The following is a 121,896-nucleotide window of genomic DNA, read 5'->3' on the forward strand; positions in this document are numbered from 1 at the left end:
ACTGCAGACTCTAAAGGCCCTAGCTGGCCTGAACCTGCCGCTTCTCCAAGCCTTCATTTCTCTTCAGGCTCTTCCTCAATTGTCCTCTCCAGTCACACTGGCCTTTCTTTTCTCCACCTCACCAGGCTCATTCTCCCCTCAGGGTCTTTGTACTTTCTGTTGCCTCTGCTGAGAATGTCTGCCACCCACTCTTCACATGGCCGTCCCCTTTGAATCTTTTAGGTCCATCCCACATGTCATGAATTCAGGCCTTTCCCCACCAGCTATTTTACTCCTTATTCATCACTCTATTCTATTGACTTCACACAGACATCTAAAATTATCTCATTAATTAATGTTAATCTACATAAGACTGGATTGCCTGTATTTGTTACACCCAGCTCAGTTCCTGACACTTGGACAGCACTTAACTAGTAGTGGTTGAGTGAATAAAGGAAAGAATAAATGAATTGTATTCCCCTGACTGACTTCTCAACTCCAATGGCAGGACACAGACTCCTTTGGGCTCAATGTGAGATTCTGCACAAATGGATCAGAGCCCTCCACCTCCAAAATCACTTGTAGGGAATAGGTCAGCCCATCTCACCCTTCCTGCGATGCCTGGACTCAGATATCCAAGCAATTTGGTAATGCCTTTCGGTGGTCCCACAGGAACAAGATGCAAATGCAGTCCCAGGAAAAGTCTGGGCATCCAATAGCACTCCAAGGTGAATATGCACCGTAATCTAATAGTGAATCTGGCCTTTGCTGAGAATCTGTGCACCAAATTGGTCAACGGGTCCCTATCACCAAGAGGGCTGGTTAAACTGCTCAATGGTAACAAGAGGCAGTAGAGCAGAGCTGGCTTCTGTTCACACATGCTCCTCACACTTACTTCAACTAGGAAAGTCATTTAACGTCCCTGTTTTTCAGTTTTCTCAGCTATACATTGGTATTGACAATAACAATAATAATAATAGGAGAATTAAAACACATGTAAAAGTCTTAGAACATTTTGTGGCACCTGGGATGTGATCAATAAGTATCAATTGATTATTAACCTGATTTTCAAAGCCTTTCACAACCAAGCCCCCATCCTACACTGATAAAAATCTTCTCTCCTTAGCTCAGTTTAGCTGACCCTCTGCCCAAGCTAGACTGGTCTTCTCACTGCCTGAGAAGGCCCCATGTGGGTCCCAACATCTATGCTTTTGCCCCTGCTGGGAATATGCCTCCTGCATACCTAGGGCTGACTCCTCTGGCCATTCCACATTTCCAAATCCCACCTTCGTTTTCTCCCTGAACTAGCTCAAACTCCAACCCCTCAGGACGGGAAAGGGTTCTGTCCTTCCTGCAAAGCATGATATGTACAAGTCATTGTTTGATTAATCATGTGGCACCCGTTGGTTTCAAATTATTTAAATCTTTTATTGTCATTCAGGTTTTTATATGTTGAGGTCCTACCTCCTTGGCTAGACTAAGTCTGCTTGAGAACATTGCTACTGGACCTGCTACAGGGTGGGCACTTAGACCATCATCCTGGAATTGCCATGATTGCTACCTGGGATTAGTCCAGTAGGTTTTAGGCACAACTGGACAAATAGCCTTAGTAAAAGTTAAGGTCCATTAAAAATTTCAAGTCCAATCAGAAGAGATTGTCTTTAAATAACAGGTTCATGTTGACAGCTCCAAAGACCCCAAAATCTATCTTTAAATAGCCAGCCTCCCAGAATTCATCCTCAGAGTGGGGAAAATATATTATATTTACTGTCAATTTCTTGACTCGAGGATTTCCACTTATCTGATTTTAAAAATTAAAGCTAAAGGGGTTCATATGATTTGGTGAAGCAAAGAGTTCGGACCGCCCAACAGTATGAGCTTATAAAAAGAAATACTTATAATCCCCAAGTGAAGATTCAACAGCTGGACAGCCAGCTGCCAACTCAAGAAAGAAGTGCTAACTTGGGGAATGACTGGGAGACCACAGCCATGCAGAGACTTCTCTGTTGAGGGAGTATCCTCTGTGTCTTGAGGACACAGAGGCTTAATAGGTAACAGGAGTGTGGTTGGAATATTCTGAGGCAAAACGCGGTTGGTGGAATTGGGCAACTGCCTTAGCATATAACTTGTGGTGTTTTTTGTTTTTTGATTTTCATAAATATTTTTAAAATTTTAGAACTGCTGCTAAACTCAGTGCCCTCTTCCTCTGAGCATCACTTGCCCAGCAGCACAACTTACTCTAAGGCATCCCTGGAAGGTCCCTAGAAGTTTCCTTTTACAGTCTTGCTCCTCTCAAAATTAATCTATGGTCAGAATCCTACTGCCATGATCGCAAGCTGGGAGCCCTGTTGTGTAGATACCCTGCACATCAAATTCATCAAAACTTTCTGAATACCCATGGATAATTAGGACAGTCTTCTGTTCTTATACTTAAGTATCTTTCGGGGCCTCTAATATACTTCTTTTTCAATACCTTTAGGTAAGGATTAAAACTATTTTGAAAATGTCAGTGTCTGAGCCTCTGCCTCCATCATCAGCAAGTTTTTAATTCTGTAGTGGATATCTGCATTTTTTTTCCAATCCAAAAATGCTAATAGGCACAGACAAAAACAATCTGCAAGTCTTCTGTCTTTAGTCAAAGGACCAGAAAAGGGGCAGCCCACAAAGACAGAACTTTTAGATAACAGTGGCTCTCCTCCAGCCAACACCACAGAAAAAACTGAGACTCCCTAACACCTCTGCCAGCAAAGGCTGAATAGCCTAGACTTCCATCCCCACCAAACTGTTAACAAGGTGCCCAACCTTGTCACCAGGGAAGTGTCAGAGAAGGCCAAGAGGGGAGCCCAGACTTTCAACCTACTGGGCTGTAACAAGCCCCTCTCCTACACCCCCATACCATCTACCCTGTCAGTGGAAACCATGTGGGGAGCCTGGACTTCAGCCCCCACCGGCAGTAACCCTCCTCACTGGGGTAGTATCTGGAGGCCCAATGGAGAGTCAGGGTTTTCACCACTGCTCAGCAGTAACAAGGTCATGGCCCCAACGGTCAGTGGAGGCTATGTGGGGAGCAGTAACAAGGCAACACTCCCCAGCTAGGGTGGTATCAGTGGAAGCCTACTGGGGAGCCTACATTTTGAAATTTAAATATAGTTTATCCTGCCAAAGACTCCGTGGCCTCTGCTGGTGAGCACATAGGCCTGATGATGGGAGAGGGTAGGTGATATCCTTACTACTAGGCCATAGGACTATTTTCTCAGTGTGAGCCTGTCCCATTGTCTTACAAGACCTCATTCATGTGGCTGGAACAGCCCTAAACTATAGCCACAACTTCAAAAACAACTCCAATTGTAACCTGGATTTTAGGACCTATCCATTCTGGGGAGGTGATTATCAGGGTCTCAGCCTCCTACTTCTCCTGCTGAGTCATCTACTTACCAAATCCAAAACCAATGCCTAGTCATGCCCATGGAGTTGGGATTTTATTTTGTGTGATGGAAACCACTGGAGGGTTTTAAGTGGAGGCTGTTAAATATGATTTATGGTTTTTAAATTTCTCCCTTTTAAGAGCACTGTGGAAAATGGATTTGGGAGAAGGAGGAGAGATAAGCAAGAACAGTAATCAGGTGATAGACGAGGGAGGCTTGAACAAGGGTGACAGAAACAGTGGGGAGGGATCAGATGTGAGGCATGTTTGTATGGTAGAGCCAGAAGGACTTGCTGTTGGACTGAATAAGGGGTATGAGTGAGAGTGAGGAAACAAGTGTTTCTAGTCAAAGCAGCTGGATGGATGGATGGTGGTACCATTAACTAAGCTGAGAAAGGCTGAGGTAGGAGAGGGACTGGAGGTGAGGAAGGAATTGTGTTTTAAACATATTAGGGCTGAAATTTCTATTAAACATGGACCCTTTCACAGAAATTAAACAATGAGTTGGGAGCGCTCTCACCTTCCCACCATCTAGTCTAGAATCTAGAAGCATCTGTACACACCTCCCTGTCACTTCCCATGGCCATGGAGGAAGCTCCAGATGTCAAAGACCAATCCCTCCATTTCCATTCTTTCCCTTATCTCTTTTCACCTACTCGGGACTTGCCTTGTGAAAAAGTTCTCGTCTCTCCATCTTTAGAACACTACCCTCTCTTAGTTTTACTCTAACCCCCATGGTCATCTTTCCCAGTCCATTTTGTTGACCTCCACTACTGGATCTCTAAATGTTGGAGAGCTGGACTCCCTTCTCTAACCCATCCACACCCTCATCTGGTGTTATCATCCAGTTTTGTAATTTCAAATGTCACTTATACCCTGATGACTCTCAAATTTTTATCTCTATCCCCAACTCTTCCCCTAAACTCCAGACTCATATATCCAGCTGCCTCTTTGACATCTCTCCTCTGATGATTTGGGGAAGAAGAAGGAAGTGGAAGAGATTTGAAGCAAGAGGGAATGTATGAAACTGATGACTCTGGGAGAGACAAGCTCACTAGAGCTTGGGAGCATGGTGAAACATGGTGTCCATTCGATGTTTAAAGTGAAGCCAATCATCCCTACTTTGTAACTTTCTCCAGTGGCTCAGGTATAGGAACACAGGAGGCATATGATTGGGTTCAACCAAGCTTGCGGTTTTCAAGCTTGTTATGATTACTGCCTGAAAAATCTTGCAAAGCCTAGTGGCTTAAAAGGACAATGATTTTTTTGTGTTTCACAGTCAGGAATTCAAGCAGGGCTCAGATGGATGATTCTTCTGCTCCTCAGGGCATGACAGAGGTCACTCGGTGGTACTCAGCTGGCAAATAGGCTGGTCTGGAGCATCCATGACCACTTCACTCACATGTCTGACACCTTGGTGGGGGTATCTGGAAGGCTGGGTCTACAGGGGCTGCTGATTCAAGAGCCATAGATGGTCTTTCCAGCATGGAAGTTTTAGGGTAATTGGACTCCTTATTTGGTTGGCTGGCTTCCTCAGAGTAAGGATCCCAAAAGAACCATGGGGCAGCTGCATGGCCATTTCTAAGCTACTTTTGGAATTTACTCAGTATTTCTACTGCATCCTTTTAGTTACAATCAAGTCATGAGCCAGTCTAGATTCAAGGGCAAGGAATTAGATTCCAGCTCTCAATTGGCAATGACAAGGTCACATTACAGGAGAGCATGTGGAAGGGCTATATGGATTGAAAAATACAATCTGCCTCTCAGAGCATTCCAAAGGGATGCTCTCACAGAGCAAGGGAATGACTACACATATAACCATGAAATCTAAGTGGGTAGTGAGTTAAGTAAAGCCTGTGAGCAGACTTTAGGTAGAAAGTATATGGTGTGATGGATTAGAAGTCTTGTGAGAAGGAGGTATTTTAGCAGCAAGAAGACTAGAACAATAGGGAATGCTCGTCAGAGAATGGGATGTTTGAAAATGAGATTTGGATAAAACAGCTTCTGCAAAGGACAAGATCCAGGGTGTGACCTTGGGAGTGGATGGTTAAAGTGGAGGTAAAGAAAGGCTCATTAGCAGTGAAGTGTCAAGGACAAATAGCCAAGGGGTCAGATGAGTCATCTATGTGGATATTGAAGTCCCTGAGAAAGAGCACGTGCTGAGGTGAAAGAGAAGATTACGGGCCCCCATCTGTACGCAGGAGGAACCAGAAGGCCAGTACCAGGAATCCCAACATCACTGTAAGGAGGAGCCAGAGGAGACATAACTGCAAGGCTTGATCTTCAAAGCAGCAGGGATTTTGGCAGGAAGAGGGACAGAGACATCCGAGAGGCAGAAACAGGGAATAAGGAGGCCACAAGCTCCACCTCTTGCCCTGAGGGCCCAGAATATAGGAGAAAAGCTGCCCCAGCACAGCAAGTGTGACACCCAGCACTCTGTGGCAAGCTGGCACCCCCAAAGGCCAGACGCCAGGACAGCATTCGGAGGGGACTGGGGATGTGGGGGGATCAGATCATCCCAGACCAAGAGCCCCCCAGAGTGTGGGGGAGAGAAGGCTTGGAGCCTTGGAGGTTGAGCATGACTGAGGAGGCTGAGGTGCCCGAGGTAAACAGAATATGAGGCCTGTCGTGGGTCTGGGAGGAAGATGAGAAAATCAAACTTGTGACCCAGAATGCTTTCCTCTGAGGAAGTCTGCTCTCGAGAAGGCTTTTGCCCAAGGCCACACAGGAGAGGTGAGTACAGTGGGTGTGATCAGGTGGGGGTCGCCCCCTTAGGCTTCACTCCTGGGAGGAAGGCAGAACTTCTGAGCTGTCCCCCACTCCCTGCCCCATTCTCTCTTCTTCCGTGAGAAGAGTCATCCCTCCCTTATGGTGAGGAAGTCCCAGGCCTTGAGGCACCTCGGATACAGCTCTGGGTAGGGGAGCAAGCCCAGGGGAACAGCCAGCAGCTTCCATTCAGTTTCAGCTGGTTTGCTCTCAAAACATCCAAAAGCAAACATGTCACGCTTCAGAGAGGATTGATTTCATTCTTAAGATGCTCCTTTCTAATCTGTACTAGAGATTCATGCTCCTTCATTAATGTGATGTTGGCCATATTTCTTATGTAATAATAAGCCTGGCATAATTTTGCTAGGGGAATATGCCATCCCTGCCCTGGTTATATCACAAGGTGTCCTCATATTAACTGCCTGTTCATTCATTCAACAAATGCTTAATGAGTACCTGCTACGTGCGGGCCATGTCCTGAGCACTAGGGGTGCTGCAGTGAACAAAATGGGAATTAAAAAAAAAAAGACTAAAACAGACTAAAAGCTTTGCCCTGGTGGAGTTTATATTCTAATGGGGGAAGATGAAAAGTTCTACAAAATAAAATAAAATAGCAAGGAAAATAGCATGTTAGCAGGTAACAAGTGCTAAGGAGAAAAACAATGCTGAGTGGGTGACTGGGTCAGGAATATTGGTGTGGGGAGCAGGGTGATTAGGGGAGGCCTTAGTGAGGAGGAGACCTTCGAGCAAAGCCTGAAGGATGTGCCCAAACCACTTCTGTGGAACCCCTTGGTTTCTCTCCTGGCTACGCCCAAGGGGAGAAGAAGTATCCACATCCACCCAGCACATCTTGCCTTCTGGAAGATCCTGAGTAGAGCAGCAAGTACAGTGCCCTGCCTTCTATATTATGGAACCACCCCCTCCGACCTTCCTCCTGCCCCAGGGTCCTGCTTCTCCCACTTGCGCCACTTTCCACCAGCCAGCCTCCTCCACTTGTCCACATCATTCTCCACCCCTGGGCCCATGACGCAGCACTTATAACTGATGTCTGAATGCAGGGTCTATGCAAGGACAGAGAGGGGAAATCCTTCCTCCTCAAGACCTAAACGTGGAGTATGCTGAGTCATCTCCATTTGCAGCGACCTCCTCCTGCCTGCTGGACCTTCCTGCAGAAGCTTCCTTCTATTACTAACATCCATTTACTCATGTTTTTTCAGTGTCTCTCATCTTCCCTGCTTTTTCCTCCTCTATTTGCTTTTCCCTTCTCTCTGTCTCTCTGTCTCTCACAGACAATTGCTTGTTGTTGGCATAAGGGGGACAGGATGGTGACAAATACTGATCTCACTTAATCGCTAACTCCCTTTCTGACGTGCTGGATAAGTCATTTCAACCTCCTTCCGCTCCACACAGCTGGAAAGCTGCAAGGATGAGCAACCCTTCGCTACACACCAGAAATAACATCAGTTCCAAGCAGAACCCTCTTGGATTAATATATTTTACCAAAAGGAAAGACCTTCAGTTGCCAAAAAGAGCATCTTGTGTCAATCACTGACATGAAGGGGCTGCCTCATGCAAAGCTGGACTAAATCTTTAGGGAGAAGGAAGATCACCAGAAAGAAATGAGAACATGTCAGAGGGAGCAAGAACAGCTTTTAGGGGGCCGAGCTGAAATAAAGATAGAGTGTATGCAAGAGAGAAAGAGGGAGAAGCAAAATAGCCATGGGAGCAAAAAGAAGGAAAGATGAGAGACATTGAAAAACACAAGAAAATGGAAGGTAATAACAGACAGAAGCTGAAGAAAAAAGCTAAAAGAAAGTTGGGAAATATGCACATAACAGTTCTTTGCCTTCAGCAACTGAAATATGTAACATGCAGAGCAAACCACACCCTTACTAGCTGCTACCAGTAACGTAGTTCACAGAAGAGAGTTTCCTAGTTGGGCTCATTTATTTAATAGTTCAATTTCAATCCCAAAGAAATATGTTTAGGTAAACAATGAAAGGTGCAGAACAGTGGCTATAGCATGCTACCAGCTACATTCTTTAGCACATATATAGACACGTATTCACACACACGCACATATGTCTGTGTGGGGGTCATCTCTTGGAGGAGATTAAAGCAACTGATAGCAGAGGTTGGTTAGGGGACAGGGTTAGGAGAGCTCTTCATTGTATACCCTTTTAAACAGTGCATTTTTTATATTATAGTATTACCTATTAAATCAATTATACTTCAATTAAAAAAATAGAGATAGAGGAAAAATATAGATAAAATATTTTAAGCCCTTGAAAAAACTCATGAATATTTTCTGAGCTTCATACAAAGATTAAAATGTGTGTGTGTGTGTGTTGGGGGGGTGGAATCTACAAAGTAAATCTCATTCAAAACCCTACATCCCCCACGTTATCTCCAAATCTCAACAGAATGAGCCACAAGATGAGAGAGTGTGATACCACAAATGGATCAGCCCCAGCCTCCTTCCTTTGATCTTCTTGGGGGCAAATCTTGGCTTGCATTATATAAAATAAAATGATCTGCTCAAATGTGAATTTACTCAGGGTTTGGGCATGTCCTTTGGACTAATAAGTCATTCACTGTCTACAAAGAGTTATCTGTTGAAAGTACCACCGTGCCTAGTTTTTTCAAAGTATCTAATTGTGGTTTCTTTTCATGTCTAAGCATCATAAGATTTAAAATGCCCTAAACTCTGCATTTCTATAACCATTTAAGCGGATTATGATCCAGACAGCGGCCAGGGACTCCTTGTCCATCCCTATATCTCTATTTCTTGCTAGAGGCCTCAGGTCTATTCCTCAAAACTAGCATTTCCTTTTCATTCCCCACTAAACATGGCTTTGCATGTTCAAGAGTGAATGAAGAATTATAAAGTAGTGAAAATCTCTCCTTAGTAGATTGATTCAAGCTAAGGGAGAAAATAAGTAAGACTTTTGCCTCTGCACTAACCTGGAGTAGCTTGTTACTCAACCAGACGGTGGACAAACCACGGACACAAAGGGCAGGCGATGCACTGAGTTGAGACAAGCCTTTACAATGAGGAAAATCACTAAATGCAAAATTCAGTGTCAATCAACAACATGGAAACAGACTTTAAATACATGGTGTGCAAAAGCACATGAAGGAGGGCTAGTCCTTGCTTTAGGTTTTCTTCCCACCATTACTATTTTTGGTAAGCAATGATTCACACGATTTCTGGAAGGTTTTTACTTGGCTGCAGTGTCAGACAGATGGTCCCAGGATGTTTCACCAAGGGTGCCCCTGGGAACACAGGCTCCCTGAATTGTCCAGTGGGTGTCCCAAACAATATTCATGGGAATCTTGTAGCCCTTCCTTGGAGGGACTTGGCCGCTTTCCACCCTTGAAGATTCCTTTTCTTCAAGCACATGTGCAAGACACCAGAGTTGCTTAACCTAAGCAATGGTAATTTACCCCAAATCCCAGGCAAGGTAGGCTGTGCAGCCAACAAGAACCATAGATGCAAAATGATCCCTTAGAATCATATAAATGGGAAATTCCAGCCACCCCACGGCCCACAGGGTGAGTGTTCAGTGAGGGATTCAGAAAAGAAAACCAATTAGTACAAGAGTTTCCCTTTACCTCAGACACAGGTTCTCAGATAATTTTGTGTCAGCAATCACAGATGGACCAATACCCACCACCTACCCACTATTAGTCCCCTGTTACTCTGCTGAAGTTAGGCCACCTCCCCAGTCAGGCTCTTTTTAAACTCTCACCTGAATTACTGCATCACCATTCAAACTGGTCCACTGGCCTGGACTGTGTCTGCAATCTAACATGCCCTGCTAATACTTAATAGGGCCACTTTAGCCAGGCCACCCCCAGTATGCAGCCTTTCTATAAATCCTTGCCTGGCACTTAGCCTCCAATCACCCTTTGCAGAGTCATCTCCACATCTCCCTCAAGCTACAAACTTTTTTTTTTTGAAATGACCTCTCTCCTCTTTGACCCCTGACCATTTATTGTATGTGCCATTTATCTGGTAAATAATCCAATATTACCTTGTGCCAGCTTTTATATTTTTTATTAGCCATTTTTTAAATTGAAGTATAGTTAATTTACAATGTTGGGTTGGTTTTAAGTGTTCAACAAAGTGATTCATTTATACATATATAAGTATCTATTCTTTTTCAGATTATTTTCCATTATAGATTATTACAAGATATCAAATATAGTTCCCTGTGCTATACAATATAGGTCCTTGTTGGTTATCTATTTCATATATAGTAGTGTGTATATGTTAATCCCAAATTCCTAATTTATCTCCCTCCCCACCACTATCCCCTTTGGTAACCATAAGTTTGTTTTCTATGTCTGTGAGTCTATTTCTGTTTTGTAAATAAGTTCAATTGTTTCATTTTATTTAGATTCCACATATAAGTGATATCATATGGTATTTGTTTTTGTCTGACTTCACTTAGTATGATATTCTCTAGGTCCATCCATGTTGCTACAAATGGCAATATTTCATTCTTTTTATGGCTGACTAATATTCCATTATAGATATATATACCACATATTTATCTTTTCATCTGTTGATGGACATTTAGGTTGCTTCCATGTCTTGGCTATTATAAATTGTGCTGCTCTGAACATAGGGGTGCGTGTATCTTTTCAAATTAGAGTTTTCTCCAGATATATGCCCCCAGGAGTTGGATTACAGGATCATATGGTAACTCTATTTTTAGCTTTTTAAGAAAACCCCATACTGTTCTCCATAGTGGTTGCACCAATTTACATTCCCACCAACAGTGTAGGAGGGTTCCCTTTTCTCCACACCCTCTCCAGCATTTATTATTTGTAGACATTTTATTGATGGCCATTCTGACTGGTGTGAGGTGATACCTCATTGTAGTTTTGGTTTGCATTTCTCTAGTAATTAACAATATTGATCATCTTTCCATAAGCCTGTTGGCAATCTGTATGTCTTCTTTGGAGAAATATCTATTTAGGTCTTCTGCCCATTTTCTGATTAGGTTGTTTGTTTTTTTGATATTAAGCTGTATGAGCTGTTTGTATATTTTGGAAATTAATCTCTTGTTTGTAGCATCATTTGCAAATGTTTTCTCCCAGCCCATAGATTATCTTTTTGTTTTGTGTATGGTTTCCTTTGCAGTGCAAAAGCTTTTAAGTTTAATTAGGTCCCATTTCTTTATTTTTATTTCTATTACTCTAGGAGACAGATCCAAAAAGTATTTCTGCAATTTATGTCAAAAAGTGTACTGCCTATGTTTTCCTCTAGGAGTTTTACAGTATCTGGTCTTACACTAAGGTCTTTAATCCATTTTGAGTTTATTTTTGTATATGCTGTTAGAGAAATTCTAATTTTATTCTTTTACATGTAGCTATTCAGTTTTCCCAGCACCACTTATTGAAGAAACTGTCTTTTTTCCATTGTATATTCTTGCCTCCTTTGTCATAGATTAATTGACTGTAAGTGCATGAGTTTACTTCTGGGCTTTCTATCTTGTTCCATTGATCTACATGTCTGTTTTTGTGCCAGTGCCATACTGTTTTGATTATTGTAGTTTTGTAGTAAAGTCTGAAGTCAGGGAGAATGATTCCTCCGGCTCTGTTCCTCTTTCTCAAGGTTGTCTTGGCGACTTGGAGTCTTTTGTATTTCCATACAAATTTTAAGATGTTTTATTCTAGTTCTGTGAAAAATGCCATTTGATAGGGATTGCATTGAATCTGTAGATTGTCTTGCATAATGTGGTCATTTTAACAATATTGATTCTTCCAGTCCAAGAACACATATATCTTTCCATCTGTTTGTGTCATCTTCAATTTCTTTCATCAGTGTTATAGTTTTCAGAGTACAGGTCTTTTGCCTCCTTAGGTAGGTTTATTCCTAGGTATTTTGTTCTTTTTGATGCGATGGTAAATGAGATTGTTTCCTTAATTTCTCTTTCAGATATTTTGTTGTTAGTGTACAGAAATACAACAAATTTCTGTATATTAATTTTGTATCCAGCAACTTTACTGAATTCATTGATGAGATCTAATAGTTTTCTGGTAATGTCTTTAGGATTTTCTGTATATAGAATCATGTCATCTGCAAATAGTGACAGTTTTACTTCTTCTTTTCCAATTTGGATTCCTTTTATTTCTTTTTCTTCTCTGATTCCTGTGACTAGGATTTCCAAAACTATGTTGAATAAAAGTGGTGAGAGTGGGCATCCTTGTCTTATTCCTGATCTTAGAGGAAATGCCTTCAGCTTTTCACCATTGAGTGTTATGTTAGCTGTGGGTTTGTCATATATGGCCTTTATTATGTTCAGGTATGTTCTCTCTATGTCCACTTTCTGAAGAGTTTTTATCATAAATGGATGTTGAACTTTATCAAAAGCTTTTTCTGCATCTATTGAGATGATCATATGGTTTTTATTCTTCAATTTGTTAATGCAGTGTATCACATTGATTGATTCGCAGATATTTTTGTGACACCTTTGACTGGTTTTGGTATCAGGGTGATGGTGGCCTCATAGAATGAGTTTCTCTGCAATTTTTTGGAATAGTTTCAGAAAGATAGGTATTAACTCTTCTCTAAATGTTTGGTAGAATTCACCTGTGAAGCCATCTGGTCCTGGACTTTTGTTTGTTGGGTGTTCTAAAATTACTGATTCAATTTCAGTACTGGTAATTCATCTGTTTACATTTTCTATTTCTTCCTGGTTCAGTCTTGGGAGATTGTACCTTTCTAAGAATTTGTCCATTTCTTCTAGGTTGTCCATTTTATTGGCGTGTAGTTGATCATAGTAGCCTCTTATGATCCTTTTTATTTCTGTGGTGTCAGTTGTAACTTCTCCTGTTTCATTTCAAAGTTTATTGATTTGGGACCTCTCTCTTTTTTCTTGATGAGTCTGGCTAAAGGTTTATCAATTTTGTTTATCTTTTCAAAGAACCAGCTTTTTAGTTTCATTGATCTTTTCTATTTTTTTTTTCATTTCTATTTCATTTATTTCTGCTCTGATCTTTATGATTTCTTTCCTTCTACTAACTTTGGGTTTTGTTAGATCTTCTTTCTCTAGTTGCTTTAGGTGTAAGGTAGGGTTGTTTATTTGAGATTTTTCTTGTTTCCTGAAGTAAGCTTGTATCGCTATAAACTTCCCTCTTAGAACTGCTTTCGCTGCATCCCATAAGTTTTGGATCATCATGTTTTCATTTGTCTCTAGGTATTTTTTGATTTTCTCTTTGATTTCTTCAGTGATCCATTGGTTGTTTAGTAGAATATTGTTTAACCTCCACATGTTTGTGGATTTTCAGTTTTTTCCTTGTAATTGATTTCTAGTTTCATAGCATTGAGGTCAGTAAAGATGCTTCATATGATTTCAGTTTTCTTAAATTTACCAAGGCTTGCTTTGTGGCCCAGCATGTGATCTATCCTGGAGAATGTTCCATGTGCACTTGACAAGAATGTGTATTCTGCTGCTTTTGGATGGAATGCTCTATAAATATCAATTAAGTCCATCTGGTCTAATGTGTCATTTAAGGCCTGTATTTCCTTATTGATTTTCTGTCTGGATGACCTGCCCATTAATGTAAGTGGGGTGTTAAAGTCCCCCACTATTATTGTGTTACTGTCCATTTCTCCTTTTAAGTCTGTTAATATTTGCCTTGTATATTGAGTTGCTCCTATGTTGGGCACATACACATTTACAATTTTATATTGTCTTCTTGGATTGATCTTTTGATCATTATGTAGTATCCTTCTTTGTCTCCTGTAACAGTCTTTATTTTAAAGTCTATTTTATCTGATATGAGTATTGCTACTCCAGCTTTCTTTTTTTTTATATATTTTTTTTATAAGCAGATATTCATTTTAAATTATTATTTATTTATTTATTTATTTATTTTTGGCTGTGTTGGGTCTTAGTTTCTGTGCGAGGGCTTTCTCCAGTTGCGGCAAGCGGGGGCCACTCTTCATCGCGGTGCGTGGGCCTCTCACTATTGTGGCCTCTCTTGTTGTGGAACACAGACTCCAGACGTGCAGGCTCAGTAGTTGTGGCTCATGGGCCTAGTTGCTCTGCAGCATGTGGGATCCTCCCAGACCAGGGCTCAAACCCGTGTCCCCTGCATCGGCAGGCAGATTCTCAACCACTGCACCACCAGGGAAGCCCACTCCAGCTTTCTTTTGATTTCCATTTGTGTGGAATAACTTTTTCCATCCCCTCACTTTCAGTCTGTTTGTATCTCTAGATCTGAAGTGAGTCTCTTGTAGGCAGCATACATACAGGTCTTATTTTTGTATCCATTCAGCCAGTCTATGTCTTTTGGTTGGAGCATTTATTCTATTTACGTTTAAGGTAATTATTGATATGTATTGCCATTTTATTAATTGTCTTACATTTTTCTTGTAGGTCTTTTTCCACTCTTTCTTCTTTTATTCTCTTCCCTTGTGATTTGATGACTATCTTTAGTGTTATGTTTGGATTCCTTTTTATTTTTCGTGTGTATATCTATCACAGATTTTTGGTTTGCAGTTACCATGAGGTTTTTGTATAGCAGTCCCTCTCTCTCTTTCACTCTCTCTCTCTCGCTCACTCTCTCTCTCTCTCTCTATATATATATATATTATATATACGCTTGTTTTAAGTTGCTAATCTCTTAATTTCAAATGCATTTTAGATATCCTGCATTTGTACTCTCCTCACCTCATGACTACTGTTTTTCATATCATATTTTACATCTAAATGTTTTGTGTATCTGTTAACTGCTTATTGTGGATACAAATTATTTTACTACTTTTGTCTTTTAGTCTCCCTACTAGCTTAGTGTGTGGATGATTTCCTACCTTTATTGTATGTTTGCCTTTACCAGTGAGCTTTTTCATTTTGTAATTTTCTTGTTTCTAGTTGTGGCCTTTTCTTTTCCACCTATAGAAGTTCTTTTAGCATTTGTTGTAAAGCTGGTTTGGAGGTGCTGAATTCTTTTAGCTTTTTTTTTTTTTTTTTGCTTGTCTGTAAAGCTTTTGATTTCTCCATCAAATCTGAACAAGAGCCTCACTGGGTAGAGTATTCTTGGTTACAGGTTTTTCTCTTTCTGTCAAAGCAGGCGTGAGTGTTTGTGCATAGCATCCACAAAGGCTCCCACATGTTCTGGGTCCCTGTCAGGGTAAAGTCCATGGCCCAGGTTGGCAATGTAGCACTATGGCCCAAAGGCATTCAGCATCTGCTGCACCAACCGCCCAATCTCCTCCTCACTTTAAATATATCTTGCCACTCCCTTCTGGCCTGCAGATTTTCTGCTAAAAAAATCATGTGATAGTCATTTGGGAGTTCCCTTATATGTTAATTTTTGCTTTTCCCTTGTTGATTTAATATTCTCTGTTTATCTTTAATTCTCTTTTTTATCTTTAATTTTTGTCATTTTGATTGCAGTGTGTCTCAGTGTGTTCCCCTTTGGGTTAACCTTGTATGGGACTCTCTGCACTTCCTGGACTTGGGTGACTGTTTCCTTTCCCAGGTTAGGGAACTTTTCAGCTATTATCTCCTCAAATATTTTCTCAGGCCCTTTCTCTCTCTCTTCTCCTGCTGGGACCCCTACAATGTGAATATTAGTGTGCTCAATGTTGTCCCAGAGGTCTCTTAAACTGTCCTCATTTCTTCTCATTCTTTTTTCTTTTTTCTGTTTGGCAACAGTGATTTCCACTACTCTGTCTTCCAGCTCACTGATTCATTCTTCTGCCTCATTTAGTCTATTATTGATTCCTTGTAGTGTATTTTTCATTTCAGTTGTTGTATTCTTCAACTCTGTTTGATTGTTCTTTATATTTGCTAATTCATTGTTAAAAACTTCTAATTTCTCCCTCTGTGCATTCATTCTCCTCCCAAATTCTTTGATCATCTTTATGATCATTACTCTGAACTCTTTCTCAGGTAGATTGCCTATCTCCACATCACTTAGTTCTTCTTCTAGGGTTTTATCTTGTTCCTTCATCTGAAACATATTCCTCTGTTACCTCATCTTGTCTAAATTGTTATTTGTATTTTTACATATCAGGTAGGTTAGTTACATTTCTCAACCTTGGAGGATTGGCCTTCTGTAGGAGATGTCCTATGTGTCCCAGCAGTGCACTCCCCTCTCATCACCCAAGAGCCAGGGGCCACCTGATCCCAGGGTAGTGTCTGGCCTGCCTTTGTGGACTCAGTCTCCAGACTGTGGGACTGTAGTTTTCTTGCTTCTGGTGTCTGCCACCTGGTGGGTGAGACTGGTCTAGAGGCTTTTGCAGGCATCCTGGCAGGAGGAGCCAGTGCCTGCCCCCTGGTGGGTGGATCTGTGTCTTGGCCTTCTGATGGGCAAGGCCGTGTCTAGGGGCATGTCTAGAGGTGGCTGTGGGCTCAGGAAATCTTTAGGCAGCCTGTCTGCTGATGGGTAGTGCTGTGTCCCTGCCCAATTTGTTGTTTGGCATCCCAGTACTGGAGCCTACAGGTCTTGGTGTCAAGATGTCAGCCTCCAGGAGAGCTCACACAGATGAATGCTCCCTGATATATAAGTCATCAGTGTCTATGTCCCCAGGGTGAGCCAGAGCCACTCCCCACTTCCCCAGGAAACACTCCTAGACCAGTAGCTATGTCTGTCCCAAGCTCCTATCAAACTACTGCTTTTTGTCCTTGGTCCTGGTGCATGTGAGATTTTGTATACAGCCTTTAAGAGTGGAGTGTCTATTTTCCCCAGTCCTGTGGAGCTCCTGCAATCAATTCCACTGGCCCTCAAAGCCAAATGCTCTGGGGTCTCCTCTTCCTGGTGCTGTACTCCCAGGCTGGGGGGCCTGACGTGGGTCTCAGAACTCTCACTCCTTTGGGAGAAACTCTGTAATATATTTATTCCCCAGTTTGTGGGTCACGCACTTGGGGGAGTATGGGATTTCATTATATCATGAGTCCACCCCTCCTATCAGTCTTGTTGTGGTTCCTTCTTCATGTCTTTAGTTGTAGAAGATCTTTTCTGGTAGGTTTCAGTCTTTTTAACGATGGTTGTTCTGCAGATTGTTGTGAGTTTGGTGTGCTCTTGAGAAGAGGTGAGCTTAGGGTCCTTCTACTCTGTCGTCTTGGCTGCCTCTCCCAAGCTACAAACTTTTGAGCTAAGACCTAAATGACCAAACAGATTTGATCATGTGGAGAGCTAGCAAGAGCATTCCAGGCACAAGAGAAAGTGTGTGCAAAATCCCTGGGGCTAGACAGAGTTTGGGCAAGAGCAACAAACTGCAAGAAGCCAGTATTGTTGGAAAGTTATATAAAAAAAGGGGGGGTGCAGCAGCTCAACATGGGGTGGAGATGAGAGCCAAGGACCAGGTCGTGCATGCCACAGAGAAGGGTTGCCTCTTCAGTCATTCTAAGGGCTCCTAGACCAATGCTGAAATGGCCTAGTTCATGTTGGAAGATCCCAATGGCTACTGCATGGAAAATAGACCTGGACAGGTTGGGGATGGGACAAGAGCAGAAGTGAGGGCTATTGTAATGGTCTGAGGTGAAGGGATGGAGGCTCACATGACTGGCAACCATGAAGGTGAAGAGAAGTGAACAGACTCAAGACATATCTTGGAGGAAGATTGGAAAGCATTCACTGGTGGAACAGATGTGTGAAGGGTAAGGTAGGTTGAAGAGAGAGCAGGAGGAAACCAAGACTGACTCTCAGGTTTCAGCCTTGAGCAGAGGAAGAAGGTGGCAAGCTTTACCGAGATCATGAAAACTGGTGGAGAATCGAGTTTCGAGATAAAAATGATGACTTTTGTTTTCAATATGGGAAGTTTGAGATGCTCATGAGACATCCAGATGGAGACATCCTGAAGGCAGTTAGCCATGCAAGAGTGGAGCTGGAGTCTGTGGAAACGTCTGACCTGGAGATAGTTACCTGGAAGTTGCTAGTGCGGATGATCCTTCTGGCCATGGGAATAAGTGGGAACAGCTTGGGGACTCAGATGCTAGGACCTTATCCAGATGCCCTGCCCACAGCTGAGCTTGCTGCTCTACTGCCCTACTGAACAGGCTCACAGAAATCCCCCTCTCTCTTACCCAATCATTGAGAAATTTTACAAGCTGTCTTTTCCAACATGCTCGAAGCTTCTTAAAAGGATGTGAAAAAAGATTGATTTTGAAATGCAAAGTACAAGAAAAGCCTAGTGATAATGGGAAGGGTCTGATCTTACAAACCCAAAATGGTTCCCAGTTGCTGGCATGATTTCCAGGCCCTTCTGCCCACACAGGAGCTGTTACAGTGGCCAATCAGCAGAGAACCAGCCGATCTGGCCAGAGGAAAATCTGATTATCTATCTAACAGTATCCGAGAGCAGCACCCAAACTTCCTACCCTTCCTCCAAAAAACCTCTCCACCCTCCTGCCCCAACCCCCAGCCCTCAGAAGAGACTCTGCATTACAATCGTGAGCTAGCTAGAAAGAGGCTTTGGCTGAAAGGATGTGCTGAAAGCCAGCAGAGAGAGATTGATGTGGGGAGCTGGGCTGCTCGAGGCATGTGTTCCCCATCTGTCAGGCAGAGGGAACCCTGCCAGCCCTACATGGTAATTCAGTATTAAAAGAATATTCTTGAGTTTGACAGACACCCTGGGCAGCCTCGGCCAAGACGGTTGTGCTCTGGGGTCCAGATGGGATGGAGGGGCCCTGCTCTCCTGAGGGAGATGCCTCCAGAGGGCTGGGCCACCCAGGGTATGCAGGCAGGCTCTCCAGGGCCAGGAGGAGAGTGTGGCTTGGCCCAGGCTGAGCAGGCCTAGGCCTGAGCTGGGACTTTTATGAGTGGCTCAGCTTCAACGACAATGGTGGAACTGAAAGAAAGTGTTCTTCACACATTACCCCTGCTCCAAATGATCCTTCAGGGAACAGTAATGTCAGGCTTGCAGGGTGCCTCCTGCAATGGAATAATCAACTTTAGGCTTTTCCTGAAAATGTGTATACCTAGATACACAGTAATTTCAGGCCTCAGATCAAGAATGGATAGAAAGCCCCTTTTCAGTACCAGTACCTGCTGGCTCCATGGAGTATTCTGGTTTCCCCCTACAGTGACCCTCCTCCAGGAAGAGTTAGGTACTCCCTTCCCATAGAATGCAGGAATGGCCAAGTGACCCGCTTTGGTCAATGAAATGCAGGCAGAAATGAAATGTGCTGGCTCCAGGCAGAAGCATTCTAAGCCATATGTGGTTGATTGTATCTCTTCTCCTTCTGCCACACTGGCAAGTTCCCGACAGAGATGATCCTTAAGCCTGAATCCCAGAGTGCAGCTAACATGGAGCCGAGTAGCAGCCAACCCATAATAATGCTATGATGTGGGTTTTTTAAACCACTGAGAGTTGGGGTCTGTTTGTACAGCAAAACCTAGTGTATCCTGACTGATACACTCTCCAGCCCACACCACCACCATGCCCTTCACACACCTGTGAGGTATCAGAAGTTTCAATTGGCAGTAGGAAAAATTCCTTTGCAGCAACAAAATTTAGAGGGAAAACTGGAGGAGGAGATTTAATTAAAGCCAATTGCACATTAGGTTTTCACAACTTAGAAGAGCACCAGGCCTGGAACCACAAGAAGGTTGCTTAAGAAGCATTGTGTTTGTAACAGAAATAAATAAAAGTTGTAGAACCAGACAAAAAAGTCTCAAATCTCCCCACAAATGATATCGTGGTGTAAGGGTATGAGACGGCAATTTAGGGCAAGGAGAGGGGGTTGGACAAAATGTACTAGTGGGTTATTTAAGCATCTCTCTGCCTTACACACCTGCGGGCTTTTTTTTTTTTGTCATCTGGCTATATCTCCAAAACTTTCATCTTGGTGTGTGATCTAATCTTTCTGGCAATGGATTGGTAAAAATCAAACTTTAACAGTACTGCCTATTTTGGTTAATGAAGAAAAAAGAATTCTGCTCCTCTGAATCAGTTCCAAGCTTATCGGCGTGTCTTTCTGGTGTGAGGATTACCTGCATACCCAGAGCCCTGGCTGAGAACATAGAGACTTGCCTGCAGCCAGGATGCTTCCCATTTGGTTACCAGGACATTTCCAGTTTGGCTGCTAAAAAGCCAAACATCTTTCTCATGAGCTGTTCCTTTGAGATGCCCGAGTTGGCTCTCAGAACTGAACTTCACATTTTCCGTTGTGTTGCCAGTTACCAAAAGAGTGGGCTCACCCCCATCTAAAAGAGGCTCTGAAAAACCTGCATCTGATTTAGTGTTCAGCTAACAACTGTGCACTTCTCGCAGGTGAAAGTCACATGAATTGGGGGCACTCATGCTGTTTACACAAACACATATGGTTACGTGTGTCAAATGGCAACACTCCCTCTGCCACAAGGACAGGGTTCTTACAATGTGTTTCAGATGCCAGCCTGGGGTACCTAGGATGTCTCCACTCCCAATGACAGCATTCTGTGGCAGAGGCAAGGATGGCCCATATAAGTGGCAAGTGGCTCTGGAGTAGGGAAATGTTTGCCTTGCCACAAAACTATCATCTGGCAGCACAATCTTTTTTTTCTTTCTTGTTTTTTTCTTTTTTTTCTCTTTTTCCTTTCCTCCCCTCCCAGTATCGGCATCTGAGGCCATCATGTGCCCTCCCGCTCCCATCCTCACCCCAGACACAACCCCACACCCCCTCCTGCCTCCTCAACTTGGAACTGCTCCCGTGGTCTTGTTATTTTGCCCATGAATAAGCCTCAATTTTATAGCAGAAAAAAAAAATGTACTGATATCAAAATCTAATGCTGTCTTTGAAATGAGTTAATAAGTATATAAAAAGGAGTATATTGTAAAGAAAAAGTGTGCACTATCACCACACTCTGAAACACCTTGGACTGAAGCACAAATAAATGAAGGGAAAGAGAAAGCAGGAACTTCTGAAATACTCAGGGCAAGTACCAGAACAGGTGCAGACAGGTTTTAAAAAGTCAAAGCCTCCCACAAGGCTTGTTGTATTGCTGTATCCCACATTAAGATGCCACAGCTGGGGCCTCCTTTGTAGATTTTACTGAAAGGGGTCTCAGGCCTTAATTCTTCCCTCTGCACCCTTGGTAGTGAAAGCAGTGAGGTTTTGTGAGTTTAAAGCAGGAGTCATCATTTCTACCCCTCCCTCAGGGTCCCCACTCTCCCTCAGGGCCCTCAGTTGCTTTGCTGAGGGACAGAACCACGAGTGGGGGCCAGCAGGAGGCACCCCTATGATGGGACCTGGTTTGGGGAATCACTTGGATTAGGTACAACCTGTAGTTTGTGTCTTGAGGCAACACTAGGGAAATCTTTTCTTAAATGGTCTATACCTGCAAGTCTGACATTTTATCATGGGGAAGGGTCATTCCTTTGAGGCTTCTGCTTTTATTATGCTCTTATCCCCCTCACTAGGAAAACTTGTAATAAGTCAAAGGTCAAATCAAAGACACCCCTCCACCTCCACCCCAAGACACAGCCTACAGGCAGCAGTTGAGTCCAATGGTTAGGGTAGAAGATTCTAGAAGCAGAAGGCCTAGCTGTGTGACCTCGGGCAAGTTACTTAATTTTCCTTCTCTTTTAACCAAAATGAGCACAGAAAAACCAACTTCTTGAGCTTAGAATGACAGAAAAACAACACAAGGTATGTCACATGCTCATCAGCAGTGCCTGGCCCCTAGAGAGGGTTGGGTGAGCTCTGAGCTCCTTTTATCCTTAAATGTGAAGGCTTTTATGAGAGGATGTAACTGAGCCAGGGAAAAGAGCTTTCACACTTCCCTCTCCTGTGGCTGGTGTGGTCAGATGGGGCTAGGTAAATCAGCAGCCAGGAAGAGTTCTCGCCCTCAGAGGGCCTCATATATTATCTCTATCCCTGGAGTTAGAGGAAATTATGCAATAAAACGTAGAGTGAGTGTTTTCTCATTCACTGAGCTGGGTGCCTAGTCTAGAGCAGCACCATCTGGTACAACTCACCACAGTGATGGAAACCTGCACTGTCCAACAGGCCAGCCATTAGCCACACAGGGCCATTGAGCACTCGAAATGTTGCCAGTGTGACAGAGGAACAGAAATCCTAATTTCATTTCATTTCAATGAATTTTAATTTACTTAGCCTTGGTGGTTAACAGTAACCATATTGGACAGTGCAGCTCTAGAGATCCATCCATAAATTCTGATAAAATGTCTTTTTATTTTTTATTTCTTCTTTTTCAGGTTCCATCTTTGTCTTCTTCATTTTTTTAACACCATTGATGAATCCTCCTAAGTTTCTTATATTTTATCTTCTTTTTTTCCACCTCTGTTTTTTTGTTCTTCCTTTTGGGACATTTATTTTCTAGTTTAACTTTTCTATTAATATTTTTGCTTTTTTGGTTAAGTTTCAGAAGTTCTTCTTATTGTCTGGTTTTTGTATTGTTTCTTTTAAAAAGAGTCCTTTACTTGGTTTATGACACATTGTATTATTTTTTCTTAGGATTTTTGGGGGTTTTTTTTCTTAAGTTTTCTTGTGTTCTGTGCATTTTCTCTCTTTCCTCTAGGTTCCTTGATTCTGCCTCTGTTATGTCAGCGATATCTCTTAAATGTCTGATGATCCAGAGCTATTTGATTATATTTAAAACTTAGGTGTTAAAGTCTGACTGAAAGCTTTTTGTGAGGCCAGAGCATCTCAACTGGTGGAGCTCCCTTTGGGTCATCAGGTGACAAGTCCACGTTTTTGATGGCAATCCTTCATGTCAGTATTGGGAGCTCTTTTGTCTGAGGCCATTTGGTTTCCTAAGAGAAGGCTCCTTTAGTCTCTTGCCTGTGATTGGCCAGAGCCAGTGGTGTGTGTCTGTTTTCTCATGTTCTGAGAACAAAGAAGGTTAAGAAATCTGGAGCTCCCACCTCTCCATATGACGACTTTCACCATATCCTCCCATTTTCAACCAACATCTGCCCCTTCCTCTCTTGTCTGCTGTGCCTGGTGTCTTCTCCCCCAGAGATGATGTGACTCAATGTCTCTACAAATAAGCCTTCATAGTTGCTGGGTGTATGCGCAACTTCATCCAGACCTCTATCAACCCTTAGCTTTTGGCGTCTCACCTTCCACAGTTCCTGATGCCTTTGAGACCTGACAGGTTCTGGGTGACAAGTAAGCTCTCTTCTCACCTGTCTCCCCTCTGCTGACACTTAGAATGGATATTTTCGGTCCTGCTCTGTCTGTTACTACTTCTCTAGCAGGTCTCTGTCTTTCAAAGATTTCCCCAAATCTCTCTTCTCCTCTTATGTTGGCCCTTGTAGGTTGTACCTTTGTATTTCCTTTTTTGTCACCTTGGTGAGTTTTTTGGAGGGATAGGAGATAAACACATATGGTCAAATTCACCATGTCTAATAAGACACCTTTGTTTTTAAAATCAAATTCAAGTTCTCTACACAGCTTTTATCCATCGACTGGCCCCACTTATATACCCACTCTTGTTTCCCACTATCTATTCATACAGACTTTTAACTCTAAGCAAATGCCACACCCATTCCCAACTTCATTCTTTTGGTCACATTGCTTTCTTCACTTGGTATCACTTCCATATTTATTGAATTATTTTGACCTCAAATATCACTGTCCTCATGAAGTATTCAGTGACTGGTTCAGCTCATAATAACATCTGTTCTCAAATTCTTCTAACATCTATGTCTTGTACCATATATTCTAACCCTATTTATTTCTTTATTTAGGCAGTCATTCTTTAACTTGTTTCTAAAAGTTTTTTAGGTGGTTTATTAGGGGAAATAAAATATAATTAACCATTATAATACAACTAATATTATAACTAACACACATTACAAGAGTATAGGAAAGAAAAGAGAAAAGCCAGAGTAGAGATGTAAAGTGGAACCAATATAAGAGCGCATACTATCATGTATTGAGTCCTACATTCTTGATGGGTGGACCTTAAAACTGGCTTGAGTTTTCTAGTAGTCAATACAAACAGGGAAACTAGTTCACTTATTCAAATATGAGCACCCACCATGACAGAATCTACCTTGAGAAAGTTAAATTATCAGCCTCTGCCCACTGTCAGGAGAATAATGACTGCTCATGAATTGAGTTTTCATGGATACCCCATGTAATGAACAGCATCCTCAACTACACCAACTCAGAAGAATCAAAGATGGACTCCGTGAGACTACAGTGAAAGGGTCATTAAGCTTTCATGGCTAACATGGCAGAAGAAAACTATCACATTCTTTCATCAAAGAATATTTGATATTCTTGTTAGAAATGACACTGGACCACCGGGCTAACCCAGGATAGCATGTTCACTGGCACACCAGCAGTCTCTCTTGGGCGGTACTTAAAACTTGAGTTACAGGCCTGGGTGATCACTTGTCACATAAATCCCTGGTTTCCTCTGAATTTCAGTTTCCTTGCTTGTAAAATGGAGATACAGGTCCCTGCCCATCACTCAGGACTAATATGAGAATCGACTGAGTTAAAATCCAATACTATTAAAATTTTAAAATATTAAACAAATGCAATGTATTATTATCTTCTTATTGTCTATGAGTTTTCCTGAAGTCTAATGATCATTGTGAGAAGCTGTACTGTCAAACCTCACATGGTTTGAAGATGTTGTACCCATGACACACTAGCCTTATAACACACTGGGCTGACCTGTGTCCTGACATATAAAACAATCTCCCACTCAGCTCTGACTGCCCTGAAGCAATAACAGAGAACCTAACACAGAAGATGCTTGGTACAGGCAGAAATACAGTCAGTCAAAATGGCAACAACATAGGGCGGAGAGCATCAGAGTCCTTCCACATACTCTATCTCATTATACCTACAACAACCCAGAGAGGTGTGTGTTATTCCTCTCAATTTACAGAAAAGCTAAGTGAATCTTTCAAAATTCACTCAGTAATTAGTAGGGCACTTCTGAGTCCTAAATTTTGTTCATCATCTACCAAAGACTAAAGAATTTGTCTAACCAGGGACTATGGTGAGAAATCAAATGGACAGGGAAATTCTGAGTCTTCCGTTATCTGTAACAGACACACTCATGCACACACACAAACACACAAAACATAAAGGACCCATCATCACCCAATGGCTCCAGGAATAATTGTGACAGGCACAAAACAGTAATAATAAAATGAAATCCTCCTTTCTGGGGATGAGCTGAGCAAGTTCTTTAAATTTGGTTTAAAGTAAGGTTGAGGGAAAGATGCTTTACAGAATCTTTGTTTAAAACCTTGGAGTATAAATTCCTTTGTTTAGAGTCTGTCTCATGCCCCAGGAAAACAATATTGTCTTTCTTGAGCTTTGTATAAAATCCCTAGAGTGGAAGCCCTTTGGGTCTCAAACAAGTGACTTACAACATCTCAGGGTTGAGGATGGAGGGAAAAGAAAGCCGTTTCCCACAACTACCAGGCCCAACACATTGGTTGCCCCAAACTACTGAGCACTTACGAATCGCTCAGCTCATGGGTCACCGTGAAAGGCATCAAGATGTGGAAGGTAGAAGGCGAAATCCATTTGGGGCAGCATAATTTTGCTTCATATCCACTGCCCACACTACTGATAGAGTGCAAGACCCAGGGGTAAAAGGTGAACAGCATGAAGGTCTCAAGGTGGAGTTGCTAAGACTTCTGGTACTATGGCTGGCTAGTATTTAAACCACCCCCCCCACACACAGACACCCTGAAAACATCCCAAAATGCTGATGACTGTTTTACCTTTTAAAAGCATCAAAGAATTGATCATTATCAGGCCAAATCTAAATGAAACCAGAAACCCAAGAGAGAGCTGTGATTTGAAGCTCTTGGCTTTGGGGGCATTTGCTGAACCTGGCACATTTGAGCTCCAATTTTTACAGCCCCAGGAAGCACTGGGGAAGAAGATGACACCTAGGAACCACCCAAGGTGGGAAGTCTAGTATAAAAGTGTGACCCATGAGGCTGCCCCATTCCTTTCCCAGGGAACATCAAAGAAAAGTTCCCTCTGTGCTGAGCAGAGCAGGGGGAGGGAGAACCATCATGGAGAAGTTGTACCAATAAGCCTGCCCTCAGCAGTGTTTGCAGCCAAACATGCAAAACGTCAAGCTGTGAATTTAGTTAAAAGTGCTCCAGGGACTTCCCTGGTGGCGCAGTGGTTAAGAATCCGCCTGCCAATACATGGGACACGGGTTCGAGCCCTGGTCCGGGAAGATCCCACATGCTGTGGAGCAACTAAGCCCGTGCGCCACAACTACTGAGCCTGTGCTCTAGAGCCTGCGAGCCACAACTACTGAAGCCCACGTGCCTAGAGCCCATGCTCCACAACAAGAGAAGCCACCGCAGAGAGAAGTCTGGGCACCGCAACAAAGAGTAGCCCCTGCTCGCTGCAGCTAGAGAAAGCCCGCACACAAAGACCCAACACTGCCAAAAATTAATTAATTAATTAATTATTTTTTAAAAAGTGCTCCAGATGGACAGTGGCCTCAGATGGCAGAGAAAAGTACAGATGGTCTCTGAAGAAACTCCCTCATTCCAAGCCTCAAAGAATTCCCACAGATACCTTTCTAAGGGCAAAAAGTAACACAGTAAAAAATAACCAAGCACACCAGGACAAAGGCATCATGAGTGAGAGGCAGCAGAAACAAAGTCAAAGTTCCAGCCTTTCGTTTAGAGCCTACAAGGTCTATTACAGAAGAGCCACATGGACCACATCCAACCACACCAAGACCTGAGAACATCTGAGCCAAAAAAAGAACAGAGCATTAGAACAGGGAATTGTCCCCAACACACAGATTCACACTGGTCGACTGGTAGCTTGATTCCCTGAAATTTAAAATTGCTGGAAAATTAAAGATGTGCTTTGGGAGGTTCTTCTGTCCCTTTCTTTGTTCCCCTGCTGTTTTCACTCCCACCTAAATCATGAGAGACGCTGCCACATTCCTTATATTTCCAACAGCCAGCATCCTCTGCTGCTCCGTGAATGATCGACCCACCTCCTTTCTTTAAGTAACCTGCCAGAGCCTGCTCTTAGTGCCCCAAGACCTGGAAGGCTCCCCTCATTCATGACACCCTCAAAATTAATCTGGCCAAAACTCATTCCATGGAAACTAATGAGTTTTCTGCTAATCTGACCAGCTTGGCTAATGGTGATCAAAAACCATCTTATCTACCCCAAGATACTGACACTCTGTTCTGAATAACCATTTTCTCTTCGTGAGGTCTGGTTCATAGTCCCTCTATTTTCTTGACCCCAACAATTTTCACCAGCACTCAAGTCAACCACCCATGGCACCACTACCCCTCAACCTCTCAGAAACAAGCAGGGCTCCCTGGTATCTTCCAGCCGTCCCTTTGCAGCTCAGGGCCCTTCTACCTCCCCACTGCTGAAGCGACTGTGTACTCCATACCCTGCCCCTTCACCTCTCTTTAGCTGATTTCTCTACCCAGCCTGAGCTCCTGGCCCATCACTGTAACACTGCCCCCCACTGGGGGAAACTGTGCTAGGTTTGCTAACCTCTCAGCGGAGACCTGAATGCAAAAATCTAAGGCAGGAGGACTCCAGGCAGAACAGTAAGCAGGTACAAAGGCCCTGAGGTAGGGATAAGCTTAGGAGGTCCAAGAAACATAAAGGAGGCCAGTGCCCTGGATGGGGGTGAATGCGGGAGGTGTGGCAGGAGAACAAGATGCAATATTAAATAGATGTATACATGTGAAAACACAGCTTGGGGATTGGCACTAGCATATGTTCAGTAAACTTGTATTTCCTTTCCTTCTCTGTACAATGGTATCCAAACACTCCCAAGTTTCTTGCATTGAAAGTACAGTCAAATGTGGCAGATCATACAGGGACAAAAGACTAGGACAAAGCCTTGGACTTCACCCTGATCCCGTGGAAAGCTGGCAGAGGGTTTCAAGCAAGGAAATAGCTAGTCTGAACCATATTCTTAAAAAAATCATTTTGGGGGAATTCCCTGGTGGTACAGTGGTTAGGATTATGGCCTTTCACTGCCAGGGGCCTGTGTTTTTCTTGTTTGTTTGTTTTTTTATGTTTATTTTTTATTTCTTTTTTTTTTCTTATTAGTCATCCATTTTACACATATTAGTGTATACATGTCAATCCCAATCGCCCAATTCATCACACCACCACCACCACCACCCCCCACTTTCCCCCCTTGGTGTCCATACGTTTTTTCTCTACTTCCATGTCTCAATTTCTGCTCTGCAAACCGGTTCATCTGTACCATTTTCTAGGTTCCACATATATGCGTTAATATACGATATTTGTTTTTCTCTTTCTGACTTACTTCACTCTGTATGACAGTCTCTAGATGCATCCATGTCTCTACAAATGACCCAAGTTCATTCCTTTTTATGGCTGAGTAATATTCCATTGTATATATGTACCACATCTTCTTTATCCATTCGTCTGTTGATGGGCATTTAGGTTGCTTCCATGACCTGGCTATTGTAAATTGTGCTGCAATGAATATTGGGATGCATGTGTCTTTTTGAATTATGCTTTTCTCTGGGTATATGTCCAGTAGTGGGATTGCTGGGTCATATGGTAAGGGCCTGTGTTTGATCCCTGGCTGGGGAACTAAGATCCCGCAAGCTGTGCGGCACAGCCAAAAAAACAAACAAACAAACAAAAACATTATTTTGGCTACTGTGTGGAGAATGATCCATGGGAATGAGGCTCATTAAGAGATTACTACAGGGACAGAGCCTTAGGCTAGGATAGTGGCCCTCATAGCAGTTGAACTAGAGAGAAATGAGTGGACAAGGATATACTTTGGACATAGAGCTCACTGGACTTGCTGATAAACAATATACATCTCACTGCCCCAGCCACATCCCTAGGGTCTCTGGTTTCCCACTGCCAGTATTTGCAACTCTGGCCCGAGTCCTTTCCCCCAGAACCTCAGAAGTCACCCTGCCATGTGCCTACAGCAGGCAGGAAGGCCTGGGGAATTAATACAACCCTGCCACCTCCACTAATGATCCTAAGTTAGTTACTCTTAACATTTGACATGTCAGTCCCCTGGCTCCCTTGCGCCCTGGGTTGGCTAATTCTGAAATGTGAGTGTCCAAATTTCCCCATGGGACTGTGCTCCAACCTTCCACTGTGCTTAGTGCTCACTTGCTGTTGGCCATCTTCCCCTGGACACAAGGCCAACTCCAAGCCCTCTATAGTCCTCAAGTGATGAGGGCCCAGGTTGCCTGAGTAGCTGCCTTCATTCTCCACCTGGAGGGATGCCCCAGTTCTGGAGGAACAAAAAAGCTTCACCTACTTAAAACATCTCCTCCTCCCAGTGCCAGACCTAAAACTTCAATAGAATCGCACCTCTGTTTCAGGTAGTCTCCAAATGCCCACAGAGGAGTGGGACCAGGGTGCCAGGCCAGGGCACATGAGCTCATCAGCCACAGGAATCCACCACTTCTGGCTGGATTAGAGGATTGGCAGCAGAAACACCAGTGAAAGCAAGAAGAGTAAACACTCAACATGAAAATAGTGGTGATCTCTGGGTGGGGGCCTGTGAGGGATTTTTTCCCCCCTTCTCCTTTTCAAATTATCTAAAATGTACAATGTATATGAAGAACAGGATATCCCTAAGATACTTATTAATCATGAAGGGCAGACACCACTTAATCAAGTGATAAAGTAACTGCTCTAGTAATGGCACAAACAGACCTTATCTGCCTCCTGATGGGATGCCCTGGGTAGAGTCCTGTGGGATCCCACCCCATCTAATCATGAAAGGATGTCAAGCAGCCCAAATTCATGGACTTCCTACAAAATAACTGGGCTGTATTCTTCAAAAATGTCTAGGTCATAAAAGATAAAGCCAGATTGAAGACCTATTCCAGATTAGAGGAAACTAGAGACCTAACAGCTAACCTAAGGTGTGATCCAGAAAAGGACATCAGTGGGGCAATGGGGGAAATATGAATAAGGTCTGTAGATGAAATAATAGTACTGTATCAATGTTAACTTCTCGATTTGATCTTTAGATTGGTCATAATTTTAGGTAAGACAGACTGAAGCATTGAGAGGTAAAGGGACATCATGTCTGCAACTCACTCTCAAGTGCTATTATTAAGGGGGTCTGGGTGAAGGGAACACATTGTGTAATTTTTCCATTTTTTTATAAGCCCAAACTTATTTCAAAATAGTAAGTTAAAAAATAAAATGTGCATTAACTTTAAAAAAAATTTTAAAGAACTTTTCAGAAAGAAAATGTGTCGATATTCATAGCCTGTGCTATGAACCCATGGGATAGATTTTTGCTGTCAGTAAAGTTCCCAACAGCTGGGGAAGAACAAGGAACAAAAGCCCCACCCTGCTCTCCCGAGCTGTCAGAGTGCCAGACACACACAAAGCTGGCTCTGAGGGGCTTTACTGAGAGATAAGTGCTGATAAGGCCTGCAGGTCATCTTCATCAGCCGCCGGCCGCCCAGCTAGCTGAGAGGAGGCCAGCTCTTCCAGAGCTCTGTCCGACATAAGCCAGAGCAGAGCAAGTTTCTTTCAAGTCAAAAGCTGCAGCTGGTGCTCCCCCTGGGTATGAGCAGCCCCTCAGCGGGGTGCCCGCCAGAGTGGGGGCACTGCTGGTGCCCCTTCCCAGAGAGGCCAGGAGGTCACAGCCAAAGTCTCCTTCTGATTTACAGGGATGGCATTCTGTTTGGATCTGTTCAGGAAACTGAACAAAATCCCCACATCACTTTTAGTAAAAAGATAAGCTACAAAAACTAACCAGTGGCCTAAACCTGCATCTCTCTCATCAAGTCCAGTGCAGAGTGGACCTGGGAGAACGTTTCCTTTGCCAGCCTTTGGGCAATGCCCACCAGGCCTGGGTGGATGCTGCAGCCTGCTCAGTGGCCACTGACCTCTGATGCTGCTTGTTATAGAACAGAGGACTGATTGCCTGGGGACCAAATTCTCCATATCAACCACGAATGGTTTTCCAGACCAGGCTGACTACATTGTAGTTGTCCCAGGGAAGTGTTATATTGAAACACTGTCAAGTCTGTGCCTGGTCCCCCTTTAAGCAGAGGCTGGAGCTTGGCATCTAGGTGGGACCCTGGACAGACAGACCCCAGCTGGATCAGTAAGAGCAAACAGAAGCCGTGATCACAACAGACACAAGATGCTGCTCTCCCCCGTTTTAATTGGGGGCCCTCATTATGCAGCCCAGAGGTTTTTTGTTTTGTTTTGTTTTTATCTTCTGGAAGATGTACCAATGAATCAAACCCATTCCAATACCTTGCAATCATCCTGAGAAAGAATTGAATGAACGCTGAGGCTGAAGAAGTCTCTATTGCCAGTGAGCCGCCTCTGAGAGGCAGCCGCTGGGGCGCTAGCATGGAGACACAGTGCCCTCGTGCGGTGGCTCTGGGCACGACCCTCGGGGCCAGCATGCCCACCGTGGCCTCTCACTCACTGCCTCAGCCTCATAAAGGTATGGAAGTTAAACTGTAACCATAGCTTGCTTATATCACAACTAAGATTGGTGTATGGGCAACTGGTCAACCTGGAGCTGGGAAGAACATTCCAAATGGGGATTTAAAGCCATAGGCTTAAGGTCTGGCTCTAGAACTCTGGGCAAGGTGCTGGAATTCTCTGTTCTCTGAAAAGGGAGGAAAATAATTTAAAGCTGTGTTGTTTGCATCACAGTGTTGTTGTAAAGATTACATAAGGTAATGTGTCTGGTATCGGCTTTACCACTCCACACACACAGCAAGATAGTAACTGTCCAGTTTCAAAGGGATTTTCAACAAAACACTTCTCCAGCTCCAGGTCTCAGGCTCACCAGGAATCTTTTGGCTGTAAGGAACAGAGGTCTCTCCACTCACCTCCATGAGGCTCCAGGACAGGGTGGAGTTTTGTGCTGTAGCACTGCAGTGGGTGCTGGTGAAATCCAAGGACAGACCCGGCCCTTCAACTGCAGTGGAGGCCTAGCCTCTGTTGAGTGTCCACTTCGCTGGGGCCTGTACCACATCATGGCCTCTGCCAAGTGGCCCTCCTCCACCTGACTCACTGCTTTGTTGTGCTCCTGGCTTCTGGCTTATAGAAGCTGTGTCTCAGCTCAAAGTATCCTATCCCGTTCACATTCACACGTAACAAAACACTGCCACTATCCTCAGCCTCTCCGTGTCCAATCCCCACGTTCCAAAAGAGAAATATATTTAGCCCCTCTCATCTTTTAGAGCCAGGCCACTGGCCTCACTGACCAGCCTACAGATGGACCACATCTAGGACCAGAGAAATAGTGTGACCTTGCATAAAATATGCTTGTGCCTTTCTGCAGGACCATGAGCCAAACAGTGGGGTGTTTGGCTCAAGACTCAGGTAGAAGGTGCGGAGGGTGAAGGCCTCACCCTTTTCTTGGATGTTAACATTGTAAGCTTTTTACTTTGATTTTCATTGAGTTCCAGGAGCTACGAAGGCACCCTGAGAGCAAAGCTTCATGACTGTGAAAGATGGGGCTCCGCTGCACCTCACGAAAGTTCTTTGAGCCTCGGAGAGACAGACACCTTCCCGGGAACAGAAGGTGCGGTGGGCAGCGGGGAAGCTTTGATAGCGGGGAGCGGGGCGGGCCTGCCTTCCGGCGCCCCTTAGCGGAGCAGCGCCTCGGAGAGCTCAGCCAGGTGCGTTCTCAACCCCGCCAGGGAGGTGAGAGGACAGACCGAGCTTCTCAGGCCCCTAGAACCAGACCTGAACCCTCGGCCCCTTGCAGTTTGCATGTATTCACCGCGGAGAAAAGATTCCGATTCATCAAGAACTTTTTCTAAATCCCATTCTTTCCATATCGTTTCTGCTCACACACACACATAAAGAAAATCAGCAAGCTCTTCTGTGCCCAAACAGTGGCTGGCCTTTACTTCCAACTAGATGTGAAAGAAGCACCTGGAGCAGAGGCCGGTGAGGCCACGACTGAGAGTAGGGACCCCTTACACGCTGTACCCTGGGCGCCTCACTTGCCCCACTCTAGCCCCAGTCCTGCTTCTCAACCCCCTTGACTAGCAGAAATCTCCAGGGGACTTTCACAGCACCGGGCCCTCTTCTCTGCGGTGCTTGTCATAGCTGTAATTCTACCTTAGTTTCTGTAGTGATTTGGTTGTCTGTCTCCCCTATTGGACCATCAGCTCCAGGACAACTTACACTGGATCTCCAGTGCCTTGCTTACTGCCAGATATATACTAGACACAATAAATACTTGTTGATTGAATGAAAAAAAGAAAAGAAAAACTCAGCAAGATGACAAAGCCTCCGGAGTAAGGTCAGAGTCACGACACTGCGACTCCCAGGAGGGCAGACCCCCTTCGATGACTTTAATGGCCCCCAAACGAATGTTACCCAAAATGTCCTTGCCAAGAGAGAAAGAGCAGGCAGTTTCCTCAGATATATTCCTCCACCCAGCACATGTTTATGGAGCACATGCTGTGGGAACACAAAGTCTTGTGTATATAAAAAAGTTGAGTGGACTCAGTTTCTGCTCTTGAGGGGGAAAAAGCCAAGTGTATAAATGTCTAGAGTAGAAAAGAGGAAAGAGATGGCATTTGTTGGCTGCCTGTGATGAACCAGGTACTGGAGGCTTCACCTGGCTGCATTATTTCACAACAATCCAACTGCCACATCCTCTTATCTTCATTTTGCAGATAACTGAGTATGAGAAATTAAATACTATTTAAAATTCACACGTACCTACCTCTAAACCTTATATTTTTGTGTGTGGCATCATATGGAAGAGGTGTCAAGTGATAAGAAGGTTCTGAGTGAGAAGAGAGATAGAATTTGAGATAGGCTTTGATGTTAGGATTTCTACTGGCATAGATGTTAGGGATGTCCGAGGAGAAAACAGCAGGGTCTTAGAGTAGCTTACAGCTCATGTGTAATGTGATGTTTCATCATGTCTCAGCCTGAGACAGTTCACTCTATGTCCAAACCCTCCCCGCCTCCTCCCAGCTGATGGGGTCCCTAGAATCATTGCTTGGATCTGTAGTGGCCGAAGAACGGTCTCAGGTTGTAGAGGGCCTGCTGCTTCACAATTGCTGGGGGAAGAAGGGGTTAGTAAAAAACTCAGATCCTGCAAGAATGTGAGGCGGCTGGGCTTTCACACATTGATGGTGGGACTATAAAATGGTGTAGCCACTTTGGAAAACAGTTTGGCAGTTTCTTAAAAAATTAAACATATACCTAACATATGATCCAGCCCCTCTGCTCCTAGGCTACCCAAGCCTACCCAAAAGAAATGAAAATATGTGTCCATACAGAGACTTGAACATAAATGGTCATAACACCTACATTTGTAATAGCCCCGAACTGGAAACAACCCAAATGCCCATCAACAGGTGAATGAATAAATAAAATGTTGTACAATCAATCCCTGGAATACTACTCAGCAGCAAAAACGAATGATCTATACACATAGCAACGTGGATGAATTTCAAAATAGTTGAGTGGAAGAAGCCAGACCCAAAAAGAATATATACTGTATGATTCCATCTATATAAATTTCTAGGAAATGCAAATTGATCTATAGTGACAAGGCAGATCAATGGTTTCCTGGGGTTGGATGGGGCAGGAGGGATGGATTACAAAGGGCACAAGGAAGTTTGAGGGGCCTAGTTTGTTAGAGCGGCCATAACAAAATACCACAGACTGGGTGGCCTAAAACAACAGTTTAACAGGTGGCAATCAATACTGTGGTGGTTGCAGTTGATTGTGGTGACAGTTTCAAATTACACACTTTTAATATGAACAAGTTTATTGTACGTCAATTTTAACTCAATAAAGCTATTTAAAGAACAGCAACAAACGTCATATCCCTGGATTCTACCCCTTAGAAACAGGCTAATTCGGGTAGTCAGGAGTAGAGCCTGCAAATCTCACTTTTCCAACTTGTCCTAATGACTCTAGTGCAGAGTCAGGTTTGGAAACAAATGATTTAGGTGGACCAAAGAGGACAGGGCAGATCCCAATGGTGACACCCAGCACCGTCATCCAAACCCAGGAATTCTCAGAAATGTTTGGGGACAATCAACAGTCACATTCCCTGACAAGCAACACCAAACAGGGAAAGAGTAGAAGGCAGTTTGTGAAAGTGAGCCTTTCAAAAACGCCATCTCTCCACATCCTGAACCACCCCAGGGACACACAATCTAAGTATAATGGTGCATCCAGTACCTCTCTCTTAAATGGAAATTCTCAGCCACAAAGTCCTTTCTCCTCTTTAGGAATCAACTCATGCCTTGGCCACTGATTGACACTCCTACCGATACTCACTGCACAGTGGTTCATGACCATAAGTCATCTGGGAAATAAAACATCCTTCCCCAGCTAGTTCATGTTGGGACCCTGCCCATATTATCTCTTAGTCTTGTTGAACATGCACCCATTGGCCAGCAGGGCAGGTAACGACTAGATCTCTACAGATCCTTCTCAGCTATAGTAAACTTCCCAGCATGCACATGTGATCCTACTGGGGCTGTTCAGTAAAGCACCTTCATATTCAAGACCATGCTGTAATAGTTCCGGTCTCGGTTCTAACACTTAGGGTAGAATGTTGGCCGTCTGCTTAACTTCTGTTGCTTCAGTTTTCTTATCTATAAATTTAATATGAGACCTTTTGGGCTGGCTGCCCTAAAGTGCTGATGCTATTAGTGTGGCAGCTCCCTCTCCCTCAGCTACTCCTCCTACCTTCATAATATTGACATCTTCTATTGACATTTCTTGATATGCATCAGCGGTTTTGCTTCATTACTGTGGGAGTAGGCAGAAGTTTAGGTTCAGGTCGTGCAAATCTGGCCCATTTCAGACACTACCAACCTGTCAAGCACTAGAGTTAGAATAAATTCCACACACCCTATACTATGGGCTAAGGAACAAGCTTTACTGGGTGTCTTAGTCTTCTCAGCTGCCATAACAAAATACCACCTACTGAGCAACTAAACAACAGAAATTTATTTCTCATAGTTCTGGAAGCTAGAAGTCCAAGATCAAAGAGTTAGCAGGTTTGTTTTCTACCGAGGCCTCTCTCCTTGGCTTGAAGATGGCCACCTTCTCCCTGTGTCCTCACATGGTCATTCCCTCTTTGTGAGTACCCCTGGGGTCTCTGTGTGTCCAAATTTCCTCTTCCTATAAGGACAGCGGACAGACTGGATTAAGACCCATCATAATGACCTCATTTTAATTTAATCACCTCTGTAAAGATTTTATCTCTAGTCACATTCTGAGTTCCTAGGGATTAAGACTTCCACATATGAAATGTGGAAGACACAACTGAGCCCATACTGCTAGGGAAACTCAATAGGAAAGAGCAACATTGTTCCCATGAGGTGAGTTCCAGGGCCATGCTCTCTGCTGGAGACGTGGTGTGGGTTTGCATTCCAGGGGAAGGTCTCCCACCTCGTTGCCCTCTGTTATAGGGAAAGCACAAGAGGAACCAGCTCAACGAAGGGATGTGCAAACCACTTGGGCACCAGTATGGATTTGGGTGCCAGAGTTATATGGGAAAGCCAACTGCCCAACACCTAGGGACCTTGGGAATTTGTAGCCATTCCAACAAGTAGAGGGGAAGAGGCTAAGGATCCTGTGGGAGACTGAGTTTGATGCAGCACCTCCTGCCAGGAGAGGAGAGATCCCAGAGAGCTCATTGTCCAGGCAAAGCAGAGCAGAGTCTTAGGGTCACTTTGAACAATTCTGCAACTTGTGCCAGGTGGAAGAGGAGAGAAGAAGACCACGGAGATGCTTCAACTGTCTTATTTCCCTTAATTCTACAGTCTGTGTGGGGCAAATTCATGGCTTAACCTTGCAAATGTCCTCATTCTCCTTATAGAACAACATCCTCTAGACCTATCTGAAATAAAATAAATTAGAATTAAAAGAATAGGGCCTATTAAATGTAAAAAAAATAAATAAAATCTTCTAATCTAGTAGTCCACGCTTTAAGTCACTATCGAACAAGCAGGGAACAATCGGGCAAAAGAAAAAGAGGAAAATGTTGATGAGTCAATAGCTATAGAACAAGCTGAGTGTTATTAGCTAAGAATCATCTCCAAAAAAAATATGCTGGCCCAGACAGTTTCAGAGGCAAGTTCTTTCAAACCTTCAAGGAATTGAAAATGCCTTTGGTTTTTAAACTGTTCTGTAGGATAAAAACAAATGAAAACTTTCCAAGTTCATTTTACTAAATTAACACAATCCTGATGCCATGGCTGGTGGGAGGATTAATTAGCAGACATGTGCTGGAGCAACAAGTGAGGTAAAAGAAAAGTAGGGTGTCGTGTCATGAAGTCACATAAAGAAAGTGTTCCGAGAAGAGTATATGGGTGATGATCACAATAAGAACCAGAAACTGAACACTGGATTAGCAACATAAGGGTCGATACTGTCCTTGACAAACATAGTCTCATTGAAGAAGTGAGAACAAAGGCTGATTGGAATGGGTTGAAGGGAAAATGTGAGGTGAGGAAGTGGAGACAGTGACAAAGGAAAACTCTTTTGAGAAGCTCTGTGAAAGGGGACAGAGAGAGGAGGCAGCAGCCAAAGGATGACATAGAGACAAGGAAGAAATATTTTTTAATGGCACATGCTAGAGCTTGTTTGTATACTGATGAGAGTGATCCAGGAGTGGGAGATTAACTGATGGTAAAGAAAGGAGTGGAGATAATTATAGGAAAGGTGGGATGGAAACCAGTGGACCAGTGGTCTTGGATAAGAGCAGGGACCTTTCATCCATAGTAAAAGGAGGAAAACAGAGAGTGTGGACATTTAGGGGTGTGCAACTATGAAATGCATAAAGCTTTTGCAGTAAGAATATTTATTGAAATATTGTTTATAATAGCAAAAAATAAGAAACAAGCTAAATGCCAAAAGAAGCATTGGCTAAACGTACCAGAATATTATGCAGACATTAGAAGAGATGTTATATACCCACAGCTAACATTTTACTTAATGATAAAGACTGAATGTTTCCACCTAAGATCAGGAACAAGGCAAGGATGTCTGCTTTCATCACTCCTATTCAGTATAGTATCAGAAGTCCTAGACAGTACAATAATGCAAGAAAAAGAAAGCCATACAGACTAGAAAAGAAGAAATAAGACTGTTATTTCCAAATGACATGACTGTCTTTGTAGAAAATACCAAAGAATCTACAAAAACATTATTAGTACCAATAAGTGGCTTTAGCAAATCCGCAGGATACAAGATCGGCACACAAAAATTAATTGCATTTCTCTATACTAGCAATGGATGATTGGAAACAAATTAAAACATAATACCATTTATAATTGGTGGAGGGAAAAGAGAAAGAAGGAGAGAGTTAGGTATAAATCTAAAAAAAATGTACAGGATCTATATGCTGAAAACTGCAAAACTGTAATGAAAGAAATAAAAGAAGATCTAAATAATTGGAAAGACATAACATGTTCATAGATTATTAAGACTTAACTCAGTAAAGATGTCAATTCTTAAACTGATCTACAAGTTTAACACAATTCTTATTAAAAAATCCTAATAGGATTCTTTGTAGATACAAACAAGCTAAATCTAAAATTTATATGAAAAGGCAAAGTAACTAAATCACTAAAATGATTTTTTTAAATATTACCTGATTTTAAGACTTACTATGGGGACTTCCCTGGTAGTCCAGTGGTAAAGAATCCGCTTTCCAATGCAGGGGACGTGGGTTCGATCCCTGGTCAGGGAACTAAGATCCCACATGCCTCGGGGCAACTAAGCCCGCACACCACAACTACTGAGCTCACGTGCTTCAAGGAGAGAGCCCGTGTGCTGCAAACTACAGAGCCCATGCACCCTGGAGCCCACGTGCCACATCTAGAGAGAGAAAAATCTGCAAGCCACAACTAGAGAGAAGCCCACACGCCACAGACAAAAAAATAAAAGAAAAAGAAAAAGACTTACTCTGGCTATAGCAACAAAGATAATGTGGTATGGGCAGAGGCATAGACACATAAATCAATGAAACAGAATAGAATTTTCAGAAATAGATCCACACAAGGATGACAAACTGATTTTTGACAAGGATGCAATAGCAACTCAATGGAAAAGTGTCTTTTCAACAAATGGTATTTGAACAATTGGACATTCATAGGCAAAAACATGAATTTCAACCTAAACTTCACACATCGTACAAAAATTAACTGAAAATAGATCATAAATTGAGATGTAAAACTGCAAAACTTCTAAAGGAAAACAGGATAAAATGTTTGTGACCTAGGATTAGGCATAAAATTTTTAGATATGACACCAAAGGCACAATTCACAAAAAAAGTTTTGATCCATTGGACTTCACCAAAATTAAAAATACTTGCTCTGCAAAAGACCCTGTTAAGAGGATTAAAGGACAAGACATAGACTTGGGGAGTGGGGTTGCAAGTCACAGCTGCAAATATCAGACTTGCACGCAGACTACATAGAAAACTCTCTAGATTCTATAATAAGAAAAAAAACCAATTAGAAAATGGGTAAAAGACTGGAACAGACACTTCACCAAAGAAGATATATAGATGGCCAAAAAAGTCCATAAAGAGGTGTTCAATATCATCTATTTGTAATGAACAAAAGTAACTCTACACTAGATCAAAAAACTCAAAAACAAAAAACAATGCATTTTCTACAAATTCACTGGGACACTGTCTGTTGAAACCCTAAGTTGCCAAGCAAGATCTCTGTGCTGTGAGGAAGCTCAAGCCACATGAGGAGGCTTCAACTTACAGCCCCAGCTGAGGTCCCAGCCAATAGTTCACATCAATTGCTAGACGCTGTCACTTCCATCCATCACACCTTCCAGGTGAGGCTTCATGCATCTTGAAGCAGATACAAGTCTTTTCCACTATATCTTGTCTGAATTCAAAACCTGCAAAATCCGCGAGCATAATAGTTTTATGCTAAGCTTTGGGGTATTCATTACACAGCAATAGTAACCAGAGCAAATGGGTACTCTTAGTTCTCTCTGAAAAACATACTGACTGCAAATCAGTGAGTATGCTTACTAAACATTTACTACCAAGTATAAAGCTCCTCTCTGTTATGTACCCTTTCATTTCTTCCTACCAGTTGAGTTTAGTGCTTATGAAGACGCATTGTGTTGTTCCCAAACCTGTTTATGTCAGTTGTATTTATTATAATTATGCAATTGAATTAAAAATTATATAAACCAACAAAATCTTGGTATGAAAAGAAAGAGAATTATTATTATGAAACTAAGGTTAATGCTTTGAAAAGACTCAATAAGAGGAAATCAGTAAAAATTACTACAGTAGAATTTGTTGTGGACAAGATAACTGTAAAATATCGTTGGGGGGATTTTGAAACTCCAAAAGGATTCTGCATTCAGATTGCTTTTAAATGTCAAGTTCTCATTTCCCTTTAAAGAAATAAAATATATATGCTGTAATTGACGCATTATATTGTGTGATTTATGTAAGAAAGTAAAGTTGCAATTCCAATCAGTGGACCCATATTTAAAAGAAAGGACTTGGCCCTACATCAAAAGATTGGCAAAGAAATACACTTTTATATGTTTTAAGTTAAAATAAAATGTTTAATACGCCAACCCTTTGACCCAATAAATTCACTCCTGGATATAAACCTAAGAGAAATGAAAACATATGTTCACAAAAATACTTAGGCAAAGATGTTCATAGCAGCATTTGTCATGATAACCCAAACTGGAAAACCAAATGTCCGTCAAGAGAAGAGTGGATAAACAAATTGTAATATGTTCCTACATGAAATAATACTCAAAAGTAAAAAGGAGTGAGTGAGAAAACACGGGTGAACCTCACAGACATGATACTGAGTTGAAGAAGCCAGACACAAAAGAACCCAGACTGTATGATTTCATTTATATAAAATTCTAGCACAGGCAAAACTAATCTATAGTGATGGAATTCAGGAAACTTTCTGGGGTAATGAAAATGTTTGATATCTTGATAAGATTGTGGATCACACACCTGCCATTTTCAAAACTGTACAGTTAAGATTTGTATACTTTAATTATGTAAATTTAACCTGAAGAAAATGGAATTTTAAAACTCAAGTAGGGGATGGGAAGAAAATGAAGTTATAGATGAAGCAAGAATAGCAAAATGTTGATAAATGTTGAAAAGTATAATGAGGGTGCCTTAGACTATTGTGATTGCTTTTGTGTGTGTTTGGAATTTTCCATAATAATTTTTTAAGTCAAAATGTTTAAGGTATGTGTTATCCTCCAGGATTCCCAGGTTTAACCAACTTTTTTGATGAGCTGCCCAACTCCCTGCCCCAGACAGGGGCCTCTGCTGCACAGATTCCTATGTGCTCTCTCCAAAGGCTGAGTCACAGCACTGGCATGAGGTTGGCACAAGGGAGCTTTTAAAACCACAGCCAGAACTGGGGGCCTACTGCTCTCTGACACATATTCTAACACTTTAAAAATGTCTCCCTTGTTTTATAATTGATTCATGTCTTGGTACATCATTAAAACTTTAAGTGAAAGGTGATGTGATATAACAGAAAAAAAAAAAAACAACAGAACATGAATTTTGTTATCAGACAGAGCTAGGGTCAAATCTCAGGTCTGACATTTATGTATGTCCCTGAGCTTCCATATCCTTACCTGTAAAAAGAGGGCAAAAACTGTGCACAGACTGCTGTTGTCTCTCCATTTCTGTTACCCTTTTTTCACAGTAATACAAGTCTTGAGATTTGCATGTGGTGTCACAGAATGCCAGCCTTTCTTGCAGATAAATGTGGCCCTGAAACTAAGGTCTGCCCATGAGAAAGAAAAGAATATATCATGCGACAGCTTCTAGGAATCTTCCTTAAAACAAAACTGGCATACACTTGTTCCTTTTTTGTCATCCCTTTCTTCCATTTTGCTACCTAAGTGTGGTTGTGATGGCTGGAGATTCAGCCACCATCTTGGACACCTTAGAAATAGAGTAGTAATAAGCTGGCAGGAACCTGGGTACATTGAGACAGACACCCTCATAAACCAAAGATCAGAGTTCCTCAACATCAGAACTATTGACATTTGGGGCCAGGTAATTCTGTCTTGGGTGGAGGGAAGGGGCTATACTGTGCACTGTTAGGATGCTTAGAAGCACCCTTGGCTTCTGCTCATGAGATATAGCAGGGGTATCCTCCTTCCCTGACTTCAGGCAACTAAAAATGTCTCCAAATATTGCAAAAAGTCCCTGGGGGAGAAAATCACACCCACGGTTGAGAACCACTGCTAAAGATGGAGGTATAAATTTATACAACTTTTCTAGAAACAACTTGGTAATAAGCATTAGGAGTTTTTTTTTTTAATGTTTAGACCTTTTCCTCCAGAAACCCTACTTCAAAAATATAATCAGTAAAGTTATACACACATGAATAAAAAAGACAACCTCATTTAAAAATGGGCAAACAGAAAAAGGAGCTTCAAGATGGCGGAAGAGTAAGACATGGAAATCACGTTCCTCCCCACAAATACACCAGAAATACATCTACATGTGGAACAACTCCTACAGAACACCTACTGAACGCTGGCAGAAGACCTCAGACCTCCCAAAAGGCAAGAAACTCCCCACATACATGGGTAGGGCAAAAGAAAAAAGAAATAACAGAGACAAAAGAATAGGGACGGGACCTGCACCAGTGGGAGGGAGCTGTGAAGGAGGAAAGGTTTCCACACACTAGGAAGCCCCTTCGCGGGCGGAGACTATGGGTGGTGGAGGGGGGAAGCTTCAGAGCCACGGAGGAGAGCGCAGCCACAGGGGTGCGGAGGGCGAAGCAGAGAGATTCCCGCACAGAGGATCGGTGCTGAGCAGCACTCACCAGCCCGAGAGGCTTGTCTGCTCACCCGCTGGGGCGGGCGGGGGCTGGGAGCTGAGGCTCGGGCTTCGGTGGGATCCCAGGGAGAGGACTGGGGTTGGCAGCGTGAACACAGCCTGAAGGGGGCTAGTGCGCCACAGCTAGCTGGGAGGGAGTCCGGGAAAAAGTCTGCAGCTGCCGAAGAGGCAAGAGACTTTCTTGCTTCTTTGTTTCCTGGTGCGTGAGGAGAGGGGATTAAGAGCGCTGCTTAAAAGAGCTCCAGAGACGGGCGGGAGCTGCGGCTATCAGCGCGGACCCCAGAGACGAGCATGAGACGCTAAGGCTGCTGCTGCCGCCACCAAGAAGCCTGTGTGCGAGCACAGGTCACTACCCACACCGCCCCTCCTGGGAGCCTGTGCAGCCCACCACTGCCAGCGTCCCGTGATCCAGGGACAACTTCCCCAGGAGAATGCACGGCACGCCTCAGGCTGCTGCAACGTCATGCTGGCCTCTGCCGCCACAGGCTCGCCTCGCATCCGTACCCCTCCCTCCTCCCAACCTGAGTGAACCAGAGCCCCCGAATCAGCTGCTCCTTTAACTCCATCCTGTCTGAGCGAAGAACAGACGCCCTCAGGCGACCTACACACAGAGGCGGGTCCAAATGCAAAGATGAACCCTGGGAGATGTGCGAACAAAGAAGAGAAAGGGAAATCTCTCCCAGCAGCCTCAGGAGCAGCGGATTAAATCTCCACAGTCAACTTGAGGTACCCTGCATCTGTGGAATACCTGAATAGACAACAAATCATCCCAAATTGAGGCGGTGGACTCTGGGAGCAATGATATATATATATTTTTCCACTTTTTCTCTTTTTGTGAGTGTGTATGTGTATGCTTCTGTGTGTGATTTTGTCTGTATAGCTTTGCTTTTACCATTTGTCCTAGGGTTCTGTCTGTCCATTTTTTTTTTTTTCTTTCTTTTTTTGTTAGTATAGTTTTCAGCGCTTGTTATCATTCGTGGATTTATTTTTGGTTTGGTTGCTCTCTTCTTTCTTTCTGTCTTTCTTTTTTAATTACTTTTAATTTTTTTAATAATTATTTTTTATTTTAATAACTTTATTTTATTTCATTTCATTTCATTTTATCTTTTTCATTCTTTCTTTCATTTTTTTCTCCCTTTTATTCTGAGCCGTGTGGATGACAGGCTCTTGGTGCTCCCCCAGGTGTCAGGGCTGTGCCTCTGAGGTGGGAGAGCAAAGTTCAGGACATTGGTCCACCAGAGACCTCCCAGCTGCATGTAATATCAAACAGTGAAAATCTACAGGAGATCTCCATCTCAAAGCTAAGACCCAGCTCCACTCAACGACCAGGAAGCTACAGTGCTGGACACCCTATGACAAACAACTAGCAAGACAGGAACACAACCATACCCAATAGCAGAGAGGCTGCCTAAAATCATTACAAGGTCACAGACACCCCAAAACACACCACCAGACGTGGACCTGCCCACCAGAAAGACAAGATCCAGACTCATCCACCATAACACAGGCACTAGTCCCCTCCACCAGGAAGCCTACACAACCCACTGAGCCAACCTTAGCCACTGAGGGTAGACACCAAAAACAACAGGAACTACGAACCTGCAGCCTGCGAAGAGGAGACCCCAAACTCAGTAAGTTAAGCAAAATGAGAAGACAGAGAAACACACAGCAGATGAAGGAGCAAGGTAAAAACCCACCAGACCTAACAAATGAAGAGGAAATAGGCAGTCTACCTGAAAAAGAATTCAGAATAAGGATAGTAAAGATGATCCAAATCTTGGAAACAGAATGGAGAAAATACAAGAAACGTTTAACAAGGACCTAGAAGAACTAAAGAGCAAACAAACAATGATGAACAACGCAATAAATGAAATTAAAAATTCTCTAGAAGGGATCAATAGCAGAATAAATGAGGCAGAAGAATGGATAAGTGACCTGGAAGATAAAATAGTCGAAATAACTATTGCAGAGCAGAATAAAGAAAAAAGAAAGAAAGGAATTGAGGACAGTCTCAGACACCTCTGGGACAACATTAAATGCACCAACATTCGAATTATAGGGGTCCCAGAAGAAGAGAAAAAGAAAGGGACTGAGAAAACATTTGAAGAGATTATAGTTGAAAACTTCCCTAATATAGGAAAGGAAATAGTTAATCAAGTCCAGGAAGCACAGAGAATCCCATGCAGGGTAAATCCAAGGAGAAACACGACAAGACACATACTAATCAAACTATCAAAAATTAAATACAAAGAAAAAACATTAAAATCAGCAAGGGAAAAACAACAAATAACATACAAGGGAATCCCGCTTGTTAACCTCCCTAAGGTTAACAGGTGATCTCTCAGCAGAAACTCTGCAAGCCAGAAGGGAGTGGCAGGAAATATTTAAAGTGATGAAAGGGAAAAATCAACAACCAAGATTACTCTACCCAGCAAGGATCTCATTCAGATTTGATGGAAAAATTAAAACCTTTACAGACAAGCAAAAGCTAAGAGAATTCAGCACCACCAAACCAGCTTTAAAACAAATGCTAAAGGAACTTCTCTAGGCAGGAAATACAAGACAAGGAAAAGACCTACAATAACAAACCCAAAACAATTAAGAAAATGGGAATAGGAACATACATATCGATAATTACCTTAAATGTAAATGGATTAAATGCTCCAACCAAAAGACATAGACTGGCTGAATGGATACAAAAACAAGACCCATATATATGCTGTCTACAAGAGACCCATTTCAGACCTAGGGACACATACAGACTGAAAGTGAGGGGATGGAAGAAGATATTCCATGCAAATGGAAATCAAAAGAAAGCTGGAGTAGCAATTCTCATATCAGACAAAACAGACTTTAAAACAAAGACTATTACAAGAGACAAAGAAGGACACTACATAATGATCAAGGGATCAATCCAAGAAGAAGATATAACAATTGTAAATATTTATGCACCCAACATAGGAGCACCTCAATACATACGGCAAATACTAACAGCCATAAAAGGGGAAATCGACAGTAACACAATCATAGTAGGGGACTTTAACACCCCACTTTCACCAATGAACAGACCATCCAAAATGAAAATAAATAAGGAAACACAAGCTTTAAATGACACATTAGACAAGATGGACTTAATTGATATTTATAGGACATTCCATCCAAAAACAACAGAATACACTTTCTTCTCAAGTGCTCATGGAACAATCTCCAGGATAGATCATATCTTGGGTCACAAATCAAGCCTTGGTAAATTTAAGAAAATTGAAAGTGTATCAAGTATCTTTTCTGACCACCATGCTATGAGACTAGATATCAATTACATGAAAAAATCTGTAAAGAATACAAACACATGGAGGCTAAACAATACACTACTTAATAACAAAGAGATCACTGAAGAAATCAAAGAGGAAATCAAAAAATACTGAGAAACAAATGACAATGAAAACATGATGACCCAAAACCTATGGGATGCAGCAAAAGCAGTTCTAAGAGGGAAGTTTATAGCAATACAATCCTACCTTAAGAAATAAGAAACATCTCAAATAAACAACCTAACGTTACACCTAAAGCAATCAGAGAAAGAAGAACAAAAAAACCCCAAAGTTAGCAGAAGGAAAGAAATCATAAAGATCAGATCAGAAATAAATGAAAAAGAAATGAAGGAAACAATAACAAAGATCAATAAAACTAAAAGCTGGTTCTTTGAGAAGATAAAGAAAATTGATAAACCATTAGCCAGACTCATCAAGAAAAAAAGGGAGAAGACTCAAATCAATAGAATTAGAAATGAAAAAGGAGAAGTAACAACAGACACTGCAGAAATACAAAGGATCATGAGAGATTACTACAAGCAACTATATGCCAATAAAATGGATGACCTGGAAGAAATGGACCAATTCTTAGAAATGCACAACCATCCGAGACTGAACCAGGAAGAAATAGAAAATATGAACAGACCAATCACAAGCACTGAAATTGAAACTGTGATTAAAAATCTTTCAACACACAAAAGCCCAGGAACGGATGCCTTCACAGGCAAATTCTATCAAACATTTAGAGAAGAGCTAACACCTATTCTTCTCAAACTCTTCCAAAATATACCACAGGGAGGAACACTCCCAAACTCATTCTACAGGGCCACCATCACCGCGATACCAAAACCAGACAGAGATGTCACAAGGAAACAAAACTACAGGCCAATATCACTGATGAATATAGATGCAACAATCCTCAACAAAATACTAGCAAACAGAATCCAACAGCACATTAAAAGGATCATACACCATGATCAAGTGGGGTTTATCCCAGCGATGCAAGGATTCTTCAATATACGCAAATCAATCAATGTGATACACTATATTAACAAATTGAAGGAGAAAAACCATATGATCATCTCAATAGATGCAGAGAAAGCTTTTGACAAAATTCAACACCCATTTGTGATAAGAAACCCTCCAGAAAGTAGGCATAGAGGGAACTTACCTCAACATAATAAAGGCCGTATATGACAAATCCACAGCCAACATTATTCTCAATGGTGAAAAACTGAAACCATTTCCACTAAGCTCAGGAACAAGACAAGGTTGCCCACTCTCACCACTATTATTCAACATAGTTTTGGAAGTGTTAGCCACAGCAGTCAGAGAAGAAAAAGAAATAAAAGGAATCCAAATCGGAAAAGAAGTAAAGCTGTCACTGTTTGCAGATGACATGATACTATACATAGAAAATCCTAAAGATGCAACCAGAAAGCTACTAGAGCTAATCAATGAATTTGGTAAAGTAGCAGGATACAAAATTAATGCACAGAAATCTCTTGCATTCCTATACACTAATGATGAAAAATCTGAAAGTGAAATTAAGAAAACACTCCCATTTACCACTGCAACAAAAAGAATAAAATATCTAGGAATAAACCTACCTAGGGAGACAAAAGACCTGTACGCAGAAAACTATAAGACACTGATGAAAGAAATTAAAGATGATACCAACAGATGGAGAGATATACCATGTTCTTGGATCGGAAGAATCAACATTGTGAAAATTTCTATACTACTCAAAGCAATCTACAAATTCAATGCAATCCCTATCAAACTACGACTGGCATTTTTCACAGAACTAGAACAAAAAATTTCAAATTTGTATGGAAACACAAAAGACCCTGAATAGCCAAAGCAATCGTGAGAAAGAAAAATGGAGCTGGAGGAATCAGGCTCCCTGACTTCAGACTATACTACAAAGCTACAGTAATCAAGACAGTATGATACTGGTACAAAAACAGAAATATAGATCAATGAAACAGGATAGAAAACCCAGAGATAAACTGACGCACATATGGTCAACTTATCTTTGATAAAGGAGGCAAAATATACAGTGGAGAAAAGATAGCCTCTTTAATAAGTGGTGCTGGGAAAACTGGACAGCTACATGTAAAAGAATGAAATTAGAACACTCCCTAACGCCATACACAAAAATAAACTCAAAATGGATTAAAGACCTAAATGTAAGGCCAGATGCTATCAAACTCTTAGAGGAAGACATAGGCAGGACACTCTATGACATAAATCACAGCAAGATCCTTTTTGACCCACCTCCTAGAGAAGTGGAAATAAAAACACAAATAAACAAATGGGACCTAATGAAACTTAAAAGCTTTTGCACAGCAAAGGAAACCATAAACAAGACCAAAAGACAACCCTCAGAATGGGAGAAAATATTTGAAATCGAGCAACGGACAAAGGATTAATCTCCAAAATTTACAAGCAGCTCATCCAGATCAATATCAAAAAAACAAACAACCCAATCCAAAAATGGGCAGAAGACCTAAATAGACATTTCTCCAAAGAAGATATACAGATTGCCAACAATCACATGAAAGAATGCTCAACATCATTAATCCTTAGAGAAATGCAAATCAAAACTACAATGAGATATCATCTCACACTAGTCAGAAGGGCCATCATCAAAAATCTACAAACAATAAATGCTGGAGAGGGTGTGGAGAAAAGGGAACCCTCTTGCACTGTTGGTGGGAATGTAAATTGATAGAGCCACTATGGAGAACAGTATGGAGGTTCCTTAAAAAACTAAAAATAGAACTACCATAAGACCCAGCAATCCCACTACTGGGCATATACCGTGAGAAAACCATAATTCAAAAAGAGTCATGTACCACAATGTTCATTGCAGGTCTATTTACCATAGCTAGGACATGGAAGCAACCTAGGTGTCCATCAACAGATGAATGGATAAAGAAGATGTGGCACATATATACTATGGAATATACTCAGCCATAAAAAGAAACGAAATTTGAGTTATTTTTAGTGAGTTGGATGGACCTAGAGTCTGTCATATAGAGTGAAGTAAGTCAGAAAGAGAAAAACAAATACAGTATGCTAACACTTATATATGGAATCTAAAAAAAAAAAAAAAAAAAGTCATGAAGAACCTAGGGGCAAGACGGGAATAAAGATGCAGACCTACTAGAGAATGAACTTGAGGACACAGGGAGGGGGAAGGGGGACAAAGCTGGGACAAAGTGAGAGAGTGGCATGGACATATATACACTACCAAATGTAAAATAGATAGCTAGTGGGAGGCAGCCACATAGCACAGGGAGATCAGCTCGGTGCTTTTTGACCACCTAGACGGGTGGGATAGGGAGGGTGGGAGGGAGGGAGACACAAGAGAGAAGAGATATGGGGATATATGTATATGTATAACTGATTCACTTCGATATAAAGAAGAAACTAACACACCATTGTAAAGCAATTATACTCCAATAAAGATGTTAAATTAACAAAAAAAAAATGGGCAAACAATCTGAGTATATTTTTCTCCAAAGAAAATAAATGGTCAATAAGGACTTAAAAAGATTCTCAACATCATTAGCCACCAAGGAAATGAAAATCAAAACCACAGTGAGGTATCACTTCATATCCACTAGGATGGCTATAATTTAAAAGATAGAAAATAACAAGTGCTGGTGAGGATGTAGAGGAATTGGAACCCTCATACACTGCTGGTGGTAATGTAAAAATGGTATCACCACTTTGGAAAACAGTGTGGCAGTTCCTCAAAAGGTCAAACATAGAGTTACCACACCACCCAGCAATTCCACTCCTAGGTATATACCCAAGAGAAATGAAAATATATGTCCACACAAAAACTTGTACACAAATGTTCATAGTAGTATTATTTATAATAGCTAAAAAGTAGAAATAAGCTAAATGTGCATCAACTGATCAACTGACAAAATGTGATATTATTCATACAATAGAATATTATTCAGCAATAAAAAGGAATGAAGTACTGGTATCTGTTACAACATGGATAAACCTTGGAAACATTATGCTAAGTGAAAGAAGCCAATTAAAAAACCCCACAGATTATATGACTCCAGTTATACTAAAAGTCCAGAATAGGCAAATCCATAGAGACAGAAAGTAGATTAGTGATTGCGTGGGGCTGGGGAGGGGGCATGTGGAATGGGGAGTGACTGCTGATGGGCATGGCGCTCCTATGTGGGGTGATGAAATGTAAAAAAATTGTTCTAATATTAATTGTGCCAATGTCTGCACAACTTTTTGAATATACTAAAAACAATCAAAGTGTACTCTTTAAATGGGTGAATTGTATAGTATGTGAATTAATAAAGGTACTCAAAACATCAACATCAACAACTGTAAAAACGATGCATATAAAGGATGTATATTGGTGTAAGTTATTTATAAGATTTTAAAAATAAGAAAATACCTAAATGCAAAGCAAAAAAAAAAAGATGGTAAAATAAACGATGTTGAGTCATTTAAGTAACCATTGTAAATCATTTTTTGAATACTGATTGACACAAAGAAACCTCATGCTATAATCTTAAGGCAAGAGGCAGAATATAAAATCTGACACACACAAAGAGAAAATTTATAAAAGAAAATCCATAATCAATGAAGAATGGCTAATATTGGGTGGTGGGATAAATGGTGGTTTTTATTTTCTTCTCTTCTATATTTTCTATATTTCCTACACTGTTTTTTATAATCAGGAAAATTATTTTTTAAGGATTGAGAAAGAAAGTTTATTTGCAAAACTTACTTGAGATGCATAGACTATAAGGGCTGAATTGAAAATTATAGATCATGTGATAAAATCTTCTAACTTTACTGCTAAGGTAATTTTACTGAAGAAGCTAAGTGCCTTGGCCTATTGTCGGCCATCTTGTCAGAGTGTGTGAAAGTGAAACAGTTCCTCTCCTCTTCTCTCCTCCTCTTTCTCTCTTGATGATGCCGTACACAGATACACAAACACACACACTCACAAAAGTAGCTCAAAAAAAGAAAGAATTGAAGGCTGGACCTTGAGGGCATTATGCTAAGACAAACAAGTCAGACAGAAAAGACAAATACAGTATGATCTCATGTATATGTGGGACCTTTTTAAAAATTCATAAATACAGAGAGCAGATTGATGGTTAGCAGAGGCATGGTGTGGGGTGTGGGGGTGAGGGTGGTCAAAAGGTTATGAAATAAGCAAGTCCTGGTGATATAATGTGCAGCATGGTGACTAAAGGTAACAATACCGTGTTGTATATTTGAAAGCGGTTAAGAGAGTAGATCTTAAAAGTTCTCATCATAAGAAAAAATTTTTGTAAACATGTGTGATGATGGATGTTAACTAATCTTATTGTGCTGATCATTTTGCAATGTATACATGTATCGAATTATGTTGTACACTTGAAACTAATATTATATGTCAAGTATACCTTAATTAAAAAAAAAAAAAAGAACTAAAAATAATTTGAGAGATTTCTTTCCCCAAATTGGATTCTATTCTAAAACTCCTATAGGATTATAAAAAAAAAAACCAACAGTCTCTGTCCTAGACCATTAGAGGGCAGTCACAAGTTAAAACAGACTGCGTCCTAAGCACAGTGGATAAACTACAATGAGAATAATCATCTTCTTTGGCATAGGAAGCAGACAAACATGATTAAAATCATGCTGACCTTGGGATGACCGTCTTCAGCTTTCTCTGGCAAGCTCTGGCTAAAAAAGTCTTTTTGAAGTAGGGCTTTCTGTTTCCCATCCCACAAGAACAAGAAATGGATGATGCCTCAGGGACCTGCCCCAGCAACAGCTCCCAACTTTTTCGGAGCAGCAGCCCATAATCACCTCATTTTCCTGCTCCAAGTGTTGTCAGGGGGATTCTTCCGCCTTTGGCATCCAGGGAGGTAATACAGATGGAAGGCTGGAAGAAGGACCAGCTGCTGATGCTGTTCCTCAGGCTCCCAAGACCTCCAAACAAAAAGAAGAGAATCAGGCAAGAAACAAGAGCTCAGTACTCCTCAGCGGAAACAAAAGTTCTGTGAAGTTTGGCAAGCCTCGCTGTTCCCAAATGATTCCCAGATGATGGTAAATTTGGAAAATGGTCAGTGTTGAAATCGAGACACGTGGGCCTGGTTGCAAAGCCCAATTCCTCCCCTCTCTCCAGGACATGTGAAAGTGAAAAATACAGAGTTGGGGGCAATAGTGTTCACCCCTTGCCATTACTCCCAATTAAAGAACCTTATCCAGACAGTTAGGGCTATACTATAGTGCTTTAGCCTATATGCTGGAAGAGGATGTACGTTCATATCCCAGCTCTGTCACTCACTGGTCAGGTGAATCGGTATGAGTTACTCAACTTTTCTGTGCCTCAGTTTCCTCATCTGTAAAATGAAGGTAATAATAATATGATTTCCTACCTACTTCCTAAGTTATTATATAGGAAGGATTTACATAGTCCCTGACACATTATTAGTACTCAACAAATGTTAGTTATTATCTAGTGCTAGTGGTGATGGGAATAAAGATCTTAAAATACAGAATTTTTCTACCCTCATTTCATCCAGTCCAACATCTTAGGGCTTTTCCTATGAGGAAATGCTCTCTTAAAGACCCTCAAAAAGCTTGTTAGATAATCAATCATTCAAATCTACCCAGGATTAATACATTGGAAAAACCCCTATATCACACAACTAAAAATTTATCTCTAACATCTGCCCAAGGTTTTATTAGCTGAACTGCATTCCTTTTCTCACCTAAGCTGCTGGTTGTAGAAGTTCTTCCCCAAAGGCAAATTTACCAGCGATTGAAGTAAAGGTTTTGAAACACAATATCTACACTTTTAGAAGTTGCTCCATCAATAGTTGAAATGCCAAGTAACTCTCCATAATTGATATAGACCAGAACAAAAAAGATTTGTGTAGGTTTCCATCCTTCAGCCCCATCTGGGGTCCCAGGCAGCAACTCCCATCAATTGCCAGACATGTAACTAAGCAACCTTTCAGATGATTCCAGCTCCGGAAGCTGAATCATTTCCAGTCATTGAGTCTTCCCAGCTGAGCCCCCAGATATCAGGGAGCAAAACAAACCTGCCCACTGTGCCCTTTCTGACCCACAAAATCTGTAAGGACAAGAAAATTGTTGTCATTTTATGCTACTAAGTTGGGCATCACTTATTACACAGCAGTAATAACTGGTACAGCAAGCAAGCATGATTGTCTCACGTTTAAGTAGATTAGCCTTTAATGTCTGTAAAATACCTCCCACTTTGCTGATATCATAAATTCCACAATGAGATACTTACTCTTTTGGCTTTAAGTTTTACCCCTTTTGAAACATAGAGTGAAGTGTAGTAAGAAGGAAGCCCAATGTCCTAATCCAGGTGCTACCAACTATTAATGGTATGACTTGGACAAATCACCTAATATGTGGGGCTTATGTTGCATCCGTTTTCTCCAGATCCAGCCTCTACCCTTCCCCCTCCCCACCCCCAACTTGGTATCTCAGGAGGTTAACCTTATGATTTACATCAGTGAGCTTCCAGTTGGTTGTGACCAACGGGAGGCACCAGGAGGAGGCCCAGAAGACAGCAGGAGAATGAAGTTTGGGTATCATTTCAGTAAAGGTAAAACACCCCTGTTTTTCCACTCAACCCTCTCTCTACTCTCAAGTAATTCTGATCACCAGCTGTGTGGGGAGATTTTCCCACAGCAAGCAATTCTTGGACACCCGCTGGATGTCCTACAATTCAACTCAATTCTGACACTATCTACCTGAAGATAGCATCAGATCCCACAGGTTAAGGGCTCAGTCCCTCAAGACTGCTCCCACTTCATATATCAATTGCAAGTCCAGGCTGTTATCTGGGCTTCTGACCAACTGGCTGTAAATCAGAAGTTCCCACAACGCCTCCTCAGGTTTGATCATTTGCTAGAATGGCTCACAGAACTGAGGAAACCAGTTTACTTACTAGATTTCCAGTTTATGTATAAAGGAATACAACTCAGGAACAGCCAGAGGAAAGAGCTGCATAGGTTAAAGTATGTGGGAAGGGGTGTGGAGCTTCCATGCCCTCTGTGGGCATGACACCTTCCCAGCACCTCCACATGTTCACTAACCCAGAAGTTCTCTAAACCCCATAGTTATAGTTATATTATATGGAGGCTTCATTACATAGGCATGATTGATTAAATCATTGGCCATTGGTGATTGAACTCAGTCTCCACCCTTCTTCCCTCCCCAAAGGTTGAAGAGTGGGGCTAAAATTTCCAACTCTAATCGCATGATTTTTTCCCCTGGCAACCAACTGTCATCTTTAGGGCTTTCTAAAAGCCACCTCATTAACTTAAACTCGACTGCAGTTGAAAGGGGCTCATTATGAATAACAATTGACACATTTATTGCTCTTATCACTTAGGAAATTCCAAAGAATGGGAATGAAAGTGAAATATATATTTCTCATTCTAAACCACAGTATCACAATTCCCCTCTGCCTCTCTATGGAGTGGCCACCGCCTGGCAGCATCTCTCAGCCAAAGGTTGCAGTTTCTCTGAGGCAGTGCTTCTTACACAGTTCCCTTTCTCTCTCTCTCCTAGTATTTGGTCCTTTCCCAGCCCCTTCAGGCCTTGGGTAGTAAAAGCACCCCTCTGTCACTAGCTCTGATGACTTACCTACACCCTTCCCACACATTTGCAATTAATTCCTCAAATTGCTCAAACATGCCTTTTGTTTCCTCTTGGGATACTGACTGATAAGGAGTTTTTGATTCTTCATTGTAAAAAAGAGATTCCACCCATCCAGCCTGCTTCAGAGATCGAGCAAGATAATCAATGTGACAGATTATGTCAGGTCCAGGCTCAGTTACCTCCAATCACAAAAAACAAAAACAAAACAAAAGCACACTGAGTATTTCAAACAGAGGGAATTTAAGAGAGGGAATTGGTAACACCAAAGTTGAAAGGCTGAAAGAGCAAAAAGAGGATACTAAGTAACCCAGATATCAGTAACTGCAGGGCTGGTGGAACAAAAAGGAGGAGGTGGAGTTTCTGGGAACTGGATGCTTAGAGGGGGACCCTTGCATGGTTAATGCTCAGATACCTAAAGAGGGCTTTGTGGGGCTGGTGCTCAGATCCTTGTAGGCTGCCTCTTGATTGGTGCTGAGTCTGGCTAAAGCTGTTCTCTCTGCAGAGTGATGGCAACAGAAGTACAAACACGAAGAAATTTCCCTAGCTCTTTCTACCTCCTTTTACTCTCCCAAATTTGCCTCCCCTAGGCAGAATCTAACCCAAAGCCAGCTGGTGTGAGTGTCTTAGGACTCGAGTTTGAAGCTTCCCCAGACCATCACCATAGATCAGAGTATAAAAGGTGAAGCTTAGGACTGAAAGACACCAGGTTAATAATCAGTACATAAAAGCGTCCTGTATTATAGTTGTTATTGTTACCCATAACTGAGAAAATATAAGTAGATATCTATACTTTTAAATGGATAAATTTTCCCAGTCTTTTCCTCAGAGAAGGTCTAATAAGAGCTATGATATTATAGTCCACTTTCTAAGCTTACCAAGGTTTTAAATGTTCTATCCTCTGCTTTCTTCCAGAACATCAAAATGTCGCATAAATTCCAACCATATCTCCCAGAATCCTTTTAAAACTGGAGCAGCAGCACATAATCTTTGCTCACACCATAAATGCAAATGACATTCTCAGAAAAGATAAGTGCCACCAAGCATTGGCAGTGTCTAGAACACGATGATGTCTTGGGGAAGCACTCTTGACCAATGCCAGACAATGCAGGGTCACCAGCTGGCATGATCCTCCCCCAACTCCCTCAAGAGTTGAAGGATAGTAGTTCCCTAACACACCACCTCATATGCATTGACAATTAAAGCCCTCAGTCCAGCAACCCAAGGGCTGGAGACCTGTAAAAACTCATTTCTAGAGATACCAACTCCTGTATTAGAGCAATGGTTTTTTAAACTACTTTTAGCAACATATTTTCTGTTTTTATTTTTATAAACACGGTCTTCCATAGAACCCCAAATAAAATTGAAATAGATAAATCTGGTGCTGCATTAGTTGAAATAAGGGGTCCCCAGAAACTGTCCTGATGTAGCTGTTGTCCCCACCCCTTCTCCTAGACAGTTTTCTGGGTCTCTGAGGAAGCCAGTTTGAGAACCAGTGAGTGCTCTAGGACTACAGCAGTCTTGATAAAGTTTAGTAATTTCAGACATTCTTTAATATAGCTATAAAAGTAGATTACTAGGTATAATTGTTCCCAATATTCAAAGAATTGGAGGCTTTCTTCTCACTACATTATATTATAATCCCATACAGAAAATTTTCCAGTTTTACCTATAGACACCCTCACCTTCTCTAACTATTAAAACCCCATGGCACAACACATGTTTTTACATCACAGCTCTCCCAAAGATCTCCAGACTTGAGTAAAATTGCAAAACAAAGTTGAATTTTAAGTACTGGATCTGTGACATGGGCCCTCCAGCTTCAGGGAGGTGACAAGTACTGGTCTGTTCCTGGGTCCTCTGTGGCCAACGCAGAACTTGGTGAAGAAAGCAATGCTGGGGGGCACATCAGCCCACCAGGACTATCTGATGTTGGCATTCTGCTTGAGGTAGTCCATGTAGCAAGTCAGGAGCATCTTCTGAAACACGCTGCTGTAGAAGGCCCATGATGGGATCATGCTCAGAATGCTTGCCTTTAATAGACAAAAACATAAGTGTCTGGGAGAAAAGAAGAGCAAGGAAGTTGCAAGAAAACGTCTCAATTTATATTCATCATCTTTAAAAATGTATATCTGATGACTGAAGTTAAGTCCCAAATCTTTTAAGTAGTTGTTAAAGTTTAAATGTCTTGTGACATTTTCTCAGCAAACAGGGTTTTCTCAGGAACGTCAGAACAGTCAAAGCAGTCACTTGTCAGAACTGTCGTGAGGTATTTCTAAATTAAGAGAACTCTGTACATAGTAACACCCTCCCTTTCTTCTTTCTCTTAGTGAGCACTTTCTCTTTCTGGTGCTTGATCTCCCAGTGTCTTCATATTCTTTCTAGCAAGATTCTACTAAAATGAGATTCCAGGAAAAGAATCAGAAATGCTTTCCATCACCTGGCACAATGCCTGAGGCATAGTAGGCACTAAGCAAATACCTGAATGCATAAAAGAGTGAATGAACAGGAGAGTGGCAAAGATGGTGGAGCAGGAAGATGCTGAGCTCCCCTCCTCTCACAGGAACACCAAAATTACAACTATTTACAGAACAACTACTGATGAGAGAGACCTGAAGTCTAGCAGAAAAGATCTCCTACAACTAAAGGTATAAAGAAGGAACCACAAAGAGATGAGTAAGAGGGGTGGAATGTGGTATAGTCAAGACCATTCCCCCAGGCAGGAGACCCACAAATGGGAAGATAATTACAATTGCAGAGGTTCTCCCCAAGGAGCGAGGGGACTGAGCCCCACATTGGGCTCCCCAGCCTGAGGGTCCTGCTCCAGGAAGATGAGGCCCCAGAATGTTTGGCTTTGAAAGTCAGTAGGCTTATTTTCAGTAGAGCCAGAAAGCATTAGGATATAGAAACTCCACTTTTAAAGGGCACCCAAAATCTCACACACTCTGGGAACCAGGGCAAAAGCCCAACCACCAGTGCACTGGCACTGGCCCCTGGACCCCCAAGGCCCCACAGCCAGCTGTCAGGTCCAAACCTGCCCACCAGCAGGCCAACACCAACTCCAGGACCCCCAGGGCCTTGCAGCCAGAGACACTGGGACCAGGCTCTGCTCACCAGGGTGCTGTCACTATCTCCAGGACACCCTGGACCCCAGCCCTGAACACCAGCAAGCCAACACCAGTTCCAGGACCCATGGGCCCTGCAGCCAAAGACCCCAAGACCTGGTTCTGCCCACCAGTGGGATGTCATTAGCCCTAGAACTCAGTCTTACCTACCAGCAGACAGACACAAGTTCCAAGAACATGACAGTCCCACAGCCTGACATGTCAGGACCTAGCCCACCCATCAGCAGACTAACACCAGCTCTGAGACACCTTGGGCCTCACCACTGCCCTGGGATCAGGCCCCACTCACCAGAGGGTTGACATCAGCTTTGGGACACCACAGACTCAGCAGCCAGCCATGTGAGGAACCAGCCCCACCCTCTAGTAGGCCAACACTGGATTCAGGATCCCAAGCCCTGTAACCAGCCACCCTGAAGTCTGACCCACACACCAGTGAGGCAGCACTAGCCCCAGGACCCCCTGGGGCTCCACAGCCAGCCACCTAAAGACCCAGTCCCACCCACCAGTGGCCAGTAGCCTCTGCAAAAGACAGAACTGGAGGCCACCCTAGCCTACCAGACCACCCACAGTAATCAGTCTGCCATGACAGAAGAGCCTGCCCAGTCCACATGGGTCACTCCTAGAGCATATAGCTCTGTTGACCAGAGGGGAGTAAATTCTGGGATACATAGGACATCTCCCACAAAAGACCACTTCTCCAAGATCAGGAAATGTAACCATCCTACCAGATACATAGAAATAAAAACAGTAAATTAGGCACAATAAGGCAACAGAGGAATATGTTCCAAATGAAGGAACAAGGTAAAACCCCAGAAAAAGAACTAAGTGAAGTGGAGATAAGCAATGTATTTGATAAAGAGTTCAAGGTAATGATCCGAAAGATGCTCAAAGAACTCAGGAGAAGAATGGTGTAAGATGAACAGAGTGAGAAGTTAGAAGTTATTTTAAAAAGAGTTAGAAAATATAAAGAACCAAACAGCACTAAAGAATACGACTGTAATAAAAATACAGTAGAAGGAATCAGTAGATTAGATGATACATAAAAATGTATCAGCAAAATGGATGACATAGTAGTGGAAATTACTGAAGCTTAACAGAAAAAAGAACTTTTAAAAATGAGAACAGTTTAAGAGACCTCTGTGACATCAAGAATACTAACATTAGCATCACAAGGGTCACAGCAGGAGAAGAGAAAGAGAAGGGAACAGAGAAGATATTTGAAGACATCATAAGAGCTGAAAACTTCCCTAACCTGGGAAAGGAAACAGATATCCAGGTCCAGGAAGCACAGAGAGTCCCAAACATGATCAACACAAAGAGGACCACACCAAGACACATTGTAATTAAAATAGTAAAAATAAAGAGAGACTATTAAAAGCCACAAAGGAAAAGCAACAGTTACATAGAAGGGGACTCCCAAAAGACTAACAGCTGACTTTTCAGCAGAAACGCTGCAGGCCAGAAGAGAGTGGCACAGTGTATTGAAAGTGAAGAAAGGGAAAAACCTACAATGAAGAATACTCTACCTGGCAAGGTTTTCATTCAGATTTGAAGGTGAGAAAAAAGGTTTTACAGACAAGCAAAAGCTAAGAGTTCAGCACCATGAAACCAGCTTTACAAGAAATGTTAAAGGGACTTCTTCCCTAGGCAGAAAAGAAAAGGCCACAAATAGAAATATGAAAAGTACGAAAGGAAAAAATCTCATCAGTAAAGTCAAACATACAGTAAAGGTAGTAAATAAACCACATATAAAGCGAGGAGGAAGGTTAAAAAACAAAAGTAGTAAAATCATCTATATCCACAATAAGCAGTTAAGGGATAAACAGAACAAAAAGATGCAAATTATAATGTCAAAAACAGTAAATATGAAGGGCATGGAGTAAAAATACAGGATTGTTAAAATGTGTTCAAACTTAATAGATCATTAACTTAAAACAATCATGTATATATAGAGATTGCTATATATAAACCTCATGGTAACCACAAACCAAAAACCTATAATAGATATGTTCACACAAAAGAAAAAGGAATCAAAATATAACACTAAAGATAGTCATCAAATCACAAGGAAAGCAAGAAAAAGAAGTAGAAAGGAACAAAAAAGAACTACAAAAACAACTCAATTACAATTAACAAAATGGCAAAAAAGAACATACACATCAATAATTACTTTAAATGTAAATGGATTAAATGCTCCAATCAAGACACATAGAGTGGCTGAATGGATATAAAAACCAGCCCAGTATACATGCTGCCTACAAGAGACTCACTTCAGATCTAAAGACACATACAGGGAATTCCTTGGTGGGCCAGTGGTTAGGACTCAGCACTTTCACTGCCACGGGCCTAGGTTCAATCCCTGGTTGGGGAACTAGGATCCCACAAGCCATGCAGTGCAGACAAATTAATTAATTAATTAAAGACACATACAGACTGAAAGTGAGGGAATGGAAAAAGATATTCCATGCAAATGGAAATCAAAAGAAAGCCAGGGTACAAAACATACATCAAAAAAAAATACACAACGTTGTAAAACAACTATACCCCAATTAAAAAGAAAGAAAAAATACACTTTAAAACAGAGACTGTAATAAGAGAAAAAGTAGGACATTATATAATAATCAAGGGAACAATCCAAGAAGAAGATATAACTATTGTAAATATATGTGCACCTTACATAGGAGCACATACATACATAAATATTAACAGACATAAAGCAGAAATTGACAGTAACACAATAATAGTAGGGGAACTTAACAACACACTTACATCAATGGACAGGCCATCCAGACAGAAAATCAATAAGGAAACACAGGCCTTAAATGACACAGTAGGACAGATGAATTTAATAGGTATATATAGAACATTCCCTCCCAAAGCAGCAAAATACACATTCTTTTCAACTGCACATGAAACATTCTTCAGGATAGATTACATGCTAGGCCACAAAACAAGTCTCAGGAAATTTAAGAAGACTGAAGTCATAGTAAGCGTATTTTCCAGCCACAACACTATAAGACTAGTAATCAACAAGAAAAAACTGCAAAAAACAAAACAAGTGGAGGCTAAACAATATGCCACTAAACAACCAGTGGGTCACTGAAGAAATCAAAAACTGCCTGGAGACAAATGAAAACAAAAACAGAATGATGCATAATCTACAGGACACAACAGAAACAGTTCTAAGGGGGAAGTTTATAGTGATACAAGCCTACCTCAGGAAACAAGAAAAATCTCAAATAAACAATCTAACCTTATACCTAAGGAACTGAAAAAAGAGAACAACCAAAACCCAAAGTTAGTATAAGGAAAGAAATAATAAAGATCAGAGCAGACATAAATGAAATAGAGACTAAAAAAATAAAAAAACCAACAGAAAAGATCAATGAAACTAAGATCTGTTTCTTTCAAAAGATAAAGAAAATTGATAAAGCTTTAGCCACACTCATCAAGAAAAAAAGAGAGAGAACCCAAATCAATAAAATCAGAAATGAAAAAGGAAAAGTTACAACCAACACCTCAGAAATACAAAGGATCATAAGATATTACTATGAACAATTATATGCCAATAAAATTAACAACCAAGAAGAATTGGACAAATTACTAGAAATGTACAATCTCCCAAGACTGAACCAGGAAGAAATAGAAAATATAAACAGACCAATTTCCATAATGAAGTTGAATCAGTAATCAAAAAATTCCCAACATCTCCCAAGGCAATAGAAATAAAAGCAAAAATAAATAAATGGGACCTAATCAAATTTATAAGGTTTTGCACAGCAAAGGAAACCATAAACAAAACAAAAAGACAACCTATGAACTGGGAGAAAATATTTGCAAACAATGCAACCAATAAGGGCTTAATTTCCAAAGTACACAAACAGCTCATATAACTCAATAACAAAAAAAACAGCCCAATCAAAAAATAGGCAGAAGACCTAAATAGACATTTCTCCAAAGAAGACATACAGATGGCCAAAGATGCTCAACATCACTAATTATTAGAGAAATGCAAATCAAAACTACAATGAGGTATCACCTCACATCAATCAGAATGGCCATCATTAAAAAGTCTACAAATAATAAATACTGGAGAGCGTGTGGAGAAAAGGGAACCCTCCTACACTGTTGGTAGGAATGTAAATTGGTGCAGCCACTATGGAAAACAGTATGGATGGTCTTTAAAAAACTAAAAATAGAGTTACCCTATGATCCAGCAATTCCACTCATGGGCATATATCTGGAGAAAACTTTAATTTGAAAAGATACATACACCCCAATGTTCATAGTTGTCACTATTTACAATAGCCAAGATATGGAAGCACCTAAATGTCTATTGACAGATGAATAGGTAAAGAGGATGTGGTATATGTGTGTGTGTGTGTGTGTGTGTGTGTGTGTATAACTCAGCCATAAAAAAAGAAATAATGCCATCTGCAGCAACATGAATGGACCTACAGATTATCCTACTAAGAGAAGTAAGTCAGACAGAGAAAGACAAATACCATATGATATCACTTATATGTGGAACCTTAAAAAAATGAACTTATTTACAAAATAAAAATAGACTCACAGATGTAGAAAACAAACTTATGGCTACAAAAGGGGATAGCAAGGGGGAGGGAGATAAATTAGGAGTTTGGGATTAGCAGATACAAACTACTATAAGTAAAATAGACAAATAATAAGGTCCTACTGTATAGCACAGGGAACTATATTCAATATCTTGTGATAAACCATAATGGAGAAGACTATGAAAAAGAATATATATGTATATATATATATATATATAACTGAATACATATGTATAAAACTGAATCACTTTGCTGTATACCAGAAATTAACACAACATTGTAAATCAACTATACTTCAATAAAAATTTTTTTAAATTAAAAAATAAAAACTCCCAATAAACAAAGGTCCAGGACAAGATGGCTTCACAAATGAATTCTACCAAACATTTAGAGAATTAACACCTATCCTTCTCCAACTATTCCAAAAAAATTGCAGAGGAAGGAGCACTTCCAAACTCATTCTGAGGCCAGCATCACTCTGATACCAAAACCAGACAAAGATATCACACAAAAAAAGAAAATTACAGGCTAATATCACTGATGAACATAGATGCAAAATGTCTCAACAAAATATTAACAAATTCAACAATACATTAAAAAGATTATACAATCATGATCAAGTGGGATTTATCCCGGGGATGCTAGGATGGTTCAATATCCACAAATCAATCAATGTGATACACCATATTAACAAATTCAAGAATAAAAATCATATAATCATCTCAATAGATGTGGAAAAGGCTTTTGACAAAATTTAACATCCATTTATGATAAAACCTCTCAACAAAGTGGGTATAAAGGGAACACACCTCAACATAATAAAGGCCATATATGACAAGCCCACAGCTAACATCATACTCAATGAGGAAAAGCTGAAAGCATTTCCTCTAAGGTCAGAACAAGAAAAGGATGCCCATTCTCATCACTTTTATTCAACATATTAGTGGAAGTCCTAGCCACAGCAATCAGATAAGAAAAAGAATCAAAAGGAATCCAAGTTGGAAAGGATGATGTAAAACTATCACTGTTTGCAGATGACATGATACTATACATAGCAAATTCTAAAGAGATCCAAGCAAACCACTAGAACTCATCAATGAATTCAGTAAAGTTTCAGGATACAAAATTAATATACAGAAACCTGCTGTATTTCTATACACTAGCAACAAACTATCAGAAATATAAATTAGGAAAACAATCCCATTTACCATCACATCAAAAAAATAAATAAAATACCTTTTAACTAAGGTATTTCTGTACTCAGAAAACTATAAGACACTGATGAAAGAAATTGAAGATGACACAAAGAGATGAAAAGATATAACATGCTCATGGATTAGAATAATTAATATTGTTAAAATGACCATACTACCCAAACAATCTACAGATTCAATGCAATCCCTATCAAAATACCAATGGCATTTTTTCAAAGAAGTAGAACAAATAATTCTAACATTTTCATGGAAACACAAAAGATCTTGAATAGCCAAAACAATTTTGAAAAAGAAGAACAAAGCTAGAAGTATCATGCTACCTAATTTCAAACTATATTATAAAGCTACTATAATCAAAACAGCATGGTACTGTCACAAAAACAGACACATAGCTCAATGGAACAGAATAGAGAACTGAGAAATGAACTGACACTTATATGTGCAATAAATCTACAACAAAGGAGAAAAGAATATACAATGAGGAAAAGACAGCCTCTTCAATAAATGGGGTTGGGAAAACTGGACAGCTACATGCAAAAGAATCAAACTGGACTACTTTCTCACACCATGCACAAAATTAAATTCAAAGTGGATTAAAGACTTAAATATAAGACTTGAAACCATAAAATTTCTAGGAGAAGATATAGGCAATATGCTCTTTGACATCAGTCTTAATAATATTTTTGCATATATCTCCTTAGGCAAGGGAAACAAAAGCAAAAATAAACAAATGGGACTACATCAAACTAAAAAGTTTTGCACAGCTAAGGAAACTATCAACAAAGCAAAAAGGTCACCTGCTGAATGGGAGAAGAGAGTTCCAAAAGATTTATCTGATAAGGGGTTGACATCCAAAATACACAAAGAACACATACAACTTGACATCAAAGAAACAAACAACTTTATTTAAAAATGGGCAGAAGCCAGGACATGAAAGCAACCTAAATGCCTCAACAGAGGAATGGATAAAGAAGATGTGGTACATATATACAATGAAATATTACTCAGCCATATAAAAGAATGAAATAATGCCATTTGCAGCGACCTGGATGGACCTAGAGATTGCCATACTGAGTGAAGTCAGTCAGAGAAAGATAAATATCATAGGCTATCGCTTATATGTGGAATCTAAAGAAATGGTACAAATGAACCTATTTACAAAACAGAAGTTGAGTCACAGGCGTAAAAAAAAAACTTGTGGTTACCAGGGGAGATAATAAGGGGAGGAATAAATTGGGAGATTGGAATTGACATATACACACTACTATATATAGACTAGATAACTAATGAGAACCTACTGAATAGCACAGGGAACCCTATTCAATACTCTGTAATGACCTATATGGGAATAGGATCTAAAAAAGAGTGGATATATGTGTATGTATAACTGACTCACTTTGCTGTACAACAGAAACTAACACAACATTGTAAATCAGCTATACTCCAATAAAAAATTAATTAATAAAAAATTAAAATTTTAAAATTAAAAAGAAAAAAATGGGCAGAGCATTCAAATAGACATTTTCCCAAAGAAGACATATAGATGTCCAACAGGCACATGAAAAGATGCTCAACATCAGCAATCATCAGGGAAATGCAGATCAAAACCACAATGAGATAGCACCTCACACTTGTCAGAATGACTATTATGAAAAAAACAAGTAACAAGAGCTGACAAGGATGTGGAGAAAAGGGAACACTCATATGCTATAGAAAACAGTATGGAGAGTCCTCAAAAAATTAAAAATAGAACTACCAAACTATCCAGCCATTCCATTCCTGGGTATTTATCTGAAGAAAATGAAAACACTAATTTGAAAAGATATATGCACCCTTATGTTCATTGCAGTACCATTTACAGTAATCAAGATATGGTAGCAACCCAAGTGCCCATCAATAGATGAATGGATAAAGAAGATGTGATATATATATATATAATGTAATTTATAATTAATTGTAATAATTTGTATATTAATAATTAGTATATGTAATAATTTATATATAATATATATAATATTACCCAGCCATAAAAAAGAATGAAATTTTGCTATTTGTAGCAACATAGGTGGATCTAAAGGGTATTATGCTAAGTAAAAGAAGTCAGACAGGAAGACAAATACTGTATGATTTCACTTATATGTGGAATCTAAAAAACAAAACAAATGAACAAACATAACAAAACATAAACATAGATCCAGAGAACAAACAAGTGGTTACCAGAGGGGAGGATGGTGGGGGGAGGAGAGAAATAGACAAGGGAGATTAAGAGGTACAAACTTACAGTTGCAAAATAATTGAGTCACAGGCATGAAATTTACAGTGTGGGGAATATAGTCAATAATTATGTAATATCTTTGTATGGGTGAGAAATCAAATTTAGACTTATCATGGTGATCATGTTAAAATGTACAGAAGTATCTAATCACTATGTTGTGTAACAGGAACTAACATAAAATTGTAAGTCAATTATTCTTCAAAAACAAACAAACAAACACATAGAAAAAGAGATCAGATTTGTGGTTACCAAAGATGAGGGTATGGCGTGGGTCATTGGGGGAGTGGGAAGTGAATGAAGGCAGTCAAAAGGTACAAACTTCCAGTTAAAAGATAAAAAGGTACTAGGGAAGCAGTGTACAACATGATAAATATAGTTAACACTGTTGTATGTTATATATGAAAGTTGTTAAGAGAGTAAATCCTAAGAGGTCTCATCAAATGAAAAAACATTTTTTATTTCCTTAATTTTGTATCCATATGAGATGATGGATGTTCACTAAACTTATTGTGGTCATCATTTCATGTAAGTCAAATCATTTTGATGTACACCTTAAACTTATAGAATGCTGTATGTCAATTATATCTCAATAAAACTGGAAGAAAAAAATTCTTTTAAAGAGTTAATGAATGGAAATGAGTCATAGCAAGGTGTAAGTTATTATCATGGAGTATTTGCTTTGAAAAGGAGGGGAAGCCTCAAGTTGAGGCACAAATGCCTAATGCTTTTCAGGCAAGAGGCACAGGCCTTGGAAGGTTCTTGCCCTCAAATTACACTTGTGCCCTATAAGGCAGGTCCAGGCCCCCAGAAGTAATCATTTTGTTCACAGTGTGATCTGGTTAATCCAACATTCCTCAATCTACCTACAAAACAACAGAAGTTCAACTAGAGGAAAACTTGAGCCTTGTAGGCAGCTTGAACCTTCAGATTTTTGCAGTCCTCTGAGGTATCCCAAAGCAGGAAACTAAAGGTGGTTTCTGGGAACCAAAGTAGAGCTCTTCTTCCACTGGCCAAGTCTATGAATCAATGCAACATCTTCAAGAACTTCATTTTTCTCCCAGACAGAGCTTTTTTTATTTCACAGCAAAATCAAGCCCTTCCATTAGCTTTGTCTTGAACTAAATGTTTTGGCTTACTGAAGTCAGCCATAAACAAAATAAACTGAAATCCCAGGTCCCCAGAAAATGTTCTAAAAGGCCCCCTCTCCCATCCCCATCTTTATCTACCTTCTCCCAACCTGGAGACGCCATGTAGAAGGAAACAGAAAAGGTTTGGCATCAGACAAAAGTGGACTTAAACCCTTGCATCACCTTTACCAGCCAGGTGGCCTTGGGCCCTCTGATCCATCTGAGCTTCATCTGATCTGATCCAGCTCTGAGCTTTGGTTTCCTCAATGTAAAAGGGGAACCAAATGTCCTGTCTCACAAGATGTTTAGGAGAATTAGAGGTAACTATGAAGCCCCAAGTTCCACACAGATTCTTAGGTAGAGGCTCCAGTCCCACCTTAACTGCTGCCCCAAAACTCCTTGAGGGTAGAGAGCATCCTGTCTTTGCCTCACCTCTTTGAAATGGAAGACTTGCTTGTTTACTGGTTGATTCTACTTGATTACCCATAACTTTAGATTCAACGATCTTTCTAAACCCTAGCAAATTCAAAATTGGTTTTAATGGTTTTAATGATTTATGTGTTTTCCTTTGTTTTCTCTTTTGCTTCACCAGGCACAAAGACTTTTTCCTACTGTTTTTGGCATCTGTTTACCAGTAGAGATTAGAATTTGTTACATAAGAAATCAAAGAGAAAAGTAAAAAAAAAAAAAATTCAACTTTTGACATCTAGAATTGGATTACAGTATGTATGTAGCAAGACAATAGTCTTGCAAGCCATGCTATTGTCTCAAGAAAACATTTTCTAAATGCTAATGGATTCCATTTAAAACATCAATATCCTGGAGGACTAAAAGTTCTGCTAAGGGGAGGAGAGGTTGTCTTATCCACTGGAGCTACCTAAATCCCTCTGAGATGGACAGGATGTGACCCTGGGAAAGCATACAAAAAGCCTGTACTTTTCCTGCCCTGGAGATGGTGGGAGGTACAAGAGAGAAACAGGAAGACGTGGCCAGATGTGTGTCCTCTGATATGTGTGTCCTCTGAGCTTACGCTGGAGGGCTGGGGGCCTGGGGTGAAGGATAGGAAAGTGTGATGAATAAGTAATGGTAGCAAAGGAGGGTTTATTGCCTCCACTCTGCTGGAGTGCAGCCACAGAATATTATCTCAGCGTGGTGAGGTAAGTGCTGAGATTTGGTTTTCCAGCATCCCTCAGGTTCAAATTGGTGCTGATGCAGAGTAGAGAGCCAGAGGGCCTCTGTGAACCAAAGCTACAGATGGACAGCTGGCCTCTGGCTGGATGAGGGAGGTAGCAGAGATTCAGGCATGTTCAGCCATCAGTAGCTGGGGAATGCATTGGCCTAGCCAAAAGGACAGAAGGAGTCATCCCCACAACCCCACAGACATAAACCAGCAAGGTGAGCAACCATCAGATAGATTAGGGACACCAGCCACACACACTTAAGGACCAGCAGGAGATCATAGGGACTCTTTCCCCAGTGTCATTTTAGTGAGAGAGACCAGAAGAAGGGACACTCAGGCAAGACTGAACATTTTTCTCTAAATAATGGACAGCATATTTCCTAAATGGACAGTTTAGATTATCAGATCAAACTGAGTTTAAACTCATTAGACATTCCACTAATTTGTTTTCGTGCCATGCAGCAAGTAGTGGTCTGAAGAAAAACCAGATCAGCAATAGGCAAAATAAAGATCTTATATTCTTTCTGCTTGTCCACTTGGCACTGTGTGTTCAAATGGTGATTCTGCACATTGTTGAGATTCTACAGTAAAAGTAGCAAGTAATCAGCTAAGGCAATTCAGTATCTCTTGCCAGAGTCTCAGTACTGAGTCCCAGGAGACAGCTGAATGCTTTGGGAGGATTTAGTGCATTGACCCATGAATCTCTCTAGCATCAGAGAGAGAAAGAGAGAAATAAAGAAGCCTAATTCCCATGGTAGAAAAACATATGAGGCAGAGGAGAAAGTTGACATATGAAGGGAAAGTAAAGATCTGTCTAAAATTCTTTGGTGATGCTGGAAACAGAACTACCCTGACACTGTTTGTTTGTTTTCAGTATTAGTGTGAAACTCAAGTCTACCTTTGTTTCATGTTTGTGTTTTTTCCTAAAAGCAGCCCAGGGATGGTAAGAATGCCTCGTGCCATATACTTCAGACTTTATTTCCACGTTTGATGAAGTCCGTGGTGTACAGGAACCAGATTGTACTTTCTCACGAGAGCCAATTGTGAGCTCTCCTCCTGAATTCATGTGCAGTGACCACACACTGGTAGCTTAACATCAGTCATGGAAATCAGCAAACGCTACAAATCAAGGTGTTTTGTTTTATTTTTGGTTTTTTCCTGCATAGTTAAACATTTACTGGCACAGAGGGCCAAGGACATCGACAGCCCCTACAGGGAAGCACCCTGTGTTTTGGCCTGACCTTCACAAAGCTCTGGGAGCCGCCTTACTTTCTGAGGGCAGAGGTGAGGCAGCCAAGGGTGAGATTTGCCAACTTCAGAGTTATCTATAGGCTGGGCACCCAGCGCTTCAGCTTCTCCTTCTCCTTGCTAGATACTCCTTTTCACAGGCTGGATTACCCTCAGCATCATACCTCTGGCATCGCTATCCTTGCGTGACAGAGAACGGCTGAAAGCTCCAACAGCAAGGAAGAGCTGGCTAAGCCCTGCTAGGGCCCCCTGCTTGTCTGTCCTCCCTTGCTTCAAGAAAGGAGAAGTTATCAATTACCAAGATTTCATGGGCGAGGCAGCCACAGGTTTCGTCTCCAATCGTGACATAATTCAGTGATTCTTTAACAAACTCATCAGCAGTCTTGGTTATCATGTTGGTATTTAGATACTTTGTCATTGGAGTTGAAACAGCATATGGGGTGAGCACCTACAATGGGAAATAAAGACCGTAACACAGGAGCAATCTGCCCAGCCCTGAGAAACTAATACCCATTTTACCATCCCTTCATGTTCCAACTCTGTTCTCCCCCTAAAAAGTCTCAGGATACTATATGATAATAGAACAGTTAAAGGTATAGAACGAGCACAGAGCTGGGAATCAGAAAGGCCAGTTTCTGGCTTAATGTGGCAACTAACTCAAGATGAGGCCTTAGCCACACAACACCAAGTGGTTCAAATGCACACAGGGTGAATGAGGAGCTCTGTCTTAGAGCACGTTCCCCAACTTAGAAAGTGAAAATGCAGGACACCCAGTTATATTTGAAGACAAACAATGGAAAAATTTTCAGTTTAATTATATCCCAAGTATTGCATGGGATATACTTATTCTCAAAAGATTATTTGTTATCTGAAATTCAAATTTAACTGGATGTCCTGTGTTTTATCTGGCAACCCTATCACAGAGGTTTATTTCTAACACATATAACCAAATTGGAGCACTTTCAAGTACTTTAGATTCCCACTTTCACACTTCGGTTAGGAGCCAGGAGTGGCACATACCTCATAATCTTTCCTGTCATGGTAAGAAAAATAAACAACAGCACACTGTACCCTGAAAACCCAATACCATGTTTCCACTGGTGGTCTCACCACCTTGTGGCCTGGCATGAGGTTTCATAATGGGGTTTCTTACTTTATTCCCAGACACAGAGACCTTGGCATCTTTAGGGAAAAAAAAAATCCATGCTTGTTTTCTTTTTCTTCACATCACCTTTGAAACTTTTGTCACATCACTTTTTTTTTCCTCATCACACTTGAAATTACGTTGTTTCATAATTTAATCCAATGTATGTCAGTCAATTCAATTCAATTCAATTGGTTCTCATGGAAATGAGTGCAGTTATTAATTTGCATAACACTTTTCTTCCAAAGATCTCAAAGTGTATTCTTAGAAAAATATAAGAAGCTTGCATTTTCAAACCCAGTTTTCAGATAGGGAAATAATAAAAAGTGTTTCCATTCTTACAGTGAGTTTTGGTTGACAAAACACCTTTATGTATAAAACAAGGGCTCAATAAATATTGGTTAAATTTGCATACTTATTTATTCATTAGATCGTCACAGTAACCCAGAGAAGCAGCTATTATAAACCCCTTTTTACAGATGGGGAAACAAGCTCACAGAGTTTAAGCAGGCTGTCCAAAACACTCAGATAATAAATGGCAGCAGCACTGGGATTTGAAAATCAAACCCAAGAGTACAGTACATACTTCCTCAGGAATTTTACAAATATTTACTGAGCACCAATTACATGCGTGTTTGGAGAGACCAGTTGGTTTTCAGAATGTCACAGCGTCTTTTCCAGGACTTGGAGCAGTTCCGAGGCTTCTGCATGAGGGAAGGGGCTCCCTCCCCCTTCCTCACCTCCTCCCACACCTTCTGCCCCGCAGAACCCACTAACTTAGCAGCTACAGCATCTCTGGCCCACAATTATCAAGATCGAGATGATGCTAAGACTCAATACTCAACACTAATATTTAGTGTTATTCACCAAATATTTCTAGTTCTTCTTTCTTCCAGACACATGATAGAATTGCACTTACTGGGTCCCTATGGTTGGGTGGGACCATGTGACCAGACCTGACCAATGAGTATGAGCAAAAGTGACATGTGACTTTTCTGAGCCAGAGCCCTTAATTATCTTTATTCTTTTTTTTTTTTTTTTTTTTTTTGGCTCCATTGGGTCTTTGTTGCTGTGCACAGGCTTTCGCTAGTTGCAGCGAACGGGGGCCATTCTTCATTGCAGTGCACGGGCTTCTCATTGCGCTGGCTTCTCTTTGTTGTGGAGCATGGGATCTAGGTGGGTGGGCTTCAGTAGTTGCAGCATGCGGGCTTCAGTAGTTGTGGCTCGTGGGCTCTAAAGTACAGGCTCAGTAGTTGTCAGAGCCCCTAATTATCAAAGCAAGTCTCTTGAACTCCTACCACTTTTTCTTTGACATGTCAACTGACAATATCCAAGATGGCGGCTGCTCCATCAGCCTGGGTCCTTGCGTCACTACAGTGAGCTAATCCCCTCTGACAGTTCACAGTGAATGTGTAGCATGAATGAGAAACAAATCTTTGTGGTTTTAAGCCAATGAGATTTTAGGGATTATTTTTTACTGCAGAAAACTTAGCATATATAAGGTAGAGCTGTTGCAAAAGGAATCCGTCCTCAGCTGGGAGTTGGAGAATGGATAGAAGGGAATAATCTCTGATAGGTGAGACTTTAGTTCAGCAGGGCAGAGAATGGGACTGTAGTCTAGTGACAAGTCTGTTACAATCACTCACTACAACTGGGAAGATGATGTTATTTACAAAGCTCCTACTATTAACTCATATCTGCCTGTTGAATAAGCTTCATGCTATAGCTGGTTAATTTATACTGAGATACTCTCACCTGGGTCTTTTAATTGAAAATCAGTATGTGCAGCAGTAATTTTAAAAATATAACTGAGTGTGCCTTTTTCATTCCTAATAGTATGTCATCGAACTTCTTCCCAAACAATTAACCGTAAACCTCTGTAAACTGTTTATTCCAGGTTCTAGAAACCACTTAGAGTTAATTGTGTTGCTGAAGGAAGCACGTCATATTGCTCAGTCTACAGACAGCAGTGACAACCCAGCTTTGTTTGCAGTTAGGACAAGGTCAACTCCATGACCACTCTGTCATTGTAGGGGAAATGGAGAGCAGAGCATCTCTTCCCCAAGTGCTCAAGAACCAGAGTGTGGAGATCTCTGTGTTCCATCACAGGTGAACAGCCGCCAAGTGAAGCACCCTCTCCCCTCTTCCAACATTGACCAAGTGCCCAGTTTTCTTTTGTTCCTTCTCCACAATTCCTCCCACATGAGCCTGTCTCCTCTATCTAGGTCGGAGAGTAAAGGATGCTTAGACAAGACCCTATTTCTGTCCTGATGCAGCATTGGGTAGCGAGCATTTCTGAGAACTCACTCATCCCACCCCATTTCCTTCTCCAGCACCCAGGGCATGGTGAGGGCAGCAGCAGGCAGAACCACGGTGGCTCCGCTGCCACCTCTATGGTCATAGGGATTCACATGGTGTCATCCAGACCCTCTCTCCTGGTCACACATGCACAGCCTGTCCTGCAGGAAGCAGTGGCCCAGGCTCCATGGGGATCCAGAGTTCCCATTCCCAAGGACTCAGAACTGTTGACCTCACCTGGATAATGATTCCTTTCTCTTTATATTCTGCTTGCAGTGCCTTGGAAAATGTGCACACAAAAGCCTGGAGCAAGAAGGAGAAACACCTAAGGACTTGATTCTCTGTCAGAGCCAATTCACTCAGATTTCAAAGGACACCACAGGGAGCTTATCTTCTTCACCTTAAAATGCAGCAGTTTGTCTTGTTGGGAGTTAGAACTTCATTTCTTGGTCTGGGAAGAGCTCCCGCAATGAGAAGGAACATATGTTTTGTAATAAATACATACCTAGGGCCACTGCATATAGATACCCTACCCAAGGGAAGCTCTGCCTTGTCTAGAGCACCCACAGTTCCAAAGATTTGTTTTATGGCTAGGGCAAGAGGACACCTGGTGAGGCCTCTGGGATGGAAGGAAACTACAATGTTACTTGCTGGCCAGAGGAGCGCAGGGCTCCCAGGCAAGGAAGTGAGTGGGAGCTGGAATTCCATGGGGGCTGCGCTTGCCCGGCTGTGCTGCTGCGAGGCTTCATCAGCCCAGGGGCAGCATCTTTTTCTAATTTGCACCCAGATACTGGCTGACTCGCTCCTCCCTGTACCCAGAAGAGTGCCTCTAGGCAAATCAGTCCATCGCCTTGCCAGATGATCCAAAGGAAAATGCTAAATGGGAAAAACAAAAGGAAGAAGGAGAAGGAGGCTTGGACTACATCTGTCACTCACCTTAGAAGCCGAATATGTGGAGTACAGAGGCCAGGGAAAGAGGGCAACCCCAGAAGATATGTTCAAGATGAGACCTTTCTGCCTAAAAGGCAAGAAACAAAGTTTCAATTGTTTTGCTGCCTGATTACACCTTGAGAAGGAAGAAAATAAAGGGGCTCATGTGAATGTTGGGAAACTTCCACCCTCTCTAGGTTTCCATGTGTGCTAAGTGTTCTGCTTCCAAGAACTGTCAGTGGAACTTCACCTCAATCATGAACTACACCACACAGTGATGCCACTCGGCGGTCAGTTGACTTCAAGAGCTTGTGACTGGAAACAGGGGCTCTGCTACAACAAAGATCCACCACCAAAATGCAGAGAACCAACTCAGCTCAGACAAGACTCAAGGGGGAAGTGATCCTTCTCTCTCAAATGTGACCATATGAGCTCAAGTTCCCTTCTGACTCATAAAGATGACCCACAACAGGACAGATGTCATATGCAGAATCCTGTCTTGGGTGGAATTTGACAGTCCATCATCTGCTCACACAGGCACTCCTACACAAGTCTCTGGGGTTCTTACTTACCCTTTTGAAATTCAATATCCTTAATCCTTCCCAACTAGATGGATTCAATCCAGAAAAATCAAGAAACTGAAAATTGGAATACAAGGCCAAGCCCCTTCTTTCTCTAGGGAAGATAAAACTATTAACCATTTGCTTTTAGTGAATACCACCTGAGAAAAACCAGCTCCCAAATGGGCATTGTAATAGGGTGATTTAAAACATGGAATAAATAGAGACACAGATGGGGTGGTGATTTTTACCCCAAAACTGGAGTATTCATTCTGACAAGAGCTGAAATGCATAATAACAAAGAGATGATCTTGGTCTCAGGCCAACTTCTGAAGTGTCTTTTACACTCACTGTGAGTTAATTTTTTTAACACAATGTCTGCTGAAACTGCTGTTCTCTTCCTCCCTCCAGTATATGCTACATTTGACCTGCAAATATGCTTATCTGCTTGCAAAGCTGGCCTGGTCCAACCATAATCTCCATGTCCTTTCATCATAGTTTTATCATTTGTTAAAGCGGCAGCAGATGAACCATATCCCCCTGGTCCCCAAGTCAGCTGATTGCCAGGCCAGGCAGACCATGGCTTTTCCAAGGAAAGACCTTACCTTGATTCCATGTGTTTCAGAATCAGCTGCGTCATCTATAAGAGAAGGGCAAAGTTAAGCCCTGACAAAGGAACTATGTAGCAATGTGCCGTGGGGACTTAGGAAGTAGGTGTTGGAGGAAACGAGAAAGAGCTTCATCTTCTCAGATGGCCTTGAAAATCTGCTGACACTCATTGGAGGTAATTCTGACAACACTAGAGTCTGGCTGGAACCCATAAAAGGCAACTTAGATAAATGGCAAACAGTTCAGAGGCCTCTGGTTTCTTCTTCATAAAACTGAAGTCTTCCAGGAAAATGAAGGGAGTGAAAAACTATGGAAATTGGCTTATGTCTGTGGGACCAACACTGAGGCTCCCCAGATACCCTTCATTCTGGGAGAGAGGTGAAAGTAGTTTGGCCATTACAAAACTCACACAGGAGTTAGAATTAGGGGACTGTCAGGAAACCTAACAAGTGTCCATGAGTGTCTCACATACAAGGTATGAGATGGAGAAGGACATCTCTTCAATTCAACAGCAGCCTCATTGGCAGCCTGCAGGTGGTCTGTGAAGTAGCTCCCTAGACACAACATGTCTGCTGGTCTGTTGGAATTACAACAGCATTGAAAAATCCCTTCCCCACCCCAACCTACTGTCCCTGGAAGAAGTCTTCCCTGCCAGTTCTGGAGCTTAAATATTTCATTAAGAAAGCTTTTCATGTCATAATTTTAAGGCATCCATTTTAAGAATTAAGAAAGAGGCAAACCCATGGACTGAAATGTTCTTGAAAGTACAGTTGAGTGGAATCAGGCCCTGTCTTGGGAGCAGGTTTGAGACAGAGAGGATCCAAACAGATGGAGAGAGGCAGAGAAATAGAGGACACTGGGGACCAGAAGACAAGTTTGCCTAATTTTTCATGCTGTCTGGGGCCCTGCATTTCCTAGGAAGGCCCCTAAGCTCATCCCTGGGAGCCTCCAGATAATGTTTTCACTGCTCTGGAGAAGCAGCAGGGGTGGGAGTGGTGAGGGTTTCCTAGACTGGACTGCCTTCTGAAACTCTGGATTTTGAGGGAGGTGAGAGAAGGATGAGGACTAGATCATGTCAACACCCTTTCCTTGCTTCTCCCAACTTCATTAAGGATATAATTGGAGTATTGTTGGACAGCATTTCTCAGTCTCCCAAAAGCCTGACTGGGTGAATGATCCCAATCAGAGACACAACACTGGACTTTGTGGGTCCCTGTCTCAAAGGTTCCAGTATTTAGTCTCTTATCCCACATTCCCTTTGCCCTCAAACTCATTCTCCCATCTCTGCCCTTGATAGAGAACTCTAGTGTTTCCAGATGGTTCCTTTGGAATAATTAAGTGATACTAGTCATGCTTCCAACCAGCGTGGCCAACTTGGGCATTGCAGACTTAGAAGCTAAACTTCAATTTGTTTTCTTTGTTACTTAGTGTCTACCAAGATATAAAATAATTTTTTTGAAAATCAAAGCATTTCTCTGCTAAAAGAGTCAGAGGGTTGTCAAATACATTTGGGAAACCCTGTGATCAAATGGACCAAGAATGAAAGATCAATGTATCCATTAATGTGAAAGATTTTAGTGGTAAGGCTGCAGACAACAGTGGAACATATAAAACCTTCAATTACATCAGCTGGGAATTTTAAAAAGCCATTGATTGCTCAGCATAAAAAGAATGTATGTACCAATAAAAACTGAGCAGGAAACTATAAAATACCAGTATACTTCCAAAAAAAAAAAAAAAAAAACAACCAATGGTGAAAATAATTTTTGTCAGCTCAACTGCAGCCACATGAAAAAAATTTTTTTTGGTCTGTTCAGCATCCATCCCCCCTTTTTATGTTGATAGGAACCTATTTTCCTCTGGGAAACCAGTTCTCCCTGCCAGTCCATGCTGTGAAGACGAGACAGCCCCCTGCTGCTCCCCAATAAGGGTCCCAGTTCCATGAAATCAGTCATACCTGATTCATTGCTGAAGTTCCATTGGACCATCCAGAGTGGTTATGAGGGCTGCCAGGCACAGCTGTGAATTTTGTGTACCGAGCAAGGTGCCCAGCTGTGGGGGTGAGTGTGGGCTGAAAGCCCAGCGTTCACTCACAAGCCATTTAGAGGGCTCTCATCATTCAGAGGGAAGGGAAATATTGTGTTCACACAAAAGCATCATCTACTCACCAAGCATGGGGCCATGTCCACTCTTAAGCAGCACCTTTCTCCAAATTGTCTGCCCAGACAATTTGTCTCCCTTTTTCTTATTCACACAAAGACACAGCATAGGATAGCTTTGTGGTACTCATGCCTATAAATGCGTATGCAGTTAATTCTAATAAAAGGACCTGAGTGCTGAATGGCACCTGACACATCAATTAGTTCAATACTCTTTTAATAGCAGATGAAGAATCTGAAGTTCAAAGGAGCTAAATAGCATGCCCAGTGCTGTCCAATTAACTAGTAACTGATCTGGGATCAGAATACATATGAACTTGAACTTCACTTCAACAAATAGTTTTTGAACAACAGGAGTCTATAAAATCCAAGCCACACCCTCTATCCTTTTTCCAAACTGAGTGAGCTTTCCTCTATTTACAAAGACTAAAATCACAAGAAGATACTAAATTTTTTTAAGTTGCTTTGGAATCCTGAATAAGTTTCATCATCATCAGGCCTAATATGTCTGACATATGACAAAACTGAATGCAGAAAAAGGATTCATATGCTAGGGAGAATGAATCCACTGTATTTTCTTGATGAAAACAGACAAGACAATTAAAAGGCTACTACATGGTCTCTCAGTTCAATTTTAAAGTACAGTTCAATTTTAAAGAATTCTGCATCTACAGGGAAGGGGCCAATTCTCCTGAGTTGCCAAATCCAACAGCTACTACATTTTAATGCACTGAGCACTTACACTGATCACATACCTTCACTACCGAGGTGATGTTACAGTGGATGAGGCTCTGTAATAAATAATCACAATCATGAATCAGCCGGATCATTTGAGAAATTCTCTTGAAAAGTATTCAGTGCTAAACAACCATGAAGTGGGCAAAAGTGTGTGTCTGATTGGTTGCCTCAGCCTGCAAATTAGGCTCCTAGTTGATATTCAGAATGCACTAGAACGGGGAAACATCTGACACCCACATTATGATTCTATAAGAATGTGATCTCGAATAGAAGTCAATTAAGAGTTTCCTTGAAAATTTCGCCAGGAATACGGAAACAGTTTTTCAAAGGGAGATGGTTAATTTCCAGCTGAAGGAAGGGAGGTTAGTATATGTGGTCTAGAAGACAACAGCATAGAGATTAGAAAGGTGAATGGTTGTATAACACAAGGTATACAGGTTCCGGGCTACAGAGGGCAGTTAAAGAAACTGCTAGAATCACCCAAGACAGACAGAGAGGAAAAAAGGGTCAGACATATAGACAAGTACAAATGCAGACATAAAAAAGGAGAAGCAAGAACGGAACCTGCTTAATGGAGAGACACCAACTTGTGCCGGAAACAGGGACCGTGGAGTTAGACGTGTGGCCAGTGAGGATGTTCAGCAGGGTCCGAGCAATCTGGCATTATTTGTCCACGCAGTAGACATGGGGCCTACACAGAACCTTATGAATACTTCGGGATCGGGGAATAGAAGCATGCTAGCCTGTTCAGAATTGTTATAACCCCACGACTTCAAAGGTCAGGGCTTGGGGAAGTGTCGAAATATAGTGCCTTCAAAGACTGTTAAATGTGTAGTAAATTTGCTCATGGCCAGCAAGGGCAGTCATGGGTCCGAGTCAAGCTGGTTGAACTCACAACAACCCCAACCACAGAGTCTGTGCGAGGGGCTTCTCTCACACTGAAAGTGGAACGAATCTTATTACCTGGGAAGACAAAGAAAGCCAAAGAGCTGGCCTTCTCCCACTGAATCCACAGCTATGAATTTGTTAGGCAGAATTACCCCCTTAGAAAGCAAAGTGCAGAGTCCCGAAAGACTGGCACAGGTAAATTTTGGTGTGTGGAGAAGAGGGAAGATGTCCTTATCCTAGAGATAGTCATGAACAGCGGTACCCTTGACTGTGTATCAAGTACTCAGGCGAAAAGAAAGGGAGACCTCCAGTCATCCACCTGGAATACAGAATACAATCCCATTACCCCCTCCCGGCCCTGGTGATTACCCAGCCAGGGGACTCAGGACCACATGAGAGGAAAACATCCACAGAAGAGTATAGGCCTACCTGGATGTCATCCGGTGTGTTAAGGAAATGACGCGGGAGAAGGTTTGGAAGCATGCCGACATTGTTGACTGACCAAAAGAGGCAAAACAAAAAGATGTCAGAAGAGCCCATGGCAAATGTCTATTGAAAGCCTTAAAAATTGTCATACTCAACCCAGGAATTCTTGGGAAGTTTTCCAAGGAAACATGTACAAAAGATTTATATACAAGGTTGTTTGTTGCAACATCATTTGATAATAGTGAGGAAATTGGAGAGAAAGAAATTGTGGTCCTATAATACAATGCACATAAAATGAATCACGGTGGTGGGATGCAATGGAGTCATTCAAAACTATGACTGCTCAGAGTTTTAAAAACCTGGGAGAACATTAGTGATGTATGATTTTTTTTTAATGTTGCAAAACAGTACGTAAGTTTAATCCTGATTTTGAAAATATGTGTGTATGTATCTGGAAGGATATATACCAAGATGCTATCTCAGGCTGTCAGGACTTCAAGAAATTCATAGCTCTTTTACATGCTCATCTGTTCTTTCCAGTTTTCCTGCAACACGTTTTACACTTTTATTAGTAAAAATGTAATTATTCTAGAAATCAAAATCTTCTTTCTATGTACAATACAAACACTGTACTGTGATGTGGTTACAAAACAGATTGTCTATAAATTATCTCAGAAAAAAATTGTATCTCATTTCCCAAATGAGAAAGTCGGTCCTCAGATAACCACACTGACTCACTATTTCATGGATCAATTGCAGCGATGTTTGTTTGCTAAACTAATTCCTTTAGGCCAAAGTTTCCCTCTTCCTGCCAAATGTCAATATCAGTTCAGTGAAAGAAAAATATTTTAATACTAGGAAATATGGTTGGGAAGATTGAAATATGTAGATTTGCTACATTCCAAAGTCATATACAAATTTGTTAATCCAGTAATTCCTCTTGAAGAACTGAACTTTAATATTTGGTTTAATGCTACAGCTTACAGTCATGGGTTAAGTTTAAGCTACTATTGAATAATCAAGTATCACTAAGATAATTGTTTCACTGATTTATTACAACAAGCTTTGCATTTTGTAATTTACTTACCTAAAATTCCAATTTCTAAGTCTTTAAGTTTTTCTTTAATATACTCATAGATGTCATCTTTGGTAAAATCTGCTTGTATAATCTTCACACTACTTCCTATCGTCCACTCTGCATTAGAGACAACAGTTATTTTTTAATGAACAGGAGTCCAAATCCCCCTCTTGCCCATGTTCTCCCAATGCTCCTGTACTACCTGAACAGACACTTAAGAGCACAAGCCCAGCACCTTAATTAGAAACAAGAAATAGCCTCGGATAAATGCTGGGATGTGTTAAAAGATTTGTGAATGATGGTTTCTGTGTGATTCTAAGAGTCACTACAGTGACAAGTAAAGACCTTATAACAGATTTAATGCAGTGGTTCTCAAAGCAAGGTCCACAGACCACAGCATCAGCATCACTGAGAACTTGTTAGAAACACAAAATCTCAGGCTCCACCCCAGACCTACTGAACCGGGAAACCCTGGGAGTTGGCCTGGTAATCTGTTTTCACATGTGCTTGGGTGAATGTGGTGCATGCTCAAGTTTCAGACCCCTGGACTAAGGGCTGTAAGAGCAAAGTGCAATGCCTCTGCTCAGTGAGTGTCAGGTTCTCGTCACATACACTCAGAAACCCTTTGTATTTGTCCAACACTTTAGCATTTATAAAACATTTACATGCACAATATATTTTTTAATCCTCTCAACAACCTTGTAAAGTAGGTATTTTCTCCATTTTTCAGAGGAGAAAATTAAGGCTCAGAGAAGCTTACTAGCTTGACCAAGGGCACCCAAACTCTGCTCCCTCCAAGTTCAATCCTCTTTCCACTGTTTTATGTGAACTTGCCTTGTGCAGGAGCTCTTTCTTAGATATAAAAGCAACAGGCAGATTTCACCAGCTGCTGCCTGCTTAGCTTTGGAATTAGACCCAATATTTCTGGGGCAAGTGATCTTAAGGCAAAGTTTGGGGGCAGTTCAAAGACACTACTTGCTTTTCAAAAGGATGGTGAAAAGTACACTTTAGCACTGTAAGGGAAACACTGAAGAATGTCCTAGTCCTGGGTCAAAGTTATTTCTGATATCCAGACAGAAAACAAAAGCAGAATTCACTGGTTCAAGGGCACTGAGCCTCCTCCTTGTGACTGCTCAACCCCACACCTCCCACGGCCTTCTCTTAGCCCAAATTCTCTCCAGGGAAATAAGGCTCTCCCCCAGACAGCCTGCTATGGTCTTCACGAGTCTTCATAGTTGAAGACTCATTCCTTTGAGTTAAGGAATTTATTAATTACTAAATTAGTAATTATTATTAAAATGCAAATGCCCAGAAAGGGATATGATGATCATTATTAACTAAGAACACGTCAGAGTGGATCATAATAATAAATAAATAAATAATAAATATAAATAATAAATAAATAATTTTAATATAAATGCTGTCTCTTGGGGTTGTATAGTGTACAACCTTCAAAACCATACATGGCAGCCCTGGATCAAATCTTTTTTTTTTTAATCTAACAACTAGCAGTAAGCATTGTCCCTCACCCTACTGCAAGAAGCACAGCATAGACATAGGGAAGTGAAGTCCCAAACATAGATCCTGCTTTTGAAGGGAGTAGCAGAAGCAATCAGACAGCTGAGGCCTCTGGATGAGGGAGTCTGATTCTAGATATGGAGACGCTAGACCAAAGAAGAAAGAGGACCTATTTGTGGGGTGAGTCTCCCCCTGCTTCATGCAGCCTGAAGAACCCCTGGTGAACTAAACTGAAGTGAACTAAAGCCACTTATATCCTGCACTTAACTTTGTAAACTGGGCTCCCCTAAGGAGGCTGGTACCCCAGCCTCCAGAGAGCAAACGTAGGGATGCTGACAGATGTCTCTATGGGCAGGACAGGAGCAGACTTGGCTGGTGGGCTCCACAAACATCTCCCTTATTTCTTGGGGTCACTCACCAATCTCCGCAGCAATGGCCTGTAGTTTTTCCGGTGTCCGGCTGATAAGCACGACATTGAGTCCCTGTCTTGCTAACTGAGGGTAGGGACGGGAAAACCAAAAAGGAGATGATAAGCAGACAGGGAAGGCTTGTTACATTAAAGGTGAGTTGGGGCATCACCCAGTTGGTCACAGTGTGATGTGCTTGCTTCTCCTGAGTTTAAATATGCAGAATGTGATAAAGGTTTCTGGGCTATGAGTAAAACAGCCACACTGGGGCAGGCTAAATGTAACATAACAGTAGTTTATTTGCATGTGTTTATTATGTGCCAGGAACTATTATTCTAAGTGCTTTTTTGTACAGATCCACAATCTGAATGCCCTCCTATCTAAAGCACCTATGATCAGATGTGTGGTGGAATTCAGAATTTGGAGGATTTTATACTATAATTTATGTAACAGGGTCTAGAGTAGCATCCCATAATAAAAAACAATATTTCTGCAGCGACTTGTGAGCTGCCTCCTATTCACAAGAACGTTCTTCCTGTGGTTCTCTTCACTTGGGCACAGTCATGGGCCTGAGCCCTTTCTTTCTGTTTTCTGGCTCCCAACAGGACAGAAAATGGAATAGGAAATTGGAGGGTAAACAGATGCTTCCCTGAGATCAGGAGGAACTCTCTTCAGATTGGACACTGCTTCGACTCATGGGGGCTGAGCGACAGTGTGCAGAAGTGGTGTGCTTGAACATAGCATAGGAGACAGGTAAACGCAGTGTGCTGGGTGGTCATGGACAGGCCCAGACTCCTCATACCTAAAAATGCTACAGGTGAGAAAAGATAGAGCTTTGCCTGAAGACAAGTGGAAAAACCAGTGTTCATTTAAACAGAGACAGGCAACATTTGAGTTAGTGACAAAGGGCCCAGTTAATTGAAATCCTTCTCTATGGTTTTAATTAAATGAAACTGTTATATTTTTAAATTGTGGTAAAATACACATGACATAAAATTTACCTATATGGAATGTTTCACAATTATGGAATGTTTCACAATTTGTGTGTCATCCTCGCACAGGGCCCGTGCTAATCTTCACTGTATCGCTTCAGTTTTAGTGTATATGCTGCCAAAACAAGCACTATGCCAGATTTTAACAAGGAGTTATATTATAGAAAACACATAAGAAGCTGAATTGAAGACTTCACTCTATGGTCTCCAATAGCCAATATTCAAACCTGTGGTATCAGAATCATTCAGGAAGACATCAAAAATAAACACCAATTCCCACCACAACCATCCAATTAAGAATCTCTGGAGTTGAAGCCTCAGCATTTACATCTTTTTCTATTTTGATTTATTAAATTATACTATTAAATACACAAGCACATTCTCACTGTAAAAGGTGTCACTAAGCCACCCCCACGGTTCCATTTCCCCACCACCGCTAGGTTCCCGCTGTCTTTAGTTTGGTGTTGATCCTCCTTTCTAACTTTCTCTCTGCATCTACATGCATCTATAAGTACATGCAGAAATAGAAGTTTGTTTTGTGGGATTTCTTTCTTTTCACACTTTATAAATGGCATTATAAGCTTGTCTTTTTAACTTAATGATGTGTCTTATCTCTAAGTATTGTATCTATTTCTACTTCAGTCCACGCTGAGCCACATTTTTATTGCTTCATAGTGCTCTATAGTTCACTTTTGGGTGAGCATTTAAGTTGTTTTGAAGTTTTCCTGTTACCAATATTGCTACAGTGAAAACCCTTCAATACTGCTCTTTGTATATACAAGTGAATTAATTCCTAGAGTAGATAGCCAAGGAGAAGTGGAAATGCTGTGTTAAAAGGTACATGCTTTTTAAATTTTCACAGTATTGGCAAAATATCCTCCCTTAAAACTGTACCATCAAAAATACAGTTTCTACTTCTCCACACTCTGGCCCATATTTTATATTAGCAAATTTTTCAACCTAAAAGTCAAGAAATTACGTCACTTTACTGTTTTGCTTTGCACTTTTCCAACTATCAGTGGGACTGAATTTTTTTTGTATGTTTATATGTGAATTACCAGCATATACCCTTTTTATTAAATTTTTTGTTGAAGTATAGTTGATTTACAACATTGTGCTAATTTCTGCTTTACAGCAAAGTGATTCAGTTATACATATATAAATTCTTTTTTATATTCTTTTCCATTATGGTTTATCATAGAATATTTTGTTCATTTGTTTATTGTTTTTCTCTTTTTGTGACTGGTTTATTTCACTAAGCATAATGTCCTCAAGGTTCATCCACGTTGTAACATGTGTCAGAATGTCCTTCCTTTTCAAGGCTGAATAATACTGCATTGTATGCATACACCACATTTTGTTTATTCATCCATCATCAATGAACCTTTAAGTGCATCTTCTTTTTTTAATTTTCCCAGTTTGTTTATTTAGTTTTTTAAATTTTTATTGGAGTATAGTTGATTTACAATGTTGTGTTAGTTTCTGCTGTACAGCAAGTGAATCAGTTATACAAATACATATATATATCCACTATTTTTTTAGATTCTTTTTCCATATAGGTCATTACAGAGTATTGAGTAGAGTTCCCTGTGCTATACAGTAGGTTGTTATTAGTTATCTATCTTATATATAGTAATGTGTGTATGTCAATCCCAATCTCCCAGTTTATCCCTTCCTACCCTCCTTTCTCCCCTGGTAGCCGTAAGTTTGTTTTCTACATCTGTGACTCTATTTCTGTTTTGTAAATAAGTCCATTCATACCATTTCTTTTAGATTCCACATATAAGCAATATCATATGATATTTGTCTTTCTCTGTCAGACTTACTTCACTCAGTATGACAATCTCTAGGTCCATCCATGTTGCTGCAAATGGCACTATTTCATTCTTTTTTATGGTTGAGTAATATTCCATTGTATATATGCCCATTGACAGAGGAATGGATAAAGAAGACATGGTACATATCATAGAATATTGAATATAGTTCTCTGTACTATACAGCAGGACCTTGTTTCTCCATTCTGTATATAAAAGCATACATCTGCTAACCCCAACCTCCCAATCCATCCCTCCCCTAACCCCCTCCCCCTTGGCAACCACAGGTCTGTTCTCTACATCCGTGATTCTGTTTCTGTTTCATAGATAAGTTCATTGTGTCATATTTTAGATTCCACATACAAGTGATATTGTATGATATTTGTTGTTTTCTGACTTACTTCACTTAGTATGTTGCAACTCTACTCACATCCATGTTGCTGCAAATGGCATTATTTTGTTCTTTTTTATGGCTGTGTAGTATTCCACTGTATATATGTACCACACCTTCTTTATCCTTCATCTGTCGATGGACATTCAGGTTGTTTCCATGTCTTGGCTATTGTGAATAGTGCTGCTATGAACATAGAGGTACATGTATCTTTCTGAATTATAGTCTTGTCTGGATATAACCAGAATATACCCGTTGCCCATTCTCCTGTTGGGTTGTCATTTTCTTATAAGTTTGTAGGAGCTTTATTTTTACATATTCTTGGTATTAATTATTTGCCTACTATATATGCAGTAATTATTTTCTCCTTTGATTATGGTGCCCTTTCCATACATTACATAATATTAATTTTAATGTTACCAAGTTTGTGAATATTTTCCTTATTTTTTTTTAGAATTTCCTTTATGATTTTCCCTAACTTCAAGGATATAAATACATTTTCCTGTAACCCTTGTAGTTTGTTTATTTTTGTTGTTGTTGTTTATTTTTGAGAATAGTGTGAGGTTGAAATCATCTAGCATTATTTTTTTCAAAATGGGTGGCTCATTGTCTTGGCAACATTTTTCTATTTGTCCATCTTTTCCTGACGTGAAATGCTTATGCCAAATTCTCATATGTACGTGGATCTGTCTCTAATCTATCTGTTCGGTTCCACTGGCCTATTTGTTAACTTCTGTGCCAGTGCCACTTCTGATAATCTTATAATAGGCTTTGATATCTGGTGTCTCATAGAGGAAGTCCCTATGATTTATTATTTTCTTTCAAAATGTTCTTGTGTTATCTTCTTAGTTTAATTTTCCAAGTAAATGATAAGATTATATTTTTTAACGTTTTATATTGAAATTAGAGATATATAAGGGGAAAGTTGCATCTTTGCAGTTATCAGTTATCTCATCCGTAATATGCTATTTATTCAGATCTTATGCATTCTTCTAAAACTTTTAGAAGTTTCTTCATGTAAATCTTGGACATTTCTTGTTAGTTTGCATTAGTTGGGATAACTTAAGCTGCTGTAACAAATAACTCCGAAATTTCAGTGGCTTCACGCAATGAAGTCTGTTTTTTGTCTTATATAACAGACTCTATTCCACATAGTCCTTCAGGACCCACAGCTGAGAAAGGCATTGCCACCTTCAACACTAGGTTTCTAAGATTGCCCTGGCTGTTGATATCCAGCCAGTGTAAGGATCTAAAGAGGGTAGAGAAGATATATCCCCTCCCTCAACCATCTTGACCAAGAAATGACACACATCGTTTCTGCCTGATTTCATTGGTAAAATGTCACATAGCCCCAGCTATATGTAAGGGAATCTGGAAAGTTCCCTGGCTGGATAGCCACTTACCAGCTACAACTTTATACAGTGGAAGAATAGGGATTTGGGGGGAAACTTAGCTGTTCCTGCCACCAATATCCTATGTTTATCTGTTGCCATTGTGAATTAAATTACTATGGATAACTAAATTGGGTCAATTTACATAATGGAATACTATACAATACTGAAAATGAATGAACCATGTTCTATACACATCAGCATGGATGAATTTCAAAAGCACAATATTGATCAGTACAAAGCAGATTACAGAAGACATATGAATCAATTTACATTAAGTTCAAAACAAGTGATGCAACCAAATGTTGTTGAGGGATACACGCATGTGTAACAACTTTTTTTAAAGTAAGGAAATTATTAACACAACATTCATGATAGTGCTTACATCTGTGGGAGTGAGGAGGGGAAACACAAAGGCATGACATATGTGCCTATATGACAAACTTCAAGGAAGCTGGTGATGCCCTATTTCTTAAGCTTGGTGATAAGAGACACTTTACTCATTTTAATTTTTTTTGTAACCACACTTAGATATTATGTACACTCTTGTTTGGTACATCTCTCTCTTTCTCTCTCACACACACACACACACACACACGCACACACAACCATGACATACTACAATGAATTTAGGATACTCAAAGCCTGGTTCAGAAAGTATAGGGTTGAAGTCAAGACACACAGGAACAAAGCAATGAATCCAAGGAAACATAAAAATAATTAAAAGCTGCTGCTTTCATTTAAGGGAAGATGAAAGAGAATAAGCTTAGAGTGCAGCTGGAGTAATTTAGACTAGAGTAATATAGACTTTAGGAAGAAGAATTTCCTTGCTGAAATGGCATAAGACACCATCATATATTGACAGTAAATGTATGATAATATTCAAGAATAGAGCAAAGCAGTTGGTTTTTCTTGAGTTGGGCTGAGCCAAGGGATTTTAATCCAAGGGGCAACACTGTGCCATTACCTGTAACTGCCAGGAGCACTGTCTTGAGAAGCATTCTAACTGCCTTGTCTGTCACACTGGAGCTTGCAGCATCCATACCATCCCAGACCTTGGGGGTGGCACTAGAATTGCCCAGATATGGAGAAATTAAACCAATCTTTAGTCATATATTTTGCTTCTAGCATTCTGTGGGCATTAATAGCCAAGAATGCATGTTTATATATATTAAAGTGATGAAAAGTAAGTTTTATAATGTTTAAATATATATGTATATAAATATTAAAATTTATAGTAATATAAGATGGGTTAAAATTGGTTCAATCATATAGAGGACAATCTGGCAATGGTACCCAGTATTTAAATGCACATACCCATTGAGCCAGCAATCTTACTGATAGGGATGTATGCTTGGATATGTGTAAGTTTATCTTCAAGGGTGTGTCTTGAAACATTATTTGTAACTAGAAAAACAAAAAGCAACCCTAGTGCCCATCCCTAAGAGGCCGATAAAAGAGACATAGTACATCCCTGGGATAGGATAACCCTGAAACCATTAAAAAGAATGAAGACCATCTGTATGCCTTTGCTGTGGCAAGATCTCCATATTACATTATTTAATGAACAAAGCAAAGTTTAGAAGAGGGTTTATGGTTATGTGAAGCAGGATCCCATTTGTGCTCATGTGGGCAAAAACTAAACATACAGGTGTAAATTCTGCTAGGAGACTATAAATTCCTCTCCTTCTTCCTGGGCATGTGACTAGATGACACTCCTGGCCTTTCTTGCCCTATGTCTGGCCACAGGACTGAGTGCTGTCAGTGGGCTGCAGGACACAGACGTGCTTATGACCCAGCTCCAACCTTGAAGAGTAGCGCAAAGGCTTATAAGATAGACAAGAAGCAAGACAGAAGGAACTGGACAGAGCCACCCATTAATCAGGAAAGTCTCTGGATTGTTACGCTGAAGTTACTCTCCATGTCAACATGTAAGTATGAATATAGCCATGGTTTTCCTTTACCTTTTCTGAAAGGAATCTCAAGACATTGTGAACACTGGTGACCTTTACAGAGAAGGGCCAGGTAAGGGCAGGGGTGTGGGAGGAGAGGCCTTTATTTCCCTTTGTATGCTTTTCTGTGCTGCTTGAGTTTTCTAATTTTATGCCTGTATTATTTTATCTTTAACAGGAATTATCTGGGCAAAGAGATGATGGCCTTTTTGCTTACACTTCTTTGAATTAAAAATGTATACATAAATATCATTAGCCATCAGGGAAGTGCAAATTAAAACCCCAATGAGATATTACTACACAGCTCTCAGAATGGCTAAAATAAAACATAGCAACACCAAATGCTGTTGAAGATGTGGAGGAAATGGACCACACATACAGTGCTGGTGAGAATGGTACAAACAATCTGGGAAACAGTTTAGCAGTTTCTTAAAAAACTAAACATGCAACTATCATACCAGCCGGCAACTGCACTCCTGAGCATTTATTCCAGAAAAAATAATCTTACATTCACACAAAACTTCTATACAAATGTTTATAGAAGCTTTATAAGTATTGCCCAAAACTGGAAACAATATCCTGTAATAAACCATAATGGAAAAGAATATAAAAATAATGTATATATATGTATAACTGAATCATTTTGCTGAACAGCAGAAAGTAACACAACATTGTAAATCAACTATGCGTCAAGAAAGAAATAATGAAAGAAAGAAGGAGGGAAGGAAGGAAGGAAGGAAGGGAGGGAGGGAGGGAGTAAAGAAAGAAGGAGGGGGTGGGAGTGTTTATAAAACGGCCACACAAGGGATCCTTGCGGTGATGGAAATGTTCTGTATCTTGACTGTATCTATGTTGATATCCTGAGTGTGATGTTGTAGAATAGCTTTGCAAGATTGGGTAAAGGGTACATGGGATCTCTCTGTATTCTTTCTTACAACTGCATATGAATCTATAATTATCTCAAAATTAAAAGTAAAATTAAAAAAAAAGCTAAAGGAAGCTAAATAAATACAAGAAAATTAGGTAACAGTGCTTTTTTTTTTTAAATATTACTTTATTTATTTATTTATTTATTTATTTTTATTTTATGGCTGTGTTGGGTCTTCGTTTCTGTGCGAGGGCTTTCTCTAGTTGCGGCAAGTGGGGGCCACTCTTCATCGCGGTGCGCGGGCCTCTCACCATCGTGGCCTCTCTTGTTGCAGAGCACAGGCTCCAGACGCGCAGGCTCAGCAATTGTGGCTCACGGGCCTAGTTGCTCTGCGGCATGTGGGATCTTCCCAGACCAGGGCTCGAACCCATGTCCCCTGCATTGGCAGGCAGATTCCCAACCACTGCGCCATCAGGGAAGCCCCGGTAACAGTGCTTTTTAAAAGAGAATTGGGGATGTGAAGTGAGTAGATGCTGTACGGGGCTGTATGGTGCTTAGCTGGGGCTGAGATGAGCTGGGAGGCCAGAGGGGCTGGTGCTGATTGGGGCCAGCTGGGCTGCTTTTTGTACAGACCAGAGCAGCTGCACATGCTCCTAAGGACTGGGCAGAGCTGACTAGAACCCTGAATGGCTGGAACCCTGGGAGGCATTAAATATTATGTCTTTCTCTGACCTAAGCCTATTTGGTTGTTCATAATCACTAGGTTTTCTTGTTGCCTCCAGTAATTAGAGATAAATTTTGGCTACAGATCTCCTCCCCAACCAGCCAGCAGATGGTATGTTATAAAATTCAAACAAGCCTCAGACCAAATCCTACCAACAGAAACATTCATTAGTAAGCTGGCATCAAAATAGTCATGAACCTATTCTTATAGCTCAGTGGAGTCCCAGCTCTCTGTCCCTTAGGCACTCTGTGAAGGCTCATCCCGGGTAGATATGATAATATTCTGGGGGCAGGGTGCAGTCAAACTTCTAGCAGGGTCAGGTGACAGAATCCTCCACTATCAGCAGGACATGGGGCCAAATCAGTTCAAGGCCAAGAACACCACTCTGCCATGCTCACAGATATTACATCCTTGTTCATAGGAGGGCAGAAGTGCCTGTACAATCTTTCTAGCTAATCCACATATCTTGGAAGGCACTTCCTCAGGAAAATTATTTATAACATCTCTTAGGCTAAGGGGCAAACCCTCTAATGAAAGTTAAGTTAGCTAAAGCACAGATATTGATGAACTCTAATTTAGCATCTTTAAAAATTAACTAAAACCTGGATTTAGCCAAGGTCCTGGCAAAAACAGCACACTCAAATTGGGTAACTAGAAGAGAGTTTAATAAAAGGATGATTTACAAAGTGTGACTAATGTGTAGAGAACCCACGAGACTCTGGAGCTACTAAGGGCAGAGCTGTTGTCACCTGTGAACCTGAAATGGTTGGGGGATGAACAGTTACCAGAACCAGAGGGTGGAGAGGGCTGCCTGACAGAGCTGCGGCCTTCAGCAGAGGGATACAGCCAGCCCACAGGGAGAGAGCAGAAAGGAACCCAACCTCACACTCCTCTCTCTCTCTTACCTGTTGCCAGTGTCCCCCAACCCCCACCAAACCCCACTGAAACCAGAAGCCATCTGAGGCCCTTGGTGCACGGCAGCCTCCTAGGGCACACAGCAGGGCAAAGAAGGGCAGAGGGTGAATTCCGAGGGGCAAGTAGAAGAAACTCAACACACACCACCTCTTCGTGTGGTGGTGTATTCCATTCCTAGGTAATCTACCCAAGAGAAACGGAGGGACTTCCCTGGTGGCACAGTGGTTAAGAATCTGCTTGCCAATGCAGGGGACATGGGTTCGAGCCCTGGTCTGGGAAGATCCCACATGCCGTGGAGCAACTAAGCCCGTGCACCACAACTACTGAGCCCGTGTGCCACAACTACTGAAGCCCGTGAGCCTAGAGCCCGTGCTCCCCAACAAGAGAAGCCACGGCAATGAGAAGCCTGCGCACAACAAAGAGTAGCCCCCGCTCGCTGCAACTAGAGAAAGCCCGCGCACAGCAACGAAGACCTGATGCAGCCAAAAAAAAAAGAGAAATGGAAACATATGTCCATGAAAAAAAGCACATAAGAATGTTCACAGCAGCATATTATATAGCCGAAAAATGGGAACAACCCAAACATTCATCAGCTAGTAAATGAATAAACAAATTGTGGTATATCCATACGATGGAATATTATTCTGCAATAAAAATGAAAGAATCACTGACACATGCTACAACATGGATGAACCTCAAAAATCCTGTGCTAAATGAAGGAAGTCAGGCACAAAAGACCACATATTGTGTGGTGGCATTCATATGAAATGTTCAGAAAAGATTAGTGGCAGCCTAGGACTAGGGATGGGAATGGGGGATTAACTGTGACCAGTTGTGAGTGATCTCATTAGGATCTTATTAGGATGATGGAAATGTGCTAAAACTGGATGGTGGCGATGATGAACACCTTGGTTAATTTACTAAAAATCATTGTACCATACACTTAAAACAGGTGAATTTTATGGTACGTGAATTATATCTCAAGAAGCTGTTTAAAATAAAAAACTGATTCACGTGTGTATCATATTATGCATGCTGAAGTATTTTAAAGTAAATTATATTCAGTCTAACAGCTGATCTTCAGCCATAAAGTATTATAACAAGTCCCACCCCTGGCCTGGAACCTATATAGTGAGGTTTCACTTTGTAAAAAGACAATCAATCAATATCTAGACATATATAGAATGTAATTAGGGGTGATACTCTACATCTGTTGTTCCTTTAAATAGTTGATTTTCTAGTATATTTTTAAATGACATACAAAGAAGTTTACTCAGACATTTTGGCTGGAACACAGCTATGGAAAAGAAATAAGCCACAGAAAATGTCTCAAAGACTTTTGTGTCAATTTTGACTGACCCTAGGTAAAGAAAGCTTCATTCAGACCAGACTGAGCAAAGGAGAAGGTGGGAAGCAGGTTCCCTAAGAGAAACTCATCTTCAGCTGGGCCCGTATCACACTTTCCTCTGAAAAACAGCCACCACGGAAAAACTAAACCAAGAAGAGTGAATCCCAAGGTAAACTATGGACTCTGGGTGATAATGACATGCCAGTGTATGTTCACTGTAGCAAACTTCCCACTCTGGGGTGTGTGTGCAGACAGGGGTATATGGGAACTCGCTGTACCTTCTGCAAGATTTTGTGGTCAATCTAAAACTGCTCTAAAAAATAAAATCTATCTTAAAACTTCAAAAATAAATAGAAAATTAAAAGATAAAAAAATAAGAACTGTCCCATTTTAAGGCCAGTGATATCATGAAGTCTTCTCTTTCTCTCCTGGAAAATTCCCCATCCCGACCTCCAGCCCTCATTTTCAGTCTGGGAATCTATCAAAGGATGGCTAAAGAATTAAGCACCTTCGTCTCACAATTCACTTCATCAGCCTCCCGAGGGAGAGATTGTCCATTAAATGGAAAACAATTTGCATTTTCAACACAAAGGATGCTCTCTGCCTTGTGTGCTTCCAGCCTCTCCTGAATTGTGCCATTTCTCTCAAGAGCCATAGACTTTTTAAAGGTTCCATGTGAAGTGGTCTGAGCCAGGAGGGGGGCACGGAGAACACTTGGTTGTCTGGGCCAGCATGTTCCCTTTGTCCTTTTGAGCAGGGCTCAATCTTCTTTCTAGAATGTCCAGGCTGACAGGCTCCATACGTGGGTTTTGCCACCACCCCCCTTCAGGGAGTTAAGCCCCAGAAGCACGCCCTCTCCCAGAATTCCCTGCCAGGCACTGTGCTAAAGAAGAATGGCTGCTGCTGTGATGAATAGACCATTTTCCTTCTGCTGTGTGTTAGGGCCTAGGTCAAGGAAGGTACTTGTTGCTGCTAATCTATAACAGGTGGTGGGAATGCCAGGGAAGACAGGGCTTCTTCTGTGTGGCAGTAGATAAAAGAAAGGGCTTGAATTCAGGTGCCAAAGGAATGGAAATGGTGTGAAATACAGAGGGAAGCAGAGGCTTCAGAGGCATGAAGAGCAGGCCCATTCTTGTCCTTCCTCCTCCAGCCCATCCCTCTCCACAATTTTTTTCACCTGATTCCAATAATGCTTGAAATTCCTTTAAAAGGAGGCAAAGTCACTCTAAATACAAATACAGATTAGGTTAAAATGTAATATAGAATAGGCTACTGGAAAGTTGGAGTAAAAGTCCCTATTTCTACCATGAAATGCAAATAAAACATGCAACCTGGACATAATACATAAAATAAATATAAGAAGACTCCAAAAGATAATGAGAAGATCAGCTATGGGCCTTGAGACCTGAGGAAACTGGTGGTGAGTTTCCTGGGTTTTCTTTTTGTCTCATATATCCCAGACTTATTGCTGGAGAAGCTGGATATTCAGAAACACCAACAGTGCAGACATAAAAAGTCCCAATAAAAGCCTGCTCTCTCTAACCAAAGAACCAAAAAATGGCAGCCTAGCAAGGCAGAAAACTTTAGACAATAACTGTCGTACTCCAAACAACTCAAAAAAAAAATCTATGTTCCTTTTGCCACCCCTGCCTCCAAAGGCTGAGTGGGGAGCTGACACTTCCACTCTGGTGAGGCTGAGTCCTAACAAGGACTCCAACCCCCTGCCAGGTTGGCATCAGAGAAGGATGAGCAGGGAGCTGGGACTTTCATTCCAGCCACCCCACCCGCCATGTCAGCAGAGACCTGAACTTCCACTTCCACCTGACAGTGCCAGAGCACCCCTTCTGCTCTCTCCCCTCTTCCTTCCCCTGGGATGATGACAGAGGAAGCCTAGTGGAGATTCAGGATTTATACCATCACCACAATGATAGTGAGACTACCTCCTCCACGTACTGCTTGTGGGGAGCAGTAAGGATGCACTCTTGCCCCAAAAATCCAGAGTGGCTTATGAGAAGCCAGAACTCCTACACCCATCCAGCAGTAACAAGGAGGCAGCACCCCCCAAAGGAGGCCAAGTGGAAAACCTGGGCTTCTACCCCACCTGGTAGGAAAAAGGACCCCCTCCTCCCCCTGTTGAAGCAATGTCAGTACAGACCTAAACCAGAAGATTTAAATATGATTCAGAGTCTCATAACATAAAACCAAAAATGTCCAAGATTCAATTAAAAAAAAAAACCTCATCACACCAAGAATAAGGAAGATCTCAATTTGAGTAAGATAAAAACAATGGACAAATGCTAACATCAAGATGACACAGATGTTAGAATTATCTGACTAGAATTTTAAAGCAGCTATCGTAAAAATGCTTCAGAGAGCAATCACAAACACAATTAAAACAAATGAAAAATAGGACATTTCAGCAAAGAAATAGTAGATATAAAGAAAAATGAAATGGAAATTTTAGAACTGAAAAATACAGAAAGTGAAATTAAAAACTCAACGGATGGGCTCAATAGCAGAATGGAGAAACCAAGGAAAGAATCCATGAACTTAAAGGTAAAACAACAGGAATTACCCAATCTAAACAGAGAAAAAATGCACTGAAAAAAAATGAACAGCATCTCAGAGACCCACTAGACTATAAGAAAGGTCTTACATTTGTGTCATTGGAGTCCCAGAAGAAGAGAAGAGGGCTAGGCAGCTAGACAGAAAGAATATTTGAAGAAAGAATGAATGAAAAATTTCCAAATTTGTGAAAAGGTATAAACCTACAGATTCAAGAGACTGAGTGAATCTCAAACAAGATAAACCCAAAGAAACTCACACCAAGAAACATAACTAAACTCCTGAAAACTGAACACAAAGAAAAACATCTTGAAAGCAATGAAAGAGAAACAACACCTTACCTATAGGGGAAAATGATTTGAATAACATCAGACTCATCAGAAATCATAGAGGCCAGAAGGAAGTGGCACAACATTTTTCAAGTGCTGAAAGGAAAGGATTGTCAACTATAAATCCTATATTCAGCAAAATTATCCTTCAGGAATGAAGGGGAAATGGAGACAGTCTCTGATGAAGGAAAACAAAGAGAATTTGTCACCCGCAGAGCTACTGTAAAAGAACAACTAAAGGAACTTCTCTAAACAGACAGGAAATAACAAAAGAAAAAATCTTGGAACATCAGGGAAGAAGAAAGAACAATAGAAAGAGTAAAAATATGGGTAAGTACAACACATTTTCTTTCTCAAAAAGAAAAAAAAAAGCAATATATGGGAAAGAAAACACAGATTAAATATCCAATAATAATAGTGGCTAAACTTGGAGGGCTTACTCTATGCAAAGCATTTTGCCCACCCCATCCCGTTTAACTTTTACAAAAGCCCAGATGGAATTATCATCACCTCCAGTTTATTGATGTGGAAATTCTGCAGTGAGCATATTGGAGGCAGAGTTTGAACAGACAGACATCTGATCCATTCCCAACCTCGAATTCTTAACCATTACAATCCACAGAATTCCAGATTCTGAACTGCTTTCCTTGAAGCAGCAATTAGCAGGGAAACAAGAACAGGCTCTCTGGGAGAGAGGGAATCCTGCATGAAAGAAAGGTAGAGATCCCAGAAAATTGTTTAACACAGCCTTAGAAAAGAACAAAAGGAAACAAAGAATAAGATTCTACAAGAAGAAGAGCAAAACAAGAATTAGTCTAGAAGAGAAACAGAATTTAGAATTTGAAGGTTCTTGGGAGACATCTTTTGTGCTCATAAAGACCTGGAAGCCCAGAAAGGATGTGTAACTTGTCCAAAATCTGCAGACAGTTAGTATCTGAATGATGACTGGAACCCATAGCTCCTGACCCCCAGGCCATTGCTTTTGGAAAGAGTAAGGAAATGAATTGCTAAGGAGAATCCGCACATGGGTCTCCTCTAAGAAGAAAGAAAAGTGTCTGAGTCTTAAGATATCAAGGGGGCCACAGGTATATCAGGTCAGCATGAATTTGAGGAAAGAATCTGGAAAATCATAAAGAAATAACCTGAGTTCTCCAGAGAACTGAGAGGTAAGGCCTTGGATCTTGTGGATGAAAGATAAGACCCTTTCCAGAAAACTGGTCTAAGGTGAAAAAACAGTTATATAAGAGGTGATATAGTTTTAACACAAATAGCTAGAAAAGCTTTCCTTCTGATTTGGGGTACGGAAGATACAAGGCTTTGGAAGGGTTGGCACATGGTCTCTCCAACCTCAACACTCAAATATAACCACTCGTCTACTGAGTGTTGGGCACTACTGATCATCAGAAAGTTGCTATATACAAATTAGGATAAGAGCAAAGATGAACTCTTTAGCTGGAAGAAAAAAACAAAAACAAAAACAGAGTTGAAGCAGAATGTCAGTACCAAAGAAATTATCTTCAGAGCATGGAGGATGGGGGGTAGACCCAAAAGACCAGCACTAGGAGCTTTTAAGTGGTATGGTTCAGCTCTGTTAACTAAAAAGAAAACCAAAAGTTTCTATCAGGTACCTCCAATATACCTTGCAATGTTCATTTCACAGAAGATGGTTTGACCTCTCTCATGACACAGGCCTTTAGGAACAAGAAAATACATGACTACTACACTATTGTTGAATGTAGTTTTCATAATTGAAGTGCTTTTCATTACGTTTTTAAGGTGTTGATTTTTAACAGCCATCCTCATAATTTCTAAGATTCTATTTCTTCTATTGTATTTTACATGGTTCTAGAGGTTAGTATAATAGGCACAAGGAAGAAAGAAAATATATAGGAATTCCAGGAAACAATACTTCATTAGTGAAAATGTCGAACTTGTAATAATACTAATGATAATGGCATACAAAACTACATATGCTGTAAACACATTTTTAGAAAAGCGTAACTACCTACTATCTATCTATCTATCTATCTGTCTATCTATCTATCTATTTATCTACAGAGAAACAAAAAGCCTGGAAGGAAACACTCAAGGACTCTAATCACACTCCAGTGACTCTCAGCCCTATCAGATTCTCTCTTTATATTATATTTTTTAATGCCCATTAATCTTCTTGAAGTGAAAGTTTTATATATATATATATATATATATATATATCCTACCTACACAAATGATTTTTAAATCAACATATGCCCTAGCTATAATGTAAAGGGTAAATAAAAGGAAAGTAGTTTATAATTTTTTTATTGCTTTAGGTATATAAATGCTTATGGTACAATTACCCTAGAAAATAACAGTGCCCCCATAAATTCCTAAAACAACTCCTAAGGGGAGATACTGCCACCTTTGAATATCATTGTATTTTTTTTAAAAGGTAGCCAGGCAGTGAGATTATGATTTTTAAATTTCCTTTTTTATAGAAAACAGTTTCCTTCATAAGGGAATGTCCATTGCTTTTATAATCAGAAAACTAGTGTTTGGGGTGGGAGTCATGTGACTATGATGTGTTTAATAAAAGGGGAGGAGAAAGTCTCCAAGGACACAACTTACCTCGAATGAATATGCTTTCCCAATCCCATCTCCTGCTCCAGTGATCACTGCAAAAAGCAGAAATGGTTTTAAAAGATAGAATTAATCTTTAAACCCCTTTCTCGCTGGCTACATGTTATTGCAGGCCTACTCTCTAGGACACAATATTCCAAAGCACCGCCCTTCTGCTCTCCAGCCCTACTCCGCTCAACTGTGAAGTTTCCATTCTTGACTCCCTTCACTAAATGTTCAAAATGAAGCTTTTTTTTCTTTTTTTGGATGGGGTTGTGGGGGAAGGGTTGGTGAGGCTATGAAAAACATGCTCCAAAATGAAACAAAGAACATTAGCCAGGGAACATTTTATTCAGACCCCAGAAGGGTTTAGACATTTCTAAGCCTGAATTCATCAAGGACAAGCAGTGTACGCTGTTATCTCTCTACCCACACACCCAATTATCACTGTAAGGACATTTCAAGGTTCCTACTGAAAGTTGAGTTCTCCCCACTTCCTATCCTCACTCTCACAGGACAGCAGCAATCAAAGCCCATTGAAGATAGAGAACTTAACAAAGACGAAAATACAGAAATACAAAAAGAGGATGCAATGACATGAAGGAACCTAAAGAACTTGTGCTCACTGGATCTATTGATTAATAGATAACAATGAGATGGGCCTTCTAGTCCTTTTATAGCCAACAGCACATACATATTTAATGACTGAGCTCTAGGGTAAACTTCATTCGTGTGAATGTCACAATTTCAAAACACAGTACAATTCAGTATATACATATCTGCAGTTTACCTTTGCACCAACAATCGGAGGATATGCTTTCCAAAAGTGTGTACAAAAACTATGTATACATTTAGTTTACTTGAGAGGGAGAGCAGACCAAGCTGAAAAAGCTTCAGGCAGCACACTGGCAGAAGCACCCTCATTTTAATAATTACCAGTGATTTTATTTGTTTATTTGGGTACTTTTAAGCGACTCCACGTATATGACTCGTTTTACTCTGTAGAGGTACTTCGCTCAGGGTTGTTGTCTTCTGCCTCACCTTCCCCTCCATTACAGGCATCCTCAAAATCACCCAGTACAAGGCCTGAACTATAGTCAAGATAACGTCAATAAGTGGCTGGTACCTACTGAGTGTTTACTTTCGGCCGTGCACTATATTTTTGGGTTTTGTTTTTAGTCACTTAGACCTTATTATTTACAAGTTAAATTACACAGCGTGAGATGGACAGGAGGGAGAAGAGGGGAGGAAGCTGGCTCCTGAGGTTCTTGGCCACCTCCACCCCCTCCTCGGTGCGTAGCAAAGTCTTCAGTGCTGCCTCTGCCCCAGTGTCCAGATCAGGCCTCGGAACACAGCTTCCAAGCCAGAAATGAGGTTCTGGCTCTGACACCCCAGAGCACCAGGGCTCCCACTAGCAGCTTCTTCATGGCGGGTGGTGGGAATGTGAAGGCATCAGTTTGTCTAGGTGAGGGTGACAGATGAGGCCACTGGAATTCAGGGAGAAAGTGGAATAGGCATTGTAGGTCCAATAAAGCTCTTCCTGGTCTGGCTTACAGAAATGCAGAAGGAGCATGTGGATGGGCAACCCCACAGCCACCATCTCATCTGATATTCAAAACAAGCCTATAATTCAGAGAACATCATTTTCCTTAGTTTATATTTGAGGAAGCTAAGGGAGAGAAAGTTCTTAACCCAATCAAGGCCACACTGCTAAAAATGATGACTACAGGATTTGAACCCAGGCTCTGACTTTGGGGTCACAAATCTATAAAGAATATCAGTGATGGGACTTCCCTGGTGGCGCAGTGGTTAAGAATCCACGTGCCAATGCAGGGGACACGGGTTCGAGCCCTGGTCCGGGAAGATCCCACATGCCGCGGAGCAACTGAGCCCGTGCACCACAACTACTGAGCCCACGTGCCGCAACAACTGAGGCCCGCATGCCTAGAGCCTGTGCTCTGCAATAAGAGAAGTCACCACAATGAGAAGCCCACGCACCGCAACGAAGAGTAGCCCCCACTCGCAGCAACTAGAGAAAGCCTGCATGCAGCAAGAAAGACCCAACGTAGCCAAAAAAAAAAAAAAAAAGAATACCAGTGACAAAATTAGGAAATCAACCGCATATGACCGCATATGCACTTCTTTTAGAACGTGTGTTCTCAGAAGGGCTTTGCTGTACACTGATGGGCAGAGTTCTAAGCCCCTCAGAGCAGAGGCATTTGAATCTGTGTGATGCAGAGTATTTGGATCCAGAACACTCAAGTTCAAACTGCTTAGCAAGTTCACTGGAGACATCATACTGCCCTGAAAGGGAGTGCTCACACACACATATTCTCTCTCTCTCTCTCCAGATTAACAAGCAACAATTAAAAACGCATTTTTTCATGCCAAACAATTCTCATATAGTAATTTTTTTAGCTTTGGCAAATAAGGATACAGGATGCCTAGTTAAACTTGAATTTCAGGTAAACAACAAATAATTTTTTCATATAAGAATGTCCCACATAATATTTGGGGTGTCATATACTAAAAAATTATTCTTTATTTATCTGAAGTTCAAATATAACTGAGTATCCTGTATTTTATCTGGCAGCCCCATAAGGTTGTTTACAATCTTTCCTATTTAGCCTGGCATTGTATTTCTAAAGCCACATAAATTCTTTTTTTTTTTAAATCATTGGATTTCTTGGTGCCCAACTGTAGTGTAAAACCTGACAGTTGGGTTTTTGTTTTTGTTTTTTTCTTTTTTGTAATGCAAGTGCCTGACTTTGATTGCCAATGAGGCATCAACTTCAAAGAGGCATCAACTTTAAAGATGGTGATTTCTAATAAAAGCTATGCTGGCCACACGATCATGTAAAGAGCCAGGCCACCTCCCCCAAATGAGGTTCCTTTGTTTTAAAAATCTTGATTGATTTCAATAACTGACCATTTGGACCACTTGTTTTTTTCTCTTCCTGTGCTTTAAATTCCTGCTCTTATGTTTTAAATTCACCATTAAAGAGTGAGCATGTGAAACCCTAGGCCCCCACCCCAGAATAAAATAAAAGAAGAACTCCAGGCGCATTCACTCTCTCTCTCTCTTTGCACCCATGACCTTGCTATGTGGCACCAGGTGTCCTACATAATTTCCAGGTCCTGTAAGTAACAAACCTTTTTTTTTTTTTAAAGTTTCCTGATGGTTATTGCTGAAAGCCATCTTGCAATCACAGTAAGAACCACAAGGGCCAGCCTGACCACAATATTGGTTATTGATAGACTGATACCAGCACATAACACCAACTTTGAAATGCAAACTTAGCATTTCATTCAAGGACATGCTGAAACCATAGCCTCACGTCCTTCACCTTAAACTCAGTATGGAGCTGAAATTCTGTATGGCAGTTCCAGGAGCTAAATCCCATTGGGAGGCAGCAATTAATCAATCTACTTGGGACACAAACCAGACCCAGATTCCATATATAACCATTTAAAAAACATGTCTCCACAGAGATCTTTATTGCCTTGATTTTGTATTACCCTCACTTCTTGAAAGGGCTCAGAGAAATTTTTTTTAATAAAATGAATTTAAATTATTGGATTTCAGAATGTTGAAACACCCTTTAAGAAAATGGAAGCACCCTGGGCTTTTGAAAATCTGGAGAAGAGGATACATAATTTTCTGCAGCATCTATTATTTGTATCATCAGAAACTCCAAAAATAAGAAAACCCAACTAGTGAGAATGAGAGGAGAAGCACACAGGCAAGGACTGAGTCACATTGTTCCCTAATTATCCTCCTGATGCCCCACATCTCATTTCTCAGACAATCCTAATTTCATTCGTGCTTTCCAGCCTCCCAAATTAAAATAACCCAAAGGAATTACAAAAGGAAAAGATGCAATATATCTTTTGAGACATCAGTGATAATAAGCAAGAACAACAAAAAAACAAGAGATGGAAAACTTTCTTTACCTGCCCACTGTCCCATTGACTTCAAGAAAGACCTTGGCGAAACTTTCCAGAAGTGCAGGAAAATACATTTGGAGAATCTCACACATTTCACCAGGTGGACCAGGCACACCAGCAACCCTACAAAAATGAAGAACTGTTCCAGAACCTCCCGCATGATGGCACCGCAGCAGATGCTGTTTTGGACCTGGTTGGGGCCCTCACAGCCTCCAGGGGCGAGCGTGACTGCTCTGGAGGAGTGTCAGTCAATCCCCTTCTGGAGTCACTGGACACATTCCAACGCGTCACTGTGTCGAGGCATTCAGATTGGAGTAACTTCTTTACACAATCCTCTGATTCACAGGCTTCAGAATAAAATATTCTTTCTAATATCTTTATAGCACTGTTGGGCTTTTGTGACACAGGGGAGTTGGAGAAGAAGTAAAAGGTGGACATAAAGAAAGATAAAGCCTGGACAAAGAAAAATGGCAGCCCAGCATTCCCTCCCTGAATTTGGAAGCTAAAAAAGATACTTAAAAGTATGCAAAATCCTATAAGTCATTCATTCAGCAAATATTTATTGACTGCCTACAGGTGGCATCACTCTCTGAGGCGTTGGGAATATAAAATAGTAAACACGGCCAGTCACTGCCATGGGGGAGCTGAGATTCACAGTCAATGTGCGAATAAATAAGATAATGTCAGATATCAGTGCCATGAAAAAGTGCTACTGAGTGACTTGTTAGAGTGACTAGTGAGCACAGGAAGAAATTCTGTGAAGAGGTGGTATTTTGAACTGAAATTTGAACGAAAAGGAGACAGCAAAGACAGCAAACCTGCAAAGATAGGTTTCCCCCTCCAGGCTGAGGGAACAGCTAGTGCAAGTGGCCTGAAATGAGAAAGATACATGTATTTGAGGAATAAACAGCACTACATAGAGGAACTGGTCTGTAGAGAACAAAGGAAGGAAAGAATAAAGTAAGGTGAAGGCATGGGGAGGAGCCAGACACTCCTGGTGAGGAGTTTGGACTTTATGAGCAACAGGAAACCACTGAAGAGACTCAGAAAATGGTGTTATCTAATCCGAGTCACTCTGGATGCTGAGAGAAGATGACCTTTTGGAGGTGGGGATGGAGAGTGGTCATGACACTGAAGCAGGGGGAGCGAGAAGACTATGACAGTCATCCGAGAAGAGTGCCCCCATGTTCATCCTTTGGCCCCCTTCTCCTTCTGTCCACACTTACTCATTTGGTGACGTTACCCAATCTCTTGACTTTAAGGATGCTGTGCACTGAGGACCCCCAAATGTATAAGTTCAGTGGTAACCCAGGCTGCTCATCCAGACTTGCATTTCCAACTGCCTACTTAACACCTCCATTTGAATGCCTAATAGTCATCTCAAGCTTAAGTCTAGTACTGGTTTCTGATATTACCAGCAAATGTCAAAACTTGTTCCCCTTGCAGACTTCCCTATCCCAGAACATGGCAACTCTTATGTTCCAGTTGTTCAGGTTAAAAACCTTAGAGATATCCTTGACTCCTCTCTTTCTCTCACATCCTGCAGCCAATCTGCCTCCTGTTAACAAACAATTGTATTTGTTTTCAGTTTTAGATTATGCTAAACAACATTGTTATGGATATTCTTTTTTTTTTTTTTTTTAAGTAATTTAATTTTTTTTTTTTTTTGGCTGTGTTGGGTCTTCATTTCTGTGCGAGGGCTTTCTCTAGTTGCGGCAAGTGGGGACCACTTTTCATTGAGGTGCGCGGGCCTCTCACTATCGCGGCCTCTCTTTTTGCGGAGCACAGGCTCCAGACACGCAGGCTCAGTAATTGTGGCTCACGGGCCCAGTTGCTCCGCGGCATGTGGGATCTTCCCAGACCAGGGCTCGAACCCGTGTCCCCTGCATTGGCAGGCAGATTCTCAACCACTGCGCCACCAGGGAAGCCCCACTATGGATATTCTTGTATTTGTACTTTCCCACACGTGTGCGTGTCTCTCTCTCACACACACACACAAATACACGTGATTGCAGGGTCATACATGTTATACATGTACAACTTCAATTTTACTAGTGTGTCAGTCCCACTCAGGAGACAAACCACACAGCAATTTGAACATGGACTATTCAATATTAAAAAATTAGTTGGGAATTAGCTACTAAAAGGGCATAAAAGAAAACTCAAAAGAATACTCAAAGGCTGAAGAAGAGTATTTAGGAAACAAATGAACTTGGAAGGGAATTCCTGGAGCCAAGGCTGGGATTCAGACCTCACTGGAGAGAGTGTGGTTGCAGCCAGGTGGTTGGTGATGAAGTTCTCTGGGTTGCCCGAGACAGAGCTGTTCACAGTCAGGAGGATAAGTCTGGTTAGCAGGGAACTGCTGCCTGGGACCAGAAATCCCCTGGGAAGCTGACAAAACTTGCTGGAAAGCTACTGGGGGTGGGGTGGGGGGGGGGTGGTTGAACTCCCTGGGGTGAGCCCTACTGGGGCTCAACTGGGAAAAACTGACATTTATTTTTACAACATTGAGTCTTTCAACTACAAACTGGCATATCTCTCCTTTTAGGTCTTCTTAATGTCTCTCAATAACTTTTATAATTTCTTTAAAAATTCTTGCTCTTATAGAAATTTATAATAAGGAAAATATCAAAAATATGCAAAAGTAGAGAGACTAATTTAATGAACCCTCACTTACCCATAGGTATAGGTAACTATAATCACAGTTAATAACAAAATTAACTATCATTTTATGTCCATTTTTACTTTGTATATACCCATTTTCCCTACTCCCAAACTCCTATAGTGGGAAGGACTCTTTAAAAGAATAACATAAAAATAAAGCTGTTATTACAATTTAACAATTAGTAGTAATTCCATCAAAATACAGTCAGTATTTAAATTTCCCTGATTGTTACATATATATTTTTAAGTTGACTTTTGAATCATTTTTTTCTTAAAGGACTACACATTGCATTAAATTCATATGTCTCATAAGTGGTATAGATTTTCTCTCCCACCCTTTAAAAAATGTTTACTACCATTTATTTGTTTAAGAAATTAAGTTGTTAATCTTATAGAATTTTCCACATTTTGAATTTGCTGATTGCATCTCCATGGTGTTGCTTAACATGTTCCTTTGTCCCCTATATTTCTTCTAAACTATTTAGATCTAGAACAGAGGTCAGCAAACTTTCACTTTAAAGGGCCAGATAGTAAAGATTTTATTTTAGGCTTAGTGGGCCATACGGTCTCTGTTGCAAAAAAGACCCTGGCCATTGTAGTACAAAAGCAGTCATAAGTACTTAAATGACAACTCTATGGATAGGATGGACCTCAAGGGCATTATGCTAAGTGAAGTAAGTCAGAGAAGAAAGATAAATACTATATGATCTCTATTATATGTGGAGTCCTTTAAAAATGTGTGTGTGTGTGTGTGTGTATATATATATATATATGATATGTATATATAAATAAGCTCATAGTTAGCACAGATTTGTGGTTGCCAAAGCCAAGCGGTGGGGGTGGGAGAAATGGTGCACTTTTTGTGTTTGTCTTTTTGTTTTTGGTTTAAATAGATTGAATTTTTTAAAAGGGAGGGGTTAGGGAGAAATATGTACAGCAGTATTGGGAACCATGGGTAATTAAGATGTTCCCATCTTCTCCAGTCTTCAGAGATTATTAATACCCAAATGACAATAGTCTAAGTCTCTATTCTACTGCCATCAAAGAGTTCAGTATTTTATTAGGTTTTCCTTCTCATGTAATTTTAGGGGACCATTAAGGAACCTGTTGCCCAAATCCTCCCATTCTAGCCAAGCAAATCTGGTCTCTGGCTCTGGGACAGTGCTCCACTTCTGCTGGTCACTCCTTGCCATCTTGCTCCTTTTCCAGGCTGCTATCTTTCTTCTTCTTTCTAAGGGAAAATAAAAACATTTAGTTATAAGACAACTTAATCTAGATTTAGGGGGAAAAATCTAATATTGCAGGTCAATAATTCAGCTAGTTATACTCAATCTATATGCCCAAACAGAATAGGTAATGTCTCAGCCTAAAGCATTTTCATATACATGATGGGGAGGGGTAATGGTAGGTGTATTAGCATCACTAAAATAGTCATCAAAGTGTTGCCTCCAAAATTAAAGGACAGTCTGCTCCCTAAAATACAGAAGTTCATTGCAATCCTCCAAATGATAGTTTTTCAACTTGGAAATATTTAAGATCTTGCCTCCACCAGCTATAGAGGAGGCAATGTAAACACTGTGGATCAAAGAGAATTTCTGTAACAAGTGATGTGATTCCTGGGTTTTGTTTGCATATACAGAAACAGTAATGATCAACTTAGCCAAATATATACTGAAAGAACAATCTGAGAGATCTTTGGTAGGGAAACTGTGGAGTTACCTGATGACTGAAACTTCCTAACTTGAAGGAGCTATGAAAAAGAGAAGAGACTATAGATAATTTCATAAATATGTGGAATATATAATATTGGGAGATAGAATCTAAAAGGAAAGACCAAAGCACAGATAGTGTGACTGTCTTAGCCTGGGTTCTTTCTGATATGAGGACCTTGTGAAGATAGTTATTTTGGGAAGTAATTCCAATGAGCAGGAGTTGGGTTGGGACCAGGAGATTGAACAGGAAAAGACAGAAAGACACGAATATGTCATTGAGCTGGTCACTGCTGTGAGTGACTGAGGCTCCATCTGCTGGAAAAGCCTCTGAGAAAATGTAGAATGCACCTCAGATTCTTCTGCCTTAAGTAAAAAAGTACAGTAGTTTATCTATTGGCTCCCGGCTCCGTGATCAAGGTTGCCCTGTGGGGTATTACCTCCCTCAATTCCAGGTTTGCCTGTATGTCAGGAGATGAGCGAGTTCCTGTGGGCTAAGAGGAGCCCCAGCTCCCTGAGAGACAGCAGCTACTGTCAAGTTCCGCCTGCATTCCTCTCTAAACCATGCCATTTTATTTACCATGGCACTTTCAACTAAGGTCTTTATCTGGACCAGCTTCTCAGTTCCAAGGGTCAATTGTTCATAAAGCTATGGGCTGCCTGAAGAAAGTGTAAGTAATGTGGAGATTAAACTAAAATTAAAGCAAATGAGATGGCCTTTGCCAATGGTGGCTCCCCACTCCTTCCCATTTTCTCCAGCTGCCCCTTATTTACTATGTTTTTTGTATCAGACTCTGCATTAAGCACTTTACAAGGATTACCTGTCTTGTTTAATTATTACTCTTCCCATTGAGGGTTGGTTGGCAGAAGCAGATATTGTGGATCAGCCATCTCAGTGCATCCATATCTGTCCCCAAAGGAGTGAGAGGCTGAGGCGTTTGATAAATATGAAAACAACAATTACCGTTTTCACTAAGGCCTGGAAAAGGCCAGGCCAATGCCCATCCTGCAGTCCTATGCCTCTGCTTTATTTTTCTTCTGAGCATATTATTTATTGGCTTATCTTATTTGTTGCTTGTGGTTGGGTCTCCTGCCACTACAATGTAAACTCCTTTGGATTGGGACTTTGTTTTGTTAGAGCAAAAGTAAGTAGTCAATAAATATTTACTCTTTAATGAAAAAGGAAAACGAGCCCTTATTGGTGTGGAAGCAATGAAGTTAACTTCCTGTTAAAGAAGTTTTTGGTAAAGAGGTGATAGACACTGGTACAGGTAAGGGGCAAGTTGCAGGGTCTCAGGGAGCAGGGATAGATCTCAACTGGAAGCCTATAGCATATGGAGTTAATGAAGAGGAAATAAAAAAAAACTGAAAAAGGCAAACATGGGAAGGGATTCCTTCACAATTGCCCCATTTATCAAATATTTGTTTGGTGTTTATCTGTCCCAGCACTCAATAGAGGACAGAATGGTTGGACACAATGTGGTAAGATGCAGAAGAGGGAGCAAAGGGGTTGGCAAACTGGAGAAATTCAGAGGAAGAAAGAGGCCTGAAGAAGGCTCTCTAAGATGTTCATAAGGGCCTGGCCTTCTCCCTGAAGCATCTGTGTAAGTGAGCTGTGGTATGTGTTAGGGGAAAGGATTACAAGAAGTTTCACACTAGAGAGACCGGAAGAGAAATTGACTTTGTCACCAAGTTTCCAGTAAAAGAGGACAAAACTAACGTTTTCTACTGATGCAGGTCATCAAATGTCATCCAAAAATGGAGAGTGGCTTTCACAAAGGAAAAACAGAGCTAATAATTACGTAAAAATTAGCTCCCTGAGAGTAGATTTCTTGAAAGTGGCAAGGTTTAGAAAACCTGAGAGAAAAATAGAAACAAAACAAATTATCCTGGGCTTGGGGGCTATGGATGGTGGAGCTGGGTGCTGTGTATTCAGCCAGTGTTGAACCAGAACTCTTTGTCCAGTGAATCAGTTTTTCCTGTCAAAGCTGAACTTGTCAAACAGACCTTCAAAGAGTTCGAGGATCCCAAGAGTCCCAGGAAACACGTGCCCGCTCTTCCTTCTTTGTTTCAAAGCCCCTCTTCCACTGTTGTCTGTGGCTACATTTTCTTGTCTGTGGGGCAGGATGCAGCTTGGAAGGCTCAGGCAGCTGAAGGCTGGAATCAGAAGAGACATTCCTGACCCCACACACCCACTGTTCCTTCCCCTTCTTTAGGTGTCAGAACTCTGGGGAACCAAATCCTGGGCTAGCGTTTCTGGCCTTGCCTAAAACCCTCTGTGTCGTTCAAACAAACAATAACCATTGTTGTGTAAGTGACATAAGTCAAGCCAGAAACATGCAACCCAGAGAAGTATATTTTATGTTTTGATTTCTTCTTTCCTTTTGTCAAAAACTTGTTGTTCCCATCCTTGCCAGGGCAGATATAAAGTGCTCTTAGTGTGGAGTGGAAAGGGGCCATTCTGCTTGATGGCACTTTAGCCTGGTGCCTGTTTTGGATGCCCCCTGGTTACAAAGACTCCTCCCCGTGGGAAAGCAGTGTGGGTCGGCCCAGGCTTGCACAAACGAGGTGCTCCAGCTCCCACGCTGGCTCCCAGATCAGCCAGAAGATTTTCAGCCAGGGCCAGATCTCCTTAGCACAGAGTGACTGGACTGCAGATTTGATAAGACCTCACTGCATCACACAGTGCATAGAGCCCTGTGTCTGAGGTTGAGGCAAGGCTGAATTGAAGGAATACTTTTTGACTAGTAGAAATCACATGTACTATTGAACAGATTATGAAATTGGTATCATTTGTGACATCATCTTTTCCCAGGCTGGGAAAATTAGTTATTTAAAATTTCTCCCTTTCCTTTATGTTGTAGATAGAAGTGGTCACCAAATCCAACGTTATAAACAACCCCTCTGAGTGATTCCTTTCCTTTCCATGCCCTGCCATCTCCAAGCACCACCCATCGTCTGGGATGCAGCTGGGAGGAAGGTGAGCATGGGCTCTGGAGAAAGACATTCCAGATGTACATGCTGGCTTTGTCGTGTGACTTGGACAAGCTAAACTTTCTGTCCCTCAAGTTATTATTATAAAATGGGATTGAAAATACTTCTTACTTTGCAGGGCTATTGTGAAGATTAAATGAAATAACATTTATAAAAGTGCAGATAAGTGCAGATAAGGGGAGACCTTCAAGATGGCAGAGGAGTAAGACATGGAGCTTACCTTCCTCTTCACAAATACATCAAAAATACATCTACATGTGGAACAACTCCTACAGAACACCTACTGAACACTGGCAGAAAACCTCAGGCTTCCCAAAAGGCAAGAAAATCCCCACATACCTGGGTAGGGCAAAAGAAAAAAGAAAAAACAGAGACAAAAGAATAGGGACAGGACTTGCACCTCTGGGAGGGAGCTGTGAAGGAGGAAAAGTTTCCACACACTAGGAAGCCCCTTCACTGGTGGGGACGGGGAGGTGGGTGGGGGGAGAAGCTTCGGAGCCACGGAGGAGAGCGCAGCAACAGGGGTGCAGAGGGAAAAGCAGAGAGATTCCCGCACAGAGGATCGGTGCCGACCAGCACTCACCAGCCCAAGAGGCTTGTCTGCTCACCCACCGGGATAGGTTGGGGCTGGGAGCTGAGGCTCGGGCTTCGGAGGTCAGATCCCAGGGAGAGGACTGGGGTCGGCTGAGTGAACACAGCCTGAAGGGGGCTAGTGCGCCACAGCTAGCTGGGAGGGAGTCTGGGAAAAATTCTGGACCTGCCGGAGAGGAAAGAGACCATTGTCTCGGGGTGCGCAAAGAGAGGGGATTCCTACTCCGTGTGCCCACAGATGGCAGAGTACCGCCTAAGCGAGCTCCAGAGACAGACGCAAGCTGTGGCTATCATCTCGGACCATAGAGAAGGACATGGACCACTAACACTGCTGTTGCTGCCACCAAGAATGCTGTGTGCAAGCACAAGTCACTACCCACACCTCCCTGGGAGCCTGTGCAGCCCGCCACTGCCAGAGTCCCGTGATCCAGGGACAACTTCCCCAGGAGAACACTCGGTGCACCTCAGGCTGTTGCAATGTCATGCTGGCCTCTGCTGCCACAGGCTCCCCCGCATTCCAATTGTGACTACCGTACCCCTCCCTCTCCCCGGCCTGAGTGAGCAAAAGAGCCCTAATCAGCCGCTGTTTTAACCCCCTCCTGTCTGGGTGGGGAAGAGATGCCTGGGGGTGGCCTACATGCAGAGGTGAGGCCCAAACCAAAGCGGAACCCCAGGAGCTGTGCAAACAAAGAAGAGAAAGGGAAAATCCTCCGTGTAGCCTCGGGAGCAGTGGATTAAATCCTCACAATCAATCAACTTGATAAACCCTGCATCTATGGAATACCTGAAGAGACAACAGATGTTCCCAAAATTGAGGCAGTGGACTTTGGGAGCAACTGCAGACTTGCGGTTTGCTTTCTGTGTCTGATATGTTTTTGGTTTTATGTTTATCTTAGTTTAGTTTTTAGTGCTTCTTATCATTGGTGGATTTGTTTATTGGTATGGTTGCTATCTTCCCTTTTTAAAAATTTTATTATTATTATTATTATTTCCTTTTTTCTCTTTTTGTGAGTGTGTGTGTGTGTGTGTGTGTTTCTTACTGTGATTTTGTCTGTTTAGGTTTGCTTTTACCATTTGCCCTAGGGTTCTGTCTGTTTGTGGTTTTTTTCTTTGTTTAGTTTTTGTTGTTGTTATTTTTGTTTGTTTTTCTTTTTATGAGCGTGTGTGTATGTTTCTTTGTGTGATTTTGTCTGTTTAGTTTTGCTTTTACTATTTATTTTGGGGTCCTATCTGTTCGTTTTTTTTTCTTTTCTTCCAAGCCGTGTGGCTGGCAAGGCCTTGGTGCTGCAGCCACGTGTCAGGCCTGCGCCTCTGAGGTGGGAGAGCTGAGTCCAGGACATTGGACCACCAGAAACCTCAGAGCCCCACGTAATATCACTCGGCAAGAGCTCTCCCAGAGATGTCCGTCTCAACACTAACACCCAGCTCCACACAATGGCCAGCAAGCTCCCGTGCTGGATGTCCCATGCCAAACAACTGGCAAAACAGGAACACAACCCCACCCATTAGCAGAGAGGCTGCCTAAAGCCATACTAAGTTCACAGACACCCCAAAACACACCACCGGATGCAGCCCTGCCCACCAACAGGACATGAAACAGCCCCACCCACCAGAACACAGGCACCAGTCCCCTCCACCAGAAAGCCTACACAAGCCACTGAACCAACTTCACCCACTGTGAGCAGACACCATAAATAACGGGAACAACGAAGCTGCAGCCTGTGAAAAGGAGACCCCAAACACAATAAGTAAAACAACATGAGAAGACAGAGAAATATGCAGCAGATAAAGGAGCAAGGTAAAAACCCACCAGACCAAACAAATGAAGAGGAAAGAGGCAGTCTACCTGAAAAAGAATTCAGAGTAATGATAGTAAAGATGATCCAAATCTCGGAAATAGAATGGAGAAAATACAAGAAATGTTTAACAAGGACCTAGAAGAACTAAAGAGCAAACAAACAATGATGAGCAACACAATAAATGAAATTAAAAGTACAATAGGAGGAATCAGTAGCAGAATAACTCAGGCAGAAGAACAGATAAGTGACCTGGAAGATAAAATAGTGGAAATAACTACCACAGAGCAGAATAAAGAAAAAAGAAAGAAAAGAATTGAGGACAGTCTCAGGGACCTCTGGGACAACATTAAATGTACCAACATTCTAATTATAGGGGTCCCAGAAGAAGAAGAGAAAGAGAAAGGGTCTGAGAAAATATTTGAATAGATTATAGTCAAAAACTTCTATAACATGGGAAAGGAAATAACCACCCGAGTCCAGGAAGCACAGAGAGTCCAATACAGGATAAATCCAAGGAGAAACATGCCAAGACACATATTACTCAAACTATCAAAAATTAAATAAAAAGAAAAAATATTAAAAGCAGCAAGGGAAAAGCAACAAACAACATACAAGGTAATCCCCATAAAGTTAACAGCTGATCTTTCAGCAGAAACTCTGCAAGTCTCCTCTATTTACAATAGCCAGGACATGGAAGCAACCTAAGTGTCCATTGCCAGATGAATGGATAAAGAAGATGTGACACATATATACAATGGAATATTACTTAGTCATAAAAAGAAACGAAATTGAGTTATTTGTAGTGAGGTGGATGGACCTAAAGTCTGTCATACAGAGTGAAGTAAGTCAGAAAGAGAAAAACAAATACCGTATGCTAACACATATATATAGAATCTAAAAAAAAAAAAAATTGTGAAGAACCTAGGGGCAGGATGAATAAAGACGTAGAAGTAGAGAATGGACTTGAGGACATGGGGAGGGGGACGGATAAGCTTGGACGAAGTGAGAAAGTGGCATGGACTTATATATACTACCAAATGTGAAATAGATAGCTAGTGGGAAGCAGTCGCATAACACAAGGAGATCAGCTCGGTGCTTTGTGACCACCTAGAGGGGTGGGTTAGGGAGGGGGGGAGGGAGATGCAAGAGGGAGGAGATATGAGGATATATATATGTACAGCTGATTCAATTTGTTATAAAGCAGAAACTAACACACCATTGTAAAGCAATTATACTCCAATAAAGATGTTAACAACAATAACAAAAAAAAACTCTGCAAGCCAAAAGGGAGTGGCTGGACATACTTAAAATGATGAAAGGGAAAAACCTACAACCAAGATTACTCTACCAAGCAAGGATCTCAATCAGATTTCACAGAGAAATATAAAACCTTTACAGACAAGCAAAAGTTAAGAGAATTCACCACCACCAAACCAGCTTTACAACAAATGCTAAAGGACCTTCTCTAGGCAGGAAACACAAGAGAAGGAAAAGACCTACAAAAACAAACCCAAAACAATTAAGAAAATGGTAATAGGAACATACATATTGATAACTGATAAATGTAAATGGATTAAATGCTCCAACCAAAAGACACAGAATAGCTGAATGGATACAAAAACAAGACCCATATATATGCTGTCTACAAGAGAACCACTTCAGACCTAGGGATACATACAGACTGAAAGTGAGGAGATGGAAAAAGATACTCCATGCAAATGGAAATCAAAAGAAAACTGGAGTAGCACTAGTCATATCAGACAAAATAGACTTGAAAATAAAGACTATTACAAGAGATTAAGAAGGACACAACATAATGATCAAGGGATCAATCCAAGAAGAAAATATAACAATTGTAAATATTTATGCAGCCAACATAGGAGCACCTCAATACATAAGGCGAAGGCTAACAGCCATAAAAGGGGAAATCGACAGTAACACAATCATAGTAGGGGACTTTAACACCCCACTTTCACCAATGGACAGATCATCCAAAATGAAAATAAATAAGGAAACACATGCTTTAAATGACACATTAGACCAGATGGACTTAATTGATATTTATAGGACATTCCATCCAAAAACAACAGAATACACTTTCTTCTAAAGTGCACATGGAACATTCTCCAGGATAGATCATATCTTGGGTCACATATCAAGCCTTGGTAAATTTAAGAAAATTGAAATTGTATAAGTATCTTTTCCGAACACAATGCTATGAGACTACATATCAATTACAGGAAAAAAACTGTACAAAACACAAACACATGGAGGCTAAAAAAAACGCTATTAAATAACCAAAAGATCACTGAAGAAATCAAAGAGGAAATCAAAAAATACCTAGAAACAAATGACAATGAAAACCCGATGACCCAAAACCTATGGGATGCAGCAAAAGCAGTTCTAAGAGGGAAGGTTATAAAATACAATCCTACCTCAAGAAACAAGAAAAATCTCAAATAGTCAACCTAACCTTACAGCTAAAGCAACTAGAGAAAGAAGAACAAAACAAACCCAAAGGTAGCAGAACAAGTCATAAATAACAGATGAGAAATAAATGAAAAAGAAGTGAAGAACACAATAGCAAAGATCAATAACACTAAAAGCTGGTTCTTTGAGAAGATAAACAAAATTGATAAACCATTAGCCAGACTCATGAAGAAAAAAAGGGAAAAGACTCAAATCAACAGAATTAGAAATGAAAAAGGAGAAGTAACAACTGACACTGCAGAAATACAAAGGATCATGAGAGATTACTACAAGCAAGTATATGCCAACAAAATAGACAACCTGGAAGAAATGGACAAATTCTTAGAACAGTACAACCTTCCAGGACTGAACCAGGAAGAAATAGAAAATGTAAACAGACCAATCACAAGCACTGAAATTGAAACTGTGATTAAAAATCTTCCAACAAACAAAAGCCCAGGACCAGATGGCTTCACAGGTGAATTCTATCAAACATTTAGAGAAGAGCTAACACCTATCCTTCTCAAACTCTTCCAAAATATAGCAGAGGGAGGAACACTCCCCAACTCATTCTATGAGGCCACCATCATCCTGATACCAAAACCAGACAAAGATGTCACAAAAAAAGAAAACTACAGGCCAATATCACTGATGAACATAGAGGCAAAAATCCTCAACAAAATACTAGCAAACAGATTCCAACAGCACATTAAAAGGATCATACACAACGATCAATTTGGGTTTATCCCAGGAATGCAAGGATTCTTCAATATATGCAAAACAATCAATGTGATACACCATATTAACAAACTGAAGGATAAAAACCATATGATAATCTCAACAGATGCAGAAAAAGCTTTCAACAAACTTCAACACCCATTTATGATAAAAACTCTCCAAAAAGTGGGCATAGAGGGAACCTACCTCAGCATAATAAAAGCCATATATGACAAACCCACAGCCAACATCATTCTCAATGGTGAAAAACTGAAAGCATTTGCTCTAAGACCAGGAACAAGAAAAGGTTGCCCACTCTCACCACTATTATTCAACATAGTTTTGGCAGTTTTAGCCATGGAAATCAGAGAAGAAAAAGAAATAAAAGGAATCCAAATCGGAAAAGAAGAAGTAAAACTGTCATTGTTTGCAGATGACATGATACTATACATAAAGAATCCTAAAGAAAGCTATCAATGAATTTGGTAAAGTAGCAGGATACAAAATTAATGCACAGAAATCTTTTGCATTCCTATACACTAACAGCAAAAAATCTGAAAGAGAAATTAAGGAAACACTCCCATTTACCATTGAAACAAAAAGAATAAAATACCTAGGAATAAACCTACCTAAGGAGACAAAAGATCTGTATGCAGAAAACTATAAGACACTGATGAAAGAAATTAAATATGATACCAACAGATGGAGAGATATACCATGTTCTTGGATTGGAAGAATCAACATTGTGAAAATGACTCTACTACCCAAAGCAATCTACAGATTCAATGCAATCCCTATCAAACTACCACTGGCATTTTTTACAGAACTAGAACAAAAAATTTCACAATTTGTATAGAAACAAAAAAGACCCCAAATAGCCAAAGCAATCTTGAGGAAGAAAAATGGAGCTGGAGGAATCAGGCTCCCTGACTTCAGACTATACTGCGAAAAGAAATGAAATTGAGTTATTTGTAGTGAGGTGGATGAACCTAGAGTCTGTCATACAGAGTGAAGTAAGTCAGAAAGAGAAAAACAAATACCGTATGCTAACACATATATATCGAATCTAAAAACAAAAACAAAAAAAAATGGTTCTGATGAACCTAGGGGCAGGACAGGAATAAAGACGCAGATGTAGAGAAGGGACTTGAGGACATGGTGGGTGGGGAGGGTAAGCTGGGACGAACTGAGAGAGTAGCATTGACATACATACACTACCAAATGTAAAATAGATAGCTAATGGGAAGCAGCCGCATAGCACAGGGAGATCATCTCGGTGCTTTGTGACCATCTAGAGGGGTGGGATGGGGGGTTGGGAGGGAGGAGCAAGAGGGGGGCGATATGGGGATATATGTATATGTAGAGCCGATTCACTTTGTTATATAGCAGAAACTAACACAACATTGTAAAGCAATTATATTCCAAAAAAGGTGTTAAATAAATGAATAAATAAATAAATATTAATTAATTTTAAAAATGCAGATGACTAAACAGCATGGTCCCAATTGTTCTTTTAGATGTGATGATTAGAAGAAAAATGTTTATAAGAATGTGCACCAAAATGTTAATAATGGTTTTATATTAAGGTGGTGGGATTTATGAGTTCGTTTTTTTTGAAACTTGCATCTTTGTGTTTTTCTATATTTTTAAAATTTCCACAATGAACATGTATTACTTTTGTAACTAAAAATAATAAATATCAATTAAAGTCCACCAAAACTTGAAGAACCAGTGAGATGATAGCTCTTTTTTTTTTTTTAACATCTTTATTGGAGTATAATTGCTTTACAATGGTGTGTTAGTTTCTGCTTTATAACAAAGTGAATCAGTTATACATATACATATGTTCCCATACCTCTTCCCTCTTGCGTCTCCCTCCCTCCCACCCTCCCTGTCCCACCCCTCTAGGTGGTCACAAAGCACCGAGCTGATCTCCCTGTGCTATGCGGCTGCTTCCCACTAGCTATCTATCTTACGTTTGGTAGTGTATATATGTCCATGCCACTCTCTCACTCTGTCACATCTTACCCTTCCCCCTCCCCATATCCTCAAGTCCATTCTCTAGTAGGTCTGTGTCTTTATTCCCGTCTTGCCACTAGGTTCTTCATGACCTTTTTTTTTTTTTTCTTAGATTCCATATATATGTGTTAGCATACGGTATTTGTTTTTCTCTTTCTGACTTACTTCACTCTGTATGACAGACTCTAACTCCATCCACCTCACTACAAATAACTCAGTTTGGTTTCTTTTTATGGCTGAGTAATATTCCATTGTATATATGTGCTACATCTTCTTTATCCATTCATCTGTCAGTGGACATTTAGGTTGCCTCTATGTCCTGGCTATTGTAAATAGTGCTGCAATGAACATTGTGGTACATGTCTCTTTTTGAATTATGGTTTTCTCAGGGTATATGCCCAGTAGTGGGATTGCTGGGTCATACGGTAGTTCTATTTTTAGCTTTTTAAGGAACCTCCATACTGTTCTCCATAGTGGCTGTATCAGTTTACATTCCCACCAACAGTGCAAGAGGGTTCCCTCTCCTCCACACCCTCTCCAGCATTTATTGTTTCTACATTTTTTGATGATGGCCATTCTGACCGGTGTGAGATGATATCTCATTGTAGTTTTGATTTGCATTTCTCTAATGATTAATGATGTTGAGCATTCTTTCATGTGTCTGTTGGCAATCTGTATATCTTCTTTGGAGAAATGTCTATTTAGGTCTTCTGCCCATTTTTGGATTGGGTTGTTTGTTTTTTTGTTATTGAGCTGCATGAGCTGCTTGTAAATCTTGGAGATTAATCCTTTGTCAGTTGCTTCATTGGCAAATATTTTCTCCCATTCTGAGGGTTGTCTTTTGGTCTTGTTTATGGTTTCCTTTGCTGTGCAAAAGCTTTTAAGTTTCATTAGGTCCCATTTGTTTATTTGTGTTTTTATTTCCATTTCTCTAGGAGTTGGGTCAAAAAGGATCTTGCTGTGATTTATGTCATAGAGTGTTCTGCCTATGTTTTCCTCTAAGAGTTTGATAGTCTCTGGCCTTACATTTAGGTCTCTAATCCATTTTGAGTTTATTTTTGTGTATGGTGTTAGGGAGTGTTCTAATTTCATACTTTTACATGTACCTGTCCAGTTTTCCCAGCACCACTTATTGAAGAGGCTGTCTTTTCTCCACTGTATATGCTTGCCTCCTTTATCAAAGATAAGGTGACCATATGTGTGTGGGTTTATCTCTGGGCTTTCTATCCTGTTCCATTGATCTATATTTCTGTTTTTGTGCCAGTACCAAACTGTCTTGATTACTGTAGCTTTGTAATATAGTCTGAAGTCAGGGAGTCTGATTCCTCCAGCTCCATTTTTCGTTCTCAAGACTGCTTTGGCTATTCGGGGTCTTTTGTGTTTCCATACAAATTGTGAAATTTTTGTTCTAGTTCTGTGGAAAATGCCAGTGGTAGTATGATAGGGATTGCATTGAATCTGTAGATTGCTTTGGGTAGTAGACTCATTTTCACAATGTTGATTCTTCCAATCCAAGAACATGGTATATCTCTCCATCTATTTGTATCATCTTTAATTTCTTTCATCAGTGTCTTATAATTTTCTGCATACAGGTCTTTTGTCTCCTTAGGTAGGTTTATTCCTAGACATTTTATTCTTTTTGTTGCAATGGTAAACGGGAGTGTTTTCTTAATTTCACTTTCAGATTTTTCATCATTAGTGTATAGGAATGCAAGAGATTTCTGTGCATTAATTTTGTATCCTGTTACTTTACCAAATTCATTGATTAGCTCTAGTAGTTTTCTGGTAGCATCTTTAGGATTCTCTATGTATAGTATCCTGTCATCTGCAAACAGTGACAGCTTTACTTCTTCTTTTCCGATTTGGATTCCTTTGATTTCTTTTTCTTCTCTGATTGCTGTGGCTAACACTTCCAAAACTATGTTGAATAATAGTGGTGAGAGTGGGCAACCTGGTCTTGCTCCTGATCTTAGTGGAAATGGTTTCAGTTTTTCACCATTGAGGACGATGTTGGCTGTGGGTTTGTCATATATGGCCTTTATTATGTTGAGGAAAGTTCCCTCTATGCCTACTTTCTGCAGGGCTTTTATCATAAATGGGTGTTGAATTTTGTCGAAAGCTTTCTCTGCATCTATTGAGATGATCATATGGTTTTTCTCCTTCAATTTGTTAATATGGTGTATCACATTGATTGATTTGGGTATATTGAAGAATCCTTGCATTCCTGGAATAAACCCCACTTGATCATGGTGTATGATCCTTTTAATGTGCTGTTGGATTCTGTTTGCTAGTATTTTGTTGAGGATTTTTGCATCTATGTTCATCAGTGATATTGGTCTGTAGTTTTCTTTCTTTGTGACATCTTTGTCTGGTTTTGGTATAAAGGTGATGGTGGCCTCGTAGAATGAGTTGGGGAGTGTTCCTCCCTCTGCAATATTTTGGAAGAGTTTGAGAAGGATAGGTGTTAGCTCTTCTCTAAATGTTTGATAGAATTCGCCTGTGAAGCCATCTGGTCCTGGGCTTTTGTTTTTTGTAAGATTTTTAATCACAGTTTCAATTTCAGTCCTTTTATCAGTGGATTTATCCTGTATGGGATTCTCTGTGCTTCCTGGACTTGATTAACTATTTCCTTTCCCATATTAGGGAAGTTTTCAACTATAATCTCTTCAAATATTTTCTCAGTCCCTTTCTTTTTCTCTTCTTCTTCTGGGACCCCTATAATTCAAATGTTGGTGCGTTTAATGTTGTCCCAGAGGTCTCTGAGACTGTCCTCAGTTCTTTTCATTGTTTTTTCTTTATTCTGCTCTGCAGTACTTATTTCCACTATTTTATCTTCCAGATCACTTACCCGTTCTTCTGCCTCAGTTATTCTGCTACTGATCCTGGCTAGAGTATTTTTAATTTCATTTATTGTGTTTTTCATTGTTGCTTGGTTCCTCTTTAGTTCTTCTACGTCCTTGTTAAATGTTTCTTGCATTTTGTCTATTCTATTTCCAAGATTTTGGATCATCTTTACTATCATTATTCTGAATTCTTTTTCAGGTAGACTGCCTATTTCCTCTTCATTTGTTAGGTCTGGTGGGTTTTGACCCTGCCCCTTCATCTGCTATGCGTTTTTCTGTCTTCTCATTTTGCTTATCTTACTGTGTTTGGGGTCTCCTTTTCACAGGCTGCAGGTTCACAGTTCCCGTTGTTTTTGGTATCTGTCCCCAGTGGCTAAGGTTGGTTCAGTGGGTTGTGTAGGCTTCCTGGTGGAGGGGACTAGTGCCTGTGTTCTGGTGGATGAGGCTGGATCTTGTCTTTCTGGTGGGCAGGTCCACGTCTGGTGGTGTGTTTTGGGGTGTCTGTGGCCTTATTATGATTTTAGGCAGCCTCTCTGCTAATGGATGGGTCTGTGTTTCTGTCTTGCTAGTTGTTTGGCATAGGGTGTCCAGCACTGTAGCTTGCTGGTCGTTGAGTGAAGCTGGGTCTTGATGTTGAGATGGAGATCTCTGAGAGATTTTTGCCACTTGGTAGTACGTGGAGCTGGGAGGTCTCTTGTGGACCAGTGTCCTGAAGTTGGCTCTCCCACCTCAGAGGCACAGCCCTGATGCCTGGCTGGAGCACCAAGAGCCTTTCATCCACACGGCTCAGAAGAAAAGGGAGAAAAAGTAGAAAGAAAGAAAGAAAGAGGATAAAATAAAATAAAATAAAGCTATTATAATAAAAAAAAGAAAAAAATTATTAAGAAAATATTTATTAAGAAGAAAATTTTTTTAATTTTTAAAAATAAATTTATTAATTTTTTATAATAAAAAATAAGAAAAAAATTATTAAGAAAAAATTTATTAAGAAAAAAATTTTTTTATTTTTTAAAATAAAAAATAAGATAATAAATTAAGAAAAAATTTAAGAAAAAAAATTTTTTTAATTTTTTAAAATAAAAAAATTATTAAGAAAAATATTTTTTAATTTTTTTAAAAATAAAAAATAAGGAAAAATTATTAAGAAAAAATTTATTAAGAAAAAAAATTTTTTAAGTAAAAAAAAAAAAACAAAACGGATGGACCGAACTCTAGGACAAATGGTGAAAGCAAAGCTATACAGACAAAAATCTCACCCAGAAGCATACACATATACACTCACAAAAAGAGGAAAAGGGGAAAAAATAATATATCCTGCTCCCAAAGTGCACCTCCTGAATTTGGGGTGATTCGTTGTCTATTCAGGTATTCAACAGATGCAGGTACATCAAGTTGTTTGTGGAGCTTTAATCCGCTGCTTCTGAGGCTGCTGGGAGAAATTTACCTTTCTCGTCTTTGTTTGCACAGCTCCCGGGGTTCAGCTTTGGATTTGGACCCGCCTCTGCGTGTAGGTCGCCTGAGGGCGTCTGTTCTTCGCTCACACAGGACGGGGTTAAAGGAGCAGCTGCTTCAGGGGCTCTGGCTCACTCAGGCCGAGGGGAGGGAAGGGTACGGATGCGGGGCGAGCCTGCGGCGGTAGAGGCCAATGTGACGTTGCAGCAGCCTGAGGCACGCTGTGCGTTCTCCTGGGGAAGTTGTCCCTGGATCACGGGACCCTGGCAGTGGCGGGCTGCACAGGCTCCCGGGAGGGGAGGTGTGGAGAGTGACCTGTGCTCGCACACAGGCTTCTTGGTGGCGGCAGCAGCAGCCTTAGCG

At 40.9% G+C, this 121,896-nt stretch overlaps 1 protein-coding gene and 1 non-coding gene across 2 annotated transcripts; both read right to left on the reverse strand.

Moving 5' to 3' along the window:
• Nucleotides 1-56,865: 56,865 nt before the first annotated feature.
• Nucleotides 56,866-102,436, reverse strand: HSD17B3 (hydroxysteroid 17-beta dehydrogenase 3). The gene is made up of 11 exons (XM_061199301.1): nt 102,283-102,436; nt 98,338-98,384; nt 82,453-82,528; nt 80,526-80,633; nt 79,442-79,509; nt 78,142-78,177; nt 75,224-75,258; nt 74,065-74,146; nt 73,366-73,431; nt 69,985-70,134; nt 56,866-56,976 (listed from the first exon to the last, which is right to left on the reverse strand). Exons 1-11 carry the CDS (start codon nt 102,434-102,436, stop codon nt 56,866-56,868), a joined length of 933 nt encoding a protein of 310 aa, XP_061055284.1.
• LOC133098510 (U6 spliceosomal RNA) lies at nt 83,459-83,564 on the reverse strand. Its single transcript, XR_009702204.1, has one exon. It is a non-coding gene; the product is annotated as a U6 spliceosomal RNA (small nuclear RNA).
• Nucleotides 102,437-121,896: the final 19,460 nt, after the last annotated feature.

Source organism: Eubalaena glacialis, chromosome 9 (assembly GCF_028564815.1).
Source record: "Eubalaena glacialis isolate mEubGla1 chromosome 9, mEubGla1.1.hap2.+ XY, whole genome shotgun sequence".
In the NCBI taxonomy this organism is placed as follows: domain Eukaryota; kingdom Metazoa; phylum Chordata; class Mammalia; order Artiodactyla; family Balaenidae; genus Eubalaena; species Eubalaena glacialis.

Excerpts from the sequence above, each read along its gene's own strand:
- HSD17B3 (XM_061199301.1), bottom strand. The coding sequence starts at position 102,436 with ATGCGGGAGGTTCTGGAACAGTTCTTCATTTTTGTAGGGTTGCTGGTG. Across the intron at positions 98,385-102,282 it reads GTCAATGGGACAGTGGGCAG|TGATCACTGGAGCAGGAGAT; the intron begins GTAAAGAAAGTT and ends TGCTTTTTGCAG. Across the intron at positions 80,634-82,452 it reads GGCCATTGCTGCGGAGATTG|AGTGGACGATAGGAAGTAGT; the intron begins GTGAGTGACCCC and ends TCTCTAATGCAG.